At 38.9% G+C, this 121,896-nt stretch overlaps 4 protein-coding genes across 6 annotated transcripts; 1 reads left to right on the forward strand and 3 right to left on the reverse strand.

Annotated features, from left to right (window-relative positions):
* The first annotated feature begins 1,215 nt into the window (after positions 1-1,215).
* Positions 1,216-18,989, forward strand: LOC117293465 (hsc70-interacting protein-like). The gene is made up of 8 exons (XM_033775812.1): positions 1,216-1,480; positions 4,549-4,612; positions 4,993-5,107; positions 6,695-6,917; positions 8,070-8,283; positions 16,655-16,771; positions 17,621-17,956; positions 18,406-18,989. The coding sequence occupies exons 1-8, from the start codon at positions 1,371-1,373 to the stop codon at positions 18,562-18,564; spliced, it is 1,338 nt and encodes a 445-aa protein (XP_033631703.1). The 5' UTR covers positions 1,216-1,370; the 3' UTR covers positions 18,565-18,989.
* On the reverse strand, positions 11,545-16,470 carry LOC117293464 (sarcalumenin-like). The gene is made up of 4 exons (XM_033775811.1): positions 16,267-16,470; positions 14,735-15,052; positions 13,808-13,921; positions 11,545-13,396 (listed from the first exon to the last, which is right to left on the reverse strand). The coding sequence occupies exons 1-4, from the start codon at positions 16,427-16,429 to the stop codon at positions 12,345-12,347; spliced, it is 1,647 nt and encodes a 548-aa protein (XP_033631702.1). The 5' UTR covers positions 16,430-16,470; the 3' UTR covers positions 11,545-12,344.
* Positions 18,990-28,409: 9,420 nt separating the features above from the next.
* Positions 28,410-87,246, reverse strand: LOC117293969 (serine/threonine-protein kinase DCLK1-like). Of its 2 annotated transcripts, none has more exons than XM_033776482.1 (14): positions 87,104-87,246; positions 77,751-78,534; positions 56,454-56,550; positions 50,106-50,213; positions 49,110-49,252; positions 46,188-46,227; positions 44,363-44,495; positions 35,123-35,180; positions 34,258-34,377; positions 33,356-33,636; positions 31,037-31,114; positions 30,229-30,406; positions 29,427-29,537; positions 28,410-28,870 (listed from the first exon to the last, which is right to left on the reverse strand). In XM_033776482.1, the coding sequence occupies exons 2-14, from the start codon at positions 78,471-78,473 to the stop codon at positions 28,766-28,768; spliced, it is 2,175 nt and encodes a 724-aa protein (XP_033632373.1). In that variant the 5' UTR covers positions 78,474-78,534; positions 87,104-87,246; the 3' UTR covers positions 28,410-28,765. The 2 variants fall into 2 exon arrangements, with proteins under 2 accessions (XP_033632373.1, XP_033632372.1); XM_033776481.1 differs by lacking the exon at positions 87,104-87,246 and adding an exon at positions 78,869-79,016.
* A 6,868-nt stretch (positions 87,247-94,114) lies between these two features.
* Positions 94,115-116,399, reverse strand: LOC117293321. 2 transcript variants are annotated; one of them, XM_033775585.1, is made up of 7 exons: positions 116,373-116,399; positions 113,058-113,120; positions 109,454-109,552; positions 99,866-107,603; positions 98,797-98,919; positions 97,604-97,715; positions 94,115-96,644 (listed from the first exon to the last, which is right to left on the reverse strand). In XM_033775585.1, exons 4-7 carry the CDS (start codon positions 107,549-107,551, stop codon positions 95,182-95,184), a joined length of 9,384 nt encoding a protein of 3,127 aa, XP_033631476.1. In that variant the 5' UTR covers positions 107,552-107,603; positions 109,454-109,552; positions 113,058-113,120; positions 116,373-116,399; the 3' UTR covers positions 94,115-95,181. The 2 variants fall into 2 exon arrangements, with proteins under 2 accessions (XP_033631476.1, XP_033631475.1); XM_033775584.1 differs by having other exon boundaries at positions 109,454-109,563.
* Positions 116,400-121,896: the final 5,497 nt, after the last annotated feature.

The following is a 121,896-nucleotide window of genomic DNA, read 5'->3' on the forward strand; positions in this document are numbered from 1 at the left end:
GCCGAACATAACCTTCTTATGGTGCAGCCATTTTTTTTGTCCTCCGTGCATCTCTTTGTAACCATCTGACGCTAAGAGGTGAAAATAGTATGGTGCCTTTGATGAAGTTAAAAATTGAGGTATATTTATCATTGAGCATGCTGGGGATGAGATTCAGGTTCAAGTTTGATAATGGTCTACTGCAGACTTTTATATTCAAACATGATTTTTGTTGGGGGAGGATGTTTTATGAAAAAGCCTTATAAAATGTACAATTGTTAAAATGTGGTAAATTAATTTTTGAGAACCTGAGAAGCTGTTTGTATTATTGTGTGCATAATCCATTGTTATAAAACAACATTATTTGTGAATTGCAAGAAAATATGCAGAGCATAAAGTGTGCACATTAAAAATGTAGAAGTGAGAAACTAAAAAAAAAAAAAAAAGAATTAGTGATCATTTTATTTGTCTACAATTTGGTTTGTAAGTCTGATCATGATGCCTAGTTTCTTTGTTTGTTTTTGGTTTGAGTGTTGTGAGTGTTTTTTTGTTTTTTTACTATTATAGATTATCTTCCCAACAAGGGAACTCGACACCCAACAAGAGGATATAAACGCCAAAAGCTGGCAACCTAGTAGGCCTGTAGCCAATCTCCCTCGCAATGATTCCCATAGTGGTGTTACGTGTATGATTGTGAATTGCACGAATAAATTATTCTGAACAAGATGACAATAATTGTTCTAGCCATTGTTATTATCAGTTAGCTTGGCTGGATCCGAACCCAGAACCTTGTGATTACAAATCCTGCAGTCACCACTTGACCCTTTGAGGAAAAAATCTAATTGTTCCTTCATATGGTGATATATTTTATTGGACAAGTGCGATTTCTTTTTCCCGCAGTTTAATTTTGTGTTAGCAAATTTCATTGTGTTCTTATTTGGGCTTCTTTTTTTAGCTCTATGAAATTGTGCCACTCGCCAAAGAAGTTGCCTGGTTTTTTTTGCAATGCACATGGGACCCACTCAAAAAAAGTTTCAGGACCCCAGATGTTTCAATGGAAATAATTAAACACGGCGACTTTTCCAGGGGTCCCCTGAGTGCTTCTAGAAAATCCACTGGCCTGGTGTCCTGTCTCTCGTAGTAATAAATAGCCTATTGCGGGGTACAGGGCCAGACTTAAAGAGCGCACGTGCGACGGCAATGGTACAAGGGAAAGAGACTCCCTAGCTGCTGAAAATTCGTAGGTCACTTTTGTGTACGGTTTTGTGTGTATATATAACGGTAATTTCTCATTGCTCGCTCTCGCTTCGAAAGCGTGCCTTGATAACGTTGGCGACTGCCGCAGACGAGAATTTTTGCTGTGAAAGTGCCCATCAAGAATTCCTGAAAACATGGATAAGGCGAGTTTGGAACAACTGAATGCCTTCGTTCAGCTTTGTCAGGCCAACCCTACCATCTTGTACTCTCCAAAGTTGACTTTCTACAAAGAGTGGTTGGAAAGGTGGTTGTTGTTTTTGTTGTCAAATATGTTGAATCTATTTCGTGATAAAATATCTGGAATATCTTGCACCCAAAAAATCGAAATATTTTCATTTTTAGCATATTATATAATATATGGTGTACAATTAAACTTAAGGGATGAGAATTGTTTACTGTGTGAGTGTTAGTTAGGATGTTCGGAATAGAACTCGGGAGGTCTACACTAGTGTAGTAGGAGTTCTTAATCTTAGAACTATTTCACTTTCACTTTCAATTCAGAGAGATTTGCGATTCCAAAATTGAACATATCGGAACAGTATCGTTAAGACGTTATTGCCGTGAGAAATGTACTCTTAAGAGTCCTATGAGAATACGGGAGACGATAGCGGAACGAAACCGACATGCGTCATGGTTCTAGGAGTTCTCTAAGTCTAAATCATAAATGAGTGCCAAAAAAATGCACGAAAGTACCAATTAATTCCCTGGGGTAGACCAAGTACCGTAACTGAGACGCTTTACTGTTTTCTTTCTAAATTTTGACAAACTAGTGGCCCAGTGATCCATTGTATTTTTTGTAGATACGATTGGATTCAGGTAATACCTAATGAAATCGAAATGGATAACTTTTCGTATGGCGCCACCACTTTTTCACTCATTTTTACAAAAAGGGATATCTCATTGAGGTAAATAATGATAACTATATTTCATATTGAATGAAAAAGTGGTGGCGCCATAGGGAAACTTTTCCCTAATTGCGACGGCAATCTGGATGGGCTACGTTATCACAACTACCAAAAACCCAGCCAGAAAAAAAACAGAAAATGACCCAACAAAAAAATAGCTTGAAAACCAGTTCTTAATAAGGCCATGAGAATGAGAGTTTTAGTTTTGCGTCCGGGCATTTTTGAAATGACGTGAGGTTTTTTTCATTTTTCATTACTTATTATTTTGCACACGAAGATGTGCAATCTTCAAATTGCTCAAACTGGAGCTCGATACACAAATTTGCCTACTCTGCATAGCGCAAATTAAAAATTTTGCAGAATATGTTTGCGCAAATTTGTTGATTGCGCTCGACAGATGAACGACAGCAGATGCGTGTTTTACTGCAAATAAAATGATAGCGATAGCAATCACGATCGCGGCGGAATGTCTGTCTTGTATAGTACTACTACTAAAATGCGTAAATATAACCTTTTACCCTTGTTCGATGATTTGAACTTGAACATTTGTGATGCAGAGTCTTTTTTGTGGAATCAATGAAATTTTGTGAAAATAATGAAATTTTTCGACGGTAGCTTTCAGAGCATGCGGGCGGTGGACGCAAATCTATCATTTTCATTTTCATGGCTTAATAAAAAAAATATTAAAATGTTACCGTACTATGAGGGTCAAAGCCTTGCTTGAGCATAACAATAATTGAAACTAGAAAACCGACTAACTGCTGGTTCCTAATTGTGTCACAGATGCAATATCATGCATTTTATTTTACTCGCAATAATTTGTGTGCTTGTAATAGACCGATCCATTAGGCTCCGCCCACGAGGCACGTGTGAGCAAGAACACGTGAGCCTCTCCATTGCCTTTCTGCACAACTCTACCGCGCGTGCCAAGCATACGCGCACACATGTCGGATCTTCGTTGTGTTGTGATTGGTCAATACGCAATGGGGCGGATTCTAATGGATCGGTCTATTGATGTCAGACAAGGAATGAACCCAATTTTGCTAAACAAGAACTCGGCTTGGACTCCATGTAGGTTTGGCTAAATTGACTAGAGAAACTGTAATGCAACTGACCGCGGTTTTGCTATACCTAAAAGTTCAAGCTGCGGACCAAGTATCTTGTTGGAGACTTTTGAACCGTAAGAATTACTTCTAGAAACTATCTAGGAGTACGTAAGAATGACCATACAATGTTAAATTTCGACCATTTTTGTCAGATGAGTGACCAGATTTGCCAAATTCTTATTTAAAATTTCGAAAATCATGCACACATTCTAAGAACATGAATTTGATGGAAGGTTGCAAGATGTAAGATGGAAGGTTGCAAGCACGTTTAAGATACGAGGAGGAGATGTTGATTTGTGAGAAGACAGTGGTCTTTGTTACTCACAAACATGGCAAAGTTCTGCCCGTAATCCTCTATATGAAGACAGACCTCTTTGTGTCAAAGCAGTGAACAATTTCCTTGGTATAGCAGAGCAAAATGCTATGCAAATTGTGTCAGTTGCTACTCAAAAATCATCATTTTTGCTCCTCAATATTACCATTCAGTTTACATTATTTTGCTATGCAAAATTGCTGGATGAAATCGTTTCCTGCAAAGGCATTCAGCTTTTGTTCTAGCTCCATGGAGAGGGCAGACATGGAATTTCATCTTCTAGAGGGCAAGTCCATTTTCATTTTGCAAAGGAAACTTTTTTTATAGGAAAACCCTAAAGTTTTTGGGAAACTTCTTTTGAAAAGACACCAAGGCCATGACATAGGTCAATGGGAGACTTTGGAACGCTAGGTGGCAGCAGACTTGCCAGGTAAAAAGTCTGCTGCCACCAAGCGTCCCAAAAGTCTCCCATTAAAGGCAGTGGACACTATTGGTAATTATTCAAAATAATTATTAGCATAAAACCTTCTTGGTGACGAGTAATGGGGAGAGGTTTATGGTATAAAACATCGTGAGAAATGGCTCCCTCTGAAGTGCCATAGTTTTCCAGAACACGAATTTGATTTTTAGATGTCAGATTTAGATATTGAGGTCTCGAAATCAACCATCTAAATGCACACATCTTTGTGTGCCAAGGGTGTTTTTTTCTTTCATTATTATCTCGCAAGTTCGATGACCGATTGAGCTCAAATTTTCACAGGTTTGTTATTTTATTTTATGAATATGTTGAGATACACCAAATGTGAAGGCTAGTCTTTGACAATTACCAATAGTGTCCACTGCCTTTAAGGCCAAGGCCTCCGTGTAATTTCGGGCATGGAGGGTCAGTGTCTATGGAGAAAAAAAAGTCTTCTTGTCCCAAATCATTCTTAATACAGTCTTATGTTTTAGGGGGAAAACTCACTTTCTTTTTTTCTTAAACTTCCAGCATTGGAGCCAAGCTCCCCCCTGCTCCCGAACCACAAACTGGTCCAAGTGGAGACGGAACTCAGGTAAGTCTAGAACAAAAACAAATAGTGATATTTTTTGACAACTTTAAGTTTTTACCAACTCTTAACTTAATGGCATTTAGTGAACAATTTAAGATTTTTCTTTTAATTTTAAAAAGGCTCTGAAAATTTGTTTGCTTATTCTGATTGCTGTGGGAAATTTTTATGTATTCTAAATTATTGTACAATTACATTCTGCATCGATTGATACCATATATTGTTAAATTTGAAAAAGAAAAAGCTTTGATAATTCACGTATTTTTTTAAAAATGAAATTAACTAATCTTGTTAATTTTGTTATTTTGACCAGTAAAAGAAAATGAATTGTGGTAATAACATTACTTAGATCATCCTGATAAGAAAAAATCTTTCTTTTTTTGCAGGATGCTGCTGGCCAGTCGGAACCCGAAGCCGAACCAGAGATGGAACAGGAACCAGAACCAAAGCCGGAGCCAAAACCTGAACCAGAGCCAAGTAGTAGTGATGAGAGTGACATTGGTAAGTATTCAACAATATGGTCCGTTTCGCATGAGGCAATTTACAGGCAATCTCCATGAAGAGAAACAATTCCTCTTGGGGATCGTTAAAGACAGTGGACACTATTGGTAATTGTCAAAAACCAGTCTTCTCACTTGGTGTACCTTAACATGTGCAAAAAATAACAAACCTCAATTGGTCGTCGAAGTTGCAAGATATTAATGAAAGAAAAACACCCTTGTCACACAAAGTTGTGTGCTTTCAGATGCTTGATCTCAGGACCTCAAAATCTAATTCTGAGGTCTCGAAATCAAATTCAAATATCTCAGTGGAAATTTACTTCTTTCTCGAAGACTACATTACTTCAGAGGGAGCTGTTTCTCACGATGTTTTATACTATCAACAGCTCTCCATTGCTTGTTACCAATTCAGTTTTTATGCTAACACTTATTTTTGAGTAATAGGTAATTTACAGGCAATCTCTATGAAGAGAAACAATTCCTTGGGTATTGTTAAAGCATTGCTTGAAATATTACTCTTTTACTACCAAAGTAGTCCTGCAGCATGCACTGCAGTTAGTTGCCGCCAAGCTGCCTGCAAAAGCTACCTGCAAAAGTTATCCAATGTGTATGTGAATCAAATTCACATGATGCAAAAGAAAGGAGTTGAGGGAGTTGGCTTGGGTGTAAAGAGATGCTCTTAGGTTAAATTAAATGCAGTGGACACTATTGATAATTACTCAAAATAATTATTTGCATAAAACCTTTCTTGGTAACGAGTAATGGGGAGAGGTTGATAGTATAAAACAATTAAATGTGAGAAACGGCATCGTCTGAAGTAATGTAGTTTTCGAGAAAGAAGTAATTTTCCACGAATTTGATTTTGAGACCTCTGATTTAGAATTTGAGGTCTCGAAATCAAGCATCTGAAAGCACACAACTTCGTGTGACAAGGGTGTTTTTTCTTTCATTATAATCTCGCAACTTCGACGACTGCTTGAGCTCAAATTTTCACAGGTTTGTTATTTTATGCATATAATGTTGAGATACACCAAGTGAGAACACTGGTCTTTGACAATTACCAATAGTGTCCAGTGTCTTAAAGTTTTCAATAAAGTCTTTCTGAAAATGGGGAGAACTTAAAAGTCTCTAACCTCACACTAAAAGGGTGCAAAATGCTTCTCTGTTTGATATCTTTAAGTGCAATATATGTTAAAACTTTTAACATGTCACATTTCATGTCACATTTCAAATTAGAACAGCATTGGGTTTGACCCTTTGACTGGCACAAAAATTGTCTTGGTCCATTTGTTCCCTTGTTTTTTATGCTTGATGGCGTTGCATTTTGAAATTTGCGTTGAAAGATTATGACATGAAAATAGCATTTTACAACACTTTAATGCCCTCATAGTGGCCGTCCATAAGCCTTTTGGAGATATGGCGGACACAAGGTTACAATGCTATAAGGTTCGGGTAAATTTGTGTGTATACACCCAAACCAAACAGTACACTCCTATCACGTCCGCCATACCTCAAAAAGGCTTATGGCCTTGTGATGTTATAGGCAATCTCTCATAAATAATTACGCTGTCTTCTTTCCTCATCGCAGAACTGGACATGGAGGGTGTGATCGAGGGGGACAACGACGAACCTCAGCACATGGGAGATGACTCCTTAGAGGTTACTGAGGAGATGATAGACGAGGCTACTGCCAAGAGGTCTGAAGCTATGGCAGCTGTCTCTGATGGGAACCTCGGGGAGGCTATGAAGTTATTCACTGAGGCTATAGAGAAGAACCCTCACTCGGCGTTGCTATACGCAAAGCGAGCAAGGTAGAGACACTTTACCTACCTCCTAAACTTGGGGTGTCAATGACCCTCAGTCCCCCCCCCTGAGTCCCCCCCCCCCTCAGTCCCCCCCCCCATCACTCTGCATTGATGTATGCAAAGCGAGCAAGGTAGGGACATTTTACCTACCTCTTAAACTCAGGGTGTCAATGACCCTCAGTCCCCTCTCACTCGGCATTGCTGTACGCAAAGCGAGCAAGGTAGAGACACTTTACCTACCTCCTAAACTTGGGGTGTCAATGACCCTCAGTCCCCCAACCCCTCAGTCCCCCCCTCAGTCCCCCCCCCCTCAGTCCCCCCCCCCCCTCAGTCCCCCCCCCCCCTGACTCTGCATTGATGTATGCAAAGAGAGCCAGGTAGATAAATTTTACCTACTCCTTAGACTTGGTTCACCTGTACCCTCTGTCCTCCCTCACTCTGCGTTGCCTTGCGCAAAGCGAGAAAGGTAGAGAAATTTTTACTTACTGCTTGAATTTGATTCATCTATATCCTCTATTTCCTTCTAGGATGTTCAGATTATGAGGTTGAAATGTCTGAAGAAGCCTCATCCACAGTTTTTTCCTACTCATATGAACAATCTGTCTGTGGAGAATATATTATTATTGTTAGCTCAGTTGGTAGAGCACCGATATGTTATTCCTTGGGTCATTTGTTCAAGTCCCACTCTAGTCAATCTTTCTTTGTTGAACCAAAATCTTTTTAAATTTACCGTCAGTTTCCCTGGTGGTTTCTTACTTGATACTTAATAATAATAACTCGCATCGCCTTAAGGTGATCCCCTGACTGCCGCTTCCCAGGTTATTTCGTAAAATTGGATGTGATCCCTGGCTCATAGCAGCTAACAGATTGTATGGCTAGGAACTGGCACCCTAAACAAAGATATTGAGAGAAAAAGGGACACTACCAACATAGGGCTTGTAAGCTCAGTTGGTAGAGGGCTTGTATGTTAATCCGGAGGTTGTTGGTTCAACTCCCACTCAAGTCAATTTTTCTTTGTTCCAACCAAATAATTTCAAACATCCCAGCTTCCCTGGTGGTTTGTTACTTGATAATATTATTATTAATATGAAGTTGACCCAGTTCCATTACAAAGACTAAACTCATTAAATATTTTTTTTACGAACTCTACCCCTTCAGTGTGTTCATCAAACAGCAGAAGCCCAACGCAGCAATCCGAGACTGCGACAAGGCCATCAAGCTGAACCCGGACTCTGCCCAGGGGTACAAGTGGAAGGGTATCGGCCATCGGTTGCTTGGACAGTGGGAGCTAGCCTGCAAGAATCTTCAGGATGCTTGCAAGCTGGACTTTGATGAAGTGGCAAACGCCATGCTGAAGGAGGTTGAGCCGAGGGTAAGTGAAGCGCCGGGTGGCATGTTTTTTTATTTCGCTCTGTTTTTCTTGCATTCTCAGGATATGAGAGAACTGGGCACAATTTCATGGCTCTGCTTACGGCCGAACTCCGCGCTTATGATCACCATTCTTCATTTACTGTGCAAGTGCCATGTTTCTGCGCTGAGCAGGTAATATGGAGTACACATGAACACGGGCATTCAGCAATAATCTTGCTGATCGGTGCAATATGCTTGATGTACACGTAAGCGTGGAATTCTCTGCTTCTGTAAGTGCCATTTCTTTGCTTATGGTAAGCAGAGCCATGAAATTAGACCCCAGAGAGCAGGCCTGACGCTACGTTATTGTATAGTTGTATGCCATGTCAGCTTCTCCTTTTAAAGATGCTATGTCCGATTTTTTGCCGATTTGACCCAAAAATTTTGATTTAAAATTCAGTAGGTGTTTTGATGGGGGTCGAGAAAGTTACAAGCTTTCATTTGAGCCATTGCTCGAAAAAGTCCGCCAATTATTAGTAGCAGTGAAATAAAGTGCTCAAAATTAGTTTTTGTTGGGATCCCGACAATATATCACGTGACCAATTCTTATGTGTTTTATAAGAACGTTTTAAATTTTTGTCATGGTTCCTGACCATTAAAAGTAAAAGTTAAACTTTTTTTTGTTAGAGCGGGTGATACTCTTTGAAATACCATTCACTCAAAAAAATCTATTTTCTAATGTTTGGGGCCAAAAATCTGACACAGCATCTTTAAATGATTTGGGTACTTTTTGTAACACAAAACATAACGTCCAAAGATTTACATTAAACTTAATCAGTTTGAAGGAAATGGTGGTAGAAAGCTTCCCTTACAATATTACTTGCTGAGGTGCTGTAGTTTTTGAGAAATAAGTAAAACAAGTCACATAAATAATTTTCAGAAAATTATTTAAGCATGTAAAACGTACTAACCAGGTAAAATACTATAACTGGTTAATACGTTGTCACATGCTAAAACTGAGACTTGAATAATATTCGCCCCATTGTTTTATTCATTTCTCAAAAACTACAGCACCTCAGCAAGTAATATTTTAAGGGGAGCTTTCTACTATCGTTATCTTCAAACTGTTTTAGTTTTATGTAAATCTGTGGACATTGTGTTTTGTGTTACAAAAAGTACCCAGACCCTAGGGGACCTCAATGAGGGATATGTACAATTCTATTGTTTCTATCGGGACATTACATGGGGCACCAAGGCAAGAACCAAGGGTGCGGAGGGGCAGGGCCTCTTTTTTACCTCTTTACCTACCTCTTTACCTACCTACCCTCTTTTTTACAGCATCTTTTAAGAAACAGAAAATATATTTTTGTTAGGTCTCAGCATGATTAGGAAAATATTTTTGAATTTTGTAAGTATCAGACTAAGCAAAACATTTTTTCCTATTCAATGCTTTTCAGCAATTTTTGAACTTTATTTAAAGTACTGAGTTTCACAATTACAGCATCCCAAATACCATGCATCAAATGAAATATTTAAAATACAACGTCGTCATATCCACAGGAATATCAAATACCACAGCAGTGTTTTTGTCTTTATTTGAAAGTGTTATGACCAAATAAACCCCACTGTTGAGTGTTGTCAAAAGGTTTCCAGGTGTTTGGGGGCATGGAGGACACAACATTCAAGACCTTAGTTTTTTAAGTAAACAAGAGTTAAATTCTCCAATATTCTCACACACATAATTTTTTCTTTAATATTTCAAGCTATATGTATATTGCACATCAAAAGTATCACACAATTCTTTTTTTAGAAAATGTTCAGGTTTTTTTTTCCAGCAATTATTATGTGAACAAAGTCTATTTGGTTGTAAATGTTCAATTACTTAATCACTTTAAATCAGAGAAGTGCATTTAAACAAGGGAAGAAAAGAGTGGCAACAACAGCGTTTTAGCTAGCGAGCCGTGCACCCGTGTTTTGCACGGCCAGTTTTGTGAAATCACGGCCTATTTTTTCAAGCACGGCCTGGCGGTGTAAATCTAGCCGTGCACTATTTAATTATACGTTTGTGTAATCTAGATATCAGGCATGAGAATCTTCCGGTGTAAACCGGAATTCCGTTTTTTTTCCTTTCAAAATTGTGGTCTCCGAGTGCGATGTGAATTTGCTATAAAATTCGGGGGGTAGGTTTTTGGGGGTATACATTTGGATTTCTCTAATCCCTCTTCTCTAGTCAGACAATGTAAGTTTACCTTTGTAATTGTTATTATCGCGGATCCCCACACGTCGTTCATGAAATACCGGCACCTAAACAATAAATTGCCGTCCAGCAGCTGCCAATTTACGGCTTGTTGTCTTCCTGGCATCGCGCATGCATGCAGCAGCAGCGACAGATGTATAACTTGCCTCATTCCTTGCTTCGTTTATAGTGGTACGGTTCAATAATGTTTGCGTGTAATGCGCTTGCTGGTGCAGCAAAGATAACACGTGTGGAGACTTTTGAAAGTCTACTGAAAAAACAATGCACGTGTTTGCACCATGTGTACTGTGTACTGTGTACGTGCAGGTTTGCACACGAACAATGAGCGGCGCGGCACGAATCTGAGATCGCCGGCAGGCCATGGTAAACTGGTACCTGTTATTGCCTCACAACCAGCGAAAGATATATTGGGAACCAGCGAACACACTGTACGTCCGGACGACGTGCTTTCTTCATTGGTTCTATTTCTATGTTGGGGTCTAATCTCAACCTCGTTCCAGTTATACCCTAGGCTGAATAACAACCTCTTTCACAAAAACACATCGCTCTCGCCAAATATATAGGCCTATATATATTTTAAAATGTGCGTCGCCGACGGATCGTTAAAATCACAAACATTTAATTGCAAAAGAATTTCTTTTACACAACCGAATTTCAAATCAAGAACCTATAAAAATGGTTTTTGGTGAGAAAAAAAAAGCATTTTCAAGGGCAGAAATAAGGGATAAGATCGTCAAAAAAAAAATAAATATTATTACTATTATTTTTTCCCCCTTTCTTTTTCCGGAATTGTAACAAAATCGCAGGCGAACCCAAAATTGTTTGAGCTTTACATTCCTTATTTTCCCTTAAACCTATTATAAAAAAAAAAAAAGAAGGAAAAATCACACAAAAGTAGCTCACTTCTACCTGGAAAAATAGGTGTCAGAAATGCATCAGAGACCACCACAGAGCTTCTAAAGTACCCAGAGCTCCCAGGGCCCTTAAGCGGGCCCTGGACCCCGGCCGTAAGGGACTTCACGCTGCGCGCTCGTGTTGTGTGCTTCGCACACAAATTTTGGACTCTAAAAATATTGCACTCCCTGTTTTTCATTTTGCACTCCCACTTTTCAAATCCTAGCTAAAACACTGGGCAACAAAGTCTTATATTGACTTATTGTCCTAGCCTACACAGCCGAAGGTGCTTTATAACACACTTTTATTCTCATCCCTAAATAGCTTTCCGTTAAAAACATTTTTAAAATACTTTAAAAGTTGAGAACAAATCTGACATATTAGCCTCAGCTGTCTCGATTCTGCGTTAAACGGTTGAACTTGTGAATAGGTAACTCCTTCCACAAGTTTTGAACTTGCGAGCTCAAGTTGCGAACTAGTTACAAAAAAAGGTTTGCAACTTAAGTGAGTCAAATATGCAACCTACACATTTCGTAGTGTGGGTGCTTTGCACAATCATCTGATAGCGTCCTCTTTTTTGACTCAATTTCCAACGGCCATGGGTAAACACTCCTTAGCGTGCATAGATACTCGACTGAGAATTATAATCTTATGTGAATATTGTTGCAGAATTTGTGTAGATGTAAATATATAATTTTAAGAAAAAGAGTTGACTTACTTAAAGATTTATGTAAAAAATGAAGCCACAATTGAAAATTGGACGAATTAAGGTATTCTATTGATGTCTAACCAGTTACTTTTTGACAGATTTTCTCTGGAAAAAGTAACAAATCCATCCGAGTACTGAAAGTGACTTAAGTATTTCCTATTTGAAATAATAATTTTCCTTTAATCAACTCATTCACAACAATCAACATGCAGCTCAACTAGTTTTACGGTTTTGCGTACAAGTTTTTCTTGGGCTCGTTGCATCTTCCCCCTTTGCTACACTCCCCACTTAAATCCGAAGCATTCTGGATTTCTTCAAGTAGTTTCGGTAGATCGGTAGAAATAGCAATCTCAATGTTTTCCAACAAGCAGCCTGAGAAGAACCCACACTGGGACTCAATGGGCTTGAAAACATCGATGGGATTAATGGCAAAGAAGTTCTTAAATTCTTCCGGATCGGGGAGGTCATATTTACTGATATTGGCCCTTGCCAGGACGGTCTTAAATATGTTATATTTCCCCGGGTTCTGGACAATATCACGCATTGTGTCCTCCGGGTTGCCTAGTAGAGACATGGGTCTATTGCGGTTGAACTTCTGAAGGTATTCGTTAACGATAAAAGCGTGAGTGCGGATTGCCTTGGCGCGACGGCGCAACATGGCTATCTTGTTGTGCAGTTGATTTTCTATCATGTTGTTAAGATCCATCAGGAGTGACTTTTCCTCTTCAAGAAAGAGATCTTGGTAGGTGTTTGGCTGAAACTTCTTATTCCAAAAAGAACCCACGTAGACTCGTGGGGGTTCCGTAACGTTTATGAGAGGGGCAAGGTTCCAGAAGAGGGCGCCATACACTCGCATCAGCTCGTTTGGCGCGATGGTGTCGGCTTTATTCAAGATGATACGAATCTGCGACTCCCGTCCTTTCAATCGTTTGAACGTTGATTCCAGCTCGGTGCCAACGTCAAGCTTTGTCGGGTCAAAGAAAACGAATATCAAGTCGGCGCGATCCATGAACCATTCCAAGACCTCGTTGAACGGGTAGCCACGCTCTTGTTGTTTGCGGTTCTCGATGATTCCAGGGGTGTCGACAAGGGTCACCTTCTGAAGCAGCTTGTGCGGGTACTCAATGCCGAAGAAACGCTCCAGGAATACATTGCCAAACAACTCCAGGCTGCCGAAGGATCTCTTGCTGTCAGTGGCCAGGACAAGTCCTTCCACTGTACGGTACTGCTTCCCGTGCATCACAACAGTGAAGTCAGCTGTAACTGGCTCAGCTCCTGAAATATTCAAACACAAAATTAATTAAAAATCAAACAGTCAATTTTACTATTGCTTTAAAGAAAGAGTATAGGGGCCTACCAAATACCTAACACTCCAAATATAAATGATCACAAAAACTCAACTGCAGCAGTTGATAATGATACAATTTTTAGAAATAATTCCCTTGTGGTGTTAAAGAGAGGTACAGTGTTACCTTTATGGAATTTTGTCATGTATCTGTTTTTTCTTATCAGGTTTTTTTCTGTGCTAAGCAAGCTTTTATGCTTACAGGATTAATGAAATTAGGTCCTATCACAAAGTTGATTGATTTGGCAGTGCAGCTCTTCAGAAGTAACTCAACAAATTCATTAGTTTACTTAAAATGAGTTGTAGTTGGTGGGTTTGAGACAAGATACTTTAAGTCATACCTGTGGGTAGTTTTTGCTCATCTTCCAATCCAACCAAGTAGTTAATCATTGTTGATTTACCAGCACTCCAAGGTCCAAGGAATAAAACCATCGGCTTGGCTTCCAGCTCTCCGTCTGAAAATATTTTCAAAAATCTCACGTATTAAAAATATAAAGCCACCGTTGTAGGGTAAGCAAATTGTATTATAAGTAATGTTCGTACGAAAAAGTATAACAAAGGGGAATAGGCTGCTGTTGCAAAAGAAATTATTTGGCAGGTGTAATAAGGAAATAACAAACAGGCAGGAAATTCTCGGCTGAAGGCACCCTAGTTATTATTTTTTTTCTCTTTATGTGTAGTTATGCTACTCCGTTTATTCAACAACAAACGTCAGCAACAACATACATCAACAAAACAAGCTCCACAAATACTGCTAGTTATCTATTTATTTATTTATTTATTTATTTATTTATTTTAAATCTATATTACACAGGGCTGTCAAGGTTAAAACAAAAGTATAAAAACTGTCACCAAGGGATGTGTAAAACCAAACCCCTGCCAACGATAAAAAAATATATTTGTGTAATAAAAAAAGGAGATTGCACTCAATCATTTAAAAATCACACATTAGAAAACAACAAAAGGAAATCCAGATTATTGCAAAAACAGCACCCACAACAAAACACCATAACAACAGGAGGAAGGGACAGCAATTAAAAAAAAATTAAAAAAACATGGCCAAAATGGACTAAACTGGTACAGAATTTTTTTTTTTTGAACAATGAAGCAGGAGCTAAAACATAAATGAATAAAACATAAAATTAAAAACCACCACAGTAACAAACAAAAGAGGTCCACCCTCAGCATTATTCAAAAGGATAATTGGTCAAAAATTGTCATGAAACAAAATTGCAAAGTGCAAAATTGGTGAATAACTGCAAAAGCACCTGATAGTGTTGAGTCCCCCATATCCTGAAACTTGTACGCCTCTGCCATCGGCCCGATCGCTTTATGATAAATCTTCTTCATCTTCTCGATGCTTCTCTTTACGAAATCCCCGTCCAAGAGAATTCCCTCCCGGTGTAGATTCAAAGTGTCGAAGATGTGGTCGCGGTCCCGACTGCTGGCCTCTGTTGCGACGCTAGGTTTGTTGGTGACGGCTGTATCAGCCAGTGGTGCGGGCTGCTTGTTCAGTTCGGGTTGAGGTTGCTTTTTCGGTTTGGGTTGAGGCACCTTTTGGGGCGTGGCAGATTTCTGAGATGCATCTGTCAAATATAAGAGAGGAAATTTGGTGTTGATTTGGGATTGAACAAACAAAAATACTAGGTGCTCTACTTACTGAGCTATCTAGCCCTATGTTGGCGGGCTCCCTATTTTGTCAATATCTGTGTCTTGGTAAACACCGGGTTTAAGGAGTCTGGTGCACCCGCATAGAGGGTTTCTTTTCTACAGCTAATCGAGCGTTGCAGTTTCTGGTGTGCAACCTGCACTCATCATGCCAGATTACAGTAGTTAGATTATTAGTTAGTTCATTGTGTAAGTGGTCTGAAATGTGCAACAACAAAATTATTTCTACATGCAATTTAGGACATAAAGAAATTCACGCTCTCATTTTACACAAATATTTAACCTTTACCTTTACCTTTGGATAGTGCTTTATAGTGGATTCTTTTCTCCACCTCTAGAACCCTCTGGGGCACTACCAGTATACCAGTATGACATTGGTTTTTCAGTCGGTACCTGATTACCGGATTTCCTCTGAAATATGGGGTTTCCCCTCAGACAAAACTGAAATTTATGTCTTTGTCTTCTCTCCATCCATGGAGTTCTTGGCCATGGCTACTCCATTATAATGGTTAATTTGGCTTTTCTGAGAATCCTTGCCCAATTGGCTTCACAACAAGAATTAATAAATTCCTTAAAGGCAGTGGACACTATTGGTAATTGTCAAAGACTAGCCTTCACAGTTGGTGTATCTCAACATAAGCATAAAATAACAAACCTGTAAAAATTTGAGCTCAATGGGTTATCGAACTTGCGAGATAATAATGGAAGGAAAAAACAACCTTGTCACACGAAGTTGTATGCGTTTAGATGGTTGATTTCGATACCTCAAGTTCTAAATTTGAGGTCTCGAAATCAAATTCGTAGAAAATTACTTCTTTCTCGAAAACTATGGCACTTCAGAGGGAGCCATTTCTCACAACATTTTATACGATCAACCTCTCCCCGTTACTCGTCACTAAGAAAGGTTTTATGCTAATAATTATTTTTAGTAATTACCAATAGTGTCCACTGCCTTTAAAGTACTCAATTGGTTTAACAATTACAGTCAAAAATGCAGATAACCAATTTGGTACACTACTGTGTGGCCTACACTACAGACCCTTAAACGTACGTGTTCTATGTAGCATGTGTCATATCAGTCGAAATCTAAATCATTCACATTTGAGTGCAATCTACAACTAGATTATCTCACCGTTGCAGTCAACTGCTACAAAAAGAACCATGCAGATTAGTAAAACCCCTACCAAGACACATTTGGGTCCAATGCCCAAAGCTTGTTTCATGCTATTTTGTCCTGTTTTGGGCCGGCCATTGTGAGCATCGGAGAAGCATTCTCTATCAATGTATGCAGCCATATTGAAACTGACCCCCTAAGCTATTGAAAATGTTTACGGTTTCGGTTAAGCTAATTGGGGATCATCTCAGATTCTAGTTTTGTAGTGTTTTAAGTTCAACTTGTTAATTAAAGTACCGTTAAATTTCTACTTGATTTTCAAATTATTCTTCCTACACTCTTTTTTGTTCGTTTGCAGATTTCCTTTGCTCTTTTATTCATAATTATTTGTTTGTTTCACAATTAGGCGAGAGCAATCGCCGAGCACAAACGCAAGTATGAGAGGAAACGTTCGGAGAAGGAGATCAAGGAGAAACTGGATCGCATCAAGAAAGCCAAAGCAGCTCAGGAAAAAGCCAGAAAAGTAAGACAAAGTATATTTACGAGTTACTGCACCGGTCCTATGAGAGATTTCTGTGGTGATAATTTCAAGAGTTATAAAAAGTAACAACTAGGTACAAAGTTCATTTCAAAAGTTGGTAGAAAAATCAGGGGGTGTGATTTCCATTACTGTAAGATTTCATGTTTTCTTTAATTGAACGGTGTACAAATAATACCTGTACAAGAAGGCCAGGCGCTGTTTGTTTGTTTTTGTTTTTAAATATGTGTGATGTCAAACGTTACGTGGTGCATAGGCTCTAGGTGTGTGTCATTTTCAAAGCATTGATTGGCAATGAAAACTTAGTTTTGAGTTTTGAGTTTCAGAGTAAAATTCCACAAGGCCGCAGAGCTTGTAGCCTAAAATGTTCATTGGACCAGAATTTATTCTACAAGACCATTCTTCATACGAAAGAGTTTTAACATGGGTATTGTTTTTTTTTAAATTTAAACAAGCACAAAGAGAAGATTATCTTGATTGTGTTATGTTGTGTGTTATGGGTTACTTAAGTTTTATACTCTACGGAATTGTATTACCAGACTCAAAGTCAAAATTCAAACAATGTTTCTTTCTAAAAAAGATATTAAACAGTGATGTACTAATATTCAATTGAAAAATGCAAGACTGCATGACTTGTCAGGTCATGAGTTTTCTGTTCTTGGGCTAAAATCTTTGGCCTTTGACATGCAGTCCAATGTCAAATCTGCACCGCGCACACTCACTCTTCTCGTCTTGCTCTAGTAAGAGCGTTGAGAATATTGATCCAGATCCAGATCCAGAAATCGAGCCCATATGTTTAGCAAGCTCTCTCTCTCTTGTTTGTTACTTTTTCAGGAAGAAGAAGAGCGCCAAAAGAACAGTGGAGGTTTCCCTGGTGGTTTCCCAGGTTTCCCCGGTGGATTCCCGGGTGGATTTCCGGGTGGCATGGGTGGCGGGATGCCTGGTGGAATGGGTGGAATGGGTGGCGGGATGCCTGGAGGTATGGGTGGAATGGGTGGCGGCATGCCTGGAGGTATGCCCGGTGGCGCAGGGGGTATGCCCGGTGGCGCAGGGGGCATGCCTGGCAGTGCTGGGGGTATGCCCGGCGGTGCAGGGGGCATGCCGGGCGGAATCAACATGAATGACCTTCAAGGACTCATGAGTGATCCAGAGATAATGGCAGCATTCCAGGTAGGTTTTCTTTTTCAATTTACAGTTTACAATTTTTTAAGTACAAAGCATAATAAAATGTTCCCTTAACTAACACAACAATCTTCATTTATTTGAGGTTGAACAAAGACAAATTTACTACAGTGGGACTTAAACCAACGACCTCAGGAATAGCGTGCCGGCACTCTACCAAATCAGCTATCTAGCCCTATGTTGGTGATCTTCCTAATTTGTTAACATCTGTGTCCAGGAATCACACTCAAGTTTATGATACAACCTGGAAATCGACATCCAGGGGATCACCTTAAGGGGATGCAACTTTTTATTAAACTTAATGAAAAACTTCTAAAAAAGGGGATTCACCTGTTTTTGTCGTAAGATGTTAAAATTGAGACCAAACATTACTACCTACCCTAAAAAATGAAAACTTGCTATTGTTATTTCATGTTTCTCTTCCTTGACCCACATAGGATCCTGAAGTGATGGCAGCATTCAGTGATGTCAGTCAGCATCCAGAGAACATTAAGAACTACCAGAGTAACCCCAAGATTACTAGGCTCATCGCTAAGATGCAGGGCAAGTTTAGTGGAGCTCCCGGCTCGCCGCCAGCTGATGGCGACGTAGACTAAAGACCACCTCCCCCGACCCTCTGTCGTCCTTTTGGGTAAGGAAGTCTTTGTTGGTTTCCGGGAGAAGATTGGATAGTCATTGTGATTATGTAAATCAGTCGGGGAGTTGTTTGGGTAGAAACACTGGAGAGGGTGTCGTTGTTTAAATTAAGGGATTTTACATATCTAGTATGTTACAGAGGGGTATCAGCAGACTACCAGGGGCCAAGTTCACAAAGAGCTATGGCCCTTTTTGAATTGACGGCTTCGACTTAAGATTTGACTCAGGCTGGCTTGGCCCCGCAGTTGTCTTTACAATTGCGCGTGCTTTGCATATATGCGCCCAGGGTTTCAGACCAGAGAACGGAGCGTCAAACTGAATCCAAAGCTGAAGCTGTGGTTTCGAAAAGGGCCTATGATTGATCTTAACTGCAAATCAATTGTGATGTCACAATACAAATTACTATGGCGATACTGACAACTCATCTTAGTGCTTTGTGAAATAGAGCCCTGGGCCCAATTTCATAGAGCTGCTTTAGCGCAAAAAAGTAGCTGAGCATAACAAAATTACGCTTACCAGAATAGGGTTACCAGCCTAACTACTATGTTCACAAGTACAATTTGTGACTTCTCATTCCTGCTAATTTCTGCTAAGCAGAGGAGAAAATTGTTAAGCAATATTCTCTGCTTAAGTAACTCTATGAAATTGGGCCCGGTACCTAGATAGACATTAGGCATTGGCGTCATCACGCCTCCATCTTAGAGGTAACAAAATGATGAAAAAGTAGAAACGCACATTCTTGTTGACCTTTAGACGGGGGTGCCCTTCTCGAATGACATCCTGTGCCTAAGTTCTATGATGTCCAACAATGATTGGCAAAGGGTGAAATGTGTACAGTGCAGGCCATGTTTAAAATGGATGCATGGTTTGGTAACAGGTTTTGCAAGTGGTGTATAACTGTCATGCAAGAACAACTTTGTAACTACTCCATTCTTAACCATATTTACATCAGTGTTGTTTTGATGCAAGATGAGTTGTACTTCTTTAAATGGGGAGCAATTTGTATTACTAATTATGTTTCAAATGAAACTTTGGGCAATGTCTGGATTTGTGGTTAGTGTCTTTATCAGCATGTGATAGAGAGTGGCCAAGTCTTGTTTGGGGCAGAATTGCATGAAAACAAGTAAAAACAAAAAAAGGCTGCAACAACCAATTCAGATTCTGCCTACTGTGTATTAACACGGGAAACTAATTTTTTTTTATTTTATTTTTTTTTTAAATAGGGTTTCCAAGTCAATTTCAGCAAAAATTTAATGAGTTTCCAATAACACACATTCAAATTCATATGTTGTCCTATAGTCTATAAATCTAGGGTTTCCTTTGTAGCTACTACTGCATTCATTTATGGCACACATCGTTTTAGTATTCTTATTCAGGTTTATTTCAGCAAGTCTATTACATTTATAGACATTCATAAATACATTTTCATCATTCTTTAGTTGAATTTCTAGTTCTACTACCTGTTTACAACTGACTGGATTGAATGGTTAGGCCAGCCTGTTGCTGTTGGCTTTTGATAAATTTGTTGAGTTTTGCGAACTGTTGAAATTGAATTGCTCTTTTTGACTGTTCAATACTGATGCAACAAAACATTCATTTTCAAACAAAATGGAACAAGTTGGTGTTAAATTGAATGATCGTTTTGTTGAAATTGGCTGGGATTATTTTTTAGTTGAAAATAAATTGTATCTCAATTGTTTGTATTGGCACATGTCATAGAATGTATATTAATAACTTCACATTGTTCACTTCAATTTTGGGGGGTTTTCTTGGGGGGGGGGGAACTGTAAAAAGATGAAATTGTGTGAATTTATGATTGGTGTTTCATAAAGTTTGTCATCATTTGATCTTGTTAAAGATGTAAAATTATCCATAACAACAAATCATAACTGACTAAATCATGCAAATATGCACCATTCACTCCTATTGGGTTTGGGTTTTGGGGAAGGGAGATTTTTTGTCTTTTTTGAAAAAAGGACTGCCATAAAAAAAAATGAACATTCAAAGTGACAAATTAAAATGGCACCACAGCAAAGAAAAGCTCCAATTTCAGTGGTTTTGAGCAGACAGTATTGTTTAACATGTTTCTGCTATTAAAGGGAGCTATCAGAATATTTGGTATAACACTGCTTTAGAATTGTAAAGGTTGTGGGTTCGAGTCCAACCCGAGTAATAAGCCTGTGATTTTTTTACTTGGGAAAGTACTGAGTGCTATACAGTGCTAACAAACACCGGTGTATATGGGTTAAACCAAAATCAATATTCAGAATAATCATTGTTTACAAGTTTGATTTTTTAATTTTTTATAATGGCCTCAGATGAAAAAATAAGCAGGAAACAAGGGCCTGTATTCATAAAGCTGTTACCGGTAAGCAATTTGTTTTGTGCTAACTATAGCAGGAAAACACGCTTAAGCATTTCAAGAACGATGAAGAACAGTTGACAGCAAACGTAGACGCTCACAATGGATTACCATTGGTTTACCTGTCGTCTGCTGCTAAGGAGCATAAAACATCTGCTTACAGGCTTTATGAAATTGGCTTTTAGTCATCAACATAAATAACTGTTTTTCTAAGCAAAGATGTAAAATGCTTTCCTTATTTCTGTTCTGTAAGCAGCCCTATGAAATGGACCCTGTGAGTGTGGTGCAGATTTAAAAATTGGAGCCTGGCATTTTCATGTATATTAGTTTAGCATGTAAAGGGAATCAAATCCCACACCTCCGATTTGGATTTGTCTTGGTGCGAGTGGTTCGCTGTATAGTATCCAGTTACCGATTGGGTGTTCCCAGTTACCAATTTGGTGTGCAGTTACCAATTTGATGTGCAGTTACCAATTGGATGTGGCCAGTTACCAATTGGATGTGGCCAGTTACCGATTGGATGTGGTCAGTTACCGATTGGGTAGCTACATGTGCTGTGGTCATCTTGCATGCACCAAGACTTGTCTGAATGTGCACCAGACTACAGAGTTTATTGAGTCCAGATTTGTTGTGTCAGGTCTAAATATCTTACAGAGAACATATTGCATCTCTGGCTGCATGTTATTTGATTATTAAAAGTCCAAACATATATATACTCAACATTCGGTTTTTGTCTTCAATCATTAAAAGTATCTGAATGTATTTGTGCTCCTCCATGGAAGTGTCGTGGCAGAGCGATTAAGAGCATTGAGTTCAAACTCTGGTGTTTCTGATCAGCAGAGTGTGGGTTCCAATCCCCAGCCGTGACACTTGTGTCCTTAAGCATGACACTTGACCACTGCTTCGTCCATCGGATGGGACGTAAAGCCATTGGTCCCATGTGTTGTGTAACGCATGTAAAAGAACCCAGTACACTTATCGAAAAGAGAAGGGGTTCTCTCCGGTGTTCCTGGCTGTGGCTGCTGTATGCGCCATAGCACCTTGTAAACCCTTATAAGGTGCTATATAATAGGGTCTCAAAATTCATCCTGCAATAATCTTTCTGAAAGTTTGTATATACTTGGCGCCTTGAGTACCTTGTTTGGTAGATACGTGCACTACAATGTATATAAGACTTTGATATTATTATTGTTTTTACTATAAATAGAGTGGACTAAACTTCATAGAGCTGCTTAGCCACAATGTTTTCTTTGCTTTGAAACAATGTTCTGCTATTGTGAAAATGAGCAGGATACCAGTCACAGATAGTACAGTTGTTTATGTGAGATGGTATTTTTGACTGGTGACCTTGTTATGGAAAGCATAAATTTGTTGTGCTTAGCTACGTTCAGCTCTCATAATTTTTATTTAGTTAAAGGCAGTGGACATTGGCAATTACTCAAAACAATTATTATCATAAAACCTTTCTTGATCACGAGTAATGGGGAGAGGTTGACAGTACAAAACATTGTGAGAAACAGCTCCCTCTGAAAGGCCATAGTTTTTGAGAAAGAAGTAATTAAGTTTAGGGATAAACTTATCTTATGAACACACTAATTTTTAACTTGTATTCTACAACTGGCAACCCCCCCCCCCTAATAAAAGGGGGTCTCAAGAGTGCCCTCAAGAGTCCTCTTTCTTATCTTGAAAATGTTTTGGCCGTGCGATCTTTAATTTTGTCTTACAACTGTGTTTCTGAAGGGATTTAAACGGGTCACTAGTGACTGGTCAGCGCATGATCAAGTAAACCACCTTAAAAACAAAACACACTCACGACACCACAGTTATGTAAATTACTGTTTGCAAAGTTTTAATTTAAACATGGAACCTCTACACAAGTTCTACAAACATCTAACAATACTTGTTGCATATTGACTTCTGACAGACTGTTACAAGTTAAAAATTTTAAAGTACGGGCTTTTTTGTTTAAGAAAACCTTTATGTCAAAATGAGAGACTGTACATTCAGCATTTCAACCAAAGCAATAAAGTTGCCACAAATTCAGGGGCCCAATTTATAGAGCTGCTTAATCAGAAAATATTGCTTAACAATTTACTGCTAAGCAGAAATGAGCAGGATACAAGGTCACAAATTCCACATGTGACATGGTAGTTATGCCGGCAACTCTTATTGTGCTAAGCATGTTTTTGTTGTGGTTAGCTACTTTGTGTGCTTAAGCTGCTCTATGAAATTGGGCCCTGCTGTGACTGGTTACCTGCCCATTTTTGCTTAGCAGGAAATTGTTGAGCAGTACTTGATGCTTAAGCAACTCTATGAAATAGACTGTGCAAGTCGTGCGCGTATAAGACACTTCGGATTTGCAGCTGCGCATGTCTGTTACTGCTGACAACGCATTTTTTTCTATCTCTACCAGCGGGTATTGTCGAAAGGTCACTGGAGATAGACAAAATCTTTTTGGACCACTTTGGTCCCACGTACATTGCTTTAACACATGAAGGAAGCAATTTTGCACACTTTATCAGGTCCCAATGTTCGGAGACACAAGATATTTGCACAGTCTGTTGGGCCCCATGGGCCCCATACCAATTGCACAGTAACACTTACTAATACTTATCTGCACTACACTTTTGTCACATTTCTAACCAAAGCTAGCAGACTATTTAAGCTTTGCTATAACACCTATTCAATTCTCCAAACTTGGCTGAATGGCATCACACAAAATGTATACCTTTGGCAGTGATAGTCTTTCAAATGTTGTAGACATTTTAATAAAGAAAATGCACCATACAAAAAACAAACACAAATTGTAAAATCAGTTTGTGGTATCACCATGTGTATTCATCTCAGAGAGGTTTGCATACTTTTTAAGTATGGTGTTACGGCAAACCTCTCTTAGTTATACTTCCACCATGCAAAGTTTCAAATCCTACTTTATGTATTTTACTACTTTGCTGTGTACATTTCTTCTTTGGGATCTTGTCTTGCTATTTTTAAAGGAATATATCTACACAGCAAAATATACATATTATACACATGATATGGAAAGGTTTGCAGTACCACCATGTAATGACTTTCTCTAATGAGTTGGGGTGGTTCTGAAAAGAACTGTTGGTTCCAACTGGGCGTTTCGAACAGTATGCTCTGATCGTCTTGTGGTGTTACTGCAAACCTTTCCATATCATATTGCCACCATGCAAAGTTTCAAATCCTACTTATACACATGATGTTAACGCAAACTGAATATACATTGATACCTCACCATGCAATGCTTCAAAATCCATTAAACAAATTCAATTAAACAAAGACAATCAAACTTGATTGCGCACTTTAACAGGTCCCAATCTTCGAAGACACGAGAGAGAGATACTGAATTAGTTGGAAGTAGCCTCTCAGTGGCGGGTGGAATTCCATTTTTGTACAAGTTATGAATCTTTATGAACACAGCTAAACAACACTAATCATGATATTTTTCCTCAAAATTTTAAAGGGAAGGTACACGTTTGGTAACTACTCAAAACAAATATTAACTTAAAAACTGACTTGGTAACGAGCATTGGAGAGCTGTTGATAGTATAAAACATTGTGGGAAATGACTCCCTCTGAAGTAACGTAGTTTTTGAGAAAGAGGTAATTTCTCACTAAAATAATAAAAGACTTCTCGCTAGAAGTCTTTTATTCCTATATGAAAGCACACAAATTCGTCCAACAAGTGTGTTTTTTCTTTTATCATTTTCTCGCAACTTTGATGACCGATTGAGCCCAAATTTTCCGGGCTTGTGATTTTATGCTTATAATGGGATACACCAAGTGAGAAGACTGGTCTTTGACAATTCCCAAACGTGTACCTTCCCTTTAACCTTTGGGGGAAAAGCAGCAATATTTTTATGAAATAGCCTGACAAAGCATTATGTACATGCAGGTCAGCCTTTGTACTCGATGAAATACTATGCCAGAACACAAGTATGAAAATTATACTTTTTTTTTTTCATTAGACTTGTAATTCAGCCAGTTGTTATCTGCCATCTTCTGACAAAACTGAGACTAACACTCATTATCAGATGTCGTTGTACTGGATTTTTGGTGGGAAATTAAATAATTTATTCTGATCCCAAACTCCATGGATAAGTAAACGGAATCTCGGAATACTGGTCTAATTTTGCCCCTCGCCAATGGACTGTAAAGCGTGCGCCAAACTTCTTCTTTGTACAGAATTTGAGTTTAGCAGCATTGCATCTCAATGTGAGCAAGGCTTATTGCTGACTTGCCGTCAGATTTTAATCCTCTTTTTAAAAGCAGTGGACACTACTGGTAATTACTCAAAATAGTTGTTAGCATAAAAACTTACTCGGTAACAAGCAATGGAGAGCTATTGATAGTATACAACATTGTGAGAAACGGCTCCCTCTGAGGTATCGTAGTTTTCGGGAAAGAAGTAATTTGCCACGAATTTCATTTCAAGACCTCAGAACTAGATTTCGAAGTCCCGAAATCAAGCATCTGAAAGCACACAACTTTGTGTGAAAAGGGTGTTTTTTCTTCCATACTCACAACTACGACGACCAAATGATCTCAAATTTTCACAGGTTTGTGATTTTGTGCATATGTTGAGATAGACCAAGTTAGAAGACTGGTCTTTGACAATTACCAACAGTGTACACTGTCTTTAACAAGTCTCCCGGTACTAGGGTTGGTGAACCCAGAGAACTGTATGCAGTCTGTAGCATTACAATTACATTGGTGAGGGTGGAATAAATTTAATTTGAAATATTTAATAATACTGTAGTTTTAATACTCAGGATTGTTTTATACAACTTTGTATACACTTCTGTATAATTTACCTACAGTCGTTGAACACACAATAACACTTGTGCACATATTAACAGTGCTCTTGTCGCATGCAATTATGTCCTCTGTGCATTAGTATCCGGAGGACTTTGTTGCATATGCCGGACGGTTTTGCATATGCAATCGTGTCCGCCCGGACGCTGCTGCATAATGCAATTGTGTCCTCCCGGACACATTTGCATGTGCATTTGTGTCCGCCCCGGTGCAAAACCGTCCTTGCAGTAAATTAAACGCCCTTGGTCGACGGAACAGTCTTCGCCGTTTGTTTACAAGCTAAGTGCATGTCATGAATGACATGGGAAATGTTTGGCCGTTGGGTATTCGCTGCTATCATTAAATATGTGAGTATTCATGCTGCATATACGTAGGTTCAGTGCATGCACTCTCCTTTACAATTGTACATACATGTACATGTCCACCGGACGGTTTTTGCATAGCCCCAGACACAAATTTCATATGCAAAAGTGTCCGGAGCAGACAGTATTGCATGGCGGACACAATTGCATCTGACACCCTCCCTATGTGAAGTTTTTAATTTAATACAATCATTTGCAATTTTACAGCAAGGCTAGAAACAGTTTTTTACAACAATTAGTTGGCTCTAACAAGCATTTGAGTCACATTTTCATGCAAAACTAAATAATAAAAAAAAAATAATAATGGAATGAATAATAAAAACTGCTACGTCGGTGAAATACTTGCTTAAAAAAATACTTCAAAAAGGTGAGCAAGAATTTGTACAATATTTTTAGTTACTGCTGCAGTACACTGTTACATTACGGCATGGATTTTACATTTGTTGTCATTATCTGAAGAACTAAGATTTCATTTTTGAAGTATCACTAGGACTAATTTGACACAGGAGCCATTTGTTCATTTATAAATTGGTACTAAAACAAAAATATTTGATACTCTTAATTTTAGTTCATTTTTTTATGATTGCACAAAATTTCTTGAAATATATATTACACATTTAAACGTCAAAACTCCATTTTTTTCTCAAATTGCCGTTTCATTCTTTCCAGCATTTATCTTGTTTGATTTGGCAATCTGTATTATTTAAATTTGCTTTATTATCAACAACCTATAAGACACTTGTTTTCAAAATGACAAAAATTTTTTCGTCTAGAGTACCAATATGCTTCAGTCTATGGTTGAACAAACTCCATTGTATTTAATGAGAACTATGGGTTGTTTAAACACTGATAGATAAACACGCTACGGTGAAAGAGCTTTCTCTGTTGCAGCTCCCAAATTATGGAACACTCTCCCTCCCAAAATTCAAAATGCTTCTTCCTTACAGACATTTAAAACTATGTTGAAAACTCACGTGTTCAAATCTTTGTAGTTACCCCATTCTGCAGCTTGTTATTTTCTGTTAATTGTGTTTATTTCTCATGTTTATTTCTGCTTTGTTCTGCTTATTTTGTTTTAACATGTATATTGTTCTTTGTTTTTAGTGCTGTTGCCCTGATTTACTATAGTCTTCACCAGGACACCAGCACCATGCGCTTAGAAACGTAGTATTAAGCGCGGTATACATTTGTATTATTATTGTTAAACGTTATATTGCACTTAAAATGTTCTTGAATGGATTTTCCTGGACCTTAAAACCATGTTAAAGAGTTCTGTAAACAAACAAATTTGCATACAATTAAAAAAAAATCTCCTCATTTGGAAAAATGTATTTACAGTAGGCCTACATAGCTTGAAACAACAACATTGTAATACTATTTCTACATTTCCTAAAACACTGAGAGACAACATTCTACCAATAATAAAAAAAAAAAAATTCTTAGTTCCAGGAGGGTGACCAATAAAACAATAAACTGTTTCAAATTTTATTAAGTACTGACTTTTAAATTAAAATCTTGATATGGTCAGGATTACTCTTCCGTAAAGATTAAGAATGTAAGGCTCCCAACTATAGCAGGCTTACATTTTTCTTTTAAAAATAGGGTTTAGCTTGTAATTAGGATTAGGGATAGGCCAGAGTATGGGTTAGCCTAGCCCTTGTAAAAAAAATAGAAAACTTTATTTTGACCCAAATTTAACACGAGTCACACGGTGTAAGCCTTGCATTATCAGAGTTAAAGAGAAAACATAACCCTATCCATTCAAATTCGACAAAACTTCACCAAACATCAGAGGGTGTGAGTCTTGTTTATTAACAGATAACTGTTAAAGTGTTACCTCAAACCCCTTCCCCAAACCCCAAACAATTCACATCATAATAGCCCCTCCTACATGATAATGACAGTGGAAGGCATGTTTAGTAATCATCATATACACATTTTTGAAAAAAAAAACACATTCAGGGCAAAATTTAGACTCTTTATCTTGTTTTCAGATGACTTGGAACAAAAATGGAATGCATATTCACAAAACGGAAGCTACTTAAGCTACTTAACCTATGCGGATCCAAAATTCCCACTTAAAAAATCCAAGTACAAAAATTCCATCAGGATTCCGGTTGTGAATTATCCCACTGGGATCCCGCAGGGAAATTTCCAGTTCTTCTGAATGACCTACACCGGAAACCTGGTTTTAAAAAAAGGGATCCCGATTTCTTTTTCTATGGGGAAGGCATATGTTTTGTAATCATCCTCCTTTTTTTTTTTTTTTTTTTTTTTTTTTTACTTATTTCAGACCAAGGTTCAGATTCTTAATCTCGTTTTCAGAAAAAAATTGGAATGGATATTATTCAGAAAACTTGTGGCCATATATAAGCTATGCAACACATAGGTGGCAGTATAAATAGTAAACTGAATAAATACAGGGGGCAGTTAGCCAGCACCGCCCACCCCACCGAAGTTCAAGGTTTTGCAAGGATGCTCTCAAATCATTGGCAGTACCAGAAATCTTTGCAGTCTTTGCATTAGCATGAAGCATGAGACAACTTGTAGGAAGAAATTAGCCTCACAGCATCTCCGTTTTGGTGTTGCCTAACCTACTCAGTATGTGCATTCATCATCGTCAGGCGTGTACTCTGCCCCATCGGCGCCCTCTCTTGGCCGGCGACCTTGGAAGTACTTACCATCTTTGTCAAGAGCAGTTGCCTTCAGGAAGGAAGAAAATCATGAATGCGTTTAAGAAACAATTATACTAGCAATTTAGTTGATAGCTTTGATTTCATGTGGTGCTTTACACTTGGCCTCACAGTCTTATTGGCTTATGAGTTTATGTACTACGTAGACTTAAGAGAATAAAGGATGTCCACAGAGTGAATGCAGTACAGAGTTGTGTTTGTGTTGGTTGGGGGAAGGGGGTCGGGCTCCCAGAGCTTTGTGCGGAGTGAATGCATGGCAAGAGATTTGGTGGGCTATCTTTGAGTGGCTTGGGTTGCATCACATTCAGGCAGGTGGCCCCTAATTTAGCTATAGCACAGCCAGCCTTGACATACAGGCTAAGTTGGGCTTCTGAATTAATTTCAAATTTTACTTTTTTTTTTATTGAGGGAAAAAGCTACTCGAAGATAGATACCTGTTGGTCTTTGAACATTAACTGGAAGCAAAGTCTCACTTGACTGTTTGATAGAAAACACAAGATTGTGTTGTTTTTATGGTTGGCTTGGGTCGATGCCTCTTGTTGGGAAGTGGGTTGTGCTATACTTACAGCTATCAGTGCAATTCCAGCAGCTTTGATGGAAGGCTTCGGTTTGATTTTGAAATGTGAATTCAGTTTTCTGGATAAATTGATTGGAACTCGCACTCCGCCATCATCGCTCTAGAAAAAGAAAACATCAGACCAAAAGAATGAATTTTAAAAAAACATAATTAATACACAAATTAAAAACAATCAGAAAGTCTCCTCAAGTAGGCAAACAAATTTTGAAAAATAAACTTAAAGGCTAAAGGGTATACTTTTGGTGATTGTCAAAGACCAGTACCCTCACTTGGTCTATCCCATTATATGCATAAAATAACAAATCTGTGAAGATTTTGCAATTGGTCATAGAAGTTGCAAGAAATAATGAAAGGAAAAAACACCCATGTTGCGTAGAACTGTGTTTTCAGATGCCTGGGAAAGCTAGCTTCATGACTGAAGCTAGTCTTGGTTCAAGACTAAGCTTATTCAAGACTCTCATGTGACAAATCCAGGATAGTCTTAAAGATAGCGGTTCTCGATCGGGGTGATAGTCGTGCATGGTTGATAGCGCCTTGGGGTGATAGCGCGCCCTCTTGTGACAAATCCAGGAGAGTCTTGAACCAAGACTAGACTGAAGCTGAAGCTTTTACCAAAAGTCAATTACCAAAAGTCAATACAAATTTGATTTAGGTTTAGTTAACGTTTGTCCTAAGGCAGCTCAATGGAATTTGTGGCCACTTTTTGTCTACCAAGTGCATGCTGTATGTGAAAAGAAAATTTGTGCACTTTTAGATTTTGCCTTCACAAGTTGTAGGGTAAGAATACTCACAGACACCCATGGGTGATCCATCACTTGTGCAGCAGTGAATCGCTTTTCTACATCCACCTCCAGCATGCAAGAAATTAGATCCTTAGCAACCTCAGAGATGGAGTCCCAGTATGGGGAGATGTACTCAAAGGTTCCAGAGATGACCTGATCGAAGAGTTCCTCTTGGTCATTATTTTCACTGAAAAGTAAACAAATAATTAGTATTTAGTTTTGTAAATAGTTTGATTTGATTTTATGAAAACATCATCTTGACAAGAGCATACACAGATAACATGCTGGTATTCAACGTTGGCAATTGGCCGGGAATTATTGCATCTTGGCATTAGGTAGGAGTTTAAGTTTGCAAAGAATTATTTGCAAATATTGCAACAATTTTTGTTTTAAATCACAAGGGATATGTCCATAATTTTTACAAATTTAAGAACAATGGGTAAGCCCTATTTCTAACATTTTATTTTTAAAAAAGCAAAATATTGAGAAAAAAATTATGAAATTTGTGCAAAATATTTTAAAAATCATAAAAAGCCCTAGTCAAAAATTGTTTCTACAATTATGCTTAAAAAGGTAAAACAAAAAACAACGCCAGGAAGTCCAGCACTTCTATCACATTTAGGCCAAAAAGTAAAAAAATTAATATGTCCAGCAAATTTGTTAATTTTACTTTTGCAAAATACAAACCAAGGGGTCAATCCAGCATTTTTGTCACAACTGTTATGCCTATAAAATACGGAAAGGGGTGATAATTCCAGTGGTGGCATTACCAACAGGAAAATGAGAAAATCAAATTCATGGAATTGTCAAAGTTTACTTTCTGAATGGAGGGAATCCACAGAGTAAGATGTAGGTGATGACTCCAGCTGCCCAAACATCAACCTTCATACCATATCTGGAAAGTAATATAAAATATGTCAGTAATCTTCCTCCTTTAAAGGCACTGGACACTATCGGTAATTACTCAAAACTTGTATTAGCATAAAACCCTACTTGGTAACGAGCAACGGAGAGCTGTTGATAGTATAAAACATTGTGAGAAACGATTCCCTCTGATGTAACGTAGTTTTTGAAAAAGGGGTAATGTCTCACTAAAATAATAAAAAACTTCTGGCCATACAGAAGCCTTTTATTCCTATCTGAAAGCACACTATTTTGTACAAGGGTGGGTTTTTTTCTTTCATCATTTTCTTGCAACTTCAATGACCAATTGAGACCAAATGTTCACAGGTTTGTTATTTTATGGGATAAACCAAGTGAGAATACTGGTCTTTGACAATTACCAAACGTGTCCAGTGCCTTTAAGCAAATGACAATTGGACATAAGTTTTTAAAATGACACAAATTCCGGATTTATTAACACAATTTCGATTCAGACTTCTTGAGAGGTTTTAATGTCTCCAGGGCAGTCATGCTGATTCTTTCCCAGTCACTTGCGGAAAGATTATGGCTAGTATCTGGCTAGACTTGACTCAAGTCCCAATCCCGTGCCATCGCCAGAAAACTATACTCTGCGTTCCTCCAACCTGTTCCATTCTCAGGACCACATTTTGACGGCGAGTTGCACTGCTATACGGATTGTTTGCTAGTAGTGTAGTTGGCGGGGTATGCTAAGAGTCCTCTCACACGAGATAGGGACTTGCTGTGTGAAGGCCACGACCACATCTTCCATGGCAGTGCCATCTTGTTTTTTTTATCCATTCAAATTAAAAGAAAAAAACTGAAGCTGGAAGGCATGGTCTGGTCCTTTTTATACTATAAGAATTACAACTTGTTATGCTAATGGGTATACAGGGAACTTGACAAAATAAATATGTCTCAAGGCCACCCAGGCCAGACACACATGCAGTCAACACTTGTCAACTCATAACTTCGTGATCAGAGACTTTTGTATAATGAGAGTGATAATTTTTTTTTGCCAATGGAAATATGGGGTGCTTGACAAATTAGGTCTATGTCATGTATGTGGACCTAGACAATGTAGTAAACATACCTAAAATAATTATCGATGGAGATTTTGTATAATGAGAATTACCACTTTAGTTTTGCCAATGGGTATTCTGAGTGCTTGACAAATGTGTCTGAAAGATTTAAGACTACGGCAGTCAACCGGCCTACAAGCTCCTTAATAGAGGGTTTGTTGTAATGATAATCATAACTTGTAAATTAGTGCAGGGTGGTTGGTATGGTAATCACATAGGCCTACAAGCTTATTGTTAGAGGTTTTGTATATTGAGAATTTATAACTCAGTGTATGTGCCATTTTGAGGTAAATAGGTTTGGGTAAATTTGTTTGTGTACACCCAAACCAAACAGTACACTCGATCATAGCATGGAGAGGTAGAAATCATGCTCAAAGTGTTCACCAGGGGCCAATTTCATAAAGCAAATACTGCTTGACAAATTCATTTGCTAAGCAGAAATTGAATGGGGCACCATTTTCAACAATGTAAACTGAATGTAAGTTTGGCTGGTAACCTATTTCTGTAAAGCATTCCTAATAATAAATAGCGCACCTTTTCAAAAGGATACAAAGCGCCAATTGTTTTTACTGCAAGGTGAGTGGGAAGAAGATTTTGAAATTATTATACCTACATCCTTAGCACACCATGTAATGGCTTACATCAGCGCATACAGCAGCCACAGCCAGGAACGCGGGGCGACCCCTTGTCTTTTCAATGAGTGCTTGCACTGCACTGGGTTCTTTTTACATGCGTTATACAACACATGGGACCAACGGCTTTACGTCCCATCCGAAGGACGAAGCAATGGTTAAGTGTCTTGCTTATAAGGACACAAGTGTCAAGACTTAGGCTTTATGAAATTGAGCCCTGATCTCAACAAGGCTAATTAACAATGGGTAAGAGAGAGCTTGACAGTGACGAAGGATTTAGATTTATCTAGCCAGGGTTTTCAGTTTCTTGGTAGAGGTTTATACTCTGACATAAAAACTAAACCTACCCTAGGTAGTTGGTATGACACTGTTCTGGAATTGCAACGGTCGTGGGTTCGAATCCCACCCGAGTAAAATGCCTGTGGATTTTTTCACAGAACTTGGGTCAAGTACTGAGTAAACAATGCTAACACACATCAGTGGATATGGGTAAAACCAAAATTATTAAATTAATAAACCTACCCTGTTTCAAGTATAATCTCTGGAGCCACATAAGTTGGTGTCCCGCAAACAGTTCGCAGAGGACCGGTCACCTTTGTCGCCAAACCAAAGTCTCCAAGTTTCAGGGATTTGGTCCCGTCTACGTGCTCACAAACCAGGAGATTCTCAGGCTTGATGTCGCGATGAACGATATTCATGGTATGTAGGTACTTGAGGGCGCTAAACAGGTTGTGAACCATGCAGCTTGCATCACGCTCAGTGTACTTGGTGGCAGAAGTAATTGCATCGAACAAGTCACCACCCTGGATGCAAAAAAATAAAGCCTTGTAAATTAGTAATTAATGGTAAAAAAACATTCGAAACATCCTTGAGGTCACTATTCAACGTTCTGTTAAAGAAGAAAATGCAAGGTCAAAAGTTTCAAAGACCTGAAACACACAAATCAAATGACCCAGAATGCTCAAATTGGGGATTCAAACTAATTCAGAAAATTTGAAGAAAATCAATGAGATCGACCGCAGATGGAGTGATGATTTGAAAAAAAATTAACTTTTAACATTTTGCTCAATGCCTTTAAACATGTTTTCAATCCCAATATTTAAGACATTTGCTCTTTTGAATACCACAATAATTTACACGTCCCTTGAAAAGACCCAATATGCGTAGTGTGGAAAATTTGAACTGTGTTATAAGGCCATTTTGAACCCATGTAGTAGGCTCCACCTTTGTATGCAATGTTTTAAGTCCCGCACCTGTAACTTTCTTCCTTGTCTCCCCATTGGGCTCTTGGCTGCTTCAAGGTTATTTTTCCTGAGAGTCTCTGGCTTCAGCCGTAGAGTCCAAAAGGGATTTCATTTGGCAGTGTACAATTCTAAATCTCCCTCCCCTGTCCTACAAACTAATGTCTGAACCCAGACTCTTACCTTGACCAACTCCATGACAAGGAAAAGCTCATCTTGAGTATCAAAATCTTCAATAAGACGAATGATGTTTGGATGTTGAACCATGCGAAGGATGGACACTTCATTCTCTATCATTTTCTCCTTCAAAAGCAAAAAAACACCATTTGAACTGCAAAATGCTTTTGACAATATGGTAGAGGTATGTGAAGTTAAGTTTAGTGGTACATTAAGAAGTATCAGCTTAAGTTCCTTTGAAAACTTGTATTTTTTATTTGTAAAGCAGTTATCATAAATTAAGTTTACCTTTCAAGTAAGAAGACATTTTCACATAAGTGTTGTCGCTGTCATGCTAAAAGTGACAAACTAGGGACTCTCAATATCCCTGAAAGTGGTTCCTTCGTCAGGGTATAAAACCTGGCAGTGTCTCTGGCCAGTTAAATCAGCCCCATTTTGGAATGTGTATGGACTGTGCATTAGTCTCGCCTTTTGTTCGAGACCTAAGAGATGTTTCCTTCACGCATTAATGCAAAATGCTTGCCAAACCAAAATGATCCTAAAAAAATGTTGAATATGAGCGAGACTTGCACAGGTCTGTATACAGGGCTGAATCGAATATCTGCCCTATATTTGCATCATTGTTACAGCTCTTACAATAGTGACCTCAAATAGACCTATGTAAAAGTTCCAGTTGTGACAAAAATAAGCTTTGAGAAGTCACCCACCTTTGAGCTTGTTTATGGTTTGAATGGTTCTTTGTTGCAGAATTTGTATTTGAAATTTCCAAAGACAACAAGAATAGTGCATGATTTACAACTTAAATGCACAGCAAAGCAGTGCTACAAAATCACTGATGGTGAAAAGTAAAGATGTACTTTATAGTTCTTACCTTTCCGATACATTTCCTCTTGTTGATGATTTTTAGGGCAAATTCCTCCATGTTGATCCTGTGAATTGTTTAGTGAAACTTCCAATTTAATCAAAAGATCAAGTCTTTTCCTTATTACATTTGGTTTCCTGTTTAATTTGTTAATAAATGTCTCAAGGAATGAAATTTAGTTTGACTTAACTTTTCCAGAGATTTCATTATGGTTAAGTGCCTTAATTGCACAAGCACACAAGTGTCATGCCCGGGAATCGACCCCTCACTCCAATGATTCAGTCATAAGAACTTGGGTCACTTATCAGTTTTTTCTTCATGTATGCAAAGCTATGTTTGGAACAAGACCATTTAAATACATGTATGTTGGTACTTGTAGCACACCCTGTAATGGTTTACAACTTAAAGGAACCTGTTGCCTTGGATCGGACGAGTTGGTCTATAAAAAGCTTTTGTAACTGTTTTTTTTATATAAAATGCATGTGGGTGGAAAGATGTTTTTTAAAAGTAGAATACAATGATCCACACAAATTTGCCTCGAAATTGCGTGGTTTTCCTTTTACTGTGCAAACTAACACGGTCGGCCGATTATGCGAGTAAAAAACTTGACTCCCAGAAATGGCCGACCGCGTTAGTCGACGAGGTAAAAGAAAAACCGTGCAATTTCCAGGCATGTTTGTGTGGATCATTGTGTTCTACATTTACAACATCTTTCTACCCATATGCATTTTATAACAAACCGTTACAAACGCTTTTCAAAGACCAACTCGACCGATCCAAGGACATGTTCCTTTAATGCAGACAACCATGGCAAAAACCCTGCGGCAAAAGTGTGCTGGTTTGCAACCCATCCACAGGACGAACCAATAATGGGTTAGCATCTTGCTTAAGGACACAAGTGTTAAGATCGGAACTCGAACCAACACTTTGCAGATCAGAAACACCAGAATTTGAGTCCCGTGTGCTTAAACGCTCCGCCATGACACAACATAATGTACAGGTTTTGAATCTGTATAGTATAAACCCATTTCTGCTAGATATTAGATATTTGTCCACATCTCACAAATTACTGATCTCAACTGCTTTATAAGAAATCAAGCTCAGTGTCATCAGCGCACTATAGAAAGCTATTTCCATTTGGACAAAATTCCACCCGTAAACCACGTTTCATCACCAGGGGTCTATTTTTTTTTTATATTAGACATTCTTTATGGAGCATGTTCAATTTAATCATGTTTTGAATCAATGTAATTTAATCAATGTGTCAAAGAGAATCTAATCTATTCACGGTCTACACCACAGCTCGGTCAATGTTTGATTTTGTTCCGGGAGCGTGTGTGTCACATCTGATGAATGTCTCCGTGGCTTTGTTCCAATTCAAATTTGCCCAGAACTGGTTTCAGGGCGATTCAATGGTATAGGAATGACACAAGAGGCATGTCTGAGTGAATGCAGCCACTATGGTGATATATTCAGTATTTCAATGGATTTCAGGGACTTATTGTCACATGAAGCAGTTTTATAGGCAACTTGAAAGAAACTAACTCAACCAAATGCACATTTCTGCGCCCTGAGCGTCTTTTTAGGTGGATTTCATTATGTAAATACTGTTTATTGCAGGTAGTGGCACAAAAGATGTTTTTAACTCAGCCTCACAGTCCCATGACATTGAAAGGGTGATGTTTTCTTTCCTGAAGATAGCCCAGTATCCATTTTTTTCGACTATGGATGCTAGGAGATTAAAACATCAAAATTGAGAGGTGAATGTGTTTACTTCTCGGAGATTGCCTGTAACTGGTTGCCTGTTAATTGCCTAGTGTGACACAGCCTTTTAACAGTCTGTTTAAAGCAGCTTAGCTCTATTTTGGAGGTTTGCTTGCAAGTCTTTTTATATGATGGCTTCCCCCTAATAGGAACAACCACCTTACAAATGCTGCTCAGCTCACTGCCGTTAAACGTAGAACCAGTTGATATAACAACAGTTGTATCCCCAAATTGACTAGTCTGCTTAATCACAAATCTTAGTGTTTTTATCTGTGGTGTTCTGTTTTCTTAACAATTCTCTGGCTGGCCCAGTGTTTAGTTTTTGTTTTTAGTTTTTAAATTGACTGTTCGTTTTAATGTCTTTTCTCTGCGTCTTTTTGGGGTATTTGTAGTGCCTTTTTGGTAAATTTTTATACCTGCTCCCTTGTGTAATATGAATATGTTTAATGTTAAAGATTTTTTCTCGAATTTTTATAAATTTATAGTAAATAGGGCACTGAATTCGTTAAATTTGAGATTAAAATTGTTCAATGTGACTTTGGAAAGAAAAATGCTCATATCAAAATGGCGAATGAACCAGAAACTGGCACATCAGTAGCCATTACAAAAAAACCTACATACATGTAAATGAGTTTAGCCTTCAAGAAAGACTCTGCTAGGGCCCAAATATCAGGCCATTAACTTTTTTGTTCATAAAGGAATTTAAACCACCAGCCCCACGACTTTTATATCTAGTAATAAGTTGGGACAAGTGAAGATTAAGTTAAAATTGACAGGTGGATAAAGTCTTTCTGCCGTTTAGGAAAAAAGTTAAATGTGTGCTCAGGGAGTCTGCATAATGTACAATGAATCAGTGTTTTGTGACAATCGTCCGGCAATATTTAAGCAGAGTGGAACTAAGTGCAATGTGACAGGCTCAGGTAAGTGGATTTCATTGCAAAAATGCCTGAAGACTGAATGTGGAAATGACGCTGTGCAAAATGTAAAACCCAAACCTCCTAGAAATAACCTCAGAGTAGGAAAAAAATATCCTTGGTCTCTCAAAGTGGTTTGCAAATGGTATGGATTGTGAATGTAATATCTGATTGCTAGCTGCAAGGGACAAGTTGATTTTAATTGTGCAAAAACCTACCATGGCGTGAGGAGGGGTGGAGAGAAGTGGCGGGTACAGACTTTAAGAAACAAAAAATGTGCCCAACGAAGAGAAAAAAAAGAAGCTACGCCAAAATAAAACCATACACAGAAAACACCATGCCACTGCCTTCACATCATGCAAACAGCACAGTTTTATTGGTATATAAAGCAACCAAGTATATGACACAAGTAAGGACCATTGGTGCTGAAATTGAATGCTTACAATACCTGGCCTCAAAGCATTTTGTGTTTCAGCTGGTATATACTGAAATGAAGATATTGTGGCTTTTGAGGCATTTGTTTGAAACCTTTAAAAAAAAAAACATGAGCAAACAACCACTGGATTATATTCTATTTGTGATTTCAGTTTTAAATGCTCCAGGCAATGTTTCCGATGAATAAAGATGATCAAATTTATCAATATGTCTTTGAAGCCAGCCAGTGTTCTTTTCAGAATTCAAATTGTACAGAGTAACAGTAGAAATGGCAACAGTTCATATTAATATAATAATAATAATAACCAGTCTTTGTATAGCACTTTTCACACCCGAAGCGCTTCCAACCATGGTAACATAAATATATACTGAATGCATTAAAGAAGCTTTTGTTTCCACAGAACAGTTCCATACACCTATCTCATACCTCTGACAAGCATGTGGATCAAAATACTTCAAACCCAATTATGAGGGCAGATATGCAAAGAGCAGTTTGCCACAAAGACGGGGAATAATTTGCCAATGGGGGCTCGATGGCCACTAATCCAATCTGGTATTGGATTAATTTTGCCATGGTGGGAATTTGACTTGGGGCGGAGTGCTATGCACATTTTTGTAGGCCAGCCTAAAGGTAAAGTTTCAATGCATGAAGTTGTTCTTAGAACGATGGATGTGGTAGCACCTTTAAATGTTATTAGTTTAAAATTCAGAAATTTATATTCCTTTGAAGAACTGAAAAACATTAAGGATGAGCCCTGGTTCCCAAAGTTCAATAGTTCCCAGGCAAAAAAATGTAAACTGGTCTCTCTGGTTGTTGCACATGAAAATATACAATTTTGTTTAAACGTTTCATTTTGGTCAAGAAGATCTTGAAATTCAACAAAGATTTTAAAAACATTCCCTTGGGAAAATACCTGCAAGGGAATTCAGTGGCAATACTTCGTCACTCTCAAAGTAAATATTTCAACACCGACATAATTATTTTATAAAATCAAAAATAGTAATTTTCTGAAGAAACAACATTTTAAATGTCAAAATTAATTTGGGAAACAGATCTTTTGTTATCTAGCAGTGAGCACTGAATCTACAAATCTTTGTTCAAGTTAATCATTCAATACATCAAAACAGATTCAAACATCTACGTTCCTGCGTTCCCTAAACATACATTGCACTTGACATCCACTGATTTTAGAAATAACTAAAATGTACAAATTATGAAATCTTTTCTGACAATTCATTAGTTGCTGAATACCGTTATATTTACATAGTAACTTCACATGACTGGTCTAATGCTACAATACTGAAAAACCAACAAATGTTTTACACATGACCGAAATCGTTTGTAGAAATTGCTTAATAATAAGATATTTTCCACTCTCATAGTAACCGAATAGGATTAATTAATAAATACTTTTTAAAACTTTCCAAAGTACGATCATTTCAATAAATAAAGTTTTAGAAGAGAAGCTCAAGTAATATTTTACATATTCATGATAATTTCATAGTTTCAACCTGCGCCAAAAAAGCTTAATTTCAAAATTATTTTGTCATTTTCACCAAAACAAGCGCATTATTATAAGTCTTACATTTACTAGATGTTTAAGGTATGAAATATACAAATATTTAATATTGAATATCTTGATTTAAAATAATTTGTTTCTGATAGATGCCTTTTGTCTTTGTTTTCTTTTATAAAAATTAAGTTTTATAATAAATTTTGTGCTCACTGGCTCAAGCGAAAAATGTTGACAAAGCATACAAGCATTAGCTACTTTACTATGCACATTGTATGCTTTGTAGGAAATAACATTACAATGCAATGATTAAAAACACATTGATTTATCCCTGCTTAGCAAAGTTGTTTCCGTGGCATTTTTAAAAAATAACATAGAGGGCCAAATTTCATAAAGCTGTTACGCAAAAAAAAAACTGCTTAGTACAGAAAATACATCTGAGCAGAAAGTGGTTATCACTATCAGCCAAAATACAATGTAATGCTTGCCGTTTGTGGCTGGTTCCCTAGTACATTTTGCTTAGCAGAAAATGTTACTTTAACAGCTTTACACAATAGAAACCTGGGTGTTGACCTTGAAACCTTTTGTTTTGTTTTAATAAAACTTACAGATATAGACTTCTTTGCAAATACGCAGTGCGTATGCGTTAGCCATAGAATGAGGTGCATTGTGGTCTGGTTACCGACAAGCTTGATCACTAACAAGACCAGGGGTGGATTTCACAAAGAGTTAAGACTAGTCTTATCTCGAGTTAGGACGAGTTACTCGTCCTAACTTAGGACTAGCCATCACTTTTATATCTCCAAGGACTACCTAACTGTGAAATTGACCCCAGCATCACAATCAAGGGCCAAGGCACGCGTACCTAGTATTTATGAAGTAGTCTATGGTGGGAGCGGTACCAGTGATTCAGACCGGTAATATAACTTGAGGAGGAGACTACAGGCAAATGCTTACATGTATGTCTACTAGAGAGAGCCTATGGTGTTTATCTTGCAGTAAATTGTCATTTCTCTCTAAAAGCTCTAAGTGCAATCAATATTGTACAAATTTTCACTGAGTAGAGATTGTAATATTTCGAGAAGTGTGGCGCCTGTCTCGCATGGACCTGAACGGCGATCGAGTCAGTCGGGGTATGAGTGGTAAACACTTGTGAAGTGACTTGCAGGGCTTGATCGATGAAGTCATGATGCCGCATTTAGATCGTCAAGACATCAACAGAGTTTTAAAGAGGGGAACACCTTCAATATAAATGTCTGAATGGAACGTTTTGCACATGACTTCATAAGTAGGATGAAGTCACCCTCTATGCCATTGCAAGAGGTCTATTGAAACTTCTGTCACAGTGGTTATCAGAATAGAAGCCAACTCTGAAATTTGCCATAAAGGTACTAGAGTGGATTTCACAAAGGTAGTCCTAACTTAGGACTAGTCCTAGGCAATGCTAAGAGATAGGACCAGTCCTAAGTTAGGATGAGTTACTGGTCCTACTTTAGGACCAGTCCTATCTCTTAGCATTGCTTAGGACTAGTCTTAAGTTAGGACTACCTTTGTGAAATCCACCCCTGAACACGCTTGGTAATTGTCGAAGACGGGTCTTCTTACTTGATGTGTCTCAACATGTATAAATCAACAAATCTGAGAAAATTTGGGACCAATTGGTCATCCAAGTTGCAAGAAAAGAATAAAAGAAAAAAACACCCTTGTTGCACAGTTGTGTGTTCTTTTTAGATGCCTATATATAAAAAGGCTTCAGGCCTGAAGTCTTTTTCAGATTTAATTTTTTTTGTCAGAAATTACCTCTTTCTCAAAAACTACAACTCCAGAGGGAGTCGTTTCTCACAATGTTTTATACTATCAACAGCTCTCCATTGCTTGGTATCAAGTAAGTTTTTATGCTGATATTTATTTTCAATAATTACCAAACATGTCCAGTGCCTTTAACGTGTTCTGCCAAGACTCTGATGATCTCATTTTGGGCTTCATGGATTTCTTTTGTATTGTGAGATTAGTACTTTGAGGTCAAAATTATGAGACACAATCATAAGCCTTTCTGGAACCTAAAGACCATAAAAACACAACGTGCAACACACACGTTGTCTTACAAAGTCATCCACTACGCCATTCAGCTGCAGGAGGGTCAATGACTCATTCTATTCAACCCTTGATATACGACACTTCTCTTATACGACACTCCAAAAAGCTTTACATCCAGCCAGAATGGTGAATGCGAAATAGTCTCAAGCAAGACAAAGTCTCAAAGAACAAAAACTACATGGCAAGTCGATACACACATGGTGTTACTGCAAACCAAATACATATAGAAATAGTCTCGATTTCATTTCCTGAAATTTCTGACTGAAACTTTTGATTTTACTAAACTGATTTGTGATTTGCACTGTATACACAACATTCTAATGTGATTCAAATTCCTGAGCCTGGCATTTTGTGCGAGATGACATGACCGATGGATCATCAAGCGTACCCAGTGACAAGAGGCCAGGGCACAATTGCATAGAGCTGCTTTAAGCACGTACAACAAAATTGTGCTAAGCAGAATATGGTTACCAGCCAAGCTACCATGCCATGTGTACAACTTTTGACTGGTAACCCGCTGATATCTGTTAAGTTGAAAGGTGTTACCAATGTTTTTAATCATGCCCACTCTTCTCCCTGGACTCACTTAATAACAACTACTTACTACTTTTAAAACTTATTCAATGACGAAATATCTTGCTATATAATAAATCATCATAAACAGCATTAATAGGTACTCATAATCTTAACGAAAGATCTACTTTCGTTGCCAAATATTAAACTCTGTTAAATTGCAAAAAAAAAATTGATGATAGAAAATTTGCACACAAGTGGGAAATCAAAATGTAGCATGAAAATAATACACAGCACCAAAAGCATATAAGCAACTTAAACAACAACATAGCAAAACTGCACCAGTGGGCCACAAAAGGCTTACATACACATACATTGTGCTGAAATAATGACAAATTAAATGATACATGAATCATCCATGATTTTTTTTTCCTGGAAGAAATGTTTTGTTTATACGTTGAGAATGCTGAGAGTTTGAATTGCAAATTTGAAAAAAGTATAGAAGGATAACTAAATTTAGGCTTTGACAAATCTTGGCACTCTTACCAGATTGACCAATTTAACACTCGCCTACCCTGTCCACCATTATTTGGGAGACAAATTGTACGCAAAACACAAAGAATTGACTCCAAAATGGTGGAAATGATTGATGCGCATTGCGCAGTGGTGAATTCCACATCATGGCAAGGGGCCAATAGAGCTCTGATACCCTGTATGCAACAGCAGTCACTTTGTACTGATTCTCACTCGACCAAAATGGGGGCCAGACTATTATTCATCCAGTCTCGTTTTGGTTTAATTATGGACTGGATGTCGCATATCAATCACCAGACGTCTGAGTAATATTTGGTAAAATTATCTCATAATATTTAGAAAATGTTGTCAATCTTCAAACATTATCTTTGAAAAAATCTTGACAATTGTCAGAAAAAGCATAGCTGATTTATCTTGAATATTCAGAAAATCTTGACCCAATTTCACAAAGAAAATGTTTGCTCTTCTGAGAAATTTGCTAAGCACTGAAAAACCTTGCTTTGCAAAAACAGGGTGTCAGCCAATACACCATGCAGTGTATGTTGTTGTGGCTGGTCCCTTCTTAATTTGTGCTTAGCAGACACATTTCATAAGCATAATTTCCTGCTTAACAGCTTTATGAAATTGGATCATGGTAATATGAACAATGACATGCAATGGTGAAATCTCTGTAATAAAAGTGATAACTATTTTACATTATGAATACAGTATGAATAGAAGGAAGTATTGGGGCACAGACGTAGAAATATTGCTTGAATTTGTGCAAAACACAACTTGCAGGCAAATTTTGCAGGAATTTTGAGGGATGTTTTTTTTGTCTTGTTTCAAAGCGGCAAATAGATAGGTAGCAGTACTGGTGGAAATGCAAATGAAATTTCACTTTCTAATTGGATTACATCAGGCATGGGGGGAAACACATGTACAGCATGTTTTTCATAAAGCAACACCGATCAATGACGTCTGTAATTGGCTAATCATGCCCAAGCAACAGCCAATCAATGGGCAAGGATTTGTTTTGGCAGATGGTAGAGCTACTAATTTAATGAAGGCAGTGGTGGGGTGATAATGCTGCTAATGATATCGATGATTTGGCAATAACAATCGATAATGCTTGTGTTTTGCTACTTATATTTTAGAATGCAAACAACCAGCTATATAATTTTTCTACTGTATAAATTTTAAAGTTGGGAGGTTTTTTTCATACCATTTTTCACCACAGTAAAATTAAATTTAGTGTATACAATTTTCAGGGCAAGTTTGTATAAAATGCTGATATCGAGAAGGCATACTTTTGGTTATAACGCAGATTTGCGGCACTAAAACAAAAACTCCTTTTGATCGATGAATTGCTGGCTGTTGACAAAACACATTATTGACAAAAGTTTCTGAACCGTTTACTTCCATTCAGTCTTAATCCTTTTTTGGTTTTATACTCCCACTTCGTTTCAATGATAATTTCATCAATAGAATAACTTCACCTGTTCAAACATTCCTTGACCACAGCGAAGTTGCCGTCTCCGATCACGCGTCCTACTTCGTACTTCTGGTAGAGGGCGCCCTCTCTGTCGTACACGCCATTTTCCTCTTGCGGGGAATACTCTGCATCGTGTCCTGGATGGTGGAGAAAAAAGTATCAGCCTTTTAGCCTTCAAGAAAGACTCTGCTAGGGCTGAAACATCAGGCCATTAACTATCTTCTGCCAAAGTATATTAAGTTATAGAACAAACTGACCTGAGACCTAATTCTGATAGCACCATGTAATGCTTTACACGGTGCTGTGGCGCAATTTGCTGCCGATCGGACCAGGAACACCAGGGCGAACCCCTTCTCTTTTCGCTAAGTGCTCTGGGTTCTTTTACATGCGTTACATAACACATGGGACCAACGGCTTACTATCCCATCAGAAGAACGAAGCAATGGTTAATTGTCTTGCTTAAGGACACAGTGTCAAGGCTGGGGATTCGAACCCACACTCTGCTGATCAGAAACACCAGAGTTTGAGTTCGGTGCTCTTAACCGCTCGGCCACGACACTTCCACATATAAAGTGTTTAGAAATTTAATTTTTAAAGTCGCAATTTATAAATACTAGGTCTATATGGCATTTGAAGGGAATTCTTTCTCAAAATAGTTCACACCATCAACAGCTCCAGTGCGTCTTAACAAAAAACTTCTTATGGTAATTTTTTTTAAATTATAATTAAATTTATGGTCCTATCTTTGAAGAGTAACAAATGTACTCATTTACTCTTAGAGCTTTTGTCATGTCTTTACTATATTTCTGAAAACACTGTCGAGTTTTGTTAAGAACTGAAGTGTAAATAAATGATTGACAGTTTCAGTTTGTGAGATTTTCGCTGTTTAGTTTTTGCTAGACACTGCGCATAAATCTCCTTCATTAAGCTTCTTATGAGAATCGTCTTGCAATTATTTTGTCACAGATGTTTTCGCTCAAGCACATCGACACCCTCGATGCCCTCAGCCAATCATCACGCTTCAATGCACATGGCTTTGCATTCAGCAGCCAATCAACATGAAGCTCACAGACCGTAACGACTTGCAATTTCATCAACTTGTTTATTCCGGGACAACTGTTTTCTTACGGGCCATCAACCGACTAGATAAAAACCAGGAATGGTGTGTTTTCGGCTGAAATTAATCTCATTTTTGAGTTATAGCTTAGAAAAAAATTCTTTGATTAAGCCGTAATGACATTGACATTTTTAGTATGGGGGTCTATACAATACTAGGCCTCTGGGGGATCCCAATACCAAACCAAGCACCAAGTTTGGAGTTGATATGGCAAGTCCTTCTTGAGTTAACACCCAGACAAGGTTTCTTTTGTTTTAGCCATAATGACCTAGATATTTGTCATAGAAGAAAGAAAAAAACAATATACTTCTGGGGGATCCCAAGACCAACCAACACACCAAGCTTGTAGTTGCTATGGAAAGTCCTTCTTGGTATCAAAATTGCTCAGTGTAATGTCTTGCGATGTAAGTGAAGATACAAGTTCAAGATCGCTGCCCAAAAAATGAAAAGGGGGACTAATTGGTACTCATACCAGACACTCTATTTGGTAAATATCTTTGGCACCCCAGAACAAAAATATTGACAAGATAGGGAGACCTTCAACATAGGGCTAGATAGCTTAGTAAGTAGAGCACCATTATGTTAATCGTAACCTAGTAAATGTTTCTTGTTCAACCACAATAAAAACAGGCATGACATTTTATGAAGACTTCTCAATCAATGATCAAAGTCACGGACTTTATCAAACCCAAAGAAAAAGAAATTGTCTTACCTGTATCTGTACTCGAGGTCCCTGACCCACGTCTGCTGCCCTGTTAATGAAATAAAAGAAGAAAAACAAAAAAGGTCATCATCAACTCCAGGTCACTGTCTTGGATTCAACTCTTTGAGCTTCACTGATCAACATAATTGCCCTGCTCAATAAAAAGCGCATTAAGCCCTTAGGCCAATTAATGTTTCTTGCCTGTCTGCATTATATTTAGTGGCCTTGTCACAAGAGGGGAGCCACTGGACCACTGGTGACGCAGGAGTAATTTTTATGGACAGTATCTAACTCTAGCTGCTGTGAATTATATGCAAATTGAATGCAATGATGAGAAGACAAGGAAGGAAAATTTAGTTTTAGATGTGGGAGGACACAATGTGAATTATTTTGTCTTCCCTTTTGTGACTGCTTAACTTCTCCCCCAAAAATGTGTAGGCTCTAGGAGGTTTGAAAAAATCAGGAAAAACCCCGAAAAAAATCACACGCCTTGGACATTAAATGACGGAATTACCCAAGTGCCAAAGCGTGTGCCCTCTCTAGTTCTTAATATATGTCTCAGACCCACACATAATCACTCCAGACGTCCATACTGACATCCAAATCCACATCTCATTATGCGCGTTCTTCAGAACAAAATTGCATTAAAGGTACATATTATCATCATCATCATTATTATTATTATTATTATTATTATTGGTTTATTAAAAATCAAACGTAGCATACCGACGGGAAAAACCTTTGTGTTTTGGCAGCCAGCTAGAAAGTGTATGCCATCTTACCATGACTACGTGTGTTTTTGCCCGGCGAAACATGACGTATATGGCGGTTTAAATGTAAACACAGGTCACATCGTCTATGTGGTTGATCACAAAAAATATGCATTAGTGTCTCAACAATTTGGTCAGCTTTACCAATCCTGTATTCCTTAAAGGGATTGATCACCGAAAAAACCACTGACACTGTCTGCGACTATTTTGTGAGCTCCACCAATCTTGTTTAAAGGCAGTGGACACTATTGGTAATTACTCAAAATAATTATTGGCATAGCACCTTTCTTGATGACCAGTAATGGGGAGAGGTTGATGGTATAAAACATTGTGAGAAATGGCTCCCTCTGAAGTGCCATAGTTTTCGAGAAAGAGGTAATTTTCCACGAATTTGATTTCCAACTTGAGGTCTCAAAAATCAACCATCTAATAAACGCACACAACTTCGTGTGACAAGGGTTATTGTTCTTTCATTATTATCTCGCAACTTCAATGACCGATTGAGCTCAAATTTTCACAGGTTTGTTATTTTATGCATATGTTGAGACACACCAACTGTGAAGGCTAGTCTTTGACAATTACCAATAGTGTCCACTGCCGTTAAAGTCCCTTCTACATATGAGAGCAATTTAGTGAGGGTCCTTTGCTAAATTGTTGCGTGGTTGTACAATTTTACAAAACAATTCTGGTACTGTCCATGGTCCCTTGTAAAAGTCTTGTCAAATATTGCTACATGCCAAAGTTGGTGCTGCTTTTTTAAACTCTACTCAACACCTTTAAGCAAGAGAGGCAGCGCACTAAACCAACAGCAAACAGTGTCTGCCGTCCCGATCCAAAAATGTACAGTCATAATAGCCCGATATCACATATCCAATAATAAATGCCTGCGTTTTTATTGACTATGGTTGAAAGATCAATAGAGTAAAATGAATGAAGCCACATCATGCGGGCCCCTAATGCATTCAAGATAAATGAGGGGTTCAGACGGTGGAACAACACAGGACTTAGTGGATCGATGGAAGGAATGTAGAGAGCAAGGGGATACGTGGGGAGAAAGGTTTCCTAGGGGATTGGACATCAGTCTGATGCGGAGAGATTTTAGAAGTTATTTGATCAGAGGTTAGGGACAACAGAATGTGTGAAAACAAAATAAGTGCGAACTGTCAGTAGTGAAATTCTTTTCAGCAGAACATTCATCAATCATCTCTTAATTATGATAAACGAATGAGTTTCTTTTCCCAAAATATTTGTAGCTTTTTGTGGATAGATAACAAATAAATAAATAAAAAAAATTAGTTTTGACACCCGCACGCTTATTTATTCAAAGACAGCGAGTCGTGACTTGGCTCTGGCTGAGTATTCTTGTGTTATCTTGAGTTTAGGAAGATGCAGTTAGTGCCTCAGATATACTGTCTTAGACTCTGTCTTATCTGGATGTGGCTATTGACCTTGGTGATCCAGCTGCAGTCAAAGTCGTTTTCACAACCATAGCCATAGTCACAGGGACAGTCACAGCCAAAATCACACCCCTTTTCTAAAACCTAGTCATAGCCACATCCACACGCCTCTCTTAAAGGCACTGTACACGTTTGGTAGTGGTCAAAGACCAGTGTTCTCACTTAATGTATCCCATTATAAGCATAAGATAACAAGCCTGTGAAAATTTGGGCTCAATCGGTCATCAAAGTTGCGAGAAAATGATGAGAGAAAAAAACGCCGCTTCTAGCTAGAAGTCTTTTATTATTATAATGAGAAATTACCTCTTTCTCAAAAACTATGTAACGTCAGAGAGAGTCGTCTCCCACAATGTTTTATACTATCAACAGCTCTCCAATGCTCGTTACCAAGTCAGTTTTTAAGTTAATAATATTTGTTTTGAGTAAATACCAAACGTGTACCTTCCCTTAAATATTCATGCATGACGTCACCATTCCCAAAACCAGGCCATCGGTGCAGCCACTGCATTGGTGTGATGGCCTCATTTCGGGTTAGAATTGTGACCTCATGCATGAATATTAGTCATAGCCATAACTATAGACATAGATAGAGTCCTAGCCACATCCACATCCATAGCCAAAGTCAAAGCATAGCAGCAGTCAAAACCACAACTATAACTGAAGCCATAATTTTGGACACATCCTACAACTTATGCTCATCTTACCTTTGACTTTGATGACGCTGATGATGTGCTCTGCTGATTCTTGGGTGTGCTAGGTTTGAGTGGGATAACGGGTCTCAGGGAGGTGGCAGTAGAGGGCTTGGGCGTTGTCGATGAAGGATAGAAGGGAACGTCCTGGCGAGGCACTGAGAGAAAAAAATGAATACAGCAACTAAATAAATATTAAAACGAACAGAAGCTACTATTCAATAATATAAATTGTATTTTTCTTTTTTACATATCAAGTTATTCTTTACGATTGTGTAAACTGATAAACAAAGAAAAGTAGGATTTGAAACTTTGCATGGTGAAATAGGATATAGTAAAGGTTTGCAGTAACACCATGTAATGATAACCTCTAAATGGTTCTAAAAAGAACCGTTGGTTCAACTCAGTGTTTCCATACTAATCAAACGTTTAGTTAAAACCAACAGTTCTTTTCAGAACCACCCCCAAATCATTTAGAGATTTTCATTACATGGTGTTACCGCAAACCTTTTTACTAAATTTAAATATCAAACCTTATTTCCAAAATGGTAATTCACTTGAATTGTTGAAACCGATCCAGGTTTTAGAATTTGTTTTTGATTATTTAATCGAAAGTATGATCAGTTTACTGCAGTCCTGGTTCCGACACCATTCACTATAACCACCAAATCTTTTGGACTCAGATTGTGGAATGCCTGATCGCATGTAAAGCATAATCACTTTACTACTGTATTCCTCAGTCCAACGGCATAAAAAAAAACACCTGTTTGAATTTTGAAGGGCTGGTGGTGTTTTGCGAAAGAGGGATAGAAATGTAGTCTCCTCTTTAAAAGATAATTTAAATCAACAGGTTAAGGCCGTGTTTGACTTGGTGGCTACAGCTCCAGCTATGTCTGGACTGCCACATCATCATGCGATGAAGTACAGGTCCTCCTCAGCAACAGACATAGCCAAGGATGTAGCCGCCAACGCGGGCAGGGACCAACGTTTCAATGTTCAGAGAGGGCTTACTTTGTGTGGAGAGTTTTGGGGAAGCTGTCCGGCGTGGAGTCCCTGGGCTTTTCATCATCACTCGGTCTTTACGTTTGGTGTTGCGGTACGGCGACACCATCTTACATTCTGTGGATGAAAAAAAAAACGTCAACAATCTTGATTAATTAACTGGTAACAGTTACTCTACTCTACAATTTTCTCTTTTGAAAATTATCTCTATTTAGTTAATTAGGGTGGTCCGAGAAACAAACTCCCTCCAAGCATCTCTATCCTGCGTGGTAGTCTTCAGCTCATGCATACTATTTATTTTGTAATGCATGAATGTTGTCAGTCCACCTAGCTTTCAGTCTTCTTCCTTCCATGCACTGCCTCTCTTGATTTCGATTGACTTTTGATAACTTTTGATAACTGTGAATTTGAGTTATTCATTTACTTATCAAGAACAAATCAGTTGAAGTAGTTCTCCTCATACTAAAAAAGAATGCTGCAAATTTTCTGGTATGACCAACAGGGTTATAGCTAGACCAAATTTAGTGGTGGGCAACCAGGTTTCCAAACTGTTTGTGTCATGGGGCCATGAAATAAGTTGAATGGCCTTTGGATTGTGTTCTTTCTCACTCCTTATCATTAGGTGTGTCTCAGACCAATGCAAAGTGGACAATATTTGACAAATCTGTGCTTGGCAGCATTATGTATTTTGCTGAGAGTGCTGGGCAAAAATTGAGAGCCCTGGGCAGGCCCGCCCAGCACCGCCCACCGTGGCTACAACACTGATGACCAAACAAGCAGAGACTAAGACTTTTATGTAAAACCCCAAAATACTCATTATATCCAACACAATTATTTCAACAACTCCTTTATACTGTTAAATATTTCCAGTAATAAGGGGACCGATCACCTCATCAGTAAACCTGGAAGATATTATAGCAATATATTCCTACCCAGTGAACATTTCCTAAAAATATATTGACCATATTGATACATTTTATTATGTTTATTTCACCCCTTTTTTTCTAGGTATGATAAATAAAGTCAAATTTGTCCTGAATATATGTTTACTGCTCACAGCTTTTTGGCATGGTTCTACATATTTATATCACATCGTGAGGTCAACCACTTACTCAACCATTCCTAATTGATTAACAATTATATTTAACAATTATTCCCCTCAGTTATTTTTAATTTATATAGTCACAGCTGTCATTGAAAATACACAAACTTAACTGATAACTTAATTAGATTCTCTAATTAAATTTGCATACAAACAGCATACCGGAAAATTCTAGCGGAGAAAAATCAGACAAACTCAAAATTAACATATTCTGTAAACGAGACTTGAAACATGAGATAAATCCCAAAAACAAAAACAGGAACTGGTCAGCCAAGACTGCTTGATGGATGTATCTGACCAACCTTCGATGACCTTAAATTATTTTTGAGTGACTGAAAAATGAGCGGAATATCTGCATACCAAGGGCAACCGAAAAATTACCGTGGAAACAAATCTAAAAAAACCTCAAGTAAAGACAATCTGTTTTAAACAAGACTTGAAATATGAGGTAACAACCCAAATCACAAACAGGAACTGGTCAGCCAAGACTTCTCGACCGATACATCTGACCAGCCTTCGATGACCTTAATCATTTTTCAAGTGACTGAAAAAATAAGCAGAGCAGGCGGTAACAAAATTCTCAAGCCACGCTCTCCGGTCAAGAGGAAACCTAACGACGACTGGGCCCCGGGTGGTGTGTAATAATACAGGTGTCACGAAAATGGTTAATTTAACATCGATTCCTGGCTTGAACGAAGACACGGATAACATGTTGGTTGGGAAACCCTGCGTTGGGATCCAAGTGGATCAGCCCAGTGTGCAAGGCGTGTAATACAAATAATCATCCATGCGTTATGCGGATATATTCATAGACACTGTTTTACATGTGATGCGTCATGGATGCAAATCTATGGGATGTTAATATTTAACTAAGTAGTAGTGGTCTTGGGGATGTCAAAGCACTTTGAAGTTATTGACTGAAATTTGGGGACAGGAGACAAGCTACGAAATGGTAATTTGTCCGCTAAAAGGGATGTGTATTTATTTAAAAATCTGTGGCTACAAGCATAGTAATGTCAATTAAGAAAGTGGTTCGGAAAGATTAAAAATGTAAATGTTCGCAGGGTTACAGATAACTTACATGTACATGTACATGGTATATCTGGTATAAAGATGGTTTAGGTGGAAAAATATCCCTTAAAATAGTCTTTACTTGAAATTTTAGTGTTTTTTTTTAAATGAGTGAAACAACTAGTTTTGAAGTTGTGAAAATTGTATCAAAAAAAAAGAAAAAATTTAATTTAATATTTGGCTCATTAGAAATGGTCCCATCATAAGCACATTGAGACAAAATGCCCCAAAACATGTTTCTAACGAGTTCTTCTCAAAAAAAAAAAAAAAAATAATAATAATAATAATAATAATAATAAGGAAAGTGTTGTAACAATCAAAGATTCCACCAAGAAAGCATGATCCTCCCAAACTATTCGATGGAAATGAAGTCATCATTTTGTTATGTCTGCGTCTTGGATTCGTGAGTCCTCAAGCCACATGAACCACAGCCCATAACTTGATTACGGCCCGTAATTCAGCATTACGATCTGAGTGCCCAAGGTAGTGAACATGTTCTGTCCTCTGACAAGAGTAGAGAACAGATGAGCTGTTCACTGAAGATGTTTTTATACATCTTCAGACATGTCTGTGCCAGAGGAGGATACCCTTTAGCCCCCAAAGTCTTGCAAGAGTGTGCATGCCTCTACGTCAAACAAAATGATAAGCATGTATAATTAGTAGACTTGTGTGAGTGTGGTGTGCTGTCAAGTCGCCACTGAGAAAGACTCTGCTAGATCCAAACATGAGGCATTAATATTTTTTTTTAAATGATATAAACACCAAATAATAAACCAAAGAAAGTTAGTGTGCCTTTTGCTTTGGTTATGGTAAAGCAGTGATTAAGGAACAAAAACTGTGCTAAGAGGCGCGCTGTGAGCCCAAAATGTTGGCTCTGCTTCACAGGGTGCTTGCAACAGGAGATTCATTGCATCACAATCACAGTTTGATCCTAATTTGACTGCCCGTATGTTACTTTCTTGTATAAACATCCAAATATAAGAAAATAGAATTAGCTGTGGCTAACTGCTTTACCAACCAAAAGGACCTATGGTATAAATGCAAAAAAATAGTTAACGGCCTGAGAGTTCCACCCTACAAGAACCTTCGAGAAATACTCTGCTAAGGGTCGAAATGTCAGGCCAGTAACTTCTTTCTGCAACATTCAAATATGTAATAATAACAATATAAAGAAAACAAGTTTATTTCGTTAACTTATTTTGCATCACATCAATTTGGTTCACTCTCGCCCCCTTGCGCGGTCAGAGAAATACTCCCCTCCTGTAAATTTAACACAACATGGTTTATCTTTAACAGACATACAGTATGTATCAATATTGGCGACTCTCTGGTTCTACCTCATTCAGAATTACGCACTTGAAGATATCGGATATCCAGTAATTACAAAGAGAGGGATCGACTTCATTTCTGTGTCTGTTTCATCGATAGCTAGAGAATCTAATCAGACCGTCTTCAATGAAGGCTGCGGACATTCTTGCCGCGGGGTTCTAACAGCCTTGCAGTTCCTTGGGGAACCTTCTGTGGTACGCGCAAATTTAATTTCGTTAACAGGGTTTCATTGAGAACTGTTTAATTATGAAAGAGATTGATTGAAAAATGATGAATCGAGTCCCGACTGTTGTGACAGTGGCTGTTCCTTATTCACTGTCTGTTTCTTATTCACTAACTGTTCCTTGTTCAGTGTCTGTTCCTTATTCACTCTCTGTTCCTTGTTCAATGTCTGTTACTTATTCACTGCATGTGCCTTATTCGATGAGAGAAACATAAATGCACGCTTGTAACTTTATTTTCACATGCAAAAAAAACTTTTCTTTTTTTGTTTTATTTTATTCTAGTTAACAGACGGGCCAGCACATTGCCCAAATCAATCCATTTGTTTAAGAAGAAGTCGCATCGGTGAGTCTGAGACTTGCAGGGTCAAACATTTTGACTCATTAATTTAGAGTGCCGACTGGCAAGAAATGAAGCCTTCATTTGAATTAGCAACAGTGACTTGCCACATAACAAATATTGGGTTTATTCGTCAGCCAGACACACTGCAAACACAATTTGAATGGAACAAGAAACATTTGAGCTGTGTTAACTTGTTTAACCAACCTAAAAAAAAGTAATTTAATCTTGATTCATAAATACCTCAGACAGTTTTGCTATATCCTATTGGCGGAGAGCACGTCACGTGGGTGTGTATAAACCTTTGTTTATGACCGGTAAAAGTGTTAATTCGTGGGCATGACACGCGACCTTGCACCTGTTCTTATAAGACAGTTTCTTTATTCCTATTGGTCGAGAGCAACAGCTGAAACAGTTGTACCACATCACGCGATACGTGCGACGCGCACAGCACTCCCTTATATGGAGTTGTTTACCCGAGGGCGGCGGAGGGCTTTACCTTTTCATAGCTGGAGGGGTGTTGTGTTGAAAGAAATCATTTAACAATTTTAACTTTTGCATTTATTTTACTTTTTGACCAAAGAGTGATGATGTTTTTGACCGAAAAAGGTATTCATGAATGGGAATCGAAGTGTGTTGAATCGGTTTTCAACTAGTGGTTTAAACCCACCGAGGCCTGGTTCTTTATAATTTACCTCAACTTCATCTCGGTAAAATTATCATTGACTAGGAGATGTTCAACTATCTTGTTTCAGATTAGATTAAGGAACATGAATGGTCCCTGTCTGTCTTTTGTCAACGGTGTGATTAAAACAGTGTTTACAAGATAGAAATAGCTAGGCAACTTTTAGGCAGGAACTGGTGGAGTGTTTGACATTGTGGGTGCGCCCGACAATTATTTAAATATGAAAGATTTTAAAAGAAACGGAATCACACTGTAGCACTGTAAACTCAGTACTCCAGACTCCTGCAAAAACAAATCCACAGGCAAAGTCCCAAATGCCAATTTTAACACAAATCCTTGCCGTACATGTTGCTAAATTATACGATTCAAATTACCTCTAGCTACCAGGCAAGCTCAGTGGGACTTCTTAGCGAAGGTGGTGGGTTCCACAAGAGTTATTTTTCCTAATACAGTTTGTGTTTACCCAAACACTGATGTTTGTTAAGCACTAACAAACATCAGTGTTTGGGTAAACACAAACAGTAGTAGTAAGGAATATGCTGAAAAACAGGGGCCCAATTTCATAGAGCTGCTTTGGGCAGTAAGCAATTTTCTGTTGAACAAAAAAAAAGCAGAATACCAGTCACAAATGGTACATTGCCTGGTAAGTTTATTCGAGTAAGCATAATTTTGCTGTGTTCTGCATCTTTTTGTGCTTAAACAGGTAGTCGTCGGTCATTGGTCTCGATGACAAATCACCTGACCCTTCTGGGTGTTTCATCACAGTAAATTTACAGACTCTCTGCATCGATACAAATTAAGAACTAGGGTTGTAGGGCTGGATCCTAGGGCAATGTACAGGCAACCTATTCCAGGCAAGGACCATGAGACATTCACTATCCCATCCTCATGGTGGTAAGAGTAATACCACACGGCTTGTAGTTAAAAATGTTTACTGGAACAACCTTTCTTTCATCTATATAAGAATTAAATTCATAGAGTTTAAAAAAAAATGTGTTTCTTTACAAGCACTAATAGCAGATAATCGCATTTGCGTTATAAATGGGTTAGGTTTTGCTCAGTTTTAGTCTTGTTTCTGTCTTCTTTTAATACTAATGTAAAATATATACTAATATCACGCCCCAAACAAGGCTAAAATGCACTCTTGGTTAGGGGCTAGAAGAAAAACATTAAAGATGAACACAACTCAGGAGAGCTAAAGGTACATTGATATTCCTCTTAAAACAGACTGGAATGTCGGATGGAGGGAAAGATGCACCAATGCTTAAAAATACCAGAAAAATGCTTTAAAATACCAGGGGAAAACCGGTTTGCACCAGTTACCTCAACAAAACCGGTTTGAGCCAGTTATCTCAACAGAAACCGGTATGCACCAAATATCCCAACTAACACTCAAGTGTCAAGTTACCATCCTTATTCTGCATACCTTATGCGAAGACAATGTCAATTCCATCGACTGTATGTAGTGCTGACATTAATTGGAAATCCATATATGACTTGACAGTGAGTATGTGTGACTCATTTTGAACCTGCGTCCAAAGTAAACATTTGCTTAAAACATTCAAACGTAATAAACAGCATCGGATGTTTTCTTATTTTATCATCTTACCTTCGACTGCAATGTCAAAGTCATCGTGGGAGTAGCGCTCCTGTCCATACGCAATGAAGACATCGTCATCTTTGAAGAAATCTTGGAGACATGTTACCTGAAGAATAAGAAAGAGATCATGCTCAGTAAGGTCATACACCTAGGTATGATTTCATAATGATGTTAGGCCCAACAAAATTTGCGGAGCAGATGCAGGTTACCCGGCTGTAAAATACAATGTAATGTAACTAGTTTTTGGTTGGTTACCTGCACATTTTTGCTCAGCAGACAAATTTGCTAAGCACCATGTTACTTAAAAATATCTTTCAACCACATTCATTTCATAACACATGCTTTTTACGACCCACAACGCCCCTTTAAGTAAGCTTCATTCTTTAACAAAGCTCGATCTAACCAAAAAGGGGAGGAAAATACAAAGTTACAACAAAATCTTGAGTGAGATTTTATCAGAGCAGAAACATCTTTTACAATAAAATATGACTTTTATATATTTTTTATATTTTTGTTTATGCAAGTGTGCCCAAAACGAGGCTAAAAGCCACTCTAGGTAAAGGGCTACAAGGAAGAAAACTAAGAAATGCAGAAACTCAGTGGAGCTGACGGTAGGAATTGATATTCCCTCTTAAAAGATGGCAGATCATAGGATGAAGTTTCAAATGTCAGTTTTGAACTAAAAAGTAATGTATACATTCATAAATCTTAAAATAATGTGTGCTTTGTAGAACTCCACTGCATGACTTTTTTGGTTGCAGGGTAAATTGGCCAAATACTTAAATTTAAGACTTAAAAATGAGGCCAGTGGTTATTTCATAAAAGCTGTTGTGTTTTTTTTTAAGTGAAAAACAGATTCTGAAAAAATAAAATTATGCATTTTCATTCAAAAGGTACCATCTTAAATATTCAGAAAATGAGTGTTTGGAAAAACTCTAAATTGCAAAACTTATTTGGCTGCAGGGTAAATTGGCCAAATGTTAAAATTTATGACCAAAAAATGAGGCCACTGGGTATTTCACAAAGGTTTTAATTTTTCCTCATGATTAAGAAACATCTTCTGGATTAAAAAAAAGAGTACCATTTTCATCCAAAAGGTACCGCTTCATTTCCAGACAGGTCCCTGGAGATTTTCGTTCGTTGTGCGATATTGATTTTCCAAATGAGTTATCACTGACAAACCAGCCGAAACCCTCTCTAACTAATGAGTACCATTATCACACACAGAAAAAATATTTCATTTACACAATCTGTTAATGGAACCGGCCAGGGTAATTTCTGGATATTGGAGGGGGAAAAAGAGCAGGGGCGAAACCAAAAGATTAAGCGACTCATCGATGACACTTAAAGGTCTTCATGGTGTTGGTTTTTGGTGCGAGATTTAGTGGGATGAGCATCTTTGGGAAGATGGTAGATGAGCAATTCCATCGGCAGATGGTTCGGTGGCGAGATGGGTAGATCTGATCTGATCTCATCTGGTGTGTGACACGTCCACCTTGGTCCACCAGGAATCCCGATAATTCCGTACAAACAAAGGATTTGGGAAGCTCATCAGGGTTGGGCAGATTGGAGGTCCGCCAGGAATTCTAGATGCGAGTAATTTATCATGAATATTTTAAGGAGTGCATGGGATGGAACGGTAAGATAATTCAGAAGGGGGTCTGGAGGAGGGGGGGGGGTGGGTTGGAGATGTTTGTTTTGACAGATCTCTCTGATACCTCAACCTAATTTTAACATGGTTGTCGTGGTGATTCACCACATGTCATGGTGTTGGAGGATGTATGTTGAGAACGGCAGGTGAAGAAACGTCTGGTAAGTGTAGACAGACGTCAGAAACACAAACATAGAATAGAATCATGTTGTTGAAGACCATTGCTCTAATTTTATCAAAAATAATTATTGGATGTTTATATAAACAAAAGTGTGAGTCACAAGGAATGCATTGGAGCTGAAAACACAAACACAGAAAAGAGTTGTATTTATTTTGGAAGATCATATCTGACTTCATCCAATATAATTATCGCATTTATACATAAAATATATTGTGGGTCACAAGAAATGCAAAGCAGACGAAATCATTCCAATAAGCTAGCACAAAGCAGCTGTATCATTAAAGGCAGTGGACACTATTGGTAATTGTCAAAGACTAGCCTTCATAGTTGGTGTATCTCAACATATACATAAAATAACAAACCTGTGAAAATTTGAGCTCAATCGGTCATCGAACTTGCGAGATATGAATGAAAGAAAAAAACACCCTTGTCACACGAAGGTGTGTGCGTTTAGATGGTTGATTTCGAGACCTCAAGTTCTAAATCTGAGGTCTCAAAATCAAATTCCTGGAAAATTACTTCTTACCCAAAAACTATGGCACTTCAGAGGGTGCCGTTTCCCACAATGTTTTATACCATCAACCTCTCCCTATTACTTGTCACCAAGAAAGGTTTTCTGCTAATAATTATTTTGAGTAATTACCAACAGTATCCACTGCATTTAAACATCCGCCACTTGAGAATCCCCCCAACTCAGAAACATCAATCTGAAGGGACAGAGACCAGGAAACAAAATGAGAACATCTTTCAAGTTTGCCGTCTCTGCCAAACGTGTCCTCTTTAAACCAGTACATTGTCCAAAAAGCAGATGTGCATATACGGAGAAGGTCGTTATGTGAAAACGTGAGCTGAATCACTTGGGTCAGATTTCTACAGAGAGGGTACGAATAATCAGCGGAGACGTGATCGTTAAACAAGTACTCCTTGCACACTCCTTCCCATCTTAACAGTTTGTAATTTTAGAATGGACGTTTTCAATGCAAGTGAAGCCATGATTGTCACACGTGCACATGAGTCTACTCCTATACTCTTTGTTCACAAACCTGAAATTATGGGAACTGAAAACAACACACTTGAGTTTGTTTATGTTTTTCACTTGCATAAAGACGCTGCTTGAACAAGAATGGAGAGGTCACTTTAAATGTCCAGTGCACTGACGTCACATATGGCGACTTTCGGACTATGGTCTGCCATTTTGAAGAGTCAAATTGCAATTGTAAAATGGTGCGGATTTCACCACACACACATCACCTAAAACAACACACAATAACAGTAGTAGGGGAAATGGACTCCCCACATTTATGGTGGAAGATGACATCAACCAAAATGATTTATAGTATGTACTTTTCAAACGGTCATCGTTACTTCTTGAAGACAATCTAAAGAAAACCAATTTTGGGTCTGGCTAAATTTTGTAAGCTGCTCTTTGAACGTGTCTTCTTTCTATGAACTTCAGTTTTGTTTTGCACCTTCTGTTGTTGTTGTGGTTGTGGTTGTTGTTGCAGATGTTGCAATTGCTGCTGCTGCTGACATTGCTGTTGTTGTTGTTTTATTCTTGCAAACTAATGCTCGCCCACCAAAATCCCCCAGAATCTTATCTTTTTTCTTTCGAACCCTTCAGTTGTTAGTATTGTTGTTGTTGTTGATGCTCTTGTTGTTGTTGTTGTCGTTGTTGTTGTTGTTGTTGTTGTTGTTGTTGCTGTTTCAGTTGTTGTTTACTTTGTTACATTTTGTCAGTGCTGTTGCAGTTGTTGCTGCTGCTTGTTTTGCTGCTGCTCATAGTGGTGTTATTGTTGTTCTATCTTTGATCCCTCTGATTCTTTTTCCTTTATCATTTTGAACTTTTTTTACCCTTCCGTTCACGTTCATGCACCCTCTGAAATCCACAAACCCCTTCTTTTGACCAACCCCTACAAATACATAAACCCTCTTCGTGCAATTCAAATAACACTTACATTATTATTCTCCAGATGCCTAGGTCCCATTTCCCATCAGCGGTTGGTCTAGCTGGCTAAAAGCGCAAAAGACAAAATCCCCAACACACGACTTCAAGACACAGGTCCATTAGAGTGAACAATGGGTCCGGTTTGGGAGGCGGTGTAGAGTTTCCTTGGCAAGTGGGTTTGAGAAAGGTGTGACCAGTGGATAGGAACCAATCTTCACACCACAATGGGGGGTATTCCCAAGAGGGGAGGGGCGCCTAAGGATCACCCAGTCCCTCATGGTAATCTGCCCGATTGCAACCAAGATCACGATCAGAGACTACATCATCTCACCCTTGATATACTTGAAGATGAACTCGGTGAACAAAAGAATCACTGACTAGCATGGTGAACTTGTAAGCTTGATTATATTGAACTTCATGTAGTTGACATGCAAACCACACTTGTGGTCTTCAAAAACATCCTGTGGCTGCAACATGTCAAACTTGGTTGGAACTAAAATGATTTTAAAGAGTTGTGGCAGGATTTAACAGCTCTCAAACCTTGATGTTCTTTTCAAACAAGGTCTTGTTGTTTTTTAATAAGGGAACAAAAGAGTGAGAGACAAGGTCTAGAACAGCTTTTTAAAACTGGCAGTGTCGTGGCTGTGGGGCTCGTCGGTCCTTTTTTACACAGCCATTTAAAACCAATTCACCACTCTCTTTTTTCCCATTCATAAATGCCTTTCCGTAAAAATACATTAAAAAAACATTTACAAGTTTTAGAACTAGCACCAGCTCACCCCACGACTCTTCATTAAACTATTCATGTTGGGCACTTAGTAGCTCCTTGCACAATGTCAGAACATGTGCACCAAAGTTTCAAACTATCGCACACACATTTTGAACTTGCTCCGTCCAACCATCTGATAGCCTCCTCTTTTTTAACTTAATTTCTTCAGGCCATAGACACTCCTCACTGTGTTAATATTGCACATTGAAACATGATCTCATTTTGACAATCGGAATAGATGAACTGTCTCAAGCATGTCAGGTATATGACAAAAGATGGGGAAAAGTATACAGAATTCCAATTGATTCTTGCTAACCCGGAGGGGTTAAATTTCAGACAAGGAAGTGGCTTTTGTACTTTCTGAATAGCGTGCAATCTTTCATCTGAAATATGGAAAAGAATAAACGACAGGTGTACAAGCCTAGAATCTCACCCTTGAGAGGGCAAGGCCATTCTCATTTTGCAGAGGCACTTCTATGGGTAACTTTTAATGGGGCACGAAGGCCAAGACCGGGGCAGAATGGGGCACGAAGGCCAAGACCGGGGCAGAGGCCAGGGATCCAATTTCAGGCCTAGGCGTATTAAGAGTGAGTCCTCGAACACTCTAACATGAGTGGGATGACAGTTGGGATCAAGTTGGACCAGTGATTTCTTTCCCTGCTTTTCACCTCTGTGGACCCTGGTTTGAATCCCCACCTCAGATCGAAGCCTTGCAATATGGGTTAGGTTTTCAGTCCCTACCTGACTGCGTCGGTTTTCCCATTTTATTTCTTCTTCCCACATCTAAAATTAAAGATTTGTTCTTGCTTCCTATTCATCCTCTTATTGAGGCTAGTTGGGCTGTTGGATGTGTAATAAATAAATAAATATATAAATAAAAGGAAAGTTCACATATAAGCAAAAAGAGACTGTGTATTAAAGGCAGTGGACACTATTGGTAATTACTCAACATAATTGTTAGCATAAAAACTTACTTGGTAACAAGCAATGGAGAGCTGTTGATAGTATAAAACATTGTGAGAAACGGCTCCCTCTGAAGTAACGTAGTTTTCGAGAAAGAAGTAATTTTCAACAAATTTGATTTGAGACCTCAGAATTAGATTTAGAGGCCCGAAATAAAGCATACATACAACTTTGTGTGACAAAATTTGTTCTTCCATTATCATCTTGCAACTTCGACAACCAATTGAGTTCAAATTTTCACAGGTCTGGTATTTTGTGCATATGTTGAGATACACCAAGTGAGGAGACTGGTCTTTGGCAATTACCAAAGATGTCCAGTGTCTTTAAAGAAATTAAAAAGAGGGGAGGGTGTTCTGACCTAAGAAGTAGTAAGTGGGAGCGAAAACACCCAATGGCAGCAAAATCGCCACATGCAAATGGCGACAAATGTATATGCCTAAGAGATGCAAATCCTGAGTCCGATCAAAGTCCAGATGAAAACAAATACATTGCTTTAATACACCATGCGTTTCGTAGTCTCTTCGTCTTCACTGAAAGCATGCAGCATCAGTATCATCAATCTTATGTTGATGTATTTACATCTTCTTCTCCGGAGCATTTGCCAATCAGTAAACATTTGATGTCTCATACCCTTGAGAAGTCAACCATAGCCTTTCACATCACGCAATATCTTATCATCATCATAACAGACATTGCAAAATCTTCTGTCTTTCAATGATAGCACGCTCCTTAGTTTAAAGATACCTTCAAAAATGAGTTACCATAAAAACTTCCTTGGTTGAGAAACAATTTCCTTTACATGACAGGGATTCAAAACATTTAAATCTGAGAAACGTTTCTGCATGAACCATTTCTCAGATTGTGTATTTCAACTGCGGATTTATTCTTCCTGCGTGGGCTACCTCTCTTGATTTTAAGCCTCATGAAATTAAATTTTCACAGGTTATTTTTCTTGCATAAGTTACAATTAAATATAGATTTTTAAAAACAACAAAACGGTTCTTAAAGGCAAAATCTTGGCTCAATCAGTCATCGAAGTTGCAAGAAAATGATGAAAGAAAAAACACCCTTGTTGGACAAATTTGTGCGCATTCAGAATAAACGACGAAGCTAGAAGTCTTTTATTATATTAGTGAGAATTTACCTCTTTCTCCAAAACTCAGTTACTTCAGAGGGAGTCGTTTCCCACAATGTTTTATACTATCAATGGCTCTCCAATGCTTGTTACCAAGTCAGTTTCTTTGAGTTAATATTTGTTTTGAGTTATTACCAAATGTGTACCTTCCCTTTAAACCCAAAGGCATAGTCTGCCTATAAATGGTGTGCACAATATAGGCAAATTTGAAAATATAAAATGGCCTCAGAATCTCAGAAACAAGTACACATGTCACTTATGACATTATATAAAGAAATGGCACAAACTTCCTTTTGCTTGAAATGCTACAGCTACTTTTTTGACCTTGGTCAGCTCTCTAAGATAGCTTCGCTAAACAGCTCCCTGCTCAGTCCAAGTGAGGTTACCAGCCACACTAGACAGTGCATAAAAAATGTTTGTTCAGCTGGTAACCTTTTTCAGGTAAGCATAACTGTTTTGTGCTAAGCTAGTTTTTGTGCTGAAATCAGCACTACCCAGTTCAGTTTTGAGTGTTTTTACAGCTTTTTACATTGATCATTCACACACCATATTGCGCACCCCCAGCTCATGTTTTTCTTGCCACATTTAAAAGTGGCATGTGTGTCATTCCATAACTATCATAATTAGTACCTCCTCCATTTTATGGTTTTCAAAATTCCTAACATCAATCAGTTGGTTATAATATCTGAAGAACCTGCAACAATTTATCAACTTCAATTGTTAAGCGGGGTACAATGATATACTTTTACTGGTAAACAATGATTTTACCATTTTTCATGATTTTTCATGATTTTCAAAAGTGCTAAAATCAATCTGTTTATAATATTTCTGAAGGACCTTTATTTGGGAGGGAAACAATGGAATGTTTTTCACTGGTAAACACTTCATGCAAGCCGATTAAAATTTACAATGATTCTTATTTTTCAAGTGGGTTCTTGAGTGATCAATGCATTAAAACAGGTACATGTATCACATCTACACATTTGTATGCGATGTTTGGATCTCTATAAAATTAATTCATCAATCCCAGACCGACAGATGGATTTGAAACCTACAACGGCAATTTCGGTTAGATTCCCTGTATGCTTACACAACCTAATAGCACAACCAGTAAAAAGGCACCAGTCTAATTCCCTGCCAGCCTCAGTTTCATTGCAATCAGACATGTAGGGTACCCCATTTAATAAACCCCCATGCACACAGTGCAAAATGTTAAATATTAAACAAAAACAAGACTCACAGCTTTTTACAGTAAAGGGGAAAATAATTCATTGACTCTTGAACTTTTATTCTCTGCTCAATTTGATAAAGGGAGTCCCAGGGCTTATTGAGTTAATTATTCTCCCTACACATAAAAACACCCCTACACTTTTGTAATTTTCCAATCGACAATGTCCCTACACCTCTTGGCATATAGGCATTTTTTCAGGGCCTATTTCATCCAACCTCATCTACATCCACGCTGGTACTTATCAAAGTCCACTTCTGGATGTTAAAGCTGAGGTGAAGACTAGGTGTGCATGAAACAGGTGGAAAGTTGTGCTTAGAAAATAAGTGCAAGTAAAAACAACACTAGTTGGAAGTCAACAACCCACAAGCCACAATTGAGCAAATAAACTTGATCAGTTTTCTTGAGGTCTCAAATCTGTCTATAATAGACAGATTTTGAGGGGCTACAAAACATTAATGAGGCCGGCGCTCTGTTTTTTCCTATTTAGTGGGGTGCACCCATAATTCCTTGACAGCTTCCGTTTCATTACATATGGGCTCAATGTAAGCTACGACAGCCAAATTCCCTGTATCCGCATAATGCTTTTGAACACAGATCCTCACGGATCACGAGGGAGCCAGACTATTTCCCCTTCTGTCTGGCCTATATGTAAGAGAACAAGTTAGGAACTCCATTTTTCAATTTGAGGCAAATACAGACATCCTTCTCAATACGGACATCTGATCAAAGCATTCCATAAAGAAACGCATTAACATATAAGAGAACAGCTTGCCAAACGGTCCCTAACACATGCACGTCGTGCACAGACGCATAAATTATCTAGAGATACAGTAACATGTCCTTAGGGCAAGTATTTGGTCTGGTTCAAGCCCAATAGAATACGGCACAACGCTACAGCTGCAGCACGGACATACAAGGTTTGTTGTAGACATGCACTCCTCATATTTGACTAGCGAAAAATAATCCGCCAGCCTGAGGCAGCGTTGACAAGGCGCTATAAAAATGGAAAACGAATATTCCACAAGGAAAAAAGTGACTGTAGCATCGAGACAAGTAGCAGAAATTAGTCTGCGTTGTGCGATGAATAACCATTTTTATTTGGTAATAAATATTACTTGATACTGTGTTTATGTATCGAACTTCATATCAAGTTTTTAATTTGAACATCTATGTATGTAACAGAAGGGGGAAACGGAGAAATGAGAGACTAATAATTTAAGATCCATATGACACCTTCTCTGCCCTCGCCAAGGGGCCTTGTTTCATGGTGCCTCAGGCAACAATGTCTAGATGAGCAATTCTTTTGTTTTAGGGTGTCATCAATCTATGTTTCCAAGTTGTAAAGTCACAAAAATAGCTGTAGTCACAAAAAACCTTGTTGCTGCTTGAGGGTGCTATCATTCCATATAGTGTCCTCAAGAGCAAACATTTTTGAAAAATTTAGGGAGAACCTGGAAAATCTTCAAGTCTAACGGAAACTTTTCAAGGTCCAGTTTTTGGTTATCAAGGCCAGGGCAAGGCTGCTGTGTGGCAGGCCTGAAGTGGAGAATATAGCAATGTTATTTATCAATTAAGAACTGTTGTGTTAATTATGAATAAAAAAGTGCTTGAGGTTGTCACATACAAAGAATCTGCAAAGAGAACACTCAATGTTTATCTGCTGTTCATCTGGTGTCTTTATAACAAAAATTGTACATTGTGGCTGTGCACATTTATAATGATAAAAGGGACTTCACCTCCCAGAAATTGTGGAAAGGTAACGTTGGTTTAAACAAACTATTTTGAGAACTATTCGTACAGAGCATTTTGACAATTTATGTCCTGCAAAATTCATGCAACACAATCCAGTACAAGTGGCTTCAATAATTGTAGGGAATACTAATTAGCATCCTGCAAGACCCCGCTGACGACCCAAGAAACAAAATGCTGCCATGCAAAATCAACGCTTGCAATCAATGCACGCGGTCGATCGTCGGTTAAGAGATATAACGTCCGACATCAATAAATAGAGTCTGCATCTTAGCATCGTCAGCCCAACGATGACGAAAGTGGCCTTTTGCGCTGGGGTCAAGCCTGGTTTCCAACTTATGTATCTCATCGGGTGATTTCAGTAACACTCTGCTTATCTGCTAAGATTGTACCCATCTCATCCTAGAAGTGGAATCAGCTAATCCACAGAGCATTCTATGAAAGAGTGGTAAAAGTGTCGCTGAAATTAAGAGCTGCATTGAATGAGGAAGATTAAAGAGAAGCTCCGACGTAATGAAATAAGAACCACTTTAGGCTTGCTCTTAGCTAGAGACAAAGTTTCACATTTTTAGATTGCCTACAATTTGGCATAAGTGCCTCTTTTGACAAGGCCACTAAAGGTTAGAGATGGTCAAGGCATTGATTGATAATATAGAAAACACTTCAAGATTGTTAGAACCTGCTTCAGAAAAATGTTAACTGGTTGAGAAGTATGAAAGCTTTTCAATGGATCTTCCCTTACAAACAAAAAACCCATAAGAATCTTAGAGGATTCTTCTGGGAATCAAAGAAGTGACAAAAAATCTATAGAAATTCTATAGGAATCCTATTTAAATCCTATAGGATCCTATAGGTATTTCGCCTATAGATAGGACTTATTTGTAAGGTTTAAACTGCATCGACGTCTTCATACCGCCATCTCAGAAATAAAACGAAAGAAAACACACATCTATGTTTGCATGGCACATGCAACCTGCTCTTTACCCGCTGAGAGCATCTAATTAAATAAAGCCATGTGCACATGTAAATGTCTCAGCTTATTCGTTACAATTTTGGTAATTTGATATTCATTATTTCTATTGCAACAAATGAGTATGCGTATACATTTATGCTGACAATTATACAAACCTCCTGACTCACACAATGGATTAAGCCACAATGTTCACAGGTTTATCATTTTCTTTATGGTTGATACACAAAACATGAACACTGTCTGCGACTATTTCGTCAGCTCTACCAATCGCATATAATACCTTAAAGGGAAGGTACACGTTTGGTAATTGTCAAAGACCAGTCTTTTCACTTGGTGTATCCAAACATAAGCTTAAAATAACAAGCCAGTGAAGATTTGAGCTAAATTGGTCATCGAAGTTGAGAGAAAATGATGAGAGATGAATTTGTGTGCTTTGAGATAGGAATAAAATACTTCTGGCTAGAAGTCTTTTAATATATTAGTGAGAAATTACCTCTTTCTCAAAATCTATGCTTCGTAAGAGGGAGACTTTTCTCACAATGTTTTATACTATCAACAGCTCTCCAATGCTCGTTACAAAGTCAATTTTTAAGCTAATATTTGTTTTGATTATTACCAAACGTGAACCTTCCCTTTAAAGGAATTATCACACACCAAATGAATAAAATCCAAGACTATTTTGCCAGCTCTAACCATCCTGTATAACACCTTTATGAAAATGAGAATCCATGGTAACAGACTGCACTCTTCGATGGTTTACTCTTTGTACGTATTCAGTGTAATGAGGTACGGACACGAGACAGATTGACTCTGTCACGCATCCTTGCCCTATAGTCAAGCTATGGATTAGGGATGACAATCTCCTCTGCATGCAGTATGCAGCAGACAGACTCAGTAGCAGGTTTAGCATTTGGAAGGTTGGAGTTGAAGAAGTGGAAATAATATGCTTTTGACTGTTTCAGTGGCTGCATTTATTTTGCGTTTTGAACCTTAAAGACATTGGACACTATTGGTAATTGTCAAAGACCAGTCTTCTAACTTGGTGTATCTCAACATATGCATAAAATAACAAACCTGTGAAAATTTTAGCTTGATTGGTCGTTGAAGTTGCGAGATAACAATGAAAGAAAAAAACACCCGTGTCAGACGGTGTTTTGTGCTTTCAGATGCTTGATTTTGAGACCTCTTTCAGATGCTTGATTTTGAGACCTCAAAATCTAAATCTGAGGTCTCAAAATCAAATTTGTGGAAAATTACTTTTTTCTCGAAAACTGGGTCACTTCAGTTGGAGCCGTTTCTCACAATGTTTTATACTATCAACCTCTCCCCATTACTTGTTACCAAGTGAGGTTTTGTGATAATAATTATTTTGAGTAATTACCAATAGTGTCCACTGCCTTTAAATGCCAAGCTCACAAGACAAACATAATAAATATTTAAAGATGTTAAATTTGCATCTATGATAAAGAACATTCATTCTGGTTTTTACCCATATACACAGATGTGTGTTAGCACTGTATACTCAGTACTTACCCGAATTCTGTAAAAAAAAAATCACAAGCATTATTACTCGGTGGGATTCAAACCCACAACCCTTGCACTTCTAGAGCAGTGTCATACCAACTAGACCACCGAGACTGCCCCGTAGCTAGATGCTGTTGGAATCCTATGTTTTAGCAGCGGGTACTGCAAACGATTTAAAGATGTTAATATGTAGAATATTTTATTTTTTATTTTTACCCGTATACACCGATGTTTAATCGCACTGTATGCTAAGCTTAAAATTCTCTTGGTGCTTGTGCAAATAAAACCAGTTTACATGTCAAGCTTTGTGCACCATATTTATTTATTTTTTCACCGTCATTCAGGTTTTGTTAGAAAAAACTTCTAGTCCAGTAAACATTTTGAGCTACAAACCTCGCGGTCTTGTGTACTTTCCACCCCAATATCAAGCCAACTGAATAAACATTGTGCGTTAATTTATTTTCACAACTAAACACTTCAAAATCTGTAAATTGCAAATCTTCAAAATCACTAAAAGGATTTTGAAAATAAAGAAGATGAGCAACTGCTAAGGAATGATCTTCATCCATCAAGGAATGACATTTTGTTAATAAATGAGTCAGATTGCAAAGTCGTAATTCATCAAAAGACGGCGAGCACACATGTCGCAAAAAAAATTCCGAAAGTCTACCCGACCAGTGATTATATTCTTTGTTGCATGAATTTCAACATTGGTTCAACATTGTGACTCATGTGCACATGGCCAGCACATTAATGTTCAATCCCCCAAGGCCTGAGGCATCGGCTTCCTTTACATGTAGGACATCTCATCATGATTAGTCAAAGCACAAAGGGTGCCGACTTGAACAGTGGCCTAGATTGCGCTGAAATCAGTATTGATTAAAAACAAGAAGGTGGGTTGTGCTGCAGCTATGGCTCTTGTACTGATTGCAGACATAGGATTAAGTATTTATGCACAAGGAAGCCATACTTATTAAAGGCAGTGGACACTATTGGTAATTGTCAAAGACACAGTTGGTGTATCTCAACATATGCATAAAATAACAAACCTGTGAAAATTTGAGCTCAATCAGTCATCGAACTTGCGAGATAATAATGAAAGAAAAAAAACACCCTTGTCACACAAAGTTGTGTGCGTTTAGATGGTTGATCTCGAGACCTCAAGTTCTAAATCTGAGGTCTCAAAAACAAGTTCGTGGAAAATTCCTTCTTTCTCGAAAACTGGCATTTCAGAGGGAGCCGTTTCTCACAATGTTTTATACCATCAACTTCTCCCCATTACTTGCCAATTACTTATGGGAACAAAAAATACAAATTACAAAAACTTAAAGGTAGACCTACAGCCCCATTGCATTTTTAAGCAGCAAATATGCTTGTTTGTTTGCTCAAAGATAATCTGCTAAGCAAAAGTATACAGGATCAGTCACAAATGGTATGCATAGTGGTGTGTTTGCTGGTTATTTTATTCTGGTCAGCATTTTTTCTTGCTCAGCTACTTTTTGTAAGTAGCTCTATGAAACTATACAAGTTTGTTTCATTTGTTTAAATGAAAAAGGCGGGATAAATATATAAGAAATAAATATATTTTCACAGTCGTTCATGGTGGTCTGTTTCTGTTCCCTATTTTATTTTACTTAATCTTCAATGTATGCTTTAATTTTCTTTCCTAAGATGATTCTATTTTAATTGTTAACTTTGTACATATCAGATTGTTTTTATATAGGCTATATGAATATTTCTTATTGTTTTTTTTGGTATCCTTTCCTGTAATTGGCGGCTCGTCCGCTGTTGGTTTGGTCAATAAATATAATAATTTTATTTATATTGCACTTGTTCCAGAAAATGTACACAAGCGCATAACACAGAATTAACAAAATATTATATATATTTTTTTTGTAGCGGTGTTTGATTGTTTGTTTGTTTATATGCTCTTCCCAACAAGGGAACTCGGCAACAAGGGGATAGTGCACAAACGCAAAGCTGGCAACAACCAATCTGACCTCACACTTTAACAATATCAAGCACCATATGGTAACTCAGCAGCCAAATTGTTGGGGTCTGAAGTCTCTCTGATTTTCTTCCTCCATACTCTGACCATGCTCTGACTATTTTGATAAACCTGCTCCCAAGTAAAGCACGAACAGTTTTATTCTGCAGTCCTCGGCCAACACAATCAACTGAAACATAGCTTTTGAAAGGTTGGTCAGTGGGTATATAGGGTATGGTAAGGATTAAAGACATCATTGTTTAATTCTGGTCTTAAAGCTTACCGATTATGATGCTCATAATAAAGCACAATTTCTTCCTGTGACAGCAGATTTTGATTGTTAAAACCAGAATTACAGACATTATGTGTTTACAAATTGAAAATTGTGCATGTTCCACTCCTGATTCGCACAATGGGAAAGGGCACAACGGAAATTTTGTCAGCTCTACTCATCCAGTATAACACCTATAAATACTTTCATTAGGCGTTCCTTTGTCCACAATGCTCAGACAAGCTGGCCTGGCTTGCTGGCACTTATTCCTTTTAATATCGGAGCGTTCCGACTAATTGTCTTTGTTCAGCGCGAGCCACCGAGGTGACTTCACTTCCACAACATAAACGTTAATTTTAATTGTGTCAATCAGTCATGACCGAGGGATTAGTGACTGCCTTACAGTGCTTTAAAGGCACTGTACACTATTGGTAATTGTCAAAGACTCGTGTTCTCACTTGGTGTATCCCAACATGTTCATAAAATAACAAACCTGTGAAAATCTTGACTAAATTGGTCATTGAAGAATAAGAGAATAGTGAAAGAAAAACACACAAATCTGTGTGCATTTAGATGGCCAATAAAAGGCTTCAGGCCTATTATTTAAGTAAAAATTATCTCTTTCTCTTTGCTCACAGTGTTTTTTATTATCAACAGCTCTCAATTGTTCTCTACCAAGTTTTCATGATAAAAACTATTTTGAGTAATTACCAAAAGTGTCCAATGTCTTTAAAGAAGCTTTCAGATAATGTGATACATATTTTAACCATGGTTGACTTAAATGACTAATGCTTCATCGCAAGAGGGTGTGCCCTTTAAGAAAAAACGATTGGTGTGATGGATATTTTAATAAAATGGTGCTTGAAGTATTAATAGACAAACATCATCTTTCTATGAGGGAGGCAGGTTTTTTTCCGAAGAGCGAATTCATTTCCATTATGTTGTATTTATTAACACTTGAGAACATAGTTTACTTGGGGATAATATTTGTTTGCATCATCACTAGTAGTGATTTTTTTTTTTTAAACAATAAGTGTTAACAAAGGCTTGTGAACCATATTTGTACACAAAATTTTGTTGAAATAGTCACACCATTCTTTAAAAATGCCAGACACTTAATGTCAAGTTTTCGAGTACATTCGATACATATATCCACAATTTTTGTATCCTTCACACTTCTAAAAATACCGTCCTTAAATGAAACGTTTTGTGACACACTAACACAAAAATGTTTTTAATTAAACAAAGGTTTGTGAATCACTTCAATTTGATGGACATCTGTTTGTAAAAAAGAAAAGTAAAAAAAATACACTAACTTTACCAGATGCCACCCACACCTTAAAATGCATGAATTAAAAACCATTTTTTAAATTAGTCATCCGCAAGTTAATAAATCACCATGCTTCACCAAAAGTGCATAAACCCCCGCCTTTGATTTTCCTCCTGTTTTGAAACTGTTTATGTTTCTACCCACTCTACCCTTGGAATAACACCTAGTGGGTTTAATCGGAAGCCACACTCAGCCGACACGCCTTCAAGAGACAGTACATGAAGTTCTTCAGAGACCAAATTCCTATTTTGTTACAATCCCTAGAGTGATGGATCTTCTAGGATCTTGTTCACTCTTCCTCCCAAAATTAAAGAACGATTTCGAGCAAAACACGTCACAAAATGTATTAATTGCTACTCAAAAATTAGAACGTATCAACATAAGCATTCAGTGTTCCAAAACATCATCCTTACAACCTATAGTAAATTGCTTTGCCAAATTGCTGGATAAAAATTGTTCCAGTGATTAATACAACACCAACTGGTAATTCAACATCAAAATCTGATTTTAGTGGTCTGCTTCGATCCCATTCGCCATACAAAAATACTTTTGGGCGATTGGGCAAATTCTTTTGGGAAAAAACCCATATACTGACCCATGTCGTGCACCTGTTTACAAAAACCAACATTTTTTAAGTGAGGGGATTGGTGGATTAATGCCTTTGGAGTAAAGGTTAGTCAAACCAAGGTAAAAATTCAGTTTTGTGATCCATTCATTATCCAATTGATGGAGTCCATTTATATCATTTTTAAATGTGAGGTTAAAGATTTGTAATTTTCCTCTCACTTTCATGCCCACTCTTATCATTCAAATAAAAAATTACAAAACTGAATTTTCCTGCAAAGCTCCTCTTTAACCGTTACTATTCCAATTAGTGTGTGAATGAAAAACGCATTAATCGTTTCATTTTGTTTGCAGACCAGTATCATTTTACAAAACCAGCTGGCTGGACACACTTAATTATGCAAAGACCTTCAGTGACACTGTTCAGCACAGAATATTCTGCATTTATGTTCAAAGACCGAACAAGGAGCCTACCCCAGTCTGAATATTATCATACATGTGGAGATGGGAGATGATTATCCCATCCCTCCATGTTTATCATGAGGAACATGTACAGCGTTAACGAGATTGCTTGGTGCAGCCCCTGTTAGAGTTAATGCAATATTATGTCTGCCACTTATGTGTGGCTGCAACAGCAGGGTGTACTGTGCACTGTCGTTGTCAACGAAGATGGATCGTCCTGGAAACTACTTCACAACTACATGAGGTTGTAGAAGATGTTAATTTTCGTTTTTGAGGATGTAGAAGGGAAAGGTTTGGGTAATTGAACAGGAAGATAATCACCCTGAAACTCGCTTGGTGTTAATATAATTTGGTATAATGTCTGAAATGCTAGGGTTAAGCTTAAGTGTGTATCTTTATTTTGCCTTGAAGGAAGATGGACAATCTTGGAAACTGCTTCACAGCTAAATGAGGCTGTATATACAGTATGTAGAAGGGTACCATTTAGGTAACCAAATTATCATCCAAAACCTTGTTTGATGATAATTTGGCAGTAATTGGTTCGGTAAATGTCCTGATGCTAGAAATGTTATTTATTAACATACATGTTTCTATTTCCATCTTATTATTGCCTATTTAATCAACTTTGATTATCAAAATAATGTACAATTCATCCAAACTCCTGCTCAACAATTATTTGGTACTAGTCTAAAAAGAAATTGTAATGGTAATCTCTTCAGGTTCAATCTAAAAGCTTGTCTTATTCAGTTCAACTTGGAGTTGAACAAAGACAAATTGGCACTCTACCAACTGAGATACAATGTATCTAGCCCTATTGTTGACGTCTCCCTATTTTGCCAATGTCTTTTCTCTAAGCCATTCAACCTGTAGCTGCCGTATAGCCAGGGATCACACCCACGTCTATGATACAACCTGGGAAGTTGCAGCAGAGGGATCACCTTCAGGAGATGCGACTTGTTATTTCAAATATAAAATAATAGTTTCCTTGTGGTTTAATATTTACTTTCTAATATAATTGTTTGCATTATACAGCAAAAAGTGGCAAGCCCTCATATTTGAACAAATGTTTTGAGACATTTACAGTTGTCTGTTCGTAATAACAACCCTGGTGCCATTAAAAATGTTATCAACTATGACAGGGGAATAGGGGATACTTTGGAGATCAAAATAACAAATTGGGAAACAGATTTATATTTGTTTAGAAAGCCGACTGTTTGTTTGGCAGTGATTGACTTGATGAGATGGTTTAGTGTAATTTGTAGAAGTAGAAATCTCGAAGGATCATTGAGAATGTAGAGAGTTGGCAGTTCTTCTCAGAACCGCCCACATGATGTCTCCGCAGACCTTACTAGATTGTATTCCCACAATGCAACGTTTCAAATCAGACTTAGGATTACAAAAGAAGCACAGGTCCAGTTTAAAAGGTTGTCGTCACTTGACAAAAGAAGGTCTCTAAACTTTAGGAGATTCACTAATATTATAGCGTTCACTGATGCCACAAAGGCATTGGCCTTGGTGCCCCTTCAAAAGCTTTTATTTTTAGATTTTCAAATGGAAGCCCCCTTCGCAAAATGAAAATGGCCTTGCCCTCTCCAAGATAAATTCCATGCCAGTTTCGATAACCCCAAAAGTTATACATTTTGAAGGGCTTTTGATAACAGTAGGCCTTTATGGCGACTTCTTCTTCCTTGGTGACTACAGACCACCAATGGCGTATTATACTGTTTGACTAGTTGAAGCATGAATAACATATACTAAACTGCACTATGCGCCCAGGCCTAAGTAAAAGTATCCTCAACAATACAGAACATTAAAGAGCATTTTCTTGTTATCTGGGGATAGTTACCAGCTAATTTTCTTCAACAGGCACAACAAAGTCTGAATTCAGATAAGCCTGAAATTTCTCGTCCCTAACTTTAATTCTCAAAAACCTGACATTTAATACAGGAATAAAAATGAAATTCAAATCTGTTAATTCTACTGTGTCAGCCAGCCCACATGAGTTTACATTTCAGGATCGGGTTACGAATGAGCCTGCTACTGACTCCAACTAGCAGCCAATAACTTAATAAAATTTCTTTGGTAGACAATACTCGGTATACCAAACCTATTCTCCATAGCAAGCTCATTCATTGCAATGAGGCAATTCAATTTGCCAAGGTACTTTTTCAGTGTAATTATATCTTCCAATTTCATAATGTAATGGGATGAAAATGCTGTTATAATACAACAGGCAAAGTGTGAACCTTTGAAAGTAATCCATTACCTATAAATATTTCATAAACTTTCACAAAACATCTTATGTTTCCTCCATATTAAAGGAACACGTTGCCTTGGATCTCTCGAATTGGTCTTTGAAAAGCGTTTGAAACCGTTTGTTATAAAATGCAAATGGTAAGATAGATAATTTTAAAGTAGAATACAAAGATCCACACAAACATGCCTCAAAACTGCATTGTTTTCCTTTTACATCGCAAAGAAACACGGTCGGCCATTTTGTGGAGTCAAAATCTTGACTCCATAAAATGGCTGACCGTGTTAGTTCGCGACGTAAAAGTAAAACCGTGCAGTTTCGAGTGATACCTGTGTGTATCATTATATTCTACTTTTAAAATATCTTGCTAACCATTATGCATTTCATAAAAAATGTTGTCAAGTACGCTTTTCAAAGACCAACTAGTCCGATCCAAGACAACGTGTTCCTTTAAGATCAAAGACAGCAAGACTTGAATATTACAACAAAACACAGACCAGAGGCCATGATTTAGGTGTTGGGCCTGTAAACTCAAACCTGGACAAGTCCAGAGGTCTTTCAATTCTTGAGTATCAAAGTATATTTACCAAAGAAGAGAACTGAGATCAGTTTTTCTTACAGCATTTAAGCTGGCGACCATATTCTGGTAAGCAAAGTTTTCTTGTGCTTAGCTACTTTTGCGCTTAAAGGCAGTGGACACTATTGGTAATTACTCAAAATAATTATTAGCATAAAGCCTTACTTGGTAATGAGTAATGGGGAGAGGTTGATAGTATAAAACAATGTGAGAAACAGCTCCCTCTGAAGTGACGTAGTTTTCGTGAAAGAAGTAATTTTCAACGCATTTGATTTTGAGACATCAGATTTAGAATTTGAGGTCTCGAAATCAAGCATCTGAATGCACACAACTTCGTGTGACAATGGTGTTTTTTCATTATTATCTCGCAACTTTGATGGCCGATTGAGCTCAAGTTTTCACAGGTTTGTTGTTTCACATGTATATGTTGAGACACACCAAGTGTGAAGACTGGTCTTTGACAATTACCAATAAAGTCCAGTGCCTTTAAGCAGCTCTATAATTGGGCCTTGGTTTTGGCTTGGTGCCTCTTAAAGACTAATCAAATAGACCCCTTGTATGACCCAAACAGTGCCCTCACTGAGGTAAATGAAGACATATCATTGGCTAAGAATTGTGCGTAAATACACTTTCCCTTGTTTAACCTCGCCGAAAGCAGCCAATGCAATGGGTCTATAGAAGTGCCCTTTGCAAAATGAAAACAGCCTCATGCCCTTCTCTTAGATAAAATCCCAGGCAGGCAAAGACCACACTGTTTCATCAATTCTGCCTGGATGATTCCATGTTGAACATCCTTGCATACATAATCCATTAAGACTTGCCAGACCCCTCAAGGTTATTTCTTGATTAAAATATTTCTCACTAATAATTTTGTTCCAGTCTAATGAACTGCTTGTAAGGTCGTTTTAAGTACAACTGGTGATCAACCAAAACCAACACAGTCCACACATTTTTAGTGCTTAACAAAATACAGCGCCATTTATTTTAAAATTATAATACTGATGATGACATACTGAACCACAGCACCTTATAAAAAACTAAAATCAAATGTCAAATTCATAATAAAAAGCATTATTAAAGGCAGTGGACACTATTGGTAATTACTCAAAATAATTATTATTATTATAATAAAACCTTACTTGGTAACGAGTAATGGGGAGCTGTTGATAGTAAAAAACATTGTTAGAAACAGCTCCCTCTAAAGTAACGTAATTTTTTGGGAAAGAAGTAATTTTCAACGAATTTGATTTCGAGACCTCAGATTTAGAATTTGAGGTCTCGAAATCAGCCATGTGAAAGCACACAACTTCGTGTCACAAGGGTATTTTCCTTTCATTATTATCTCGCAACTTCGACGACCGATTGACCTCAAATTTTCACAGGTTTGTTATTTTATGCAGATGTTGAGCTACACCAAGTGAGAAGACTGGTCTTTGACAATTACCAATAGTTTCCAGTGTCTTCAAGGCCCTATACATGTACCAACAACGATTGCAGCTGCCATGTCATGTACCAGTGGCTACAGCCCACAATTTCCATTCGAAACGATACATTAGTGAAGCTTCTCAATGGAACCATTAATGGGTTTATTTTTCAAATGTCACCAGACATTCAGACGACCCATGAAACGGCGATACTGTGACCAGAAATAGATACAACTACAACTTGTATACAAAAATAGACCGCTGTGTTTTATGAAGGGATTTTTTTCTTAATGTTAAACAGAGCGTACAAACTCACCTGTCTGCCGTCCAATGTGTAGAGTTTCCTAACAGCTCCAGAATCCAACTTGATCGCATCAGTGATGTCCGTCAGGACTTGATCAAATGAGTGCGCCGTCTTCTTATTCAGCAAGATGCGCACCGCCTTGCGCGGCTTCGCACCGCTCTTAATAATCGTGACAAGTTTCGGTTTGATAAAATCTCGGTGGTCTTCGATCAGTCCTTCGGTGGAGCGTGGCATGGGGGTACCGCTGTCCCTGCTTGCAGATGTATCCTTCTCCTTCTTGGCGACGCCAACACGCCAGCTGGTGTCGCTATTCTTCATGTAGTCGATCCTCTTGAAGACCTCGATGGAAGAACAAACATAGCTCTCTCCAGCTTCCAACATGTCCAGACTGGAGATTTTACGAGCGCCGTCGATGGTGAGGATTTGCCTCACGCCTTGCGGCAGGTGGGATTTATCCGAAAGAGTCCGAGTCAGATCGGCGAGCAGCGACTCGAACGTGCGGAATCTTTCCGTAGAGACGGCATATACAATCCCTTTGAAGAAGCGGTCCCCGTTGCGATAGAAGCGTACTTTCTTGGCCTTCTTCTCTAGGGTGCGCTTCTGGAGCGAGGTGCGGATGAGAAGGTTGTGGGCACTGTGGCTGGGGCTCGGCACGCCATTACGGAAGTGGTGCTTGCGGTCGTGCTGCGGCCGGAAATGTTCAAACTCGGCCATTGATAATGATAAGTCCGCCATGATGGTGGGTACTGCTGTGATGTTACTGCTGACCTCAGAGGGGCAAACCAGAGCCAATCACCTGTAGAGATGTAAAAAATACATTGAAATTAGAACAAATCTATTAAAATGCGGCTTGTCCACTGTTGGTTAAGTCAATAAAGTATGTATCCTTGTCCACCAGCTTTTTATAAATTTCAGAGCAATTCAGCTTAATTGTATTCATTTGCTGTCTTCACTACACATAAACTTTACATTTAGTACTACAAAGCTGTTTCAATTAAATACAGGCTTAAAATCTCTTAATAAAATGATAACACTAGATAACACACACTACAAAACCAAAATATCTTCAAGACAAAATAACAGATATTTCAGCTCAAAAAAACCAACAACAGACAATCCTGTTTACATACGGTAAAATGCAGTTCAAAACCAAAAGCACATGCGAAAAAAGTCCACTGCTCAACGTCTGCCGCGTGATGACCAACTGATTCAGAGAATTCTCGTCACAGCGTCATAAACACACTAAAGGTTCTCCCTCTCCTCGAAACCGGTCTGAGTCACTGCCGACTAATATAAACCATTACGTCGTCCCAGCTTCATCAACGGCCTCCAGCCATCACAGAGACTCTGAATGAGGCATTTAATATATTCACCTGTCAGTGTTTGTGTGAAGCAACGGACTGCTCATGGTCTCCGAGGGGTTGAGTGGGGGGGGGGGGGGAGTAGGAGTGTCATTGATTCATGCAGAATCTTAATTGCATCCTTGCGTAATATTCATGACTCATGAGTAACTCACACTGACTACTATGTGTGTGTTGTGGGTTTGTGTGAAGAATTAGATCAAGTGTTCCTTGTATATCCAGATCGGGAATTGTTTATTGCTAAGATAGTAATGAAGGGAAAATCTTATTTTCTGTACTCTATCTCAGGCCCCCTCCCCCAACATAGCTTTAGCCAGAGGGGTGTCTGGGCGTTTTTCTGGACACCCTGCTTTATATTTGCACACCCTGTTTTATCTGTCATTTACTATGCGTTGTAGGTGAACAATTTCATTGTTATTTAAAATGTTGCAGTTATTGGTGTTTCCAATCACTGATACTTGTGTCTGGGAGGAAGGGATTGTAAGGCCTTTCAATTTTTCTGATGTTCTCTTGCTGTACTGCACTGTGTTTTTTTGTTTGTGTTTTTTTAGGGGGGGGGTGTTTTCAAGGTTTTCTTAACTCCTTTATTTATTACTTTGGGTATAAAATTACCTTGTCCTATTGTAGCTTAAATCAATCAATTTAAGACATAAGTTATAAATTTGTTTTTTCTTTAGTGGCGGTAGGGTAAACTGGGGTAAAAACGCCCGTTTTTCTAGTTTATGAGAAATGTCTCCGAATTTCTTGGAGACAGAGGGAAATTAATGTGTGGTTTTATCCATTACATATCTCCTCTATTGTGTGCAAATATAAAATTAAACTCACTATGTTGATAAAGGGAAATTTTCCTTGCTTTTTGAAAGGAAGTTTGGCGGGCGTTTTTACCCGGGTGTTGGGGTAAAAACGCCCAAGACCCGGGTAAAAACGCCCGCGCATATGTAAACCCCCAAAAGCGATTGCTATTATATACAGGTTTTTGTAGTGGAATCATATTTATTCAATTGATTCAATATTGAGGAACCTACACTAACTACAAACAATTTTTTAAACACAGTTAGTTCATTATATAACTATAAACTCAATCATTTGAAACCGTAATTTTATTTGGAAGGTTGAAACATTAGCGCACATAATTAACGCACGACAAACTTTAACACCTATTTTATGTACCAACTTTGAAAGGTCTAAGGTTACAAAGCCCATAACTGAAGCACACTGTTCCCAGGAAATCGTCCCAGAAGCTCCTGATTTCACAAAGCACTAAGACTCATGTTAAAATGACTTGTCAGTTAAGATTGCAAAGATTTGCAAATAAGGCCATTCTTAGCTCTTTGTAAAATCAAGCTTGGATCACTGATATTTCTTTTAAGACCTAAGATTAGAAGACGCATTTCATACTAAAACTGTTTTTTTCTTTCTTTTTTTCTTTTTTTTCAGTATTACTTAGAAAGCTTTGACTCTATATCTTACATCATGCTTTTACAAGCAACTTTAAAACATATTCGGTCAATTCAGCTTGAAACATGCCTTACTAAAGTCAATCATGTTTTTACCCCAAGCAAAATCAATGTTATTAGTCATAAATTTACATATATGTTTCTAGCCTGCTTTGTGATAGTAGCTATTTCAATGCATATTTATCTGCCATTTATTGAATTTGACCATAGTTTTAGCCAAGTCTTCTTGATTTAATCCCCAGTGGCGTGCAGTAGTTGGAATGATGGTCTGTAATTTGCAGAGGATATCACAGCGTCGAGTCTGGAGAATGTCATCATTTTTTTCTGGCCAAATGAATCTGTTGGTGCCACGAGGCAGCATGTATTTGACGGTCACATGAGTCGGAGTGATTGGTAGCATCACTACTCCAATGTATAAATCCTCCTCATATATAGCTGCCACATATTCTCCCACTTGATAATTTGCAGAAATCACGTTTTCAGAAGATCCTGCCGAGTGTACTGTCCCTGATGAAGCTGCTGCCTGTGACGCTACTAGTGTTTCTTGTTTGTTGTCATTCGATGTCGCTTGCATTTTCTTTTGTTCCATTTTCCTCTTCTGTGCTAGGTCTTTTTTCTCTTTTGCTACTTCTCGATTCTTTTGCAGCTGCTCTTTCTTACTTTTAGCCAGTTGTTTTTTCGCTTTGATTTCTGCTTTCTTTTTCTGTTTTTCTTGTTCTTCTGTTTGAAGCCTTACAACCACTTCATCTTCTGTTAGGCATTCCCCAAATGATCTCTTCACAGCTTTCCCCCTTTTCTTTTCATTAACTGGTGCCTGTCGTTTCTGAAGTGAGTTAAGCACAGCGACCTTCATTGCTCGCTTTGGCGTGAGAGGATCAGTGAGGGAGTCATCTTCACTAGAAGGAGAAACCAATGGACTTGGTGGAGAGCTAACGTGGGCTGAACTCTGTGTGTCCCAAGAAAGATCAGGTGCTGGACTAAGTGTTGGCTGTGTGGTCTCACCTTCATCTACACTGGAACATGAAGCTGCAACTTGGTCTGGACTCATCTGTGTGTCCTGATTAACTTGTACCGTGCTACATGTAGGCCTACGTGTATCTGTATCTGGACGGAAGAACACCTTGGCTGGAAGAAGCTTCTCTGTGGGAATGGCATGTCTGTCCACTGGATATATTCCGCTTTTCATGAAGCCAGAGATAACATGCTCTTTACGGAAAGCCTTAGCATACAGCTGCTTCAGCAGGCCAGGAAAAGTTGACTTGTCAACACTTTTCAGTCGACTACCCTTGTAGTGCCGCTTCAGGATTTTGCTCCAGTCTTTTTTGGCAGGGCCAAACACACCAACATCTAATGGTTGTAGAACATGCGAACAGTGCGGTGGCATACAGAGAAGGTGCACATCGTGTGCTTTGGCTGTGGTTATTAGATCTACAGTGATGTGACTACTGTGCCCATCGAACAAAACCAGAATGGGTTTCTTGATGTGTCTGACGTGGTATAAGAAGCGCTTCTCGAACCATGAGGCCAGTGTTGTCCCTTCCATCCATCCTGAATCAGTTGTCGAGTACCCTGCACCATAAGGACCACCAACACACCAAGAATCATACAAGTTCTTGGCCTTGTAGAGGATATATGGGGGGAACACTTTACCATTTGCAGCAACACATCCCAAGACAGTGTACATTTCTTTCCCACTACCTGGAATGACAACACTGGGGTTGCGTTTCCCTTTCTTTACAAATACTCTCTTGCATTTTGGATCGGTGACAAAGCCTGTCTCATCCAGATTGATGATTTGAGCAGGAGAATCACGGATTCCTAGCTCATCAACTTTTTGTTCTAAAATGTCAAAGAACTTTGATATGACAAACTCATTGCAGGATGTAGCCCTAGAGATGGTTAACACCTCTGGTTTTCTAGGAGCAAGTTCAGTCATCCAGCGTCTTGTGAAGCCGTAGAACCAATCGTCGCCTGGACGGTTATTCTTGAACCGGGTCTTCTTTGCCAGAGATGCGACATACTCTTCTGTGATGTCTAGTATATCTGATTTCTCCATTGGACATGCATACTCCCCAGCTGCAATAATGGCTGTTACCAAGAGTTCCTCCTCTGCATGCGAAAGGTCTGTAGCTCTTCCTGATCCGGATTTAAGATTGGGATCTGCGATGTGCTCTCTGAGTGTTCGTCTTGGAATCTTGTATTGCCTTTCTGCTTCACGTTGACTTATTTCACCTCTCTGCACTCGGCAGAGGGCAGTTTTTAGAGTGATTGTGCTATACTTTTGTCGCAAACCAGTTTTCTGATACTGTCGAGGCATCTTGCTCTGAAAAAAAAGATGTAAGAAAGGCTAAAGGCTAGGCAACAGAATAGTGTTTGGAATGCGAAAGGTTGGGGAAGAAAAATCACTCAATTAAATAAAGCCAATGCCACCTTGCACCTTGAAAAATGCCCTAGGGCATGTAGGGTTACTGTTTACCCTTGAAATACGGGCAGCACTAATTATGTAGTGGGCTGCTGTGGATGCAGGCACCAAGGCCTATGGTAGGATAGCAAGACCAACTCATAGGCATATGCCTGGTACAGGCAATACCAGTAGGTCTATGTAATCTTAACAACTTGACCCTAATATTTCAGACCTACATGCACTTGTATGCAAGCCTTAATGAAGAAATATTGACTACATAACACTGGCCTAATAGATTGTTTAAAAGTTTGTAGGAATATTGAAATTGAAATATTTACCTTCAGTAAAAGAGTCCTTCCTGTGAGCCCCAAGTGTGACTGGCTTCTGAAAGATACAGTACTTGTACAACATGTCATGTATGCATGTGTGTCCACAGGCTGTGCATGTGTTTTCACATGTGCTCTCGCATGTGCTCTCACATGTTTTGCGCATGTGCTGCGCATGTGACAGAATCTACCTCCCAGATTTTAATGAGGACACAACACACTCAAACAGTAATAGGTAAGGCCTACTGTTGTAACAGAGACAGTCAAGTGGTGGAAATAGATCAGAGCACACAGGACAACAAGAGATGAACGGAGAAGAGGTTGACGGAGGGGGGGGGGGGGGCAGAGGGAGGGGCTGGTATGACCAAAAGAGGTTGGACAACCCAAAAGACAACAAGTGGGAAGGGTGGTTAGTTAATGAGGCAGATACAAATTTGGCTGTCAAATTATTTATAATGAGGTTTTTGATGACTAATGGGGCTTTAATAGAGTTCAATGTTAAAGGATGCTACTGGGCGTTTTTACCCCGAGGTACTTGATTTATCCTGGGGTAAAAACGCCCACTTGCAAAACAATAGTAAGCAAAATATTAAAATTCATTTGAATATTGTGATCATTTATTACTTTGTAGTTAACCCTTCTGAATATATATCAACTATGGAATAATAAAAAAAATACACAATGTGCTGTTTTTTTTTCTTTTTTAGGTTTAGTAGGTTAAACCTTCGACAGGCATTTTTCAAAACTTTTTAATTTTTTTTTTTTTTTTACAGCAACTATGCATCCTTAAAACATGTTAATGAGTTTAATTCTTCTTTTTATTATATTTCCCATGCATTGTCCTTAATAGAAATATATTTCATTTAGTAATTCTATTTGTCTTTTTTTACTAGCGGAAGAAACAAGTCAAGTGGGCGTTTTTACCCCATGGGCGCTTTTACCCCAGTTTACCCTAATGAATTTGAATTTAATTATTTATGAGAGTCAAATTTATGACTCCCATAAATGGCCGACCGTAAAAGGAAAACCGTGCAGTTTTGAGTGATACTTGTGTGGATCATTATATACTACTTTTAAAACATCTTTCTAACCAAATGCATTTATAACAAACAGTTTCAGATGCTTTGTATAGACCAACTCGACCGATCCAAGGCTACGTGTTCCTTTAAGACAGTGTATGTAACTGCAACTGCTCGATCAATTCAGCTATAAATTGACCAAAAAATCCACGTACATTGACAGGTGGCCCCTTTCAAGCATTCTTTAGACCTTACTTCATTTCCAACAATGTCTGTGCTTTCCTCTAGCGCAGCATAACAACACTACACTACTATAGAAATACTTCCTGTGAATTCGTTGAACTTTAATGTGTTACATACAGGTCTCATGAATATTTCTCACTGCTGTGTTCTGGTGCACGTGTTTCCATGTACATGAGTGTATGCAGAATGGGACAGGACCCTGGGGGTCTAGCCAGCTATAAAAATAATACAGGCTTATTTGGCTGTGTTATAATGGCGATAAATGGGAAGGAAGGGAAGATAAAAATGGAGTTGAATTTCAGCCATATTTATGATTGAGGCAATCAGTACCTGGGATCCCATGGAGTATCTTGTGGTTATTTTTAAACAAACAAGTCAATTATATTTTTTTTATTTGGAAAGTATTTTACACTTGAGATATATAACTTTGTCTTGATTTCTAAAATTTTGTTTTCTGTGATTGTGTGAGAAATTGTTTTTTTTTGTAATGGGTTTTGACTGCATTGAGGGCACTCTCAAACATAATTGAATAATTTCCGGGGTATGCATGCATATCCAAAACAGTTATTAAAGACTGAACACATTACCACCACAGACATCAAACCAATCACGGACAATAAGACCTTTAAAGGAGCCGACAACTCCACCTCTTTAAAAGCAAATAGACCGATCCAGTAGACTCCGCCCACGACGCAAATGTGTGAGCAAGAACACGCCAAGCATATGCGCACGCATTTCAGACCTCAGTGTCGGACCTTCGTTGCGTTATGATTGGTCAATACGCAATGGGGCGGAGCTTAATGGATCGGTCTATTGAGTCTCTGATGCACTAAAAATGACAGAACGCCTATTAACCTGTGCAGGCGACTCACGTACCTCCGAATATGATAACAAATAATAGCTAGAGCACCCTCGCGCAGTCAAAAATACAGAGCATTGGATCTTATCCCACTTGAATAATTGTTTATGGCAGACGAGATTTAGCCTATAAAGTAAAACAAAAAGACCATTTTGATTTTGCATTTTGAAATGTTAAAGTCTATGAGCTGAAAGGGCAGCAAGGCCAAGACAAGGGCAACTGGTGCCATGGCCTCCATATAATTCCATGCCTGCATGTACGACATACAAATTTACTAGCAGAGTAGACTCATTCAAAACCAACTTGGCTAGAATTAACCTGGACCAGGGCCCACTTTCATAGCGCTGCTTAACAGTAAGCAAATTTGCGTGCTTACTGTAGCAGAAAAACTTAAGCCTTAGCGTATTTCACAGGTTAGCAGAAAAATTGGGCGGCCATATTGCGTGTTTACCGCGGATTTGCATTGTGACGTCATTTACTTTTGTGCGGTAAGCACCGGAAGGTTAGCATGCCTTTTCATGTGCTTACGGTTAGCAGCACTATGAAATAGAAATTGCACAGTAAGCACAAAATCGGCTGCTAAGCAGCGCTATGAAATTGGGCCCAGATCATTTGTGGGAGGGAGGGCGGGCTAATTTAGTCTTGCATCTTGCCAAGAGCTCCTGCCTAGTACATCCTGCTCAAGAAAATTAAATGCATCAACACTAAGAACCCGTCTTTACATTCAAAGCTTGAAGGAAGGAAAACCCCTCATGGAGTAATGGTGATAATCATCGCCCAAGGAGGTGTTCTAAGTGTCTCATAAGACAATCCTCTATAATGTCTACCGTCTATAAACGTCTTGACTACCCCCTCCCTCACCCCCCGTGAGACGTCTACCTGGAGGTACGATTATCTCGCTCCCTTGAGCATGGAGGTGGAGAGGGAAGGTATGGAAGATGCATTTTGTCTGGGGATCGTAGTACGAGAGGATCTGAAGACAACTTGAGGGAATGAGCTACAAATTCCTTATCCAACTGCCACATTTCCACTCACTATTTACTGTTTTAGTTAGTGTACTGTTAGATGGCCATAATTTTATTTAGAAAAAAATTAATAATAATTTATTTCATCATGACTGAAAAGGTGGCAGTTGGCTACGGAAAATGTTGCGGAAAATCAAGATAGAGTATGGAGGAAAGGGTGGGGCAACTTTACTTCTAGAAACTATAAGGTTCCCCGTGGAGGAGCCTTATAGTTTCTAGAAGTAGGGCAACTTGTTGTATTCAAAGACTTGCTGACTGTGTTAAAACAAGCTAACATTAAATATAAAACAACAGTTATGTGCGTTTTGGATTAATTCTAAACATTATAATAATATAAACATAATATCCTTAACAAGTAAGACCATGGAGGTAGATTTAGAAAACAATGGAACGGTATTGAGAAATTTGTAAGTAAGGGACCTGAACAAGGAACATTTTGAAATAAAAGACCAATTATGTAGACTCAAGCTAAACGGGTATCGAATGCTCATTTGTTTTTGTTAAGCCCATTCACATTCCAGTGCAACTTTGAGCGAGTTGACCGACCGGGGCCGTCCGGCATCCGGATTTCATGTTCAAGTGTGATCGGTTCATTCCTTCGGTGTAATGTACGAAAAGCAAATAATTACCCCACTCCGTGTTTCAACAAAATACTTTAATGGATTACTTACCAATCTCCAATGGTCAATATTGGCAGACACCGCTATTTTAAATAGCCTTCTCTCTTTCAACCTCAAAAGCCCCACAGCGAACAGCACTTAAAACTTCCCTATCTATACACGCAGTGTGAGTGAACCCAGTGTGTTACCTGTTTGCCTTAGTGATCAACATGCATGCCCGTCAAATACATAAACAGCGCTATTAACATGGTACCCCTGCCCAGGTTCGTTCATTAACACCAAGCTATCGGAGGGTGCCAGACTCTATGCATCACCCCGCCTGTTAACAGTTATTTTTTTACAGGGGCGCGTGCCGCTTATTAGCATAATTGCACCCCCCCGAACAGGTGCATTGTGGCTTGTGATTGGATAGGAAACTGTTATGTGCGTATATTATGCAGATGACCATTGACAGGTTGTTCAACTCGCGCGAAGTATAAATGCATGGAGCATGGTACATCGCTATAAAAATTAATTATACACAATTTTAAACATTGCATCGTGCGTTTGTTGTTTTTTCCTTCAATTGCTATCTGAGATTTATTCCTCCATGGTCCCCCAAACACGTATCTTGTAGCGTGGGGTTTTTGTGGGCCCGCAGAAGGATTCGTGAAAGAGTTTTGCCGGACAATTTTTTTTTTTTTTAGGGCCCAGGAAATATTTATTGGATGGTCTATTGTGCAATCTGATTAATTTCAAAGGTGCTTTACAAATTAATTTCTTTTCATTTTCAAGTCAAAAGAGGGCGCCGTCAGAAAAAATGTCTATAGACCTTTCTTTTGTTGATAAACAAACCCGCGTTTGTTAGCATGGACGGCCGAATGTTAGCAAAACCCTCAATCATATAGACCATGCGAACTTTGTTTACAATAAGTGTGACCTTGTAGGGCCTACATTCTTTAGCTAGTCTGGCAGGCAAGATACTGCACTGGTCATGTAGGAAAGTTGACATTTTGCGTCATAATTTCCACATAAAATCCAAGAGTTATTAAAGTAAAAGCTGGACAAGTTTTGAGATGTGCCCCCTTTCATCACATTAAAAGTTGATCAAAATTTGTGCCTGCAGGAAGTCCAGGCCTTGTGGCTCTTTTGTAAACATGTGATGTCACAGGTCACATCGTCTATCAACATTTATTTTAACCAAATTCAACGGTTATTGCAAACTTTGTATTCATTAAAACACCTCCCACAATAAGCTCCACCACCACTCGTAGTCCAGCATTCTCCTGAAAACGAGCAGAGTATACTTTTCAAAACGTCGAGACCAAACTGGCTCTTTTCAGAGCCGCCATTCCTTCAAAAGAGATTTTTACTCATGGTTGTACCCGCAAGTTTACCATTCATATTTAGTCACTCGTCCACAATTAGTTTGTTTTCAACAATGTTCAATATTTTTGTAACATTGTTGCATAATGCAAACAGTAGGGATCCGTTTCTGATTTGCATTTATGGCTTTCCATAGTTTTCCAACCTGGGTTGGCAAAAACTTGAGATGTGACGTTGCCATAGAAAGGTCTATCAAATTCGATGGGTGGGTAAAATCTCCAGCCACACCATTTATGATAGACATGTACATGTAAACCTCATTGTAGATTAAAGGTCATCGACCATGTGTAATGACCTTGCAGATACCAGAAATAAACTTTATGAAGGAGAAGTTATTTTCAGAGTGTCACATGATTTAATTCCGCATAGCTGTTGAAATTTACATGAGAAAAGAATATTCAAATTTACAACTGTACAAGTTAAGCCTTTATAAGAGAAAGTCGTCATGACGACAAAGAGCTATACAATAATATCAACAAGTAGGGAATGACGGAAATTCTTTTACTCTAACAAACCTAAAGGAAATCTCAGCGTGAAAAAAAGGTTCTCCTTTGGGTAAATAAGATGATTAAAGTGGGTATTTTGTTATGCTCTAAAAATACGATTTTCATTGACAAATAAGCTTCTTCCTTCAGATGGGCCATTGGTCCTGTGTGTTTGGTAGCGCACATCAAATAACCCAGTGCACTTATCGAAAAGAGTAGGGGTTCACCCCTGTGTTCCTGGTTTGTTTGGCAGCATATTGCAATACAGCTCCTTGTTAACCATTACATGGTGCTATAAAAGGATTAAGTCTTGGTCCCACATACCTTGCAGGAAAAGAACTGAATGTTGAAAAGCCTTGAATTTGTCACTGAGTGACGATTATGAACACTTTTTAAAGGAATACGTTGCCTTGGATCTGTCGAGTTGGTATTTGAAAAGCGTTTGTACCGTTTGTTGTAAAATGCATATGATTGGAAAGATGTTTTAAAAGTAATATACAATGATCCACACAAATATGCCTCGAAATTGCATGGTTTTTTGTTTTACCTCGTCGACTAACACGGTCGGCCATTTATGGTAGTCAAAATTTTGACTCCCATATATGGCCGACCGTGTTAGTTCGCAAAACAAAACGAAAACAACGCAATTTCAAGGCATATTTGTGTGGATCATTGTATTCTACTTTTAAAACATCTTTCCAACCATGTGCATTTCAATCATAACAAACGGTTACAAATGCTTTTTATAGACCAACTCGTCCGATCCAAGGCAACGTGTTCCTTTAAGAAGCCACGTTTATTATTTCAAGCTGGTTACCGAATTAAGGCAGCTTCCAAAAGATTGATGTCAGTTGATGTGAGTTACTGTTGTGTTAAAAAACTTATTTCCTTCTTATTGTGAACCAAACAATGAGAATATTGTGATCATATAGACGATGTATACGTCATGTTTCGCCAGGCACAAGACGCGTAGTCATGGTAATATTGCATACACCTTCAAACTGGCTGCCAAAACACAAAGGTTTTGCCAAGCGGTATGTGCACGAATCATGTTATGGTTTTCGAGTGACGTCAGAGGTCACATCGTCTATACAGTACACCCATTTCACTTGGTGATAAATTTAAGTCAACACATGACAAGATAAACAATACCCTGAATTGATTATAGGTTTTCTATTTAAACAGAACATGTTAATCAAATTTGCATAGTTTTTAACAGAACTTCATATGTAAAGAAAATTAATAGTTACATAAACACTTATTAGTATACCACTATAAAGTAATTTTATTAATGATTTGTATATTATGTTAACTATTTGATGACATCTTGTTCCAACAAGGCACTAAACTAGTCTTTTGAATTGCTGGTTCTGCACTAAACACCAAAAGAAAGAAATTGAAAAAAAGGAACAAAAAATGGCCTTGTTACATACGTTGAAAAACTAAACAGATGAAAGATCTTTATCAAAATAAAGACTAAAGGCCCGGTCACACAGGCCCCGATAACGAGAGAGAAAACGAGAACGATAAAAATGCACCCTCACGATTGGTTGAATTGCTCCACGCAGAATACGCCCACCCTCATTCAACCAATAGAGGGCGTGCATTTTTATCGCTATCGTTTTTGTTCTCGTTATCGGGGCCTGTGTGACCGGGCCTTAAAGACCTAGAAAATGTTGATTTTACCCTAAATATTTATTTACAAGAAACTAAAATAATAATTAATACAAACTCGCAACTAAAAGTGATCTTCCTTGTCTCCTTTTCAGTACAAAAATAGTTTGCATCTTGTGAAAAGAGAAAAGGTGCAGAGTCATAACTACAAAGGCAGCATTTACAACAAATAATCTGTTATTCAAAACCCTCCAACTGTCTGATCGTTCAATATAATCCACTGTGGTTATGAATGATAAACCATGCCAGTCTGCATAATATGTGGAGATATTAGAATGCATCTACACAATACGCAGTCAACCCTATTACTGTCTGACCATTCAACATCATCCACAGTGGTTTCGATTTAAAGCCATTGGACACTTTCGGTAAACAGTAACGTCCAAGGCCCACACTTCGTGTATCACAACTTATATATAAAATAACAAACTTGGGAAAATTTAGGCTCAATCGGTCATCGAAGTCGGGAAAAAATAACGGGAAAACCCACCCTTGTTTCCGCACGGTTCGCCGTGTCATGACATGTCATGTGTTTAAAATAAATCCGTAATTCTCGATATCGAGAATTGATATTGTTGTAATGTTTTCTCAAAAAGTAAAGCATTTCATGGAATAATATTTCAAGAGAAGTCTTTCAACATTACCAAGTTAACCCTGTAAGTTATTTGTAAATCTGTGAACTTTTATTTTTTGTTCTGTACCGTAAGTGTCCAATGGCTTTAAAGGCAGTGGATACTATTGGTAATTACTCAAAATAATTATTAGCATAAAGCCTTTCTTGGTAATGAGTAATGGGGAGCTGTTGATAGTATAAAACATTGTGATAAACGGCTCCCTCTGAAGTAATATAGTTTTTGAGAAAGAAGTAATTTTCCACAAATTTAATTTAGAATTTGAGGTCTCTAAATCAAGCATATGAAAGCACACAACTTCGTGTGACGGGGTATTTCCACTCAATATCACCAACTGTGGTTTTGAATGATATATAAGCCATGCCAGCCTACAGTATGTTATGCAATGAATACATCTACATGTACAAGGTCAACCCGCCTACTATCGGACCAATCAATATCATCCATTGTGGTTTTGATTGATAAATAAAAAAACCAGCCAACAATATGATGGTGAATGCACCTACATTGTAAAGTTAACCCTCCTAGTGTATGACAATTTAAGATTGCCCAATGTGGTTTTGATTAAAAACAAAACCATGCCAGCCTACAACAATATGATTATCATGTAGTCAATTCATCTACACGGTACAGCCAGGGCAATTTAGCAACATTTTCTGCTGAGTGAAAATTAGCAGGGAACATGTCATAATAATCATAATAACAAGGCAGGACATTTTTTCTGGTTACCTGTTTCTGCTCAGCAACATTTTTCTGTACTAAGCAATTGTTTGCTTTGCCTAATGGCTTTAATATTAAAGTGGGCACGGCAATACCCACTTGCATAAAGCCATGTGGCAAAGCAGCAGAGCTGGCGGAAGATCCTCTCACAAAAATAAAATAAGGCTTGTATATCTCCGACTGATGCTGAGCAGTGGTAAAAACACATGTTTTGCCATGTCGAAGTAATGTCTTCGTTAGTGATTATGGCTAGATCACCGATGTTGATATTGCAACCAAAGCCATAGCCTTAGCCGTAGCTGAAGTCACTTGATTCAGACACTACCTAGGCTAGTAATAGACCTTTGAACTTGCTGCAGCCTTATTGTTTTCGCCTATTAAATCAATGTACTCAAACATAGGTCAACAGGACATATAGACTGACCTCTGTTTGACCCCAATACCCTCATTGCTACTGCACCTGGTAAGCTTGATATTGACACAAGATCCACAATGATCAGTGGTTATCTTTGTCTTGGACCCTACATACAATAACATTGCTGTATACAGTGATGGACACTGGGCCAAAGGCCAAACTGTTTCCCTTCTAGTATAGGCCATGTCCAAATTGGCATCTAGACTTCCACGTCATCATACTTTGAAGTATAGTTCGTCCTTAGCAACAAAAGCCAATTCTGGTACACCCAGTAGTGTCTTAAACTACCAGCTTCAAACTACCAGTGTCTTAAACTACCAGCTTCAAACTACCAGTGTCTTAAACTACCAGCTTCAAACTACCAGTGTCTTAAACTACCAGCTTCAAACTACCAGTGTCTTAAACTACCAGCTTCAAACTACCAGTGTCTTAAACTACCAGCTTCAAACTACCAGTGTCTTAAACTACCAGCTTCAAACTACCAGTGTCTTAAACTACCAGTGTCTTAAACTACCAGCTTCAAACTACCAGTGTCTTAAACTACCAGCTTCAAACTACCAGTGTCTTAAACTACCAGCTTCAAACTACCAGTGTCTTAAACTACCAGCTTCAACAGTTGCTTACTATGGCCTCATTGCTGAAAAGGCCAATGCATCCAACAGTTCAGCTGCAGCAAATTCACTTGACTTGGGCATGGATACAGATAAAATACAAAATCAAACCCAACAACCGTGAAAAAGGCATATTGACCAAATTAACAACAAAACCCATGTGTAAACAAACACTTCACCTAAACAAAGTTATATAACATAATACAAAATTAAAGGCACTGGACACTATTGGTAATTGAATTGTAAAAGACCAGTCTTCTCACGTGACTTGGTGAATTTCAACGTATGCATAAAGTAACAAACCTTTGAAAATTTGAGCTCAATTAGTCATCAAAATTGTGAGAGAATAATGGGAAAAAACACCCTTGTTGCACAAATTATGTGCTTTCAGATGCTTGATTTTGAGATCAAATTCAAATATTTTAGTGAGAAATTACTTCTTTCTCAAAAACTACGCTACTCCAGAGAGAGCTGTCTCTCACATTGTGTTGTACTATCAACCACTTCTCCATTACTCGTTACCAAGTAAGGTTTTATGCAAAAATTATTTTGAGTAATTACAAATAGTGTCCAGTGCCTTTAAACAAGTACCCATTTCCAGGAGTTCGAGGGCAAAAGAATTTGCAAAATGTTACATCACATAATGGACTCTTCCAGAAAAGGTAGTCTTACTGTCAAACTCATTTTTGCTAAAATCTTTTATAAGAAATGTTAAACTCGGTCTAGTAGGCAATCATAGTAGTGTTCGACTTTGAGCCCACTGTACAGCACTATCAAAGCATCCATGCATGACAAGGTACAGTAACCACTGCAGAGTTTACTATGGTATGGTGTTCATTTAACAGTTTGACGGGTTTGGAATGATTCCAAAGCAAACAATGTAAAGATGTCTCAAACAGTTACATGTAACTATTGCACTAAAAATTAAAAGTGGGTTTTTATTTATGGTGGGTTTTGTTTGAGTATCATAAACATGTATATTTGGTTTGCGGTAACACCATGTGTGTATCTACTTGCCAGGTAGAGTTGTTCTTAGGGAACTGTCTTGCTTTATTCTACTGCCGAGGAGTAGATAATCGGAGGTTCGGATTATCTACTCCTCGGCAGTAGAATAAAGCAAGACAGTTCCCTAAGAACAATTCTACTTGGCAAGTAGATACACACATGGTGTTACCGCAAACCAAATGTACATTGATACCTCACCATGCAATGCCTCAAATCCTATATATCATAAACATGCAGCATTTATAATTTAACACTCCCATGCCTTGCAGTTTATTCTTGAACGGGCACGATATTTCCCTCTGGTATTGGGGCACTTCTAACAGGAAATTTAAAATTTGGAATTTTGCAAAGAACACAGGGCATTGAGGCACCACAGCAAATGCTGTAAGTTGCTTCAATGCTAGCACCCCTACTCTCTGACCATTCAATATCATCCACATAGCTTTGAATACTATGTCAGTCAGCATCTATTTGCTTAACACACCTAAACATTACCCACTCAACCCTCTTACTGTCTGACCATTCAATATCATTCCATTGGGTTTTTAAATGATAGATAAACTATGACTGCCTAAACAGTTTGGAGAAAGTTCAGTGCATTACTGAGCCACCGCACACAACCCATGTAGTTGAATGCAAATGATGGGTCAACTTTTGAATACTGGAAACAGTCACCAGTTGGAGGCTCTGAAATACAAAAAATTCATGAACTCTATTCATGAACTCTGTTATTTTTGCAGTCCAATTTTGAATTTTTCCAATTTGTGAAGCTTTCACTGCACAATATGTAAACATGTATTGACTTTAAGGTAGGGTCATAGATTGGTAAGCACTCAATGAAGTGTATGTTCTTGTGAAAATACCATGAGAAGTTCTTGCCCCTTTAAAGTAGACACGTTACTCAGGTGAAACTTTCCAATCATAAGCATCAAGCTGCCAAGAAGGCAATCTATGACCCTACCTTAAAGCCTGACAACATGAGATTCCTGCACCAAAACAAAATGTTAATTTGTCAACAGTTATCAAAACAAAATGTAAAATAACCACTATCAGATTTTGTATCCACATGGTTTGCTAACGGGGGATTAAAACCAACTATTTTGTAAGAAACTATTCACATTATAATCGCAAAAAAAACATATAATCCAACTGGTTTGTGGCTTTCTAGCTGGGATAAAATTAATTTTGGCTTATATTTTGACATTTTGCTTCTCGTCAGAAATCATGATTTGTTCAACTTTTCACACGCTTGATCTGCAACTTTCTCAAGGCATTCCATCACCTCCGACTTGGACAATAGTTCCTCAACCTTCTCGGATGAAATGTCCCCCTCAACCGCGACCTGCATCGTTCCGTCCAAGCTAGCCTTCACGACAGCCAAAGGAATGACCTCTCCAGTGTCACACGTTACGCGGACGATTCCCGCTTTAATGTTGATGGCAAGTACATTCAGTTTAACAGGTCCTTCTGAAGGACGTTCACTATTTGAGTCGAGATTTGGATTGTTTTGCTTTGCTGGGGATGTTGGGTCTATATTCTTCGCTGGATTGTTCCCACTTGGACTAGGGTCCTCGTTGACCATTACTACGTCGTCAGAATCTGAGGTTTGAGTTGCAGGAGTGCTGTCCATCATTTCAACACCGTCATCCTCCGCTTCTTCGTCCACGACAATGGAGATTGGATCCTTGGGTTCATTGTCCGAGACACTTTGGTCTGGAGGTTCTTTCAGTTCTGTGTACTTTTCACTTTGATCAGCAGAACCAGTGAAAGGTTCTGGTGACTCTTCATCCCTTTGGCTGATTTCTGAAAGGCCTCCAGGCATCGTGGTGTCCTTTGCGTTTGTACATAACGAGGCAACAGAAAGGCTAGGTGAGCCAGCCTCACTGTTTTCTACAAGAGCACTATCAGAGCTAGTTTGTGACGTAATCTCATTATCCCCTTCGATGCTTTCTGTCACATCATCAGAAGGACTAGTCGATGATTGCTCGAGAAGGTTGTTATTGGTTTGATTATTCGTTGGGTGTTCTTTAAGGACTGTTCTCTCCTCCGCATCCATTATGTTACTCTTAGAGTTCTCCGTTTCATGCTCATAATCAACAGTGTCTTGCAATCTGCTTTCTACCTCAGCAGGACTAGCTGGAGCATCATCCTCATCTTCACTAACGGCAGCGGGGGATTTAGAGGCGGCAGTCAACTTCATCGGAAAGGCAAGGGTGGGATCATCCTGGCTAAATAAACCTGAATCCTCATAGGTAAGCCTGTCCAAGGCCTGCTGCATGTCTCCTGCGCCGTTATCTTTAGGTGATGCTGGAAGAGCGTTGCTGGTTCCCTCAGCCATAACCACGTCTCCGAGAGCATACCTAGAGCCAGGATAAGGCTTCATCAATGTTGCGTACTCATCCTCCGCATTGTTTAACTCCACATCGACAAACTCTTCATCCCAAGTTGTGTCCCGTTCTTGCTGTTCGATTATCATCAAACCACTATTTCCCACTGATGAGCCTTTATCGTCATCGTCCTCTAATGAACTCAAGTCAGCGCATTCCGAATCCATATCTTGAGAGGCAGTCTCGCTAGCCGTAGCAGACACAAATCCCTGGCTGCTGTGGAGATCTTTGGAGTACTCGGCAAAGTCCTGCTCCTTCTCATCCAGGAGTGGCAATGGGAAGTCCATAATGCTGTGACCTGCAAATGTTTGAAATTCAAATTAAACTCACATTTTCATACATCATGAAAGTTTAACACATAGCCAATAGACCTTTATCATGCTGTCACCATCAGGGTCATGATCCCTGTTTCAATAATAGTAACTAATGCTAACATTCAGTGCGAAAACATGGCACCAAACTATTATTTCGTCCAGCCTCAGTTTGATTACACTGAGTTGGAATGGAGTAAAATCAAGATGGCCACACCGTGATGAAGGTCTATAACTTAGGATAAGGATAAGTTAAAGTCATTGGAGGCATGGGCCAAATTTCATGGCTCTGCTGACCATAAGCAAAGACTCAGCACAGGGAATTACACGATTACACCAAGCATGTTTAAGGGGTTAGCATTAGCAGGGAATCTTTTGCTGGTACGCGTGCGTACTCTGCATTGCTAGACATTCTTCACTTTAATACACAGCGAGCAGAAATTCTGAGCTTGCAACATAAGCGGTCACTGGTGATTATAAGCGCAGAGTGGCAGTAAGCAGAGCATGGACATTGGGCCGTGATCTTTTCACCCCATTCAATGGCACTTTTCTTTGAAATCGTCCAGTGGAAGGAGGAGAAAAGTTAACTTGAAAGCAAAATGCAGTGGCAAAAGGAGCAAGAAAATACAGTAGATTCAGCAAATTCAAGCATCAAAAAATTTGCTGCCTAGTTCAAATTATTGTCCCCTCAGGACAATAAACGATAAATTGTTTACCGTTACAAGTTTTTGAACAATTGTTTCGAGAGTTACATGAAACAACAAAACTATTTTGTTGTTCTGCCCGAGAGCAATGCAACATAAACATGATTAGTAAGAGTTACACTGTGAGTACACCACAATACTTTGTGTTGTTCCTTTTTGTTGACCTCTGAACCTCAACCTTTGACATTGTCAAAAGACAGTACTTTACACATGATACTGCTCAAGAAATTAAAAATACTAACCAAGAAGAGAGGCAAGTTTGCTCCTCTTCAAGTGGTTTTCCTGCTTCAGCTTGTTACACTCCACTTCGATCTTAAAGGAATTCGCCTCCAGAAGCTTGATTTCCTTAAAAGCCTGAAGAAAAAAAATATAGAAAAAAAAACATTTACCTAGTGGCGGACGCCATAGCGGCAAAAAATGGATGGATCTAACATGCCTTTAATAGGCCTAGAATTACACAGATGCTGAGGCCTTCATTGCCCAAGGCCCAATTTCATAGAGCTATCTCAGCAGAAAATAATGCTTCACATATTGCTGCTAAGCAAAAATGAGCAGGATAACCAGTCACCAATTGTACATGTAACATGATATTTTGGCTGGTAACCATAGTCTTGTCAGCATAATTTAATTGTGCTGCTCTACTCTTTGTGCTAAAGCAGATCTCAGAAAGTGGGCCCTGGTCTGCTGCCCCTTAAAAAAGTTTGTTTGTAGAATTTAAGATTTTCCAAAACAAACAACATTTCAGGATTTTTTTTTTAAAAGTTTTTTCCAAAGAGTAACTACTGCGCCAGTTGTAACCCTGGCTTCTATATTCAGCATGAGCATCTTCAGTTCACTGAACAGATCACTCTCCTCCAGAAATGCTTACATTGCTAAAAAATGCTAACTTATTCATTAAAAGTGCCTACCATTCCTAAGATGGTGACCTTGGCCACCCGTTCTTATTAATTCAGCATGAGCATCTTCAGTTCACTGAACAGATCACTCTCCTCCAGAAATGCTTACATTGCTAAAAAATGCTAACTGATTCATTAAAAGTGCCTACCATTCCTAAGATGGTGACCTTGGCCACCCGTTCTTATTAATTCAGCATGAGCATCTTGAGTTCACTGAACAGAGATCTCTGATCCAGAAATACTTACCATTGTTAACAAATGCTTAACAATTTCTTTAAAATGATTATCTTTTTATATTTGTTTCTTTTTTTTGTATGCAAGTCGCCAGACACACAAGGCCTAAAGACCACTTCAAGGTGTAGGCTACAATTGTTTTTTTCCAGAGGATGTTGCCACCTACTCCTTGGGCTGAAACAGGGTTACCCCTTTTACAGTCCATACGGATGTAGGCTTGGGTATCATCAGTCCGAAGCCTGGACGTTAAGAGCAGAAAGCACTAACTACCTCCCCAATTTGATATATAAAAAGTAAGTGCTTACCATTCCTAAGATGGTGACCTTGGCTACCCTCTGGTCGTCTTCATTCAGCATGAGCATCTTGAGTTCACTGAATAGAGACCTCTGATCCTCTCTTCTCTGTCTCTCCTTAATCAGGTGCATTTGCTTCAGAAACAATGGAAAATGGGAAGAAAACTGGATATAATCTTTTCATCTGCGGTACAGCAATGGTTTAAAGGCAGTGGACACTATTGGTAATTGTCCAAGACTAGCCTTTACAATTGGTGAATCTCAACATATGCAAACAATACCAAACCTGTGAAAATTTGAGCTCAATCAGTCATCGAACTTGCAAGATTATAATGAATGAAAAAACACCCTTGTCACACAAAGTTGTGAGCGTTTAGATGGTTGATTGCGAGACCTCAAGTTCTATATCTTTAGAGTGAGCCGTTTTTCACAATGTTTTATAGCATCATCCTCTCCCCATTACTCGTTACCAAGTAAGGTTTTATGCTAATCATTATTTTGAGTAATTACCAATAGTGTCCACTGCCTTTAACGAAAGCCTAAAACTCCATAAGACTTAAAAAAAGAAGAGATATATGTAAAAACCATCAGGGTGACTGTATTAAAAGGACATATTGCATTAGATCGGGCTCGTTGGTCTAAGAAAAACATTTGTTAACTTTTGTTACAAAATGCATATGGTAGAAAGATGTTGTAAAGGAGAATTTTATTGATTCACCCAAAAATGCCTTGAATTTGCATGGTTTTCTTTTGACTTTGCAAACTGACACGGTCATCCGATTTGTGGAATAAAAAATGTAAACAAATGAAAAAAATGTAACCCCAGGCACTGTGAATTACCAATTTAAAACTAGGTTTTGACAGCATGTACAAAACCTTGTCCTAGATAGCACTTATCTGACCCTGGTTGTCCTGGACTAAATTTGACAAGCAGATTGGTCCCAAAAGAAATTTCTATCTCTGATTTCAACTATTTTTAAATTCTATTTGGTCATGGTATTTTTGGAAAACAGTAGTTTGGAGGATAGATTGCCTGCTCAATTCTAAAATGACTGATGTCCAAAACATAAATTTTTCAAACCTTGTTTGGTTTATCCCGAGTAGCCCTTCTCTGCTCTTCTGTAGATTCTTCTTCCTCCTCTTCCGACGTCAGCTCAAAATATGCCTCGGTAAACTCCGGCTCATCCAGCGCCAAAACAGATGGCTTTTGTATGACTGGCGACTTGCGTTTCCTCTTCCCTTTATTGCTAGCTGGAGGCTGCGAAATGCCCACAGGTGAAGCTGTCCCATACTGCTGTACAACCATTTTGATGTCATAATTCCTATGCGGGGTTTTATAACTGCTCCCTGCCTCATCAACTTCTGACAAAGGTTGGCGCAAGACGTGCGGAGCCTTTCGACGTGACTTTACCTGATTGGTGGAGAATGAGGACTGAGTAGAGGAAGCACTGGGAGGTGGTGTGGGTGCAGTGGCCATGATGGTGGCAGGAGCGGGATCAAAAGAATACATCAGTGTGGGGTTAAGAAGGCTGCTGGCTTCCTCTGAATCACTGAAACTCTCCACATCTACAAGACTGTCCTCATCATCATCCTCATCATCATCTTCATCAGCCGCAAGATCTTCTTTTGGTGGAACGATTTCGTTTCCAGATGTTTCATTTATTACAAGGTCCCCTTCTTCCCCCAATTCTGGTTGGTTTTCCTTTAAAGTTTCATCATCACCAAGTTGATTTTGGCCATTCACATTTTGTTCATTTTCTGTTGCTGTCACAGTGCTTTGGGACAAAAGGTTTCCTGTTCCAAGATATGTGGAACTGTCTGAATGGCCTCTGAGTTCTTGCGAGGTTGGGCAAGGTGCAATCATTGACGAAGCATCAGAGGTACTAGCTGATACTCTGGGAAGACAAGTAGTTTGTGAAGCAAACTTCCTGTCAGAGTTTGCCAAGATAGAAGGCACAAGGTTGTAGGATGGTATTGAACCTTTCTGAGAAGTAGTCAAATCAGTGGGTAGTGGCGGGCTAGTGACCAATGGATGGGTTGAACGGGTTGGCTTCGCTTGTGGTACAGATTCAACACCAGGGGTGACAATGTGTTCTTTAATTGCTGCTAATGGGACAAGATATCCAGCAGCATTCTTCCCATCCGAGAGCAAGTAACTTCCTGGAGGAAGGCTCGTCAACAAGGGCACAGTCCCATTGTGGGGGGTCGTAGTAACTGTGCCAGCATTAGCTAGTGTTACAAGTTTCTGATCTAACTGTTGTCTGACTGTCGGCGGTGGCGGTTTCTCTCGTGGAAAGATCGATAGGTCTGGCAATACTTGTACATAAGGCTGGGAGAATTGACCATGTGGTCCTGTGTTCATTTCAGGATATGTCGGAAGGGTTGTGATGGGGTAATGAACCTGTGGTCTAGGGTTCGGTTCATGATATTGGGGTAGTCTTGGCGTGGAGAAGGGAAACCGTATTTTTTTGTTAAATTCAGGATATAGGGGAAGTCTCGGCATAGGGAAACCAAAACGTGGTCTTGTGTTCAATTCAGGATACGGGGGTGGTTCTGGCATGGAGAAGGGAACCTGTGGTCTGTTGCTCTTTTCTGGATATGGGGGAGGTTTTTGCCTCGGGAAAGAGGGATTTCGTCTTGTATTCAGATCAGGATATGGGGGAGGTTTTGACTGTGATCGTGTTCTGATTTTATTATCAAAAGCTTTCGGTTCAGGAACAGTAGTGGAAACTTCTTTTCGCGGTTCATCACTTGCAACAAATGGTTTGAAGCTAGTTGGTTGACTCGACTGTTGAACTTTAGGTGCAGCCACCGGTTGGACCATTGCAGAGTTAACTGTTTTCGTTTTAACCTTTGTACTACTTGTGATCACGGGTGGTACAGAATGTGCCTGTGACTCTTTACTAAGTATCTCTACAACAAACTTGCCAACACGAACAACAGCAGAACCACCTTCCGCTGAAGCTGTATGCTTAGCTATCGAAGATAGAATGTCATCTCTTTGATTGCCCCAGTTGCATTCTGACTGAATTTCAATCAAGAGAGGAGAACGGGTAGTTGGAGGGATATTTGATTTATTATTAATAGCAGACACTGATGCACCTGGCAGGAAAACTTGCGTTTTAGTCAGACTCTTTGCATTGCTTCCCTCCACTCTTGGTACATATGAGAAAGCCGGAACTTTTATAGGACCCTTAGGATCAGCAGTGTCTTTGTTTGTGGTAGATTGTGTTGAACCTGAAACCTTTATGGAGGTGAGAGCTTCAGAAGTTAATAAACTGCTGTCCAATTTGGGGCCATTTGGAGCTGCTTCACGCTTTTTACTCAGGTCTAGGACTGCATTACTTGGATTTAATGTTTGTAAAGTTATCTTTTCAGATAAATTTGGTGAGGCTGAATCGGTCTTTTCTTGGCAAGATGAGATTTCAGGAGATGGCTGTACCTCTGCATCGTTTAACACATTTGTAGGTGATAACTCGCAAGCTGTACCCGTTGTTTGCAAATTTGAAGGACTATCAATCCTCGTGATAAATGCACTAATTTTGCCAGCACCTTCAATTGAAGAAGCATCTTCAAGTAAATCAGAAATGGCTTCCATTGGTAACATCACTGGAGGTTTTTGCTCAGGAGCGATGCTTTCATTTGTTTCACCACTGTCAACTGCCATTGACACTTCTGAGGATACTTTGGAAGGTTCAGATTGAGGTGATACTTCTACGTTTTCAGAACAATGAGCAGTTCCTTCTGCGATACCCTTTCCAGATGAAGGAGACAGGGCTCCATTCACTTGATTTCTGGTATGGATGACCAAGTTTGTGGCAGAATTTTTGCTTCCAGTAGCAGATAAATCTTCCTTATTAGAAGATAGTGCAGCAGTATGTGACAGATCCAGCGTCTCTGGCGACACACACATGTTACCAGCTGAGGCAGTACCAGATTCCTGCATTTCTAATATTGTACCGTCCAAACTTTTGAGGGCCTCACCCGATGGGTCTTGAGTGAGTGATGCATCCAATTTCCCATCAGAACTCTCCTGGTTTGATGACTTTGCTGTAGAAGGACTTACAACAGCAACTGACCTTACCTTGTTGTCAACTGTCCTTGACTCACTGCTGAGAGGGATTTGAGGAAGCTCACTTTCAACTGGCATGGGTTGAGACTGAGGTGTCAATCCATCTGCTTCCTTCTCAGACTGCTGTTGACAAACCACTGCAGATTTTGGCCTCTGCGTCATACCAGGGAGGCGGTTGACAGGAGCATAGAGTACAACAGGGTTTGCCTGACCTGCAACTGGTAAATGGACTGGAGTATACAGGACTGTCTGAACAGTCTTCCTGTTTTGGCTTGCCGAGGTCCCAGTTGGAGTAAAAACATTCTGTGAATTGCCACTGCTTGCTTTCGGGTTGCTTTTGATGCTTTTGGGAAGCCCTTGAGACTGTGACTGTATTGTTCCAGTAGGGGCCTGAACTTTAGGCGCTGTGCTTTGGTCAGGCAGGTACCGTTTAGTTCTTTTTGGGGCACCTGGTTTCCCTCTGTAAACTTTTGCTCGTGCACACATATTTCCACCAGTCTTCGGTTTCAATGACTGCAGGATTCCTGTCTTTTTGTCACCAGGGTTCTTCACTGGAGTGTCCGTGTATGCATTATTGCTGAACATTCCCAAGCCATCATAAAAAAGCATAGATGATTCCTGGAAGATGTTTGGCCTTTTGCGGGTACGAAGAATACGAACACTATCTGTGGTACGCTGGCAGACGCATTCAAACATACAAGCAAGCTTCCTACAATGCTTAGTTAACTGGTCCACTGGTTGGCTGTGGTTAATACTAGCACAAATACAGCCTAATCGACAGAACTCCTTTGTGCATGGTATCTGATGGTCAAGTCTAAAAAATTCATTCTTGGACTTGTTCTTTTCCTTGCCTTTGTCACGGGATTTGTCTTTATCTCTCTTGCCTTCAGCAGCTGCAGTGTCAGCACTTGGTTCACAGCCCTTCTCAATTTTGATTTTCTTTATCTGTGACGACGGTAACTCGTCAGACTCCTCTTGGGGTGTCTGGTCATCCTTGTCCGGGTTGATAAGGTGGGCACCCTGACCTGGAGTATTCAGCTGCTGCACCAAGCGGCTATTCACTATCTTAAACTTGGTGACCCAGTTCGTCTGAGATTTACCCCCATAGGGACTCTTCTTTCTGAGAGCTGGAGTTCTCCGTAATTTATTTTTTACCGTCTCCAATCTTTCCTCCAATGCAGATTCCTTTCTCTTTGTATCACTCTTGGAGGATTGTTGTTGTGTTCGAATCTGCTTCGTCTTCAGCATAGCATTATCAAAAAGCGACCTGACACTTTCCATTCTTTCTTCGACCGAGGGTTTTTCTTTCGGATTGATTTCCTTCCTACTTGCATCTGTAATTGCCTTCTCTCCTGGTGCAACTGAAGCCTCCTTGACTTCTTCAGTCTGCAGTGCATGCTGAGAATCAGTTTCAGACGCTAATGGGGTATCCATATTTCCTTTTTCATTTCCACTTGAAACTGCTTGCTCATTTGTGATTTTGTTGGCGCCAGAGTAATGATGAAGCTTCTTGGCCAGTTTCTCTGCTGTCTGTGCAACTGTTGGTACAACTTTGGACTTAATTCTTGCCATCTGCCGTTGATGAAGAGCCATGTCCAAAGTCTTGAAAGAGCTTGATTGCTTGGAGGGCATCTTGAAGGTAACTGAGGAAACTTTATTTTGTAGCAATGGGTGCACATAAGAGTTAAGTAAGGATGGCGGCTGAACTTTCTCATCCTCCAGGTACTTATCCAAGGCATCGCTGATGAAAGCTGACTTGGCTGATGTAACTTCCTTCTCAAAAGGTTTGAAGGGAATGCTTTCTTCGAGAGGCAGTTTGTTACTTGTTGTTTTAGGAGAAGTCTGCTCTTGTGTTTCCTCTGGACTAGTACTGTTGGAGATGCTCGTAAGATTAAGTTCTAGATCTTGCTTAGACGCAGTGTCAATCTTGCTTGCGAAGGAGTTGTTCGTTAAGCGCAATCCTGGGACGGAAAACTTTATCTTTAACCCCGTCGTTCTGGTAGCTGTAGGTTCCTTGCAGTTTGTACGTTTTTTTTGCACCTGTTCGTTTTTACATCTGTTTCTGCTTTCTCTTAAGCGACGTTTCCTTCTTACATAGTTCATTACCTTCTTCGAATACAAACGAATACCATGATTTCTGAAGTTGATGCTTCTTGCACCAATGGAAATAAGGTTTTCTTTGATAGAAAATCGGTAATATTGAAGCACAGGACTCAATATTTCTTTGTTACTGCTGCGATGTAGGTCCTTCTTCAGTTGTCGCTCATACAGTGCAATACGGTTTCTTATTGTGGCCTGCTGAGGACTTTGTTTAAAGGCAGAGTGGGGAGGTAGACTTGATACGGCTCCAGATGGTCCATTGACAGGCCTAACAGGCTTTTCATACGGGGTTTTGAGGTAGCTTTCGAGTCCGGAACGAGTTCTGAATGAAACGAACAGCAGTCCATCAACCTCATCGAAATTACCACTATCTTCCGTTTTGAACTTCAGAGGACTCAAACGAAACTCAAGTTTCTCAGTGGGAATTACTTTGACAGCAGAACAGCTGTTGTTATACTTTACCCCTGCGCTGTCTGTGCTTCCTGCACCAATGTTACTAGGGCTCTTCTGTTGTGAAATACTCTGCGAGTTGGGACTACTCTGGACATTTGTATGCAACAAATTGGTGGAAGATTGTGCTTCGAGGGGCGGGAATGATTTAGGGGCGGAACTACCTTTTCTCCGCGACAAAGCCTCAATACTCAGCTGGGTCACATAATGAGGATCACGAACCCTAGTAAGATTAAAATGATTGTTAGGTGCTCTTACAACAGTGTGAGTCTTCTTAGCAGTCTTTTCACGACTAAGATCAATGAATGGCTTACTACTTCCAGAATGTGAAATGTTTTGCCTCATTAGAGCTCGCTTCATAGCAAATCGCTTTTTCGTAGATTGTGAGGCACCTTTGTGAGGTGATCTTCCGGTACTTTTGCTGCGTACACTCTTTTGTGTTTGTGAACTGGAAAACTGGGACCACCGACGGCTAGTCTGGAATAGTGATCTATCATTTCCTGGAGCATCGGAAAGTTTACTGTTACTGGAAGACAAGTTACCCCCCAATGCTGATGACCAATTGTTTTCTTCTAAAAAAGGTCTTGAACTGAATAGGTTGTCCCTGCAGAATCTTTGACCGCTTTCAGAAGCGTTCTGTGGTCTTCTCTTAGCCCCCGAGCGAGCTTTTGGCGGGTGGGCAGTGAATCGCCGAGTCTCTGAAGAATAATTTCTGTGCTTGTTTCTTTGTCTGTTCTGACCATGTCCTGATTTTGCTGTACTTCTGGAAGTGGAAGGTTGTGATGCTCTTGAGCTAGAACTGGAAAGATGGAGTCGAGAAACTGGTGGTGGTGCCGTGGGCTTCTTGAAAACAAACTCGCTGCCGTAGAGCCTTGCAAAGTTTTTGGAAGTCTTACTGGGGTGATGTAGAATTGCTGGAGTATGTTTCGTAGTTGTGGTTGAGGGTCTACTGTTTAAACTCCATTGGTTTTGATTGGCAAGACTGGTCTGAGGTCTTATTATAATAGTCCGTTGGGTTTGATTGGCTGGATTGGTCAAGGGTCTGTTGTTTAAAGTCCTTTGGTTTTGATTCGCCAGATTGATCGGAGATCTAATAATTAGAGTCTGTTGTTTTTGAATGGCTGGTTTGTTTGAGGGTCCAATAATTGTACTCCGCTGGTTTTGATTAATCGGATTGGTTGAAGATCGAATAACCATAATCTGTTTGCTTTGATTGGCTGGTTTGGTTGGCGGTTTAATGTTGATACTCCTGTGGTTTTGATTGGTCGGAGGTCTCATAACTACATTCTGTTGGTTTTGATTGGCTGGTTTGGTCGGCGGTCTAATGTTGATACTCTGCTGGTTTTGATTGGTTGGACTGGCCGGAGGTCTGATAACTACATTCTGATGGTATTGATTGGCTGGCTTGGTCGGAGGTCTAATGTTGATACTCTGCTGGTTTTGATTGGTCGGGTTGGTCGGAGGTCTGATAACTACATTCTGTTGGTTTTGAATGGCTGGCTTGGTCGGAGGTCTAATGTTGATACTCTGCTGGTTTTGATTGGTCGGGTTGGTCGGAGGTCTGATAACTACATTCTGTTGGTTTTGATTGGCTGGCTTGGTCGGAGGTCTAATGTTGATACTCCGCTGGTTTTGATTGGTTGGACTGGCCGGAGGTCTGATAACTACATTCTGATGGTTTTGATTGGCTGGCTTGGTCGGAGGTCTAATGTTGATACTCTGCTGGTTTTGATTGGCCGGTGTGGCCGGGGGTTTACTAATTGAACTCCTTTGGTTTGGACTGGCTGGTTTTGTTAACGCAGAAAAAATGTTCCTGTCCGGTTTCAGTTTATTCTTGAGACTAGCAACACATCCTTTGACAACATTTCCAGGAATGGGTTTCACCAGCTTCACAGCCGGTTCTTCTGAGACGATAATCACATCGCTGGAACTGCCGTGCCTTGTGGGTTTGGGCGCAGTAAACTCCGTATCCCAGATACTCCTTTCATGTGAATGCAGAGGAGATGCTGACGGCAAATTCGAGTTCTGGTTCAAGGCGGAATGGCTGGATGTGGATTGGAAACCTTGGAATGTTGAAACGGTCTGCCGAGCTTTACCACTGTGGGTGGACTTTCGAGCGTTCCTCTTCATATTTGAGACGTACATCTTAACTGTTCTACTCAACTGATGATTTGAACAAGGCTGGAAACTGATGACTCTGCATTAAATAAAGAAGATATGCAGGGTATTGGCCAAAAACACCTAACAGAAATAACCTTCAAAGAAAAAGTGAAGCAAATCTCCCGATTTCTAGAATTCACCCCTATGTAAACAATTGGTTATGATTACAAATTTGATTATCAGAACCCAAATAAATTAATTATTTAGATTTTCGTTGTTAAATCATAATCAAGTTGCACGGGATATTGTGAACAGAAAACTTTCAGAATTTAAAAAAATTAGAAAATTGCACTGGATGTAATACAAGTTTCATCCATCGGATAGAGCCATTTCACATTTCCCCAATTCTAACTGAATGAACATCGATAAGATCAAACAACCCTGCTTTTCAAGAAAATTTCAAAACTTACGTAAATCTAGATACAATGCAAATCAAGTTGGGAAAAATGCCTTGGCATTATGAGTTGTCACAAAAGGGGAAATGACTTATGAATCGTTTGAATGAGCAACTTCGGAAAATTGTAGAATAAGATGTCAAAAGCTCAAACGGCACCCTCATTGACATTAGAAGCAGGCATGTCATTGGCTGATGATATTGCATGGCATACAGTGCGTTTGTTATAACCTCAAATATGGTTGCATGTATGCAAGGTATTAATTCAAATTTGATACCTCATGTATTAAAAGAAGTTGCTTTAAAAAAAGAAGAAAGGAGACTCATATATTTTGGTTTGATCCAAGTTTATGATGTCATCTTCAGTTATGCAAAGTTAAATTGAAAACAAAAATGTGTCCAATATAAACCAATGCTGTACCAAACACTAAAATATGATTTCTAACTACACATACACTCTTGGTTTCCTCATCAAATGAAAGATGTTCTGGGCCTGATTTTTAAAGAGCTTATTATTAAGAAAGATTAGCCTAGCAAAATAAATTTCTGCTTAGCGAAAATGTAATTTCTTTTTAAATAATCAACAAATTTGCTTGTTTTCTGTAGCCAATATTATATGGTACACAACCAACACAAACCAAATTACCATACTATGGTTATCATTTGTTCAGGAGGTTCACAGACTGGTGTACATCACCAGTAACACATTGGTTAGGACACAATGTAGACTAATTATTTCCAGAAAATTTGAAGGTTCAAGGAGATTTCGAGAAAGTGCGGAAACCAGGAAAAATCCTGAGATATCAGATGCCTGTCTGAAGCATGTTTAATCTGGTGATCGTGCGAAACTCCGACATAACCAGCAAAATATTCAACTGGACAGCTCTTTGAAATCAAGGTTTTGATCCAACTTCCATGATAATTGAGAAACGGTATCCTCTATTGGACTTTATTACAGCGGGGCTTGGAATTTTAATCAAAAATCAACTAGGCCGCAGAACTTGAAGCTCAGAATTTTTACTGGAACAGAAATTTTTTACTTGACCAGAATCAAAATAAGAAAAGTGAAATCAAAATGAGGACACACATAAACTGTTTTCGATGGAACAATGAGAAGAGATGGATACATGTATCTTTTTTGTCCAATGGGTAAGTAAACTTTGATACTTTACAGAATATAAAGATATATCAGACTTAAACTCAAAATTTAAACATTATTTTTTTTGTTTCCAAAGATGCTGAATTGACTTTGTGACTTGTTTTGGGTCATGAGTTTACTTGCCCGACACTAAAATCAATGGCTCCGAGCCTGTGGTCAAGTGTAAATTTTGAACCCTGCCCACTACTACTTCACAACAAACACCCATCATGCACTGCACTAAAAGGTACCAGTCTATACTTCCCTCCAATTTCAAACGGGTCATGTTTAATAATTGAATGGAAGGAGTATAAAAGTGGCATCAATAAGGTAAATTTCAAACTTATATACCAACCTTCTGTTCCTCTTGCCTCATGATGTGACCATCGACCATCAAGGAGTAAGTCACAGCTTTGTTGCATTAGCCTGGTAGTTGACTTGTGCTTCTTGTATTCTAAAAAGTTTCTAATCAAAATAGGGGAAAAAGAAAAAACTTCCTTGGTATGAGGTACATCAAGGATGACATAATGGATACAATAACATTTAAAGGCAGTAGACACTATTGGTAATTACTCAAAATAGTTATTAGCATAAAACCTTACTTGGTAACAGGTAATGGGGAGCTGTTGATAGTATGAAACATTGTGAGGAACAGCTCCCTCTGAAGTAACGTAGTTTTCGAGAAAGAAGCAATTTCTCACTCAAATAATTATTTGAATTCGATTTCAAGACCTTAAAATCTAATTTTGAGGTCTCAAAATCAAGCATCTGTAGGCACACAACTTGTGCAACCAGTTCCTTTTTTCTTCCATCATTCTCTCGCAACTTCTACAACCAATTGAGCATAAATATTTATTTTATGTACATGTTGAGAAACACCAAGTTAGAAGACTGGTCTTTGACAATTACCAATAGTGTCCAGTGTCCAGTCTAAACCGATTGGCCCAATTTCAGAGGCACATGTTGCCTTCGGATTTGATACTTTTGGCTGTTAAAAGCGTTCCTGAAATGATTTTGGTTTGAAAAATGCTTTTTAAACCCTTTGGTGCACAGATTAGTTCTTCATCCCTGTTTTTCTCAAAATTTTTCAATAACGCCCCTGTTGATCACATCAAACGAAAGCTCAACAACCAAATGAGGGGGTTGTAGTTTTTAAGTTATGACCAGTTATCAAAGTCCAATTTGAATGTGTTTTGGTGGTCCCTAGCGACTGCCTTGTGCACCCAAAGAGTTAAAGTAGATTATAATGATCCACACAAGTATACCTTGACATTTTGTGGCTTTCAGCTTGCTTTGTGAATTAACATGTTCCGCCATTTTATTGAACATTGTTTACAAAAAAAGTTTAATGTTAGTTCACAAAGTAAATGGAAAACCACACAATTTTGAGGGTAGCTTAGTGAATCATTATATCTTCGAATCTGTCGAAAACTTGTGAAGGAGCCTCCAAGACCAAGACCAAAGAGGCTATAATCTAAGAGCCCTCCACGTAAATCCAAGCCTGTTTTCGGCCTGGGGTGTCGGCAATATTCACACTGTTTTAGGCCCAGGGCAATAGCCTTTGTGTTATTCCAAATTGATAGTGCAGATGACACATTATTATGCAGAGCCTAATCTGTTTGCATAGTATAGTAATCCATCAAACAAATTAATAATCCGTTCAAACAGTTAAGTAATCTGTTCGACCCAATTAATAATCCGTTCGCACAATTTAGCAATCCGATTGAACCAATTGAAAATCCCTTGGCATGATCTGTCTGCTTAGTTAAGTAATCCATCAAACCAACTAATAATTCGTTCAAACAGTTAAGTAATCTGTTCGAACCAATTAATAATCTGTTCGCACAATTTAGTAATCCGATTGAACCAATTGAAAATCCGTTGAGTTATCAGTTCGCACGAATGTCTAATCCCAGTGTTCTCCACACACGTAAATTGGGAGGGCGGGCCGCCCTCCTAAAATTTAGGCTACCCTGCCAAAGAATTGGCCGCCCTGCTAAAATTATTGGCCGCCCTGCCCAAAAAGAGACAAAGAGACTATTTTTAGACTGCATTTAATAAGATCAAACGAGTACCTGACAAGCCAGAGCCGATTTCAAAATTATAGCATCAGAAATGCGATTGTGAAACAAACGTTAAAAAACGATGTACACACGGCCACATGGTTCGTATGCCGAGTGCATTAACCAACCATGCACACACCACGCACAACGGGAATACCCACTGCATGCATTGTGCATGCACAGTCCGCACGCTGTGATTGGCCGTTGATAGACTCCAACACAATACGCACGTTCACAAACTGAGAAAGAATTGCCACACAGTGTGCCTTACGCATGTACAGAATGGTACAATGTACAGCCTCGAAGCATATTAAAACATGTTGACTTTCGCCCATTGAGGGTGTGCGCCATGTGGGGCAAAGTTCATTGATAAATTGTTCGGTGCGTTACCGATCGTTTTGAATCTCGATTATTTTGTTACAAACGAAGTTCTTAACGACGGAACCGCTAATCACTAATTCCTGGAAATGGTTTTGGATGGAAAATGGATTATTTAGGGCCATAATTTGGGGATAAGGTCGTCCAAAAAAGTGGGTTTTGATTTTTTTTTTTTTCCGTTTTTGCACACGAAGATCGTCCGATCATGGCCTGATCACCCGCTTTCTTAATTCCAACATACCCTGCATGCCGATCATTATTGGCGGGGCGCACACAGCAAAATGTATAACAAATTGTAGTTTTGATTTAGTTTTTTAAAATAAGGTTGTTCCAACCGAAATGGATGTCAATCAATAGGTAGCGTCGTCGGGCCCAGGGGTTAATACATTATTTTAAGAAAATGGTTTTCTTAAGCATTTGTTGCTTTTACGTCCGCTGACGTCATATCAAAATGGGCGCCATTTTTATTACATCATAATGACGGGCGTAAGCTTGGGCGATATCGATTTATTTTATTCACGATATATCGCCGACAATATATCGCCATATTCGATATAATCGCGATTAATTAAATTTGACATCATCAGTCTTCAAACTCCAAGTGAAAGTTGTAGAAGAGACAGTCATAGCATAAGAGAGGTGTTCTAATGACCTATTCTTCTGGTTTTACTCCAAACCTATGGGGTGCAAGATGTCTCAGCTAGCAAATACATCGCGATATTTAATCGATATCGCGATATATCGCAATTATCGCGATATATTGCGATATAACGATATTTCAATTAAAACCAAATTCATCCGATATCAAAATCGTTTCCAAATTAATATTGCGATATTCGATAATATCGTGATATCGCCCAAGCTTAGACGGGCGCCATTTTGATTACGTCATGCCGCCCTCCTAAAAGAAAAGTCTGTGGAGAACACTGAATCCTTTCACCTGGTGTGTTGTTTGTTTGAGTTAATTGGTAACACATTCTAATGAACTAGTAATCCTCTCAAACGAATTAGTAATCTGTTCGAACGAATTGGTAATTCATTCGCATAGTTCAGCCAAGGCATGAAATAGCACTGCATGCATGCGTACCATCAACTAACAACAACACCGACTTGCGTCCTCCACCTCCTTGAATTGGTATGGTTGGTAGTGGATGGTAGGCATGCATTTAGCAAACGGATTACTAATGCGTTTAAACAGATTATTTCGAAAGGATTAATAATGAGTTCGAACAGATTGCTAGTTTGTTCCAACTGATTACTAAGCTAAGCACACAGTTCATTTAAACCGACTACAAAACAGTGCGAATGCTTACTACTAATATGTTCGCATGAATTACTAAACCGTGCGAACTGAATATTGATAAGTTCGAACAGATTAGCACCTGCATTTTGTTTTCTTCACTGTCCCTTCCAAGGCTCCGCAGAAGAGCAGTAAAAGTGTATGTGACAATTTTGAAAGCTTTTTAAAAAACCTTTCAGAAGAAGCGAAAGTATAAAAAAAACTCAGCTGAACCTTACCTTTTTGAAATCAATTACAAGCAGCAACCTGCTATTTTTCCTTCAGGAAGATTCCGAGTCAATCTAAGGCGAAAAAATATATATATATAAACAAAAGTTAATAATGATGATATGTCCTTGTCCTAAACCCGACATGATTTAAAAAATAATAATAATAATAAAATAAAAAAATAACATCAATTGTAATGGGCAAATCATGAGCTGTAAACTAAAAATGAGTTCTCCACAATCAAATCAGAGGTACCCTTAATTTATAGTATGGAAGAATACACTGTTTTTATGGGCCAACAAGTACGCATTCACTGTGCACTTAACGTTGGTACACCAACATGTCTGCATATCCATGCATTTTTAACATTCCGCTTTATGACTAGGTGACAATAGCATGTTCTCAAAAAAATAGCATGTTCTCGCCGCATCCTTGTCGAAGACTCTATTTTCCCACATTTATTTTGACAATAATTGCATTGTTGGAAAATCAAATGAATTCAAGTCATTGTTGCGCAAGTCAAGTCAAAATAATTTTTCAGTCAGTGAAATTGGTGACTAGAGTTTGACTCGAGTCCAAGTCAATGACTTGAGTCAACAACACTGATGATCAGCACTCCCACCCCAAGCCCCACAAAAAACCCGATGTCCATTCCTCCACCACCACCTTAAAACTCTAGGTACATGTACTGCCCCCTGCCATTTATCATTATTCTGATTGGTAGATCCACAGTAACATGGAGTGCTATAATATGTAAAATCCTGCATATTGTGCTTTCAAACACCGCATACTGCGCTCTTTTAAGCGGGCAGCAGTTCTAACACCATGATTGCGTTAAGTTGCTGGTCCAGTTCGCTTGAAGATAAATTAGTTTTCACTTGCACACTTGTTGAATACAGAAATTATAGTGCATCTGCCTCTCATAACCGGGGCACAAAACCGCTATGTTTCTCAGTATTCCACTTGCGCTTGTGTGATAACTAATAATTTTATTAACGTTTGGAGCGCTGAGCAGTTTGAATCGCAAAATATAGCATGACAAGTGACACATGTTCAACCATGACCAATCAACTGAGGATATTAAGAGCGATACATATATATAGAACATCAATTATGCAGATAATTTCAACAGTTTTAAAAGGTACTTCATGTTAGATAATATACTGCAAATGACTGCATTAATTACCATTAATTAGCAAAAGAAAAGAATAATGAAGTACGCCATTTCTTCTACGCAATAATCTGCTTTTCTTCAAATCTAATAAATTGGCGGTCAGATTTAACCTGCTGTTCATGTTCCCTACATATTTCCCTTACAAGTAATTAATGATTTATGTTACAGCTTCCCTTGCTTGTCGTCGGGATAGCTGCAACATTAAAGTGATAAACTACATGTTACGGAAATAATGTTAGGAACATGAACAGCAGACAGAGATCAAAATGGCTAAGAATTAAAAATCAGATTGTACCATTCCACTCTGGAATCAATTTAAATCAGCCAATCAGTTTTAAAGTTTCGTTTTTATATCATTTATGAACACAAATAGTCTAGCATTGCAATAAGGCCAAGTCAATGCCGTGATAACAAAAATGATAGTGATCACGCAAAACAGAGAAAACACACTCTATTGCTCTATGCAGAATACGCACACAGTTGAATGCGTTCTCTTTGCGCCGTGATTGTTATCGTTTTCATTATCGCTGCAGTTGATTTTGCCTTTACCCCTGGTAGGTGTCAGTTTCTGATGTACTACACTGACGTCCTAGGTACAATGCAAACCAAACGCCAATTGTTTTTAATATATTTTCATCTGTTAAGACTTTATACTCGATGTGTGAGCATGTGGTCAAAAAATGCGTCGCAACTCATCTTTTTGGTAATTTTATAAAGCATGCGAAGGAGTGTAGTCTAGTTGCGAAGGAGTGTAGTCTAGTTGCGAAGGAGTGTAGTCTAGTTGCGAAGGAGTGTAGTCTAGTTGCGAAGGAGTGTAGTCTAGTTGCTAGGTCTTCTCATTATTTTTTATGACAATTTTCCCCGCAAGAGGGCTTTTTTAGTCGAGCAGTTTAATGGAAGATCAAAATGAGAAAGTCTGAAACCAAAACTAGTGTGATCGACTTGCTACGAATATTGTGGGTGCACGGATTGTCACTTAGTGTTGGTACTGAATACAACTGAGATCTCAATTTCCATTTTATTTTCAAAAAATTGTCGGATAACTTTCCGTATGGCGCCACCACTTTTTCACTAATTTTTACAAAAAGGGATATATCAATCAGGTAAGTAAGTTCCTATATTATTTTATATCGAATGAAAATATGGTTGCGCCATACGGAAACTTTTCCAAATTGTCACCCAAGAATAACCATTCTGAACCTTGCAGTCTGAATGGAGTTCGATACAAGGAATATGTAACAAAAACAAAAAGCTTCAGCCTTCTCCATCAAAAATATATGAATTTTTTTTTTTTATAAATCTGTTTTTTTTATAAATCTGTTCATAGTGGTACAGGACCAACCTTAGACCATTAGACTCTGTCTACAATTTATGGTTGTATGCAATTAAATACTGAAATGAAGGAGTCCAAACTTTGGTTAGCATTGCCTGTAAGTTTTTTACTCATTCTCTCACACACAGTGAACAGAAATCAGCAATGATTTGTGTAAAATGCAATGATATGAAAAACAAATCAATGCACTCTATGACTGGTGGGTGGGGAAACTGAATATTTAAAACAACACGAGCAACATAACATCTGTTTGTGAAGTGCCCAGTCAGGATCTCACACACACCGAGATAACTACGCGAACGGAACTACATCCCGGCATTCATGTTGTTATCGCACCACTCAAATAATACACACGTACATCCTATACCATGCATGTACCGTGTGTAATGAATGCACACTTGTGTGTGATGTATAGCACCACGCGGTCGGTTATTTCACGAAAACCAAAAACAATTTACGATACTTTATTTCACATATAAAATACCACAAAATACCATTTTAACCAGCCATGAATGTGAAACTGTACAAGTTAACATGTAGGTTTGAATAGTTGCGTAGTTTTCTTACAGAATCAGAGTAGGTTTCGGACCTCGTGGAGTCCAGCTTCTACACCCCTTTTTTTGAAGTATGTCAACAAATTTGACTGAACTTTCTACGTCACCTAAAACAAATCCTCGGAATGCAAGCCAAAAACGTAGGTTGTGCAAGCTATGGATACATTTCTAAGCTCGGTGTGTAATACTGTATCACACACCGAACTGTCACGTTATTCCAAGTGGTCAATACGGAGGAAATTAAGGGAATTTTAAGTACACTTACCGTGCGAAGTCTGCTACTGTCGTCCGCCATTATGTTTTCTATGCACTGTGTTCGTGTGGTGTACATACGTGTACAATGCATACCGCATACATTGTATGGGCTGGGTACTGTATTTAGTGACGTGACGCTTTCACGGGTGCGGATTCATGCGCTGTACATGCACACAATGCACGCCACACACAGGCAGCGCGAAAAGGCCTGCACGTGGTGATGTCACGTGAAATGGGTGCCACAACCGCTAAATTTTAACTCTGCCTGCCGAGGTGATTCGCGAAAAAAGCCGTGGTGAGGTTTTGTGTCGTCGGAAAATGGCTGTTTTTACTGTATTTCTGAAATGGAAAACCATGCAGCTGTATTGGAGATGGAAATAGTTGCATATCAAACAATGTCTTTGTGTTTCGCGATCATTACTGCACAGTGTGTATGTAGCAGCATCATGGAGTGTGTATGGTTGTACGACAGCGTGGGAGCATGTTGACTCTGACCGTTTGACCTCTGGTGGAAAAGTAGGCCTACCATTAATATGTTAAATAAAATATTTAAATTATTATGCTCGATGTCTCCAAGAAGAAAATTATATTAAATTTAGATAAGGCTAATGGTTACGGGCCTATGGTTTTTGTTTCAAGACGACGCTCAAACAACGGCCATTCTGTCAGTGCTGCCAAAGGGCGCGCATAGCCTACTTTTAAAAAATATTAAGGAGAATACAATACATAGCAAAACCTTGTTTTCAGTCACAAGACGACACAGCGTGTTTAATTTACTTATTAGTTAAGCAAGAACAGGAGGTTTCAGTGGCTCAATGTCAAGACACATTCTCACCCTAAGCCATGCAGCCAACGTTGAAATCACTTTTTTTCAAAGCTAGAAGTAACTTAATCACATTCCGGCGACGCAGACCGAAATTCTTTACTAATAAGCTATAACCTGGGTCAGATTGACCCGGATTACACGGGTTTAATTGACCGTAATTTAGGTCAGAATAACCCTGGAAAACAGTGTCGACTCGAAATTGTGTCACTCAAACTGATGCAGGGCCACAGTCAAAGTCCAACGACACCAGTTGATCCGGATGATATGTCAGTTTCCTTCTCGGTCCTGGACTCCGGGTCAATTTTCTGACCCCGAAGTGGAGGAAGGACTATGAGAAAATAGTGGTTTTCATAAGGGAGTTGTACAGGCCACCTCCCTCTGGCTGGGCGACGCCCAAAAAGCCGTCGCAGAGCCCTCCTCCTAGCCTACAGGCAAGAGTTGTACATCCACATCTCAGTGGATGCTTTTATGATGAACTCTTTGACGGAGCTTACGGCCTGGTTTCGACTTCGTAAAAATAAAGGAGCCACATCTCAGAAACCTTTTTAGTTAGGCCTTGGACAAATAATTAGATCTACATATTCCAAAGGTATCACACAATAACCTACTCTAAAAGCGCTGGAGATCTGCGCACTGCTCTGGAAAAGCAAACGAGAGATGGTTCAATCTGAAACCATCTGTAACCATCTTCCTCATCTTTAGCATCTAAAAGCAAGTGGTCTCAGCTAGACCTAAACGCCGTGGTATGCCCGCCTTGAATGAGGGGCCTGAAGTCACTAGACTTCTCCAGTTGCATGGGTCACTTCTTGATTAAGGAACTTTGTATAACTGCTACCATCAGTGGCAAGTTGCCACCCAGTATACTGTGGGGCTGAACACCATTATGAACAGGATAAGCATCGGTATCATCCAATAATATACCTTGATCGTGGTTGCAGCCATCTTGAATTTCTCCCATTCCCATTTGTATCAATGTTACCAAACCGAGGTTGGAAGAACAAATTAGTCTGATACCTATTTGCAAAATAATTATTAGCATTCATTATTGTGATTCGATATACGAGGAACATGACCAAGATGGAAGCATCATGATAAAGGTCTATTTGAACCTGTAGAGCAGAATGATGACCAACTTTTTTACGAAGCAATTATGGCAAAGTGCCTTGCTCAAGACACACGAACCGACACTCTGCTGCTGACAACACCAGAGCTTGGGTCCGGTGAACCAGACTGCTCTGTCAAGATACGCCAAATGAGCTAAAAAGAAGACAAACTGGGACGTAAAGACTAGGGAAGGGCGTATGGAGTGATATTCATCTTACATTCTAAAAACTCACGGGTCATGAACTTTGACATACGGGTGTATAATGACCCGGGATTCTTTGTCAAACCGATCCGAAACTATGTCAAATTGATGCATAATCTAACGGTGTGACACATTCTTTAACCGGTTTCCTGGTCAGCCTGTTGACTCCCCTGGAAATATATTTTGGTTCAGGCTCTCTGGGCCTGGAATCCGCCATCAAATTCTGACCCGGGTGTTATGAGAGTGAAGCTAGATCGTGGAGGGAAGATGGAGGGAAACGTATCAAGTGGTTAATTAGCGCGTGGGAAAATGCCATCATTAATAGTCAGAACCTTTAAACGGCCGTTTGTATAGATAACTCGGCACTGCTAGATAAAGTACAGGCCTAGGCCTAGGCTAATCGTTTTTATTTGTTTATGCAAGTTGCCAGCCACACAAGGCCTGAAGACCACTTCAAGGTGTGGGCTTATAATTATTTTTTTCCAGAGGCCGTTGCCACCTACTAGGGCTGAAACAGGGTTACCCCCTTTACAGTCCATATGGATGTACAGGCTTGGGTATCATCAATCCGAAGCCTGGCTGGTAGAGCAGAAAGCACTACCTCCCCACTTTTACGTAGCATGTGTCACGACCGGGACTTGAACCCACACTCTGCTGATCAAACACCAGAGATTGAATCCAGTGCTCTTAACCGATCGGCCATGACAACAGGTATCAGTTCAAACATCCCCACCAGACAATATTAGGTTATAAGGAATCACATGAAACATTTATATATGGTATTTTATCTGTGTAATAACAGATCAGACAACGGAGTATGGCACAGGTGGAGGAAGGGTTGTGTCGAGCTCAACTCTTCACTTACCCGCAGAATTAAGATGCGTTCTGCACTCCATCTAGCGGCAGGCAAGCGCTGTGCTAGCTCTGGCTTACGGGCTGTAAGTCCATTACGGGCTGTATGTTGTAGGCCCGTACAGGTAGACAGCAACAGGTAAGATTAATTTGTATTACTGAAAAAAACACATCTTCGGCCAGTTTCAAGAAACACTAGGAATTATCTTGCAACGGGTAACAGTAATCTTGATCTCAAAATTTTTGACTTGCAAAATGAAAGACACTCCATCCTAAAATGAATCTTAGGCTGGAAAATACTTCCTAATCGTCATCAATGCAATGGCGAAAACAGCCAAGGAAGCAAGATGAGCCCCATTTGCCACTCACTCCTTGTCCAAAATATGAAATCGAAAAAGTGCAAAAAATGAATACTTTGAAACATTCAATCACGGAGAATGGCCATCCCCAGCAATATCTCCTGGTCGCTGTGCCCGGATTGAAATTGCCTGGGCTTGCTTTATGGTTACACCTTGTCTAAGTGGCTCATGAGTTTTTACTGAACTGTTCCGCCATGGTGTGGTACCCTGGGTACGAAAGGTATTACTAACACTATTAATACAGCTAGTTTTTAGGAATAGGTGAATAGCCTGTAGATCTCGAGAATCCAAAACATTGTGTCTCAAAAATTGTGATCGAAATCACAGGGGCTTTTTGGCACTTTATCGTGACTGGCTCTGCTGGTGACCGATTTTCATATAACTTCAGACGGTCAGGTCACTGATTGTGGAGACTCTCATTGACAAAATGTCCACGTCCCTTTTAAGACTTGTATGTCCACACAGACGACGGAAGAAATCACAACTGGGTCTACAAAATCAAGTAAGTAAAGCGATTCCGCAAGTATTGTGTGGATGGCTATCGTTTCAAATAATGTCATCACCGTGCGCGAATTAACCGCGTGTTGTAGGCCTATTGACTTGCCGTACACACAACAACAGCGGATACGCTTGATCGAACAATGAACAAAATGGAGGCTACACACAGGCAAGATGATTTGGTTGACAAAAACGTGGTGGCGCTAAAGGAAGTGTTCCGTTGTCGAGTGTGCTGTGTTACGTTGCTTGCCGTGGTGTCATTTTCCGTGTGTCATTTTCTTGAGGGAAGTATGGATTAAGGAATATTACTTTTCTTTCATATCTTGTTCGCCACAACCTACTCCAAAAACTATGAGGTTCGTTTGGCTTTCGTGTAGATAGCCGAACGAACCTCAATAGTTCTAGGAGTAGCCACAACCATGCCAAACCATGGCCAAACCAAGGCTCAAATCGCTCAAATCCACTCGGTAGAATAAAAAGGGCTATAGACAGGGTAGGAAGGGTAGTTGTAAATTACTCGTGGGAGTTGAATGTATAAGATGGAGGGAAACTTCAACCAGGCAAGGAGAGTACTGGAATGGACTTTCTGAGTCAATACACTGGTGTGTCTGCCTTATATTCCCTATAACCAGAATTGCCGACTGCCACATGTTCTGAAAATTGCCCCTGATACACGCAAAGGGTTATAGTCTAAACACAGGGATGTCAGAAAATGGGGGTGTGAGGGCTTCTACTGCTCAGCAAAGCAGTAGGTCCGCAGGCCCTATCATGCTTTTATGGGTGAGAAGATGCAAAATGTCCCGTTTCAGATCACGCTTTTACTCCGATACAAATCCTCCTATTGAGGGACCAGGTTGGACACATGTGGCACACACCATGCAAATATCTGAAAGACTGCAGAGGCTGGCTATCAGAACATTGAGTAAAGACAGACCATGGACAGACAGACCTACAGTCTGAAAGAGGTTTAGTTGTCATGATCAGCCTCGTCATGATTGATAATCCCAACCCGTCACAAAAACCCTTTATGGGGGAAAAGCAAGACTGAAATAACAATTCATCATAAACAAAAAACGTTTCAAGACCCGTTCTTTATTGAAGGTGCTAAAAATCTCAAAAGAATAAGAAACTTTAATTTGCAACGCCGGGTACAGCGTGCAAAAACTTTGGCAACAAAAGAACGTGATAGAAAATCAATTATAGGCCTACTAAAGTGTTATATTAAGACGATTTGGGCAATACCTGTATAGAGAATATGTAGTCCAACATCATTTGCAAACACACCACAGTGAGTCTACATTGGTATTTAATGTCAGAAACTCCGAGTTAAAAGCATTATACCAGGTTCTATCCATTCAAAATATTGCCCAAACACTAGGCTATGTAAATTCACTAGAATAATAAAAATAGGAATCGAGATAAAAATGTACTCAGTTGATAGGGTCATAGAAAGATTATGTAACAGTATTTCTCATTATATGGGGAAAATAATGTAAATTAAAAAATTATTACAATAAAATATTGAAGTTTCACACATGAAAATAATTCCCAAAAAACAACCCAGTTGGAAACAGACTTTAGGTATAAAAACAAAGAAAGAGGGACTTTAATATCTATGTAGATTATCATTAATGGAGATTATAACACACCTTTTGCTTGTTCTGTATTCTGGTTCGCTGAAACACGGTCACGT

This window comes from Asterias rubens, chromosome 8, assembly GCF_902459465.1.
Source record: "Asterias rubens chromosome 8, eAstRub1.3, whole genome shotgun sequence".
Taxonomy (NCBI): Eukaryota; Metazoa; Echinodermata; class Asteroidea; order Forcipulatida; family Asteriidae; genus Asterias; species Asterias rubens.

Excerpts from the sequence above, each read along its gene's own strand:
- LOC117293465 (XM_033775812.1), top strand. The coding sequence starts at position 1,371 with ATGGATAAGGCGAGTTTGGAACAACTGAATGCCTTCGTTCAGCTTTGT. Across the intron at positions 1,481-4,548 it reads TACAAAGAGTGGTTGGAAAG|CATTGGAGCCAAGCTCCCCC; the intron begins GTGGTTGTTGTT and ends TTAAACTTCCAG. Across the intron at positions 8,284-16,654 it reads TGAAGGAGGTTGAGCCGAGG|GCGAGAGCAATCGCCGAGCA; the intron begins GTAAGTGAAGCG and ends TTTCACAATTAG.
- LOC117293321 (XM_033775585.1), bottom strand. The coding sequence starts at position 107,551 with ATGTACGTCTCAAATATGAAGAGGAACGCTCGAAAGTCCACCCACAGT. Across the intron at positions 98,920-99,865 it reads CTCGGGATAAACCAAACAAG|CAAATGCACCTGATTAAGGA; the intron begins GTTTGAAAAATT and ends TTGTTTCTGAAG. Across the intron at positions 97,716-98,796 it reads AGGTCACCATCTTAGGAATG|GCTTTTAAGGAAATCAAGCT; the intron begins GTAAGCACTTAC and ends TTTTTTCTTCAG.
- LOC117293464 (XM_033775811.1), bottom strand. The coding sequence starts at position 16,429 with ATGGCTGCATACATTGATAGAGAATGCTTCTCCGATGCTCACAATGGC. Across the intron at positions 15,053-16,266 it reads TGTAGCAGTTGACTGCAACG|ATGCATCTCAGAAATCTGCC; the intron begins GTGAGATAATCT and ends TATATTTGACAG. Across the intron at positions 13,397-13,807 it reads TGAGCAAAAACTACCCACAG|GAGCTGAGCCAGTTACAGCT; the intron begins GTATGACTTAAA and ends TGAATATTTCAG.
- LOC117293969 (XM_033776482.1), bottom strand. The coding sequence starts at position 78,473 with ATGGCGGACTTATCATTATCAATGGCCGAGTTTGAACATTTCCGGCCG. Across the intron at positions 49,253-50,105 it reads CCCAAAACTCTCCACACAAA|TGCCTCGCCAGGACGTTCCC; the intron begins GTAAGCCCTCTC and ends TTTTTCTCTCAG. Across the intron at positions 31,115-33,355 it reads GAGATTATACTTGAAACAGG|ATATGGTATGAAGGTTGATG; the intron begins GTAGGTTTATTA and ends ATTACTTTCCAG.